We start from the raw sequence: 144,179 nt of genomic DNA on the forward strand, positions 1-144,179 counted from the left end.
GTATTCTGTTGGTGAAGCTTGTATCTACAGCTCCTTGTCTCTTCTTTTGGTTTTCTATATCAAGGGTTGTTTCCATGTGTTCTTTCTTGATTGCTTCTATTTCCATTTTTAACTCCTTCACCTGTTTGATTGTGTTTTCCTGGAATTCTTTCAGGGGTTTTTGTGATTCCTCTCTATAGGCTTCTACCTGTTTATTTATGTTTTCCTGCGTTTCTCTAAGGGAGTTCTTCATGTCTTTCTTGAAGTCCTCCAGTATCATGATCAAATATGATTTTTAATCTAGATCTTGCTTTTCTAGTGTGTTTGGATTTCAGTGTTTGCTTTGGTGGGAGAATTGGGCTCTGATGATGCCATGTACTCTTGGTTTCTGTTGCTTGGGTTCCTGCGCTTGCCTCTCACCATCAGATTTTCTCTGGTGTTACTTTGTTCTGCTATTTCTGACAGTGGCTAGACTGTCATATAGGCCTGTGTGTCAGGAGTGCTGTAGACCTGTTTTCCTGTTTTCTTTCAGCCAGTTATGGGAACAGAGTGTTCTGCTTTTGGGCGTGTAGTTTTTCCTGTCTACAGGTCTTTAGCTGTTCCTGTGGGTCTGTGTCCTGAGTTCACCAGGCAGGTTGCTTGGAACAGAAAAGTTGGTCTTACTTGTGGCCCCTAGGCTCATGTTTGTTCGTGGGGTGTTGCTTATTAGCTCTCAATGAGGGCAGCAACCCGGAGGTCCTGCGCTGCCTTTTCCAGGTGCCCCCGTGCACCGGGGTCCCAGATGGCGTTAGGTGTTTTCCACTGGAGTCAGAAATGTTGGCAGAGTGTAGTCTCTTCTGGCTTCCCAGGCATGTCTGCCCCTCTGAAGGTTCAGCTCTCCCTCCCATGGGATTTGGGTGCAGAGAACTGTTGATCCGGTCCCTTCAGGTTCTGGAGGTGTCTGGAGCGCAGGGGACCTGCAGCTCCAGTGTCCCTATCTTCCGGTTCCCAGAGGCCATATACAGTTTCCTCTTGGGCCAGGGATGTGGGCAGTGGTGGGCAGTATTGGTGGTCTCTCCCACTCTGCAGTCTCATGAGTGCCCACGTGTCCCGGCAGTGAGCTCTCTCTCCCACGGGGTTTGGGAGCAGTGAGATTCGGGCAGGGATCAGTGAGGTCGGTCATTTTTTATACACTCTTCTGTCATGTGTGTGTGTGTGTGGGGGTGTTTGTGGGTGCCTTGTAGCAGCATTTGTGCACACACACACCTACAACCTAAACATTTACATCTGTGTTTGGAAATATCTATTTACTTGTATTGTGTTTTAAAGCAAATTATTAAATTTAAAGCTTTTTTTATTGCATTCTCCAACTTCTTGGGTATTCTGGATTTCATCGCTTTGTGAGACCAACTGTTGAAAACTTTCTATTCTACTTTCTATGATGGTTCTTTATTGTATATATTTTTAGTTACATTTTAAATGCTATCCCCTTTCACAGTTTCCCCTCCAGAAACCTGGTATCCCCTCCTCCTCCCTCTGCTTCTATGAGGGTGCTCCTTCACCCACCCACCTACTCCCTCCCACATCCCTGCCCTGACAGTCCCCTACACTGGGGCATTGAGCCTTCACAGGACCAAAGGCCTCTCCTCCCACTGATGCCTGATAAGGCCATCTTCTGCTACATATGAGGATGGAGCCATAGATCCATCCCTGTGCACTCTTTGGATGGTGATTTAGTCCCTGGGAATTCTGGGTTATCTGATTGGTTGATAGTGTTGTTCTTCTTATGGGGTTGCAAACCCCTTCAGCTACTTCAGTCCTTTCTCTATCTCCTCCATTGAGGACCCTCTTCTCAGTTCAATAGTTGGCTTCAAGCTTCCCTTCTATATTTGTCAGAGAAGACAACTCTCAGGAGACAGCTATGTCAGGTTCCTGTCAGCATGCACTTCTTGGCATCTGCAATATTGTTTGGGTTTGGTATCTGTATATGGCCTTTCCTTCAGTCTCTGCTTATCTGATGATTGCTCCTTTTGCTGTAAAGAATTTTTGACTACAGAGAATCACATTTGCCTGTCTTTCAGCCCTATGTTTCCATGAGGTTTTTCAAATGTCCTGCTCATCTTATAATCTGGAAGTGTTCCCTCTGTGCTTTCTACTTACAAAGAAGAGTCTGCCACCGTCAAGTGAGGACAAAGTCCTCCCAGAAAGGATCTTTTGACTTCTGGGTTTTGAATTTGCCAACATTAAGAAGTGTGTGAAACAAAGACCTACAGTGCCAGTCATGCTAATTTTGATAATTTATTACAGCTGCTCCAAGGAATTTGTTTGCGGTCTTGCCAATTCTCTGTATCAGATGGCAGGCTCTCCTGTTTTCCTCTTCTGCATGCACAGAGGTTCAGCTTGATCATCATCTTTCCCACCTTTATCAAGATGTCTACGAACCTTGTCTCAGTTTTACTTTTTAGGGTTTAAGTATGTTTCAATTGTTAAGCCACCTTCCAGTCTGGTTTCGCATTTCATGTTGCCAGGATGCAGTATTAATTTTATTATTTTCTCATTAGAATCTGGCCTACCCTTTTATTCTGTTAAGAATCCTTGTATTCATGTCCATGATTTTTGGCATCAAAATAGCTTTAAGTTATGGGGTGTTTTTTACTGGAACAGTTTATGTACATTATAATGTAGAAATACAATGTCCAGAAGAAAATGATGATGAAGCCAAATTTCTCTAATGTTATTACTGAGCCAAGTTTTTAATTAGTGATTAAATTTCATAGTATTAGTTATGATGTTATTCTATTTTTAAATTTCTTCTTACAGAAATTTAAATATGTAACTATTCTCACTTTATCAATGCCTGCTTTTTATGTCTGTATTTATATTCTATGCTGATTTCATGACATATTTGGAATTTTTTAGTTTTATAAAGTCATTACATTATGCATGTTTTCTTTTTGTATAATATGGTTCTTGTAAATTTAGAAATGGCAGCATTTTATTCTATGTTTTTCTTATAAATGTAAGTTGACAAGTGCTTGGAGACACCTACCTCTTCAGATAGTATACATGGCATTCCTACTAAGTGAATTGCAATTATAACCAGTGATTCTGTGCATATATATATATATATATATATAATATTAAAAATTGAAGTTTATCAGTTGCAGTCCTTGTTTGAATCCCCGTAATTTATTATGACTACATTAGTCAAAACTAGATTTATTCAGAAGCTATTGGGTAGGTTTAAAAGGAGGCTGGAGAACAGAATTCAGAACACAAGCAAACATCAAAGGAAGCTCTCTAGTTAGACACACAGGACCGTAACAAAGAAGCTGTCTACTTAGCATTTTGATGTTCACTCTATCCATGGTAACTGGAGATCATCTCTGTTTCTGAAGCTATCACATAGAGCTGTTCTCTTTGTTGGTTTATTGCTTCTTACTCAACATCCCAGTCAAATATATATAAAATTGGTTGAATTGGAATTTTGCCTGCTCCCTCACACCATTGTCAGTGTAGGAGAGCACACGAAACTCACAGGTTGAATTTGGTGATATTTGGGGTTATAAGCAGTCAAGTGATGACAGTAGATGGCTGCTGTAAATGGGTGTCTAAGGCTGTGTGGGTGGCTCAGTTCACAATGTGTTTAGTGGAGGAGAAGGGAATGAGGAACAAAAGAGAAAGTTGAGTTGGAGAAGAGAGAGGCAGATCCCTGGAACTCATTGGCTAGTTAGTCCAGCTGGATTTGTGAGCTCCAGGTTGTGAAAGAGACTACTTAAAAATAAGCAGGAGATGACAGAGAAGAAAACACTGACCTCCATAAGCATGCACTCAAGTGCCCCTGAAGACACACACACACACACACACACACACACACACACACACACACACACACAGGGCTAGCAACTAGAATTATAATAAAAGTATCAAATTATCAAAGGAAAAAATAAATGTTATAATGTTTAATCTAAAGAGGAAAGAAAGGGGAAATAAGAAAATAGAACAAACCAAACCAACCCCTACCGAATCTGTCACAGTAAAATAGACATGCATCATTTTTGACTGTCTAGATATGCTCACTTTCATGCTGACACTGTCTTCTGGGATTGACTTTCAGAACAATCCTTTGCAATTCTTATTTTTGTGATAAGACAGACCTATCTGATATTGACTGAAATGAGTTCTACTTGGGCATGTCACTCATGTGGCAAGGGACATTGTAGATAGCTTGGTTTGGGACCATGAAAGGTAGCCTGGTTCCAAGTTGAGCTAAGACTTGAAACTCTAGAGACTCTGAAGGGATGGTAAGAGTCTTACCTGTTCCTGGACACCAGGTCCCTCTCACTAGTTGCAGCCCCCATAGATTCGTGACTATCAGTCATGTAAGGGCAAGCCCCTCCACTTGTAAAGGAGGTCACGTGGGCTCAAAATAGATCTCCATTTTAATGAGGTACCTAGAGGCCTGGAGAGTTTAGCCAATAAGCTTTCCTTCCCAGACATTCCTCCCTTCAAAAGGTGTTTAACCTCAGGCCCATCCTGAGAAATGGGTAAGGTTTTACTCACCAAATTTCTGCCATGACATTAAATGTCTTAAAACCATGGACTGTCTCTTTTCATTGGGATCCACTATGGGGAGCCATGGAAAAGGCCTTAACCTGTAGAGTCACTGTCTAGTTTCCTGTAGAAGGTCTCTGTGCACTCACTGCTGGACCAGCAAGAGCTCTCCACTTTATCCCCAACCCCTGGCCCCAGGCTAGTTCCAGCCTGAGAGGGCCAACTCTTTTCTGAGCTTTTCTAGGGGCTTCCAGCGGTGCCTGGGTGCCTGAGAGTTGAGAACCAGATGGCCCCAGCCTCCTTGCAGGCTTGGTGGTTTCCTGAGCCAGCTCTGGTGCTTCAGATTGTACCTCTGTACCCCTGGAGCAGTGTCCCTTCAGCTTCACTATGGCCTGTGTGACAGTGTGGAGTAATCATGGTCAACTCCCGTGTCTTACATCCCCAGCAGCCATGCCCTGTGGTGGAATTACACCTTGGGCCACTTGGGACAGAGAGATGCACTAGTATCAGGAAAGGCTCCTGTTTGTGGTAGAATCTGCAGGATTTATCACCATTTCGGTTGAGAAAGAATCCACTCAGATGGAAACTTAGACACGGGAGGAGAGATAAAAACTTAATTATCCATGGCAATTAGTTCTGGTCCTGATGGAGCTAGTTCCAAATTATTGAAGGAAACCCCTTGTCTTAGTCAGGGTTTCTATTCCTGCACGAACATCATGACCAAGAAGCAAATTGGGGAGGAAACGGTTGATGCAGCTTACACTTCCACATTGCTCTTCATCACTAAAGGAAGTCAGGACTGGAACTCAAGCAGGTCAGGAAGCAGGAACTGATGCAGAGGCCATGGAGGGATGTTATTTACTGGCTTGCTTTTCCTGGTTTGCTCAGCTTGCTTTCTTATAGAACCGAAGACTACCAGCCTAGGGATGGCACCACCCACATTGTGCTGGGTCCTTCCCCCTTGATCAGTAGTTGAGAAAATGCCTTACAGCTAGATTTCATGAAGGCATTTCCACAACTGAGGCTCCTGTTTCTGTGATAACTCTAGCTCGTGTCAAGTTGACACATAAAACTAGTCAGTACATCCCTAAAACACTAAGAGAGACAAAAAGTTTTAAATGTTCAACTTTGTTTTATTCTTAAATTAACTTGTAAGTTCTAAGGTGATTTCCAAAAGACTGTATAAATTTAGTAGAAAAAAGCCAATATAAAATTAATAAAAGTTGACTATACAGTGATGTTCCAAGAATTAATATGGGGTGGGTATAGGGCCAGAATAAATTAATTGCTAGAAAGAAAAAGCCCTGAGATTCCATCATTTGTGTACTTAGTTCAGATAACAAATACTATTAACAGTTCTTGTTAGTAATAAAAATGGGCTATTCACCAAATAATAGTGGGGGAAATATTATCAACTTGGAAAAATAAGTGAGATCTTTATTTCAGAAAACCAGTATTGTATGACTGAGAAAATTAAGTTTTGTATAGCTGAGAAAATTAAATTTCAGACAAATTAAACATTTAAATGTTTTAGAAAGAACATTTCTATCTTTATAATTGCTTTGGGCTGAATTGTGTTCACTATGTGCTCGAAGAAGCATCAACACACGTCAATTATATTAGGATACTCTGCTTTAGAAGGTAGAACAGGTTAAAGTTAGCATGAGGAAGCATGGTCAATCAAGTCTTTGTGCAAGGACTCTCTACAGTTAGAGGAAAGAGGGGCAGAAGATAGGAAATGGGGAGACCAAGGAGGAGAGGGAAGGAGAAGAAAAAGAAGAAAGGTATTTCTATGCACTGGGCTCAAGGCAAGGCCATGTGAGATGAGCAGTATTCAGCTAAAAATTCTCGCTAGGAACAAATATACTGGAATCTAGATCTTGGAGATTCACACTTCAGATCTGTGAGAAGTACATTTTTGCAACTTAAGCCACCCAGTTTCAGACATTTTGTTACAGCAAGTTGAGCTAGCTAATACAGAAATGTTAAAAATAAGATTAGTTATCAAGCTGCCTGCACCAGGAAGTGAACTGAACCAGTCACACAGCTTCCTGCACCCAAATTCTGTGGGGAAGAGAGCATGACCCTCCGAAGTGTGGACACTCCTGAGTTCTCAGAGGGCACAACTACTTTCTGCCCACATTACTGACCCAAGAGGAAATTGCCTGGTGCCATCTGTGCCCCCTAGGCACAGGTACCTAGGTGCAATCAGGGGCAGGACCATTTGGGTTTCTGCCTGATCCAAGAGCTGAAAGTCAGTTGCCGGGAGTGCCAACACACCTGAGAGCAGAGCTCTCTCTTACCAGATCTAACTGAAACAAAACAGGTCTACAGCAGTGCTGACACAACAGGCCTAGAGGAGGAGGCACTGTCAGAGACAGCAAGACAAGCTGACACCAGAGACAACTGATGGCAAGAGGAAAGCACAGGAACCTAAGCAACAGAAAGCAAGACTACTTGGCATCATCAGAGCCCAGTTAGCCCACTAAAGCAAGTACTGGATATTCAAACACATTGGAAAGCAAGATTTAAATTTAAAATCACATTTTATGATATGAGAGAGGACTTTAAGAAGGACACAAATAACCCCCTTAAAGAAATATAGGACAGCACAAATAAACAAGTAGAATCTCTTAAAGAGGAAACACAAAAAACCCTTAAAAGAATTAACAAAAAACACAATCAAATGGAAAAAGAATTGAACAAAATGATCCAGAATTTAAAAATGCAAATAGAAAAAATAAAGAAAGCACAAAGGGAGACACCACTGGAGATAGAAAATCCAGGGAAGAGATCAGGAGTCATAGATGCAAGCATCACCAACAAAATACAAGAGATAGAAGAGAGAATCACAGGGCCAGAAAGTACCATAGAACACATCAACACAATAATCAAAGATAATGCAAAATTTAAAAAAAAGCTCCTAGCACAAAGTATCCAGGAAATCCAGGACAAAATGAGAACAAACCTAAGGATAATAGATATAGAAGAGATTGAATAATCCCAATTAAAGAGCCAGTAAATATCTTTAACAAAATTATAGAAAACTTCCCTAACCTAAAGAAAGAAATGCCCATAAACATACCAGAAGCCTACAGAACTCCAAATACATTGGACCAGAAAAGAAATTTCTCCTGTCACATAATAGCCATAACACCAAATGCACAAAATAAAGAAAGAATATTAAAAAACAGTAAGGAAAAAGGTCAAGTAACATATAAAAAGTGGACCTAAAAAATTACACCATACTTCTCTTGAGAGACTATGAAAGCCAGAAGACCCTGTACAGATGTCATACAGACCCTAAGAGAACACAAATGCCAGCCCAGGCTACTATATCCAGCAAGACTCTCTATTAACATAGATGGAGAAACCAAGATGTTCCATGACAAAACCAAATTTACACAATATCTTTCTCCAAATCTAGCCCTACAAAGGATAATAGATGGAAAACTCCAACCCAAGGAGGGAAACCACACCCTAGAAAAAGCAAGAAAGTAATCTCCTTGCAATGAAGCCAAAAGAAGAGAGACACGCAAACATAATTCCACCTCTAACAATGAAAATAACAGGAAGCAACAAATACTATTCCTTAATGTCTTTTAACTTCAATGGATTCAACTCTCCAATAAAAAGGCATAGACTAACAGACTGGATACATAAAGAGGACACAGCATTTTGCTGCATACAGGAAACACAACTCAGAGATAAAGACAGTCGCTACCTCAGAGTACAAGCCTGGAAAACAAACTTTCTAAGCAAATGGTATGAAGAAACAAGCTGAAGTAGCCATTCTAATATCAAATACAATTAACTTCCAACCAAAAGTCATCAAAAAAATAAGGAAGAACACTTCATATTCATCAAAGGAAAAATCCACTAAGATGAACTCTCAATCCTGAACATCTATGCTCCAAATGCAAGGGCACCTACATTCATAAAAGAAACCTTACTAAAGCTCAATTCACACATTGCACCTCAAACAATAATAGTAGGAGATTTCAACACCCCACTCTCATCAGTGGACAGATCATGAAAACAGAAATTAAACAGAGACATAGAGAAACTATGAACAAAAATTATGAACAAAATAGACTCAACAGATATTTATAAAACGTTTCTTCCCAAAAGCAAAGGATATACCTTCTTCTCATGGTACCTTCTCCAAAACTGACCATATAATCAGCCACAAAACAGGCCTCAACAGATACAGGAAGATAGAAATAATCCCATGCATCTGATCAGATTGCCACAGACTAAGGCTGGACTTCAACAACAACAACAACAACAAAAACGAAAAACAAACAAACAAACAAAAACCCAGAAAGCCCACATACACATGGGAGCTGAATACTGCTCTACTCAATGATAACTTTGTCAAGGAAGAAATAAAAAAATTAAAGACTTTTAAGAATTTAATGATAATGAAGTCACAATATACCCAAACTTATGGGACACAATGAAAGTAGCGCTAAGAGGAAAATGGATAGCTCTGAATGCCTCCAAAAAGAAACAGGAGAGAGCATACATTAGCAGCTTCACAGCACATCTAAAATCTCTAAACAAAAAGAAACAAATACACACAGGAGGAGTAGAAGGCAGGAAATAATCAAACTCAGGACTGAAATGAACCAATTAGAAACAAAAAGAACTATACAAAGAATCAACAAAACCAAGAGCTTGTTCTTGTTGAGAAAATCAACAAGATAGATAAACCCTTAGCCAGACTAACCAGAGGGTGCAGGGAGTGTATCCGAATTAACAAAATCAGCAATGAAAAGGGAGATATAACAACAGAATCTGAGGAAATTAAAAAAATCATCAGATCCTACTACAAAAGCCTATATTCAGCAACACTGTAAAATCTAGAGGAAATGGACAATTTTCTAGACAAATACGAGGTACCAAAGTTAAATCAGGAAGAGATAAACCATCTAAACAAGCAAATAACTCCTAAAGGAATAGAAATAGTTATTAAAAGTCTTCCAACCAAAAAGAGCACAGGACCAGATGGGCTTAATGCAGTATCCTATTAGATCTTCATAGAAGATCTCATACCAATTCTGTCTAAACTATTCCACAAAATAGAAACAGAGGGAGTACTACCAAATTCCTTCTATGAAACCACAATTAAACTTATGCCTAAACCACACAAAGACCCAATGAAGAAAGAGAACTTCAGACCAATTTCCCTTAGGAATATTGGCACAAAAATACTCAATAAAATTGAAAAACTCAAAAACTGACTCCAAGAACACATTAAAACGATCATCCATCACGATCATGTAGGTTTCATCCCAGGAATGCAGAGAAGGTTCAATATAAGGAAAACCATCAATGTAATCCACTATATAAACAAACTCAAAGGAAAAGAAAATCACACGATCATTTCATTAGATGCTGAGAAAGCATTTGACAAAATTCAACACCCCTTCACAATAAAAGTCCTGGAAAGATCAGGAATTCAAGGCCCATACCTAAACATAATAAAAGCAATTTAGAGCAAACCAGTAGCTAACATCAAACTAAATGAAGAGAAACTTGAAGCAATCCCACTAAAATCAGGGACTAGACAAGGCTGCCACTCTCTCCCTACTTATTCAATATAGTTCTTGAAGTTCTAGCCAGAGCAATCAGACAACAAAAGGAGGTCAAGGGGATACAGATTGGAAAAGAAGAAGTCAAAATATCACTATTTGCAAATGATATGATAGTATATTTAAGTGACCCCAAAAGTTCCACTAGAGAACTACCAAACCTGATAAACAACATCAGCAAAGTGACTGGGTATAAAATTAACTCAAACAAATGAGTTGCCTTCCTCTACTGAAAAGATAAACACAGGCTGAGAAAGAAATTAGGGAAATGACACCCTTCACAAGAGTTCCAAACAATATAAAATATCTTGGTATATCTTTTACCAAGCAAATGAAAGATCTGTATGACAAGAACTTCAAGTCTCTGAAGCAAGAAATTGAAGATCTTAGAAAATGGAAAGACATCCCATGCTCATGGATTGGCAGGATTAATATAGTAAAAATGGCCATTTTGCTAAAAGCTATCTACAGATTCAATGCAATCCCCATCAAAATTCCAACTAAATTCTTTGCAGAGTTAAAAAGAACAATTTGCAAATTTATTTGCAATAACAAAAAACCCACGATAATGAAAACTATCCTCAATAATAAAAGAACTTCTGGGGAAATCACCATCCCTGACTTCAAGCATTATTACAGAGCAATAGTGATAAAAACTGTATGGTATTTGTACACAGACAGGCAGTTAGATCAGTGAAATAGAATTGAAGACCCAGAAATGAACCCCCACACCTATGGTCACTTGATCTTTGATAAAGGAGCTAAAACCATACAATAGAAAAAAGATCGCATTTTCAGCAAATGGTACTGGTTCAACTGGAGGTCAGCATGTAGAAGAATGCCGATCGATCCATTCTTATCACCCTGTACAAAGCTTAAGTCCAAGTGGATCAAGGACCTCCACATCAAACCAGATACACTCAAACTAATAGAAGAAAAAGTGGGGAAGACTCTCAAACACTTGGGCACTGGGGAAACTTTCCTGAACAAAACACCAATGGCTTATGCTCTAAGATCAAGAATCCACAAATGGAATCTCATAAAACTGCAAAGCTTCTGTAAGGCAAAGGACACTGTGGTTAGGACAAATTGACAACCAACAGATTGGGAAAGATCTTTACCAATCGTACATCTGATAGAGGGCTAATATCCAAAATATACAAAGAACTCAAGAAGTTCGACTTTAGAGAGCCAAATAGCCCTATTACAAATGGGGTACAGAACTAAACAAAGAATTCACAGCTAAGGAATATCAAATGTCTGAGAAGTACCTAAAGAAATGCACAATATCCTTATTCGTCAGGGAAATGCAAATCAAAACAACCCTGGGATTTCACCTCACACCAGTCAGAATGACTCAGATAAAAACTCAGGTGACAATAGATCCTGGAGAGGATGTGGAGAAAGAGGAACACTCCTCCATTGTTGGTGGGATTGCAGACTGGTATAACCATTCTGGAAATCAGTCTGGAGGTTCCTCAGAAAATTGGACATTGAACTACCTGAGGACCCAGCTATACCTCTCCTGGGCATATACTCAAACGATGCTCCAACATAGAACAAGGACATGTGCTCCACTATGTTCATAGCAGCCTTATTTATAATAGCCAGAAGCTGGAAAGAACCCAGATGCCCTTGACAGAGGAATGGAAACAGAAAATGTGGTACATCTACACAATGGAGTACTATTCAGCTACCAAAAACAATGACTTCATGAAATTCATAGGCAAATGAATTGAACTAGAAAATATCATCCTGAATAAGGTAACCCAATCACAGAAAAACACACTTGGTATGCACTCACTGATAAGTGGATATTAGCCCAAAACTCGAACTACCCAAGATACAATCCATGGACCACATGAAGCTCAAGAAGAAGGATGACCAAAATATGGATACTTCACTCCTTTTTAAAAGGGGGAACAAAGGTATTCATAGGAGGGGATATGGAGGCAAAGTTTGGAGCAGAGATTGAAGAAACGGCCATTCAGAGCCTGACCCACATGTGGCCCATATGTATACAGCCACCGAAACTAGATAGGATTGATGAAGCTAAAAAGTGCATGCTGACAGGAACCAGATACAGCTGCCTCCTAAGAGACCCAGCCAGAGCATGTGAAATACAGAGGCACATGCTAGCATCAAACCATTGAACTGAGAATGGAGCCCCCTTTGGGAATTAGAGAAAGGATTGAAAGAGCTGAAGGGGCTTATGACCCCATAAAAGCAACAATGTCAACCAACCAGAGCTCCCAGGGTGCAAACCCCTACCAAAAGAGTATACATGGACTGACCAATGGCTCCAGCTCCAGTAGCAGAGGATGGATTTGTTGGGCACGAATGAAAGAAGTCCTTGGTCCTGCCAGGAACAGTGTAGGGGAATTTCCGGGGGGAGGGGCGGGAAGGGAGGGTAGATGGGAAGGGGAACACCCTTATAGTAGAAGGGGACAGGGATGTGATGGGGGGCTTATGTCCAGGAAACTGGGAAAGGGAATAAAATTCGAAATGTAAATAAAAAATAACCAATAAAAGAAAGAGGATGTCAAAAAAATAGTTATCAAACACAATAAAACTGTGAAGAGATTCTGTGGATTTGGTTTACCTGTAGGTTACAACTATAAAGTTTCTGTGTCATGGAAATTCTCATAACACATAAAATGAGAACATAGGAATACTACTTGTTTCATGGGGCTTTTCAAATCACCATTCAATAAGATAGTAGACAAATGACATAAGTGGAAACTTCGTTGAATATCATATGACTAATAGACACAAGAAGGTCACTTAATTTCATTAGTGACCAACACAATACATAAGGGAATAATGAGCTAATCTGTTTTACATTGAATCAGTGAAAATGGAGCAGTGGTAGCTGGTATTAGTTAGATACAACAGGGAAGAATTCTTATGTATCAAGAATTAGCCACATTCTGTAAGTAATATTTCTACTACTATTTAAAACATACCTTTTATTTTTCATGAAATACTCTATTGTTTAACAGTGGTGATTTATGGCCCTTTTATATATAGTATTTATATATAGTGTATATATTGTGCCTATTTCTCTCTCTCTCTCTCTGTGTATGTATGCATGTATGTATATCTCTCTCACACACATAAAACATAATATATTGGAACAAATTTTGTAATGAGAACATTTGAAAAGTCCCTAAAGGAGTGTAGACTTATTAAAAAAAAATAGCTGCATCCCTACATGAGTTACTATGAAGTTATAAAAATAATACCAATTTTCTTTGTAGCCTTAAGAAATACTAAGCATCAAAGTAACTTACAAATGCATTCTGGGTATGCTGCCATGCACACATGTGCGTACAAAAATCACAAATCAACAAAATGGAGAAAAGCAGGAACAGAAAGAGACATGTAAAATTCTTGGTAACACTTAAGTTAGAGGCAGAAGCAGATTGTGAAGAGAATATTCTTCCTTTACTTAGAGTTTACTACAATTGAAAATCACATTTTGTTTTTGGAGGGTTTTATGTGTTTTTACGGTGAGGTCTCACTATATATCCCAGAGTAGCCCAGCCTCTACAACCTGAATGCTGCAATTCCAGCTGAATGCTACTCTCCCAGCCCCAGAGCCCCACTAACACAATTAAAATACTAGAGGAGCATCTGTCCTACAGAAGTTACTGTGGAGAAAGAGAGAGAGAGAGAGAGAGAGAGAGAGAGAGAGAGATCCTTAACATGTGGAGAAGAATCATTTATTACAGTGCCAGAAAGACAAACAGGAACAAAAGAGGAATTCTGTCTCACAATTTGGGACTGTGAAACAAAAAGAGCCTGGGAGGCAGTGTTAGCGAGTTGTAAGAAAAACAAAACAAAACAATATCCAACTTTTACTCATTGAAATAAAATCGGGTAGGTGATTTTTGTCACATTAGAGAGAAGGGGGAATTATGACTATGTTCTCACATGATTTACACATATTTTGTGGAAGAAGATGTTTTTCCTCAAATATGGCTACAAACCCTGTCCACAGGCACTGATTTATGTTGTCCTACTGTGGGTTTCCCTCCTGAGGACCCCTCTGCTGATGTCTGAGTACATAGCACAGGGGCATGGTGCATTATTTATATGAGAAGGACCTCAGCCTCAAAATAGATTCATTTTATACTTAAATACTGGAATAAGAGTTCTGGGAATAAGGGAGACACCCAGAGTCTCCTAAGTTTCTTTATAGCCTATTGTTTTATGTGTTAAGAATATTTTGGGAACCCTGCCAACACCGATTGGTAGAAGCCAATTAACCATGAATGAATATAGTCACTAGTGATGCTGTTGTGTGAGAACAGAACAAGTTGCACTATGGCTAATGCCAGGCTGTGCTTTTCTGATAAAGCACGTCTTGATTAAACTTTCATGTGTTATAGATCATGTGGGTTTTTGAGGGGACACTGTAACACTTGAGAATAGAAGACCTTAAAATGGCAGGCTAGTAAGTCGGGAGACAGTAAATCAATAACAGGTCCATGTCAGACAAGGGCAGGGTACTAACCTTAAGTGTGTGTGCACTCAAATTTATAAATCTTGTTGAAATCAATTCCTGCCCAGACCCTTTAATTATACTCTGATAGCGGGAAATCACAAATATAGTTTTAAGGCCTTATATTGGACATTGCAATGATCTAAATTTAATTCAGCATAGCCTTTATTGCATCCTGAGTGACATGATAACATATAGAGACAAAGTGGCTGATATATTCCTTTCACAGTGTTCTGTGTCAGTGATATCAACACATTACAGTTTGAGCTCTTTTTGTCCTGCCTTTCACATGGGTATCTTTTAAATTCATTTCTTCTAAGTTTAGATATAATTTACATACCATAATGCTCATCTTTTTGATGATGTTTAATATGTTGACAATATTGTGTGGTTACCATAAAGTAATTACAAAGGACTCCACCATCCCAGTAAGAAATCCCATATACACTAGGATCCACACCCTGTTAACTCTGTTCCCTCAGAAGTCCCAGATAAACAATAATTAATGTTCTCTATGTAAATCTTTGTTTATTTTGGACACTTGTATTAAGTAGAATTGTATAAATGTGGTCTAACTCTCTTTCAAATTTATATTAAAACCCTGAGCTAATTCTTACTGTGTCAGTAATCAGTACTTACTTTTATCTATGGTTGAATAATACTCCATTGAATTAGTAGACCATATTGTTTATGCTTTTTAAAGTGAGGAATATTGAGTCCCCCTCCCACACTTTTTGGCTAGTAGGATTCATGTTAAAAAAAAAAACCACTCTCCCTCCCCCTCTCTGTCTCCCTCTCCTTCTCTTCTCTAGCTTTAACTTGGGACCTAATGACCACCAGGTAAACACTCTGACCCTCATCATCTCCATCCTTCCCAGTGGCCGTTTTCAACTGTGGCTCCATTGCACATTACATAGCAAAGTTTAAGGCTGTGCCTTCCCCAATCCCAATCCTTTCTCACTCTAGAAATTATCTTCCCTTTCACTGAGTCCATCTTGTTCTGCATTATTTGATACAATAAAAGTCCAGTTAACTCATCAGAACCTCCACCTCCAGTAGGAACCGATGACGTAAGATAATCAGTGATTAAAGCTTTATTATCAGTTACTCATTTTCAGTATGTGTAGAATAGTACACTCCTGCTATATTCACTTTGGATGATTGGTTTTCCTTTTTTTTCAAATAACACTGGAAAAATGAATTTAAGTAGGTTTAATGTATAGTTTCTCATATCTAGTCATTTATCTTTATGGATCACACATAAAAACTATTATTCTGAGGAATTATAGAATATTAAAGTCTAGGTATTAATTCTGAACTATGTGGTTTTTCCATGTGCCCTTCAACAAACTTAACAAGTTTGTTGTGTCACTTTTTTAAAAAAAGAAAATGGCGAAATATTTGAAATGTAACACACTTAAATCGAAAGTCACTATGAGAATGACATGATTGTATTAGTTTCTTTCTGATGCACTAACTAACTTAGTTTCCAGAGTCAGTAGACTGAATACAACAGATCGATTTTCACGTATGGTTCTCTCAGCACCCTGACTGAGTCTCACAGAGCTAAAGGCAGAACTGCATTCCCTTCTACCTGAACAGAATCTTCTCTCTTCTGTTTGTTTTCCAGCTTTAAAAAATTCCCCGCACCCTTTGGCTCTCAGCCCTCCCTGCCTTCTAAGCTAGCAAATGTGGGCAGAGTTGTTCTGATGCTTTTTATCTTTATTGCCAGAAAGAAGACAAAATGAGTGAACAGGAGAGGAAGCTCTGTGTTTCTGGGGTCTCAGAATGTGAATACATAAGCTTCAATCAATCAGAATAAGGCATGTTTCTCTGTGTTCATGCAAAAGCTGATCCTTGTTTATCCGCACGGTAGGCGGCATGTACTCACAAAATTCTGGGCATTTTTTAAAGCATATACGTTTGCAGAAACATTATTTGTTTTCTTTTTGTTCTTTAAGATTTGTTTTTATTCATGTGTATGTTCAAATGTATGTACAAATATTTACGTGCCTATGGAGGTCAGAAAAGGACACTAAATCTCTTGGAGCTGTAACTGCAGGCAGTTGTGAGGTACCCTATGTGGACTCTGGGTATCAAAGTCTGGTTCTCTGAGAGATCAGTAAGCTCTCTTAACTGCTGGCTCAGCTCTTCAGTCCCCATGGAACCAGTATTTTGATCATGGGAGATAATGAATATCTCAAGGTAAGCACAGAGCTGGCACAAAACCAATGTTGGATAATTATTAGTTTCTAGTTTACTATGTAAGGGTAGGTACTTCATGGGGGCTGGAGAAAGGGGGTTTGAGTTTTAAGAGCAACATGGTTTTGGTTCCGAGAGTCACTTGTAACTCTATTGTCAGAGGATCTAATATCCTTTGCTGGACTCTCCAGGCACCCGTACATATGTGATGTGTGTACAGAAAGCAACACGTATGTGCACATCATTTTACTTGTGGTGACAATGACAATGGGATTTCCACCCTTTGCTTTAGAATCCTCTTTTTTCTTTTTGTAGTAAGAACCTCTTTTGTCCAAAGGAATTAATTATAAAATTAAAGTTGGTTATCTTTTTTTTTTTTTGTTTCTTTGATCAAATAATTTTGAGCTGCATCTTCTGTCTGAGTATGGGTACAAAGAGTTTTCAGTTTGAAGACACCCAGTCACCAGACAAATAATTGCATTGTCAAAAATGCTTACGAGGAAACCTCGGTTTTTTCTATTTGTGGGCATTGCTTGAATGCCTGTCAAAGCTGGATGAACACTTGCCAGTTTCACCAGACATTCCTGTAGAAATTCAGCCAGAGACATTTTAAATAAATTCTAATTAAGAATAATTTATTTGTTAATAATCAAACCATAGCTTGTGAAAGTTGATATTTAATGATGGTGTGGTTCATTTGTATGCCATTATATTCACGGAGCACATCCCAATAGATAAGCACAGAGTGTAAGTATATGCTTAATATTTTACATGGAGTTGGGCATATACATTCTACTTTCTCGGTGGGTGAAGGGACTGAGCTGTATATTTACATAGGACATGTCACATGCCAAGGAACACAATTGTTTTATTCTAGTGAGACGATGCATAGAGCAATGATTAAGTCCACACTGATTGAAACATAACTCCAGTTCAGGTGCAATTTGTTTCTAACGTTACCATCTTTGAATGACATGGTATTAAAAGTCCAAGGACTCCCAGGATGCCGTTAGTAAAAGTTGGAGGCTGGAGTGGATGCTGAGGAAGAGACATGATTGATCCTACTGTGGGAAGTGTGCACTGGACTTTGACTTGATTCTGAGTATTATAACATGAGGGATAACATCTTCTGTGGGAGCAGGAAGAATGACTACTAAAAATAAAGGTTTTCTCCTCTCTGAATATCCACGTATATATTTGTATTTTCAAATCTACCCTCTGTGTATCTGCCCGTTGATCAGTTTGTCTGATTATTCATTCGTATTTTGTTTGGTGCTGATAGGGTAGTGAATACGGTACAAGTAGGCACTGTAATATTTTTGGAGCTAAGGCATAAGGGCAACATCAGAAAAGCTAGTAACACCAGAATAGCACAGTAAGTGACTATCCTTTTGTCTTGGCTGATTTCCTTGGTCTAAATGCGGAGAGCAGATCCTTGAAAGGGTAAGCATAAACAGCATGGCCAAGGAAACTTTCCACGGGTGCTCTTCTTATCAGCCATGGTTTATCTTCTGTTTATTTATATCTCTACCCACTGTAACCCTAGAGCCAAAGCTTGGGAAACAAACCCTTAAGAACTCCTTTGATGTTCACATACTTTTATGTATGGAAATAATGGAGGGTTTTAAAAATTGTAGGCAAAGTTGTAGCATTATCAAATCAAAGGATACTCTCTAACCAGTGAAATTCATTTCTGCTTTTGGACACTGTACATGGGCCTGTGAAGATGACTTGCATCCAAAACACACTGGAAAGAACTTTGAATCTGAGAGGTTGTCTGCATAGATAGTGTACAAAGGACTGGCAGGAAAGACAGATGAATAACAAGAAATGGGGGAGGTGAAAGAGGATGAAATTTACCTCAAATATATAAAAATTATCACATTTGAATTATTTTCAAAATATTATCATTAAAAATCCAACCTTACTAGCCACACATAATGATTGGCACCTATGGTCTTCATGCAATGGAAGCTGAATTAGGAGAACCATGATTTTATGCTGAGCCCGAGCTTCGTATAAAAATTCTATCTTGCAAAAACAAAAAAACACACACACACACACACACACACACACACACACACACAAAAAACATTTCAAATACCTACAGGGAAAGCAAAGTGACTTGGTTATTTTTGTTAATCAGAAGTTTTCTGATAGAATTAATTTTGTTAGGTGATACACATCATATCTATATCTATATCTATCTATCTACCTACCTATCTCTATCTATCTATCTATCTATCTATCTATCTACCTACATCTATCTATCTATCTATCTATCTATCTATCTATCTATCTATCTATCTATCTATCTATCTCTATCTATCCATCCATCCATCCATCCATCCATCCATCTATCTATCTATCTATCATCTATCTATCTATCTATCTATCTATCTATCTATCTATCATCTACCTACCTATCTCTATCTATCTATCTATCTATCTATCTATCTATCTATCTATCTATCTACCTACCTACCTATCTCAATCTATCTATCTATCTATCTATCTATCTATCTATCTATCTATCTACATCTATCTATCTATCTATCTATCTATCTATCTATCTATCTACCTATATCTATCTATCTATCTATCTATCTATCTATCTATCTATCTATCTATCTATCTTATCTATCTATCTTCCTTTATTATATTACCTTAGAGCTGAGCTTTTCAAATACTAATTTCTGTTCATTTTTTCCTTTCTTCTTTTCAAACGTTTAAGAGGCTGCTTAAGGCCCAATAACAGAGTCATTCCCAAACATCCACAACTGAGCAGACACCAAAGCCCAATTTTGAAATTTGGCTGAAAGCTGGAAGCGTGAAGTGGCTGGAAGAGACTAATCACTCTAGGATCTTAGGAAATATAAGCATTTCCATCACGTGGGCAAAACAGAGAACTCACCTTCTCTGGATAGACATGACAACCGATGCTTACCGTGCTGGTGACATCTCTCTATGCCTTTAGCGAAGGGGCATAAAACGAAAAGGGAGGCTATGCGTGCAGCTCAGCCAGTAGAGTACTTACTTAGAGCATGCGAAGACTTGGTGACTTGTTAGAGTTTCCATTGCTGTGACAAGACCATGGATCTTACAAAGAAAACATTGAATCAGGGCTGGATTGCAGTTTTAGAGGTTCAGTCTGCTCTCATCATGGTAGAAAGCATAACAGGATGTAGACAGATGTGGTACTGGAGAAGGAGCTGAGGATTCTACCTCTGGGTCCAAAGGCAGTGAGGAGGAGACTGTGTCTTCCATATTGGGAAGAGCTTGAGCACCAGTACTTCAAAGCCCACTCCTACAGTGACTCACTTTCTCCCACAAGGCCACACCTACTCCACCATGACCACACCTTCTTACAGTGCCACGGCCCAAGGAACAAGCATATTCCAACCACCACATTTGGTTTGATTTCCAGTTCAGTATTTAAGAATCCCCAGTGGAGGTGTTAAAGGACTGAAGGAGCTGAAGGGGTTTGCAACCCCAGAGGAAGAACAAGAAGGTCAACCAAGCAGACACCAGACACCCCAGAGCTCCCAGGAGACTGAACCACCATTCAAAGAGTACAGAGGGATGGACCCATGGTTCCAGCTGCACAGGTAGCAGAGGATGACCTTATCTGGCATCAATGGGAAGAGAGGCCCTTGGTCCTGTTAAAGCTTGATAATCCAGTGTAGGTAAATGCCAGGATGGGATGTCGGGAATGGGTGGATGGGTGGGGGAGCATCCTCATAGAAGCAGGGGGAGGAAGGATGGGATAAGGGTTTTCCAGAGGAGAAACTGGGAAAAGGGCTAACATTTGATGTGTAAATAAATAAAATATACAACAACAACAACAACAACAACAACAAGAAAAGAATCAGATAGTTGCTTTTACAGAATTTCAGTCATTTTCTGTTTTTCTGAGAGTTTGAGATTATCCAAGACCTTTCAGGTCTTCTCTAAAAGTGGAAAGAAAGAAGAATCTAGAAACTCTCACTGGTACACTTCTCTTTGTCCCCCCTCCCTAATAGCACGCACTGTGTGCTGTGCACATAGGCAGGTAACCTCTTCCATACTCTTTCATTTTCTTGATTTTCCTGTTGGGGTCAGTTGTCTCGCACACAACTGGCTATCACCGTGAAACTAATTACAACCATTAACTGGTGTTACCTTCCAGTGGCTGCTGGCGTCTAAGTTTCAGGGCATATAAAACACATGTTACTTTGAAAGGTACCAAGTGTTGTGACCTTGCATTGTAGAATACTAATACAGATTTAGAGTGGCCCAAATGACATTGATTTGTTTCTGGGCCAATGTAGTTTGTCATAAAAATCATTACAACTCAGCATTTTGATCTATTCATAAGCAGCAATTGGGGCTGTGGATGAATCTAAGTAGGAATATGCTTACCAAGTACATGGACCTGGGGCCCATCCTTAACACTGCAAACATTTACTTTGGCATGGCGTGAATTGGATTGTTCCATCACCATGAAAAGATTTAACAGTAAATGGGAGGTATGTAGCAACTATGTGCAGTATGCAGTAGGCATGGGGCAGCATATGATGTTAGCCTTAAGGATTTGGAAAGGCAGTGTAGTGCATAGAACAAGGATGAGAAAGTGCCCAATGCACAGAATAAGGATGGGCAAGTACCCACTTACGGACCAGATCCCACTTCTTTTGTATCTGTGAGAAAATCCTCTAGGAAAGTTAATGCCCACAACCTGGTAGCTGAGGGTAGAGACCAGAAGATCATTTGAAATGTTTTCAAGCATAGTTTTTTCCTTCCACTGACAGCAGAAACAAACAAACATCTTAGGATCTTTTTGAGGTAGTGTTTTTGCTGCTGCTGCTGCTGCTGCTGCTGCTGCTGCTGCTGCTGCTGCTGCTGCTGCTATTAAATATCCTAAAATGATAAGTTGGAAAAAGAAAAAAAATAACCATCATGGCTGAAATTGAGTCGTGTACTTTTCAATAGTAATGGGCTTTCTTTTGGAAAAATACTTTTTTTTTTAAGAAAACATCTTTCCATGTATTAAAAGGTTGTGCTTTCAGGTTGTGTGTGTGTGTGTGTGTGTGTGTGTGTGTGTGTGTGTGTGAGAGAGAGAGAGAGAGAGAGAGAGAGAGAGAGAGAGAGAGAGAGAGAGAACATCTTTACTTGTAGAAGCCAGAAGCAGTTAGTAGTGAGTTTGAATGACAGCCCTCCCCCAAAGAAATGAATAAAAACCGTGAAACAGGGCAAGGGTGAATTGAATGACGCATCGGAGTCAGTAATTTCTTAGCTGATTGAACTGTAGCATTGGGAAAAAGAACTTTAAAAAAATATTCATTGCTTTACTTCTCAAGGATTCTAATTTACTTAGTCAGAATGGGGCCTAAATAATAACAGTTTCATAAAGCCACTCTGCGCACGTTCATCCTCCTGCGGGAGACAGCGGATCTGCATCCGTGACCGGTCTGTGCTGGAGGATAGGAGGTCGGAGTCCCCAGTGGCAGAAGAGGAGTCAGACCATTTTCAGGCTTAGTGTCTTTGCTACTCTGACCTTTTACCTTTGCTAACGCCCCATCTTTGCCGAGTGGAGTCTTATGTTGACAGGTTTTGGAGAAAGGGGGATGAAGGTCTAGAGATGGTAAGAAGTGGTGTCAAAAGTGAGGAAAACAGCTGAGAGGTTGTACCAAGAGCTCTGCAAAGCGCAGCCTTACGAACAGAAGCTGACTAGGAAACTTGTAGGGAGTTTGATGCCTTTCAGACGTCGTGTTAGAATAAACAGTGCATTTCAGGTCAGCGAAAGTGTCCACGGAGCAGGCAGGCCTGTAACATTAAATTGGAATCGGGAATTTTCCTATTAAAATTTATATTGAGGAAATCTTTTACAAACATTTATCCTTTGGGAATTCCACACATGCAAAGAATGTTGTTTTTTTTTTATCATTCCATCCTTCCTTCCCTCCTCTTAAGATCCTCCTAGACCCTCTCCCAACTTCGTGTTCTCTCTGTCTCTGTCTCTCTTTCTCCATCTGTCTCTTGAATAGCTAAATATTGCTGCCAGTATTTGAGCAATTTGGGAGCTATGAGCTAGAGCATGGGCAAACTTTTAGGGGGTCATCCCCGTGACAGGATTTGTTGTGTTTAAACATCCCACTGACTCTTTCCCGAGCTATAATAGGCAAAGAGATGTAAAATAAGTTGAAGATTAGAAGAGACTAAACAGAAGAGCATGGGGAAGTGGAGAAAGAGAATATGCAGAAAGAAAAGGGAAAACATGGCAGAGAGTAACCTGCAAAAGCACGGACAGAACAAACGTTCGATGGAAATAGTGTAGCAGTGAGCAGCTGCCGACTGTGATTTGTACCAGGGCAGAAGAAAGAAAGCAGGAGAACAATGACTCCTAATCCACAGGGACCGTAATTACCCCTGCATTCATCGTTTGTATACTAAAAGTAAATTAATTGCAATAAGGCATTGTTGGTGAATGGACGCCTCCTGCTTCCCTGTTTGCCTCTTTGTGCTCCATGGAACGCTGAATGTTATCGGGGGACAATGTTCCATTCTACTGACATCCTTAATTATACATCCGTCACATCTGACTTTCAGAGCTTTTACTGAAAATTTTCCTAAAAAAATGAATGCTTTGAATGAGAACATATAAAATAGAGAAGTTAAAAAGCCACTAAATGCATTCGATTCCAATCCGATCTCCTGTCAGCTCCCAGGGGGACACAGGCAGTGTTCTCACTCTGACTCCGACTGAACAGAGTTTATCTAACACTTCAACATGAAGAGGATGCCGGGGAATAGAGGAACAGGGAAGGTTTGTGTTAAAGATATACAGTGTGTGGAAATGCTCTCTGATTAAATGTCAAAATCGAAAAAATACAAGCTGAGCTAAAATTACTTTTCTAAATATGACTAGATAACTCATATAGGAAATAAAAATGTTCCCATTTTGACTTTCAAATATTCATTTCTGTTGGTGCAAGTTTTACTCCCTCTTCCTGATGGATGCTCTGACTTAGTACAGTGGTCCATCCTCTAGTGATGTCTGGGCACAGGTTACGGTTCTTTTGAAGAGAAAAACCTCTGTTTTCTGGATTTCATGGGCAATTATAAGCATTGTCCTCATTTAATAAATGGGGCAAATTGTACCAACTCCCATGGGAGATCTCTTGGAGTAACATTCCTATAATTGTAAATATATATATATATATATATATATTTTTCTTATAGTAGCATTTTTAGGAAGCCAGTTATGTGCTAGATGGTTTCAGAGCTCAAATAAGTGTCTTGTTCCTAATGTTCCTTGCTTCACTGATGCTCAAAATATCAAGTAGTATTCTTGTCATATTCTTTAGCTAGATAAAAGATTAACAGGGAGAAGTGCAAAGGAAGAGGAAAGAATAGGAAGGGACAAAAGGAAGATCCATCCTAATTTCAGAAAGGCTTCTTGGTGCTAAGACTAAGACACCAAAGAGTTCCACAGAGGGGGACCAGCTTCTCAGTCACATCGGCCAAACTAACCACCCTAGCACTGCTGGGCAGTAGGACAGCTCTGTCTAACCCCTCTCCTCTCCCAGAGGTGGTTTAATTGCTTCAATTCCTGCACCAGTGGCTTCATCCGCTTTACTGCTGTCTGCAGACACTCCATAGCACTGCTGACCCATCCACTCCATTTTACCCTCTCTAGATCCAGCGCACCCCTCTTCTTGGCCTATGCTGTACTCCTGACTCGCTGGCCTTGCTGTGTCCTGGCATTACAGAGGATACAATGCATTTGGGTTGAGGAATGACCAGAAGACCTATAACTTGTGTCTTAAGTACATTGAACACTGTATGTGCAGTGAGTGTCTTCCTGAAAACTCTTGAGTCTTACCGCACTGTTTTACTTTTTAAAACATGAATCTTCTATTTGGGATTAATATTTTGTCTCCTTTTATCTCGGCTCCCCCTTGCTTTCCAACTTGTTATATTTATGCTATGGTATCTGTATCATTTCAAACATCTTGAAAACTTTTGTTTTCCTTCTAGGTGGACAAGATCTTATGTACCCCAGCTGGCCTGGAATTTACCCTGCAGATCAGACTGTCCTGAAACTCACAGAGATCCACTTGCCTCGTTTTCCCAAGTGCTGGGTCAAAGGAATATTTTACCATATCCTATTCAATTATCTTCTCGAAAGAGCACATTCCTCGATTCCAGTGCTATTTAGATAAAGAAACTTAAGTAAAACATATAGAGACCCACACACGAGGAAAGGGAGATGCTATTTAATTAAAGTGTTCAATCACAAGTGAACCACAAGCTTGCTAAAAAGTTATGATCAGAGCAAGTGTTTTATGCAACCAAATGACAGTTTTAAATATATGTGTACTTTTAAAAATTTCAGCATGTGTATTTATTATTGTGTGTTTGTGTGTGATGATGATGGTGATGATGTTGAGAGTGATGGTGTGTGTGTGTCTGTGTGTCTGTGTGTGTGTGTCTGTGTGTCTGTGTGTGTGTGTCTGTGTGTGTGTGTCTGTGTGTGTGCCTGCATCTGTGTGTTCATGCAGGTGTGCTTATGAAGTACAAAGGACAACTTTCTGGAGTCTTATCTCTCCTTCCATCATGGGTTCTAGAGCTCAGGCTCTGGTTGTCTCGGGTTGTCAGGCTAATGCAGTGAGTATCTGTACCTGCTGAGTCTTACCAGATTGTAGCATTAGTGTTTTATTGCCACTATGCTAAATGCACGACAAGAAGACTCCTTCTAGATAGATCTAGAAACAAGCAAAGTAAAGGAGTTAGATAGAACTGGATGCTCTGAGCAGTCAAGTCAGTCTCCACCTGGCAGTTAATGGGGGAGCCATGTGGAGTGCATTTGGCAGCGTCCTCTTGGTCCTCCAGTTCGCCATCTCTTCCCCACCACCTGACAGTTATTCACTTGCCAACCCACATCTGTCTTCTATTTGTATATTGTGTGTTCCCCACTTTTTTTGTCATTTAATTATCTCAACTCGTCAAATCATCTTTATTCTCCCCGTTAAAACAGTAAAGACTGACAGTCTCTTCTTGTGTTACTACCACAGGAAAATAACATAAGAGAGATAAAATAGACAATTCCCAATAGAGTCAATAACAAAATAAAGAGCTGGATTTCAAATAACAATTTGACTATGATAGATGTTTCTTATATTCCTATCTGATGGTTCTATACTGTTCAACTGATCAGTTCACAGAGGATAGGCAGACAGCTGTCTGATTTCTCTGGCCTACATGAATTTAATCTTGATCTTTAACATGTTCTGTCTGTGACATTTCATGAATGTTTGTTTTATGATTGCATACTGATTGTGCACTTGTGTACAAATGTTGCAGAGGCCTTGTCTTGTGTAATATGAGGCTTATTAAAGAAGTGTGGCAATAAGGCTTTAAGCCGTAGTTCACCCATTATCCATTCAGCAATAGATTTTGGAAAATAGATTTTGTCCTTTACATGGTGGCCAAGCAGTTACAGGACAGGCTAATTCCTTCTCTAATTTGTTTTATATTCTGGTGGAAGAAAGAGTCACCAAAGTAGTGAACAATAAGAAAAGTAAAAATGTTTATATTTATTTCTTGTCATAAAGTTTCCTTTTTATCACATAATGAGAATTGTGTGACATGTTTAAAATGTCATATACTGTGCAGTTAAGTTTTGCACAAATATAATATTATATAATAATACAAGTATATTGAGTGTCCAGGAAGAATAGAATAAAAAGAGAATGTAAAAATGTCTGAGATTGACTCATCATTGCAAGATCCTTGTATAACACGTCTCTGAATGTCTGTTTTCTCTTCTCAGTTTGACATTAACGAACATTCGCTCTAATGTCTCATTAATCTCTGAAGACCATGATGTCACGCACACAGGTTAAAGTTAAATAATGGCTGTGGTCCAAATGTGTTCTTCTCAAACCTAATCTCAGGCAATTATTTGGAGGTGAAACCTCTAGAAGGTCATTAGGTCATAAAGATGAAGCCCTCATCCATAAGATTAGTGCCCTTAGGAGAGGCCCGAGAGATCCCTTGCTCCTAAAGGTGTTTGCAGAGACAGCACGATGACACAACCAATGAATCAGAAAGTATGGCGTATAGGTCAAATCCGACCATGTCTTAATTTAGAATTCATAGCCTCATTAAGCATAATAAAAAAGTTTCTAGTGATTATAAACTACCCTGTTAATGTTTTTTGTTGTTATCATAGCCAAAAGACTAAGGCAATAAGATATAATAAATAAAAACATTATAAAATCATTGCTTATTTTAAAATCAAGTTAAAACAACGATCAACTATCATGCAGACAGGTACTTTCCTGAATTTATGCATGCAAATATGTTTCATAGATGTGAAGAATCGCTATATGTTTTTGAAAAAAGAATGAAATCCTGAGGCTGAAAAGGGGGTGGAGATGGCCTAATCAAACTTTTCTTTGGGGCTGGAGAGATGGCTCAGAGGTTGAGAGCACTGATTGCTCTTTCAGAGGTCCTGAGTTCAAATCCTAGCAACCACATGGTGGCTATAATGGCATCTGGTGCTGTCTTCTGACTTGCAGATATATATGCAGAACACTGTGTTTATAATAAATAAATAGATCTTCTAAAAAACCTTTTCTTTGATGCTTAAAATCTTATTCACAATTGTCACATGACATCCACAATTTAGGTAAGGTAAAGCTTCAATACCTCAGGAGGACTTAGAATTTAAATTGACTTTGCTAACTGTACTAGAATTGTCTTTGTATTTAGAGCCAGAAGTCCCTTGGAGTTTCTGCCAAATGGATCCAACTTAAAGAGAGTAAGAATGTCAGTCTAGATGTGTGTATTCAGAGTTGTTGAAGAGGCAATGTCTTGATTGTAAAGATCACATAGTCATAGGATAGTTTTGGTGATGTTCTGAGTGGGGCATGGAAAATCAAATAAGGAAGAAAGTCAACTTCTGGTTGCTGCATGGGAAATAAACTAAGAAAATGTCATCTTTCAGTTTTTGGAAAAGTACTTTGAATGAAGAACACTGCATTGTTCTAATCATCTCAGTCAAATTCTACCCTTCCCTCCTATTCTTTTCAATGTTTTGTTCCCAGTTGTGTACTTCTAAGGGCCTGTAGACTTCTTTCCTGTGAGGGACTAAGTGTTTCTTTCCTTTAATTGTGTTTTCCATTATATCAGTATCAGAGTAAACATAAAATTGATGGAAGTGACTGCATATTCATCTTTTGCTAATTTCAGTCCTGTATCCTCTTTATGCTGGAGCTACAAAGATACAACACACCTTATTTTGAAGAAGTAGCTTGCAGTGTTTGTTGCAGTCTTATGAACTCTGATCTTGTCCAGTTAGTACATCCATGTTCTCCTTATAACATTCTAATCGGATTCCTCACGTCCATGCAACTACAGTCTCATACGGATTTTTGTTGGCAGTTAAGAAATTTCCAAACTCACTTCTCAAAAGACTGTAGGTATTACCAGTTTAATTCATATTCTTGTTAAAACCATAAACTTTTTTTTTGACATATTGACATGTGCACTCTACCTGGGGAAGAGTATTTCTACTCCCTTAACATTTCTCAGCACCCTATACTTCTTTGTATAGGGTTTAGAGCTTGTGGGCTTTCTTCCATCCACTTTGAGATATCTATTGTTATCCATATTCAGTTCATGCTTAGATAATCATGTTGGTAAGACTTTATGGGTACAGCTCCTGGTATTACTAGAAAACTAACCGATCCTCCTATTCTTAAAATTATTCTACTCCCTCTCCTGCAATATTTCCTGAACATTATCTGCAGGAATAGTTTTCTAGGCATAACACCATGACTATATTTTATTTGTTGTAGCTATCTACAGTGAGCTCTGTTGTAATGAGAAGTTTCTTTATTGATGGGTTGAGGACTTTGCTGTGAATAAAAGGGCAAATATGTGGAGTATAATTTATGATTATACTGTTTCAATAAAGTGGTGGTTATAGATTCTTATTCAACATCCCTGACTTTACTAGCCCTGGGTAGCTGGCATTATTTTCTAATGCAGTCATTGTTTCCCTCTTGTTGGTAGAGTTTTAAGTTCAACTAGGAAGCTGTTGGTTACCGCTAAGATATGTAGGCCACTACAACCCCCTTAAGATTATTAAACCATACTGGCTGTAGTGGTTCATAGTCAAAGAGCTGGGTAGGACTGCTGGTTGCTCTTCTTCTTTGGAACTTACATGGTATTTTCAGGTTCCATAAGAGTTAGTTATTATGGAGAAGGCTTTCAGGTTAGTTCCACCTCAGCCCACTGCCATGTATCTGAAGTGCAAGAGGTCTTCGTCTTCAACAATATAGACCTTAAAATGCAACACTTCTATAAATTTGATGTAAATGGAGGCTGATTATAGATGAACATTTTAATCTAAAGATTTACGTACAAAGTAGAAGAGAACCCGGAAAAACTACAAGAAATGATCATTTTTCTTTTCCAAACCCTGAATTTGTTTTTTTGTTTTTTTGTTTTTGTTTTTGTTTTTTTTTGTTTTTTGTTTTTTGTTTTTATTTATTAACTTGAGTATTTCTTATTTACATTTCGAGTGTTATTCCCTTTCCCGGTTTCCGGGCAAACATCCCCCTAATCCCTCCCCCTCCCCTTCTTTATGGCAGTTCCCCTCCCCCATCCTCCCCCCATTGCCGCCCTCCCCCCAACAATCACGTTCACTGGGGGTTCAGTCTTAGCAGGACCAAGGGCTTCCCCTTCCACTGGTGATCTTACTAGAATATTCATTGCTACCTATGAGGTCAGAGTCCAGGGTCAGTCCATGTATAGTCTTTGGGTAGTGGCTTAGTCCCTGGAAGCTCTGGTTGCTTGGCATTGTTGTCCATAAGGGGTCTCAAGCTCCTTCAAGCTCTTCCAGTTCTTTCTCTGATTCCTTCAACGGGGGTCCTATTCTCAGTTCAGTGGTTTGCTGCTGCATTCGCCTCTGTATTTGCTGTATTCTGGCTGTGTCGCTCAGGAGCGATCTACATCCGGCTCCTGTTGGCCTGCACTTCTTTGCTTCATCCATCTTGTCTAATTGGATGGCCGTATATGTATGGGCCACATGTGGGGCAGGCTCTGAATGGGTGGTCCTTCTGTGTCTGTTTTAATCTTTGCCTCTCTATTCCCTGTCTAGGGTATTCTTGTTCCCCTTTTAAAGAAGGAGAGAAGCATTCACATTTTGATCATCAGTCTTGAGTTTCATTTGTTCTAGGCATCTAGGGTAATTCAAGCATTTGGGCTAATATACACTTATCAATGAGTGCATACCATGTGTGTTTTTCTGTGATTGGGTTACCTCACTCAGGATGATATTTTCCAGTTCCATCCATTTGCCTATGAATTTCATAAAGTCATTGTTTTTTGATAGCTGAGTAATATTCCATTGTGTAGATGTACCACATTTTCTGTATCCATTCCTCTGTTGAAGGGCATCTGGGTTCTTTCCAGTTTCTGGCTATTATAAATAAGGCTGCTATGAACATAGTGGAGCACGTGTCTTTGTTATATGTTGGGACATCTTTTGGGTATATGCCCAAGAGAGGTATAGCTAGGTCCTCAGGTAGTTCAATGTCCAATTTTCTGAGGAACCTCCAGACTGATTTCAAGAATGGTTGTACCAGTCTGCAATCCCACCAACAATGGAGGAGTGTTCCTCTTTTTCCACATCCTGGCCAGCATTTGCTGTCACCTGAGTTTTTGATCTTAGTCATTATCACTGGTGTGAGGTGAAATCTCAGGGTTGTTTTGAATTGCATTACATATGCAGGTGCCCTTGTATTTGGGGCATAGATATTTAGGATTGAGAGTTCATCTTGGTGGATTTTTCCTTTGATGAATATGAAGTGTCCTTCCTTATCTTTTTTGATGACTTTTAGTTGAAAATTGATTTTATTTGATATTAGAATGGCTACTCCAGCTTGCTTCTTCAGACCATTTGCTTGGAAAGTTGTTTTCCAGCCTTTCACTCTGAGGTAGTGTCTGTCTTTGTCTCTGAGGTGTGTTTCCTGTAGGCAGCAGAATTCAGGGTCCTCGTTGCGTATCCAGTTTGTTAATCTATGTCTTTTTATTGGGGAGTTGAGACTATTGATGTTGAGAGATATTAAGGAATGGTGATTATTGCTTCCTGTTATATTCATATTTGGATATGAGGTTATGTTTGTGTGCTTTTCTTCTCTTTGTTTTCTTGCCAAGACGATTAGTTTCTTGCTTCTTCTAGGGTATAGCCTGCCTCCTTATGTTGGGCTTTACCATTTATTATCCTTTGTAGTGCTGGATTTGTAGAAAGATATTGTGTAAATTTGGTTTTGTCATGGAACATCTTGGTTTCTCCATCTATGCTAATTGAGAGTTTTGCAGGATACAGTAACCTGGGCTGGCATTTGTGTTCTCTTAGGGTCTGTATGACATCTGTCCAGGATCTTCTGGCTTTCATAGTTTCTGGCGAAAAGTCTGGTGTGATTCTGATAGGTCTGCCTTTATATGTTGCTTGACCTTTTTCCCTTACTGCTTTTAATATTCTTTCTTTATTTTGTGCGTTTGTTGTTTTGACAATTATGTAATGGGAGGTGTTTCTTTTCTGGTCCAATCTATTTGGAGTTCTGTAGGCTTCTTGTATACTTATGGGTATCTCTTTCTTTAGGTTAGGGAAGTTTTCTTCTATGATTTTGTTGAAGATATTTACTGGTCCTTTGAGCTGGGAGTCTTCACTCTCTTCTATACCTTTATCCTTAGGTTTGATCTTCTCATTGAGTCCTGGTTTTCTTGTATGTTTTGGACCAGTAGCTTTTTCTGCTTTACATTATCTTTGACAGTTGAGTCATTGATTTCTATGGAATCTTCTGCTCCAGAGATTCTCTCTTCCATCTCTTGTATTCTGTTGGTGAAGCTTGTATCTATAGCTCCTTGTCTCTTCTTTTGGTTTTCTATATCCAGGGTTGTTTCCATGTGTTCTTTCTTGATTGCTTCTATTTCCATTTTTAATTCCTTCCACTGTTTGATTGTGTTTTCCTGGAATTCTTTCAGGGATTTTTGTGACTCCTCTCTATGGGCTTCTACTTGTTTATTTATGTTTTCCTGGAATTCTTTTAGGGATTTTTGCAATTCTTCTCTGTAGGCTTCTACTTGTTCTCTAAGGGAGTTCTTCACTTCTTTCTTGAAGTCCTCCAGCATCATGATCAAATATGATTTTGAAACTAGATCTTGCTTTTCTGGTGTGTTTGGATATTCAGTGTTTGCTTTGGTGGGAGAATTGGGCTCCGATGATGCCATGTAGTCTTGGTTTCTGTTGCTTGGGTTCCTGCGCTTGCCTCTCGCCATCAGATTGTCTCTAGTGTTACTTTGTTCTGCTATTTCTGACAGTGGCTAGACTGTCCTATAAGCCTGTGTTTCAGGAGTGCTGTAGACCTCTTTTCCTGTTTCATTTCAGCCAGTTATGGAGACAGAGTGTTCTGCTTTCAGGCGTGTAGTTTTTCCTATCTACAGGTCTTCAGCTGTTCCTGTGGGCCTGTGTCTTGAGTTCACCAGGCAGGTCGCTTGCAGCAGAAAAGTTGGTCTTACCTGTGGTCCCGAGGCTCAAGTTTGCTCATGGGGTGTTGCTTATGAGCTCTCCGCGGTGGCAGCAACCAGGAAGATCTGCGCCGCCCTTTCCGGGAGCTTCCGTGCACCAGGGTTCCAGATGGCGTTTGGTGTTTTCCTCTGGAATCAGTAATGTGTGCAGAGTGCAGTCTCTTCTGGTTTCCCAGGCGTGTCTGCCTCTCTGAAGGTTTAGCTCTCCCTCCCACGGGATTTGGGTGCAGAGAACTGTTTATCCGGTCGGTCCCTTCAGGTTCTGGCGGTGTCCCTGAATTCGTTTTCTAGGACAAGCTTCTAACTGTCAAGTTAAGAAATATGGATCAGTTTCATGAGGTCCCTTTTATTAGTTGCTGATCTTAGTCCTATTGACGTTCAGGTCAGGAATTTGTCTCCTGTGCCAATTTGTTCAAGACAGTCCCACTTTCTCTTCTATTAGATTTGGTGTTCTGGCTTTGTGTTGAGGTCTTTGATCCACTTGGACTTCTGTTTTGTGCATGGTGACAGATATGTGTCTATTCATTCTTTCACATGCATCAAATCCATATACATTTCAATTTTTCTACTTAAATTCAATTAGTCCAGCAACATTTTTTGAAGTGTGTTCCTATTTCCAATCTGTGGGTTTGGCTTCTTTGTCAAATATCAAGTGGCCATAGGTGTGTGAATTTATTTCTTGGTCTTTGATTCCACTCATCAACTTGTTTGTTTTTATGTCAATACCGTTTGGATTGTATTACTATTGATCTATACTGTAGCTTGAAATTAGGGGTGATGATTCTCACGGAATACTTTTATTTTACAGGATTGTTTTAGCTATCCTGTATTTTTGTTTTTCCATATGAATTTACTCTTTCAAGGTCTGTAAAAAATGTGCTGAAATTTTGATAGGGATTGCATTGAATTTGTAGATAGTTTATGGTAAGGTTTAATTTTCACTATGTTAATCCTATTGATCCATGAGCATGATGAGGTCAGCAAACACTGTGCATGTCAACCTAGGCTTCTCAAGTGTTTGGAGTTTATGCCTGTAAAATTATTTTTGCTTAGAACATGGTTTGTGAAATTTTTTTTAATAACATGTTTTTTTAGTATTTAGATAATTGTGAATTATACATTTAATTTTATTTGTATTGAAATGATTGTTTTATTTTATTTTTTCCATCTTTATTAACTTGGGTATTTCTTATTTATATATTTTTTTGCAATTAGTATATTTTTTCCCATCTTTATTAACTTGAGTATTTCTTATTTACATTTCGATTGTTATTCCCCTTCCCTGTTTCCAGGCCAACATCCCCCTAACCCTCCACCTCCCCTTCTATACTGGTGTTACCTTACCCATCCTCCCTCCATTACTGCCCTCCCCCAACAATCACGTTCACTGGGGTTCAGTCTTTGCAGGACCAAGGGCTTCCCCTTCCACTGGTGCTCTTACTAGGCTATTCATTGCTACCTATGAGGTTGGAGCCCAGGGTCAGTCCAGGTATAGTCTTTGGGTAGCGGCTTAGTCCCTGGAAGCTCTGGTTGCTAGGCATTGTTGTTCATATGGGGTCTCGAGCCCCTTCAAGCTCTTCCAGTCCTTTCTCTGATTGCTTCAACGGGGGTCCCGTTCTCCATTCAGTGGTTTGCTGCTGGCTTTTGCCTATGTATTTGCTGTATTCTGGCTGTGTCTCTCAGGAGAGATCTACATCTGGTTCCTGTCAGCCTGCACTTCTTTCCTTCATCCATCTTATCTAATTGGGTGACTGTATATGTATGGGCCACATGTGGGGCAGACTCTGAAGGGGTGTTCCTTCTGCCTCTATTCTAAATAGGTTGCCTCCATATTGCCTCCCAAGGGTATTCTTGTTCTGCTTTTAAAGGCGTGAAGCATTCACATTTTGGTCATCCTTCTTGAGTTTCATGTGTTCTGTGCATCTAGGGTAGTTCAAGAATTTGGGCTAATATCCACTTATCAATGAGTGCATACCATGTGTGTTTTTCTGTGATTGGGTTACCTCACTCAGGATGATATTTTCCAGTTCCCACCAATGCCTATGAATTTCATAAAGTCATTGTTTTTGATAGCTGAGTAGTATTCCATTCTTTAAATGTACCATATTTTCTGTACCCATTCCTCTCTTGAAGGGCTCTGGGTTCCTTCAAGCTTCTGGCTATTATAAATAAGGCTGCTATGAACATAGTGGAGCATGTGTCTTTTTTATATGTTGGGGCATCTTTTGGGTATATGCCCAAGAGAGGTATAGCTGGATCCTCAGGCAGTTCAATGTCCAATTTTCTGAGGAACCTCCAGTCTGATTTCCAGAATGGTTGTACCAGTCTGCAATCCTACCAACAATGGAGGAGTGTTCCTTTTTCTCCACATCCTTGCCAGCATCTGCTGTCACTTGAGTTTTTGATCTTAGCCATTCTCACTGGTGTGAGGTGAAATCTCAGGGTTGTTTTGATTTGCATTTCCCTTATGACTAAAGATGTTGAACATTTCTTTAGGTGTTTCTCAGTCATTTGGCATTCCTCAGCTGTGAATTCTTTGTTTAGCTCTGAACCCCATTTTTAATAGGGATATTTCTCTCCCTGAAGTCTAACTTCTTGAGCTCTTTGTATATTTTGGATATAAGGCCTCTATCTGTTGAAGGATTGGTAAAGATCTTTTCCCAATCTGTTGGTTGCTGTTTTGTCCTAGCCACAGTGTCCTTTGCCTTACAGAAGCTTTGCAGTTTTATGAGATCCCATTTGTCGATTCTTGATCTTAGAGCAGAAGCTATTGGTGTTTTGTTCAGGAAATTTTTTCCAGTGCCCATGTGTTCGAGATGCTGCCCTAGTTTTTCTTCTATTTGTTTGAGTGTATTTAGTTTGATGTAGAGGTCCTTGATCCACTTGGACTTAAGCTTTGTACTGGGTGATAAGCATGGATCGATCTGCATTCTTCTACATATTGACCTCCAGTTGAACCAGCACCATTTGCTGAAAATGCTATCTTTTTTCCATTGGATGGATTTGGCTCCTTTGTCAAAAATCAAGTGACCATAGGTGTGTGGATTCATTTCTGGGTCTTCAATTCTATTCCACTGGTTTATCTGTCTGTCTCTCTACCAATACCATGCAGTTTTATCACTATTGCTCTGTAATACTGCTTGAGTTCAGGGATAGTGATTCCCCTGAAGTCCTTTTTTATTGTTGAGGATAGTTTTAGCTATCCTGGGTTTTTTGTTATTCCAGATGAATTTGCAAATTGTTCTGTCTAACTCTTTGAAGAATTGGATTGGTATTTTGATGGGGATTGCATTGAATCTGTAGATCGCTTTTGGTAAAATGGCCATTTTTACTATATTAATCCTGCCAATCCATGAGCATGGGAGATCTTTCCACCTTCTGAGGTCTTCTTCAATTTCTTTCTTCAGTGTCTTGAAGTTCTTATTGTACAGATCTTTTACTTGCTTGGTTAAAGTCACACCGAGGTACTTTATATTATTTGGGACTATTATGAAGTGTGTCGTTTTCCTCATTTCTTTCTTGGCTTGTTTCTCTTTTGTGTAGAGGAAGGCTACTGATTTATTTGAGTTAATCTTACATCCAGACAATTTGTTGACGGTGTTTATAAGGTTTAGTAGTTCTCTGATGGAACTTTTGGGATCACTTAAATATACTATCATATCATCTGCAAATAGTGATATTTTGACTTCTTCCTTCCCAACCTGTATCCTTTTGATCTCCTTTTGTTGTCTGATTGTTCTGGCTAGAACTTCGAGAATTATATTGAATACGTAGGGAGAGAGTGGGCAGCCTTGTCTAGTCCCTGATTTTAGTGAGATTGCTTCAAGTTTCTCTCCATTTGGTTTAATATTAGCAACTGGTTTGCTGTATATGGCTTTTACTATGTTTAGGAATGGGCTTTCAATTCCTGTTCTTTCCAGGACTTTTATCATGAAGGGGTGTTGAATTTTGTCAAATGCTTTCTCAGCATCTAATGAAATGACCATGTGGTTTTTATCTTTCAGCTTGTTTATATAGTGGATTACATTGATGGTTTTCCGTATATTAAACCATCCCTGCATGCCTGGGATGAAGCCTACTTGATCATGGTGGATGATTGTTTTGATGTGCTCTTGGATTCAGTTTGCCAGAATTTTATTGAGTATTTTTGCGTCGATATTCATAAGGGAAATTGGTCTGAAGTTCTCTTTCTTTGTTGGGTCTTTGTGTGGTTTACGTATAAGAGTAATTGTGGCTTCATAGAAGGAATTCGGTAGTGCTCCATCTGTTTCAATTTTGTGGAATAGTTTGGATAATATTGGTACGAGGTCTTCTATGAAGGTCTGATAGAACCTTCACTGCACTGAACCCATCTGGACCTGGGCTCTTTTTGGTTGGGAGACTTTTAATGACTGCTTCTATTTCTTTAGGAGTTATGGGGTTGTTCATATGTTTTATCTGTTCCTGATTTAACTTTGGTATCTGGTATCTGTCTAGGAAATTGTCCATTTCCTCTGGATTTTCAAGTTTTGTTGAATATAGGCTTTTGTAGTAGGATATGATGATTTTTTGAATTTCCTCTGATTCTGTAGTTATGGCTCCCTTTTCATTTCTGATTTTGTTAATTTGGACACACTCTCTGTGTCCTCTCATTAGTATGGCAAAGGGTTTATCTATCTTGTTGATTTTCTCAAAGAATCAGCTTTTGATTCTGTTGATTCTTTGTATAGTCCTTTTTGTTTCTACTTGGTTGATTTCAGCTCTGAGTTTGATTATTTTCTGCCTTCTACTCCTCCTGGGTGTATTTTTTTTGTTTGTTTGTTCTACAGCTTTTAGGTGTGCTGTCAAGCTGCTGATATATGCTCACTCCTGCTTCTTTCTGCAGGCACTCAGAGCTATGAGTTTTCCTGTTAGCACAGCCTTCATTGTGTTTCATAATTTTGAGTATATTGTACCTTCATTTTTATTAAATTCAAAGAAGTCTTTAATTTCTTTCTTTATTTCTTCCTTGACCAGGTTATCATTGAGTAGATCATTGTTCAACTTCCATGTATATGTCGGCGTTCTTTCCTTATTGTTATTGAAGATCAGTTTTAGCTCATGCTGGTCTGATAGGATGCATGGGGGATTATTTCTATCTTGCTGTATCTGTTGAGGCCTGTTATATGACCGATTATATGGTCAATTTTGGAGAAAGTACCATGAGGTGTTGAGAAGATGGTATATCCTTTTGTTTTAGGATAGACTGTTGTATAAATATCCATTAAGTCCAATTGGTTCATGACTTCTGGTAGTCTATGTCTCTGTTTAATTTCTGTTTCCATGATCTGTGCATTGATGAGAGTGGGGTATTGAAATCTCCTACTATTATTGTGTGATATGCAATGTGTGCTTTGAGCTTTAATAAGGTTTCTTTTATGTATGTAGGTGCCCTTGTATTTGGAGCATAGATAATTAGGATTGAGAGTTCATCTTGGTGGATTTTTCCTTTGATGAATATGAAGTGTCCTTCCTTATCTTTTTTGTTGACTTTTAGTTTAAAATCGATTTTATTCAATATTAGAATGACAACTGCAGCTCATCTTGCTTCTTCAGACCATTTGCTTGGAAAGTTGTTTTCTACCCTTTACTCTGAGGTAGTGTCTGTCTTTTTTCCTGAGATGTGTTTCAAGTAGGCAGCAGAATGCTGGGTCTTCATTGGGTATCCAGTTTGTTAATCTGTATCTTTTTACTGGGAAATTGAGTCCATTGATGTTGAGAGATATTAAGGAATAGTGATTGTTGCTTCCTGTTATATTCGTATTTGGATGTGAGATTATGTTTGTGTGCTTGTCTTCTCTTTGTTTTGTTGCAAGATGATTAGTTTCTTGCTTTTTCTAGGGTGTAGCTTGCCTCCTTGTGTTGGGCTTTACCATTTATTATCCTTTGTAGGGTTGGATTTGTAGAAAGATATTGTGTAAATTTGGTTCTGTCATCGAATATCTTGGTTTCTCCATCTATGGTAATTGAGAGTTTTTCTGGATACAGTAACCTGGGCTGGCATTTGTGTTCACTTGGGGTCTGTACGACATCTTTCCAGGATCTTCTGGCCTTCATAGTCTCTGGTGAGAAGTCTGGTGTGATTCTAATAGGTCTGCCTTCATATGTTACTTGACCTTTTTCCCTTACTGCTGTTAATATTCTTTCTTTATTTTGTGCATTTAGTGTTTTGACTATTATGTGACAGGAGGAGTTTCTTTTCTGGTCCAATCTATTTGGAGTTCTGTAGGCTTCTTGTATGCCCATGGGCATCGCTTTCTTTAGGTTAGGGAAGTTTTCTTCTATGATTTTGTGGAAGATATTTACTGGTCCTTTGAGGTGGGAGTCTTCACTCTCTTCTATACCTACTATCCTTAGGTTTGATCTTCTCATTGTGTCCTGGATTTTCTGTATGTTTTGGACCAGTAGCTTTTTCTGTTTTACATTATCTTTAACAGTTGTTTCGAATATTTCTATGGAATCTTCTGCTCTTGAGATTCTCTCTTCTGTGTCTTGTATTCTGTTGGTGATGCTTGTATCTACTTCTCCTTGTCTATTCCTTTGGTTTTCTATATCCAGGGTTGTCTCCCTTTGTTCTTTCATTATTGCTTCTATTTCTATTTTTAATTCCTTCACCTATTTGTGTTTTCCTATTATTCTTTCAGTGATTTTTGTGATTCCTCTCTATAGGCTTCTACTTGTTTATTTATGGTTTCCTGCGTTTCTCTAAGGGAGTTCTTTATGTCTTTTTTGAAGTCCTCCATCATCATGATCAAATGTGATTTAAAATCTAGATCTTGCTTTTCTGGTGTGTTTGGATATTCAGTGTTTGCTTTGGTGGGAGAATTGTGCTCTGATGATGCCATGTAGTCTTGGTTTCTGTTGCTTGGGTTCCTGTGCTTGCCTCTCACCATCAGGTTGTCTCTAGTGTTACCTTGTTCTGCTATTTCTGATAGTGGCTACACCGTCCTACAGGCCTGTGCTGTAGCCCTGTTTTCCTGTTTTCTTTCAGCCAGTTATGGGAACAGAGTCAACAGGAAGGTCACTTGGAGCAGAAAAGTTGGTCTTACCTCTGGTCCCGGGCCTGAAGTTGCTCCTTGGGGGCTAAGTTTCAGCTCTCCCTGAGGGCAGCAACCAGAAGGCCCTGCTCTGCCTTTTCTCGGGTCCCTTTGCACAGGGGTCCCAGATGGCACTAGGTGTTTTTCTTTGGAGTCAGAAATGTGGGCAGTGTGTAGTCTCTTCTGTCTCCCAGGCATGTCGCCCCTCTGAAGGTTTAGCTCTCCCTCCCATGGGATTTGGGTGCATGGGGCTGTTTGACCGTGTCCTTTCAGATTCAGGCGGTTTCTGTACTGCAGGGCATCTGAAGCTTGAGTTCCCCTATCTTCCTGTTCCCAGAGGCCCTATACTGTTTCCTCTTGGGCCAGGGATGTGGGCAAGGGTGGGCAGTAGTGATGGTCTCTCCTACCCTGCAGTCTCAGGAGTGCCCACCTGTCTGGGGATGCGTTCTCTCTCTCTCATGGTTTTGGTTCGTGAAATTAATGTTTGTTCAGGTTCCCATTGAAGCCACACTGGTCATTATTGATGTTCACAGAATTCACAGATGAGCAAGATTGATAGCTCTTTTTTCTACTTAGAAGTAATTACTCATCCATGTTCATTTCTGCTCTGTTCACACTTAGCCAGAAATATAAACAGTCCAAACAGTTCAGATATCCACCAGCTGAAAATAGCTAGCAAAAGTCTGGTATATTTTCTCAGAGGAATATTGCCTAGCTTTAAGAAATATGAAATCATGAAGTTTGCAACTAAATCGATAGGGTTGGAAGCAATATTTTGAGGTAGCCCAGACTCAGAAAGACAAATATCACATTTTTCCCATTTGTGGATGCTAGCTTTGATTCTTTACATATATATATACTTAATTTTGAATATTCACAGGGTCCAGATACTAAAAAGAGTGATGGTTTTTCAAGAGAACTAAGAAATGAGAATGTTATAAATGATGGATGGGAAATAATGTAGCAAGATGTATCAGTGGAGTAGGGGTGGTAAGGTGTTATAGAGGAAGAGTGTGGAGAAGAATAACTAATACTAAAGATCGTTAAAAAAGTCATATTGAAGCCTATTACTATACAAACACATATGTATACACATATATACATGTAGATACTGTATTCATACATATATATATACACACATGTATGTGTATATAAATGTATTATGAATGCTTTCATTGAGGTACCTTCAGCAACATTTGCTTACTAACTGAATGTCTCATAAAACACTGAACAGAAGAAAATGTTGCTGATAGCCCAGAGTATATAGAAATCTCTTTAATTTATGGTACAATCGCATTGGAGCACTGTGCTATTGAATAGAACTTTATTATCTAGGTATATCTTTACTTTATATTCATCTACAATATATAAAATACATGCCTGTAGGAAAACACATGATTGAGCAAAGCAGCTTGAATTCTAAGATTCCCATACACAGTGAACATATTTACCAAAAAGTGAATTAATAGCAAACCATATATATAGTTATTATATATATTATAATATGTGTATTATAATATATATTTCAAAATATTACCATTTAAAAAAATGAATGGCTATATATAAAGCAAGTTTAGATGAATCTCAGAATAAGCATATAGAATCAAAATAAGTCAGTCAAAGAGAATGCATATGCATATATTTAATAGATGCTTAATTCTGTAAATCCAATAAATCAAAATTAATTTCTATTGAGAAGATACATGGTTATGGGGACCAGGATGAAAAGGAAAAGGTATTGAAAATAGACGCAGAAAATAACCTTCTGTGATGGGATCCTTCATTATCTTGACTCATTGGCATGTTTTTTGCAAGCATTAACATATACCCACCTTGTCACGTTGACTGAATTATACTTTACCAATATTATACTTTTCAAAGGGAAATGTGCTGTTCCTGGGCAAGAACAGAGTGAACTCATTCTCTCCAGACGTTTTATAATGTTAGGCTAAATGAGATCTTTCTGGAAGACAAATAGAACAGTGGAATAAAATAGAAATTCCAGAAAAAGACCCAAGCATATGTGGAGTCTTCATTTTTTAAAAAAGGTGCTACTCTGAAGCTGAGGAAGGAAAATATTTTTTCAATATATCTCACTTGGCCATTTTATACTCATAGAAATGAAAGGAAAATTTGGCTTCAACCTTGTGTCTTATCAGAAATTATCTTTTCTGTCACCAATAAATCAAAATCTGAAATTTAAAAAAGTAAAGTACTTGGAGGACAGTTCAGGAGAATATACTCATGGTACAAAATACTTTTTATAAAAATTGCTAGTAACTACAATATCAGTGAATTTGGCAATAAGATTATTCATCAAAAAGTGAATGAGAGAGACGAGGTAGGGTTATCAGTGAAGAAAATGAGACATTCAAGAATGTTCCGACACCTAAATTTCTAAATGTCTAGAATCAGTAGGAGAAGTAGAGTTCAAGAGACAAAGGAAAATTGAAAAGATGGTCCAGTTCATTGGTAATTAGGAAAATGGGAAACAAAACCACTGTGCGATGCTCATATGCATTCCCTGGAATGACTGCAATAGAACAGTTTGATGCCAGTGGAAGGCTCAGGTGTTGCTAGTGTGGTCCAAATGAATACTAGCACTTTGAGAAACCACTTGACATGGATATCAAAATTGTTAATGTCCATCCTACAGTCTAGGAGTGTGATGCTGAAGGATACGTAACAACCAGTGAGGGCCTCAAATCAGTCAATACTGGCAAATGAAAACCAGCTGTTAAATTTTCAGAAACTTATAATCTAATTCTTAGACCAGATAGTTTGATATAAGTTGTGCTGAACGTATTTGCATCAGCAGGTAGTCAAAGCCAGTACACCGCAGAGTAGAGGGGTGACTTCCTACACCTCCATAGTCATTGACAAATATCACTGTTTGTGAATTCTGTTGAATAGCAAAAGTAGTCTCCAGTTTGGAACCACCTAACTATCCATGTAAGAGACAAAATAATAAACAATTTGAGAGATAAGCATATATTAAATATATGTTACGCAGAAAAACAGGGAATTGCAGGAACATTAATGCAGAAGTATGGTTGTAATTTTATTGTTTTTCTGATGCTTATTTGTGTGTCATGTATGTACATGTATGTGCATGTGTGGGGGTGAACATATAATGATTGCAGTTTTAAAAAGCTAACAATATCGTAGGACTTAATATTCAGCTGGTGACCTTACTGTCCTCTCTGCCACACTCCATCTCTCTCTTGTTCTTTCTCTCATCCCTTCCGTCATTTATTTACCTAATGGTAACTTTGTAAAGCATACCCGAAGGCTGACCTGTTTTTGGATGTCATTACAGGTTCTTTTCTTTTACTGGAAGACTTTATCGATGAAGTGTTGCTTTATCATCATGGATAAACAATAGTATTTCCTTTGTTTTAAATTTGGAATGAGGAATGGTAGCCAAGGTTGCTGTAGAAATGAACTTTTTGCTCAAATATCACTGATCTTGTTGCTGGAGTTGGATGAAAACATTTTGAAAGCCAGACACACTGTAAGATACAGGAGTATATGCAGCCATTTACCTTTCATGACTTCACTTTCCTTCATTGTGCTATTGGCAAGTTATCCCCCTAACTTACAGGATTAGCAGGATAAAAATGGTGTGTCCATCTCAAATAGTGACCATTGTAGAATGCCTTGGTTCAGCTACTTTTGACAGTAGTTTACTTAGCAGATGTTCTAAATTCATATTTTTAAGCTTCAGCTAGGAGCAGTTAATGAGATACCATTATCTTAGCTTATTTATGGAAACAAATGATGGAACTTCAGTGATACAATTTGAGTAACACTCAGAAAGCTCTAATTTGTTAGTCTCTATTTGGACATCTATTCAGAATCCCCCCCAACACATTCAAATGTCCTGAATACACTTACCTACTTTTATCTTTGAAAAAGGGAGACTATATTTTGTTGTTACACACATCAAATGGAGAATAGAGACGTGCATTTTTTTAGTTCAGCCAAACTAGGAAAGCCACTCTCTTTTTGTTGTCCTTGATAGTTTTGTTTTGAACACAGCTGTTGAGTGAGTTTACTATGTAGGGAATCTTACTCATTACTGGGAGAGCAATTTAGGTTCGGTAAGCAGAAGACCTGACTCACTAAACAACAGATAGACCTTTAGCAGGGAGAGCATGTTTAGCTATGACTGAGTCAAGGAGCTGTTGATTAACCTTGGTAGTTATATAGACACATCCCATAATATTTGCAATATTCCCTAGAATTTTACATTTCGTTTATATAATGGGCAGCACTCTGCTAGTTACATTAAAAAAGGAGAGAGCATAGCCATGTATATTACTTTCTCTCCCTCCCCACTCCCTCTCTCCCCCCTCTGTGTGGGTGTGTGGGTGTGCATCTCTCTCTCTCTCTCTCTCTCTCTCTCTCTCTCTCTCTGTGTGTGCATGTCTCTGTCTCTGTCTCTGTCTCTGTCTCTGTCTCTGTCTCTCTCTCTGTGTGAGTGTGTGTGTGTGTGTGTGTGTGTGTGTGTGTGTGTGCATGCATTCAGTATCAGCATGAGAATCCTGAAATACTGGTGAAGTACATTCAGCGAAATAAATGCAGAAAATATATTTTATTTTATATATCTTATTTTAATTTAGGTTTTCATAGTTTGATTTTATACTTGCCAGCCACTAGAGTTTTTAATACAATTATACTTTTTAAATGAAGAATTTCAAGTAATACTAAAGTAAACAAAAATTTAAATTAAGAGTGTTCACAGTGATGGAGCAATTGGAGCCTCTGTGAGTTGATGTCAGACATAAAATTGTCCATCTGTTTACTCTCTTCCTGTAAGTGTTAGTGCCCAGAAGAAAAGAGAAGGAAACTCCTCAATATTGGTCAAGCTTCAATTTCTTAGCTATAATCCCATGAGTTAGCTTTAACTATCAAATTAACACTGCCTGGAGTCATCAGTGAAGAAGGTCTCAATAAAGATTGTCTATATTTTATTTGCCTGTGGCCTTGTCAGTGAGGGGTTGTCTTCCTTAAGCTAACTGATGTGGGAAGACGCTGCCCACTGTGGGCATCTTTTCTATAGAGGGCATCCTGAAATACTATGAAGAATGAAGAAATTGAACTGATACAAGGGTGCACACATTTCTTACTGCTCTCTGCCACTGACTGTGGATTTGACATGGTTAGTTGCTTATGGTTCCTTCCCTGACTTCCCCACAATGATGGATGGTAACCTGGAAATTCAAGGCAAATAAATTCTTCCTTCTTTAAGTTGCTTTTTGTCAGAATATTTTATTTTATCACCAGAAATGAAATTAAAACAGACCCTAAAGTTACAGACGAAAATAGCCAAAATAAAAAATATTACAATTGTATTAAACTATGAACCTCATGGACTCCTTGCCAGACTGCACAGTTCACATTCTTCCACTCTTCTCTTTGTGACTGTGGACCAGGATGAAGGCAAACATTGGTAGCCATTCCATAGATGGAATGCTATGCTATCCCGAAATTTCCTTCATCAAAGAAATTAATCTATTACTTTGAATGTCAACTTCATACAAGTTCTCAATGTAGAGTCCAGCCAAATTCTTTGCTAGGAGGTAGGCTAAACATGTGGCCCATTTCACAGTAGCATCCATATTCCTTCTGGAACCCACCATCTGGTGCCCCCCCATTATCTGGTGCCCCACCTCCCTGTGCTGCTGCACTGCCCACAGGAGCTGGTGCCCCCCTCATTTGCATTCTTACTGTCATTTCTGTTTTCAAACTCCCAGTAAGCTCCACTTGGAGGACTCTAGAGCTTTTGTGCCTATATATGAAAACTCTTCCACATACCTGCCACAAACAAATTCTAAAGGCAGCATGAGTGTAAGAGGGATTTAATTCATTTTATTAGAGCAACTGCCCTTGGTAGCAATTTATTTAGATACTTTTGCTATTTCTGTGATAAAAATTCCTTGATGACAATGTCTTAAGAAATGAAGCAGTTATTTTGGATCATCGGAAGGAAGTCACCGCATCAGAGCCTTGAGGCTGCTGCACATTTTGCATCCCAACTCAATTGAACAGAATCTGGAACCCCTCACAGGTATGTCAGAGGCTAAGATAATCTAGAGAACCCCTCACAGCTATGTCAGAGGCTAAGATAATCTAGAGAACCCCTTTAAGATGTTCTTAGATACTTGGACCTTAAAGAATTTCAGATCCTATCCTATCAAAAATACATTGAATATCAGGGAATAGTAACTGGCATGCATGAAAACCCATGCCCATATATTAGCATACTTTCATCCTAAACAATATAATAATAGCTTAATTCTGTGTTTAAAAAACTTTAGTATATAAGAATATATATATATATAGATATAACAACACATTTATAATCATATGATATATAATGATTATGTAACTTAAGTTTTAAATTTGATTTTTGAACTGTGTACAAATATAAGTATTCCTTTCTATGTGACAGCATTTAACATTTGATGATATTTATTTTATATTCATTCATTATATTGACATTTGTTTCACACTATTTTTCCAGTATTATTATATTTTATTGTTTGAATGTACCAATATGTACTTGTATACTCTTATATGCACTTGCATTTCTGTAATTTTGGAGCAGATATTTTTATAGGTTTCCCAGGCACATACTGAAGACATCTCTAAGTGACTTTCCTAGAAATAGCTCCCTCGTGTTGGATTGGCACATTAATGCACTCTCCTGGCAGCTGTGTGCTGTGCCTGTCACTCTGTGGCCTCCTAAATAATGCTGTCATCAGACCTCTGCAGACCTTGCCTTCTGCCTACCTTGCCTTCTGTCTTTCAGCTGTTTCTACAAAACAGTGAGCATAAAGTGTCATACACACAGAAATTCCCAAACATACACATGTATGTGCACATATATAATTTCATATCTATAGCATAAAATTTCATATATATGTATAATATTGTGAATTTATTGTTATTATATATGAATATACATTTTATTAAATGTTTGTTTCACTTATTAAAGCTTAAGTTTGCATTTCCATGATCCTTAATATGGTAAAATTCATGCTTCTTTTCTTTGTCCTTAATAGTTTACTCATCTGCAAAACACATTGCACAAAATAAAGTTGATATTCTGTCTTCTTTTTCTTTTGGATGATGTTCAAATAGTGGAACTTAAAGGGATTCTAACTGGAAAATGTCTTCCTGACATAGAGAAGAAAGAGAAAAAAATTGAACATGATTGTTATTGCTAAAGGATTTTAGCATTGTATGCAATAATTTTATGTGGAGCTTCTTCATGTTGAATTATAGTGGTGATAAATGGCTGGTTGTATCAATTTCATTATTTGTAGATGAGCTACTTGGAGACATCAGACTTTAATAACTCTGGACAGCCACAGGATTCAACATGCAACAGCCATGTAATGTAAATATTTTTAAAGAAAGGAATTGATTCCTTTAATACAAAGCATGAAGAACTGTGAAAGAGTAAACATTAATGATGTTAAAGTTAAACATTCTTGAAAATATCCATCAGCAGGATAGTGATTTTATGCTATATAAATATTATATTCAGAAGAAGATGCTAATATTATATGATGTATGGTCCCCTGGTGAAATACCTCAAGGTTTAGATAGACCATTTTACAATAAGCAAGCTGTATACCTTTCCTCTGGCTTCCTGCCACGTTGGTCACATGTTCTATGCTGGAAGCAGCCAGTAACTTGACTTTGAACAGCACTTTCTATTTTCTGATATGGTCCAGATGCTTTCCTGAGCAGTAATCTAACGTGATAGAGTTGGGACGACACGATGAAGCAAGAGAAAAGAAATGTGTTCCTTTTAACAGTGAAACCATTCTGCTGAAAGGCAGAATGATGTTGTAGGACCTCTGAGACTCATGACTCAATTTTTCTTCCTGTGGTGCGCATCTACTCAAAATAACATTCTCTATGGTAAATCTCATTCATCCTTAAATGGCTTTATCACTCTACCACTCAACAGAACAGGGCAGCTCCACCATTAGTTGTACCTACAACTCAAAAAAAAAAAGGTCTCATTGATATTACCACAGGACTACAGTTGGAAATCCCATATCCTCTGAAACAATTGGTCTCCAGCCTATTTTATTGCTAATTTGACAATAACAATTATATTTTGAAATTTGGTAGATAGCATGTGAATTATGATGAATTCCAATAGCATTTATTAAGATTTTGATGCCAAAATTTTATGTCCTTTCTTTTAACATACACAAATATGCTGTGAAAATAACATCAGTCATCTCTTGCTTTTTTTTTCAAGATGTCTGGAGAGTAGAGACATCATCTTTATGCATGTAAGAACTAGGTAGAGGATGAACAGTTCAAATCCATACAGTAAGAATCAAACAGATTCTTATAAATATCCACAAAACTTTCAGGGGGCTTGAGAATCGACTCTCATATCCCAGAAAATTTCAAAGTGGTAACAAAGAATTCCTTGGGTGTTCCTTGAAGAATTAATTTGAATGTTTTCCTTTATAAAAGTAATATTCAATAACAAAAACCAGCCCTTAACCCAAATTTTCCACCATGATCCTACTGCCAGGAAATAAGTGAGGTTTTGCTCTGTAGCTCTTTTAGAAGATGTTAATTTGCTTACAGGTCTGTGGAAACAGTTTTGTATATAGCCTCTTGCCGGAAGCTCAGAATTATTTAGTGCTCAGTGTAATTGCATCTTGGAGGAGGTAACTGACAGCATGTTGACTCGTATTGCCAAAAATAAAGCTTTTAGGTTCCCTGAGAGCACATCTAAAAATATTGGATCTTGTTTGAAGATTATCTAGCCCGCCAAAGAATCTCTCTCTCTCTCTCTCTCTCTCTCTCTCTCTCTCTCTCTCTCTCTCTCTCTCTCCCTCCTAAATAGGAACATATATTTATAAATGTGAGATGTGAAGTGTGAAGTTTTCATATTTTTCCAATAACCTGGAAGCTAGCAAAATGAATAGAAATATAACTTAAAAAGTTTTGATAATGTTTAAGTGCTAATTCCTATTTGTGTTGTTCTAGATTCTTTTGCAAATAAAGATCACAAAATCATTAGTATATTCAGATATTTGTCACGGTAAATAGGGTGTCTACTCCCTGGTTTGGGTGTATTATATTCAATATTCTTTTGTGTTCAAGAAATAGTTATTTTATGATGACTGATTGGTTTCATCCCCTAGGAAAACAAATTAAACGATTAGATTACTTACCTTTTTTGACTTACATAAGCAAAATTTAGCATAGTCTTTTAGTATAAATAGCAGTGAATTGATTGTGTTTTTATAAATTTATAATGTCAACAATTTCTTAGAAAATTGTAAGAAAATGAATCAGTTTTCATCACCACATTTATGGAATTGAGTGTATTTTTATCTAGAATCTTTTCCTTTAATTTAGATGTGAATCATGCCTGGTAATTGTGTGTAAGAAATCTCAGAGATAAGATAAGCTTGAGAGGATAGGTTAGATCCTGAGTGCAAAGCTGATCATTAAACAGTCACACGATATTCCCATCTTTCTGATCTGCATTAGATTATGAAATTCAATTCATTTTACAGTTTAATCTCTTTGTCCTCTCTTTCTTCTACATATGGTCTGCATTTAAATCTACTCCAAGGATTAAGGCAAAAACTTTGGTATCATTTTTTTTGAAAGTCTTGAAATATATTTTAGGTAGTCATTGGTAAATTAAAGACAGGTTATTTCTAAAGTCAGATGAATCACTGTACCATCCTGATGCCTGTTGTTAAGCCAGAGAGAGAGAGAGAGAGAGAGAGAGAGAGAGAGAGAGAGAGAGAGAGAGAGAGATTGAGAGATTCTCAAGAATAAACCTCAACTAAGAGAATGCTTCAATCAGACTGACCTGTGGGGCTCGCTCTTTCTCTCTCTCTCTCTCTCTCTCTCTCTCTCTCTCTCTCTCTCTCTCTTTCTTTCTTTCTTTCTTTCTTTCTTTCTGTCTTTCTGGAGCTGGGGACTGAACCCAGGGCCTTGCGCTTGCTAGGCAAGTGCTCTACCACTGAGCTAAATCCCCAACCCCGGGGCTATTTCTTGATATGTGACTGATGTGACCTCACTTGCTATGAGGAATGCCATCCATGGTCTCTATAATAAAGAAGGCTGAGCAAGCCATGAGGAACAAGCCAGTAAACAGCTTCCATCATGACCTCTACTTTAGTTCCTGACTCCAGGTTTCTGCCTCGAGTACCTGCCCTGACTTCTGTCAATGATGGACTGTGATCTGTGGGGTAAAATAAACCCTTTCATCCCCAAGTTGCTCTGAATGTGTTCATGATAGTAATACAACCCCTGAAGGAAACCTGTCCATGCAGCTTTCATTACTGTGTCTCATCCATGAGTAATCCCCAGTGTCCACTTGCTTGTGCCTATGAAATGTAGCAGAAGAAATGGAGACAGAAGTCTAGAAGTACAAGTGAAAATTATTAATGTAGCCCTAAATTCAAAGTAAATGTACTATACTTGTCATTACTACTAACACATTAAAATATGCATTGAGAATAGAGGCATTGTGGCAAACATATAATGTATTAGGTCTTGGGAGACTCAGACGGGAGGAGCATGGTTCAAAGCTGGTTTGAACTTCATCCTTTTATCCTTTCCCTAAATAAGCAAACAAAAATAAAACCAGGGCTGGAGAGATGGCTCAGCGGTTAAGAGCACCCGACTGCTCTTCCAGAGGTTATGAGTTCAATTCCCAGCAACCACATGGTGGCTCACAACCATCTGTAAAGAGATCCGATGTCCTCTTCTGGTGTGTCTGAAGACAGCTACAGTGTACTCATATATAATAAATAAATAAATCTTTAAAAAAATAAAACCAAAACAAACAGCCAAAGAAACCCACCATAAAAATTTCCAAATAGTGAAAATTCCCAATGATAATATGAATACAAAACTACCACCTTGTATATCTAGAGGGGAAATATTTTGACTGAAAATGTTAACCTCAAGGGTAGTTTGTAAATTAGTAGCTCAGTTATAAACACCCAGACAAAAGTTTGCCATGGAAAGTTTTCACCATTAGGAATCATTTGATAGTCATCTCAGGTACATATTGAATTGGAGAAACCACAGTGCCTTGGGACCTATATTATATACCAGCCGTGTGAGTATCAGCAGGTAAAAGCTGGGCAAGACGATAATGATAATAAAATAAAAACAGCTTTTCCCCTGAACACCAGCAGTGCTTTTTGATGGAAACACACCATAGAGTGAGGCTGATAATTACTCTCATGCTCTTTTAGCTCCCTAGACTTCCTTTTGTTCACTGAGAAAATGGATCCCATTGGTAGCAAGCTCAGAAGCTAAGAACAAGAGTAGCTCATTTATAGTCACCTTGACTTTACTATTCTCCTCAGCCCAGTATTGTGCTAACTAAGGTGTTTTCAGTAACACGAGGCACACTGAAGGCATTGATACAAACCAGAACTCTTTCCAAACACTCAGCACGATCCCATGGTAGCTTCAGTAGGAAACATTCTCCAGAGCCTCAGACATTTGGACACTTGGTTTCCAGTTGGTGGCAATAGGGGGGGAAGGTGAGGAGGTACAGTCTTGCTGGAGGAAGACTGTCCCAGGGATAGGCTTTGGGAGTACACCATCCTGCCTACTTCCAGCACAAATGCTTTATTTCACAGCAGCCTTAGAACTGTTTCCTCCAGGAGAGCATTCTCTGGCAAAGGACTCCTAAGCTGTTCTTCCTTGACAGAATTAATACATTTTCTCTTATTTTTTTAATCCTGGCTCTGCTCTTTGGCTCCCTACTCACCAAGAGAGGAGGAAGTTTTCATTTCTTTGTACTACCAAGTCGCCTGCCAAGTTTGCTTTTATTGTGTATGCCTAGACCCGCAGTGATAGAGAAGTCTTTCTTACATGCACTATAAAATATAACTTTCATTTTCGAAATGGCATTGAATTTTTCCATATGTGTTTATGGCCTTATTGTCTTATGACTGCAGTGCACACTGTCTTTTGTAGCTATTTTTAAATGCCTCTCTTTGTGGTCGATGTGCCGCAGCTTTCCTGGTAAGGTCTAGTGGACATTTACTTTTATTTATTATCTTCGGTATTTTTAGTGCATCTTAAAATCTACAAAAACATTTTACTTCACTGCTAGGCCGTTCTTATTTTATCTTCGAATATTTCAACCAATGCCCAATGTTTTATTTTTCCAAAACTTTATTAAAATTACTGTGTACTCTTAACTCATGTGCTGTGCTTTGTACATGGTTTTTTGTAGACTGTTTTCCTTGGTAGAGCTATGAGTGACTTTCTTAGAGCTGCTCTTGATACTCTTTAAAAAAACTTTTTATTGGTTCTTTGTGAATTTTACACCATGCACCCCAAACCCACACATCTGCCCCTCACTTTGTATCCACCCTCCACCCTTTCAACCTTCTTCCAACAAAGAAAAATATCTTGTTGTGGAAACTGTAGCTGTATCCCACAGTACACCATACTTCTGTCCACACTTCTTTGCTTGCAAATGTTCACTGCAATGAAGGCCTCTGGCTTCTGCTACTCTATCAATACTGGAATCTCATTGGGACGCCTCCCAGGTATCCTGTTGTTGCCCTGTGTCATGGAAATCCCATAGTTTTGGATCTGTAGGACTGGCCCCTTCATGTACTCCAATAGTCCTTGACAAGGTAGATGTTAGGATCGTCCAATTCAAAGCCCTAGATATGGGCATGAAAGTTATCTGAGCTGGTCAGCACGCTGACTCTCCTACTCTCACCAGGACCAGCTCTACCCTGCTGCCTAGACGAGGGCAGAAAACACTCTACATAGTGTTGCAGACAAAAGGGACATATGCCCAGGTCTCTCACTCTTATGGTCCTGCTCTCCTGCCTGCCATAGGAGGCAAGGGAGAGGAAGGGATATCTCTTTCTCTTCTGTGTCACTGCAGATCAGAAAAGAGGGAGGGCTAGCTCTTCTGCATTCAGGCTCTTGGGACTGGCTCACCTGCAATCCTCATGTCCAGGGTCAGTTCTACTGTGTTGCCCCAGTGAGGTGCAGGTCCTGCTCTTCCAAATGCTGTAGCAAGTGAAGAGCAGGGCCAGCTCGCCCATGCTCATGACCTCAGAGCCAACTCACCCTGAGACACTGCCACCAGGTCAGTTCTACTGTGCTGCCCTGGTGAGGTACAAGGCTCACTCTTCAGAATGTTGCAGCAGATGAAGGGACAGGGCTAGCTCTTCTGACCTCTTGAAACACTAAATCTCTGAATTGCTGTTAGACTGTTATCAAAAATGTTTTGTTTTGTTTTATATATCTAAATATATTTAAAATATTTTATCTGTGAACTGATTTGGTGGTTTCACCAGAATACTTCTACTTGTATATCCTTGACCAAAGACTGGTTTTCCTCTATTTGGTGACGGTCATTATCTTTGTCTGAGCTGCTGCTTCAGTAGACTCATGGTACAGTGAGGGAGGAAGGGGACGCCCATTTAGACAGGAAGTTCAAAGGAATCAACCCTAGCTACCAATTGTATGGCAGGTATTGGGCTCTGTTAATGGAAAATAGCAATAAAATAACTGCCAATAACATATTGTTATGCCCATAAATCAGTGAATTACTTAACCCCCCAGTTGGCTCCAAAGAACCAGCATCTTCCTCGCATGACAGGGCTAGTACATATGAAATCACAGAAACGGTCAGTACTCATGAGACCTGCTTAGTTTAAATCAGACTAAACCCCGAGACCAGGAGAAGGGAACCTGAAATGCCATCCTTAACCAGTTGAGAAAGGACAGTCAGTTTTCTCTAAGAAACTGTAGAGTCTTACCATAGTTCTGGCCAGTTTCCATGTCAATACAGAATGGACTCCATGATTTCTTCTGCTTTTCTTTTTGGCATATTTTGTATGTTTCATTTGTTTTGAGGGAGCGATAGAGACAGAGACAGAGATAACATGAAGGTGGGTAGGTAGAGAAGTAGAGTGGATCTATGAGAGGGGAAATGATCAAATTATATTGCATCAAAAGTTTTAAATAAAAATATAAAATATTAAAATGAAAAAATATTTAGTAGTGTGTGTGTGTGTGTGTGTATTTGTGATGTCAGAGGATAACTTTTTAGTTGTGTTTTTCCTACCAGAGTCAGTTCTGTGGTCTAGATCAGGCCATTAGGCTTCCAAAGTAAGTGCTTTACCTGCCATCTTGCTGGCCCAAGTTCATGATTTCTTCCAGGCTCTCATTGGTCCTACTTTATGTTTTTCTTTACTTATACCATATATTCCTTCCTTTATGTCTGATACCACCCAAGAAAAAATTTTACATTGGAAATTGCTTCATAATTTAATCTGCAGAGAATTGAAAATTGTATCATAGTCTGTTCACTTATTAGTGTACCCTTTCTTCTGTGTAAATTAAATATTATATAGCAAATTGTATAAAAACTAAATTTATAGTTTAAAAACTACTTATAAACAGATGTTCCTAAATTACCACTAGAGAAGTAAAATTAGAACTTTAATCTGCTTTAAATCAGCATGGAGAAAAAGTTTCTTTAAAGCATGCAATTATAGAAAAGCTTTCAATTGAGTTTAGAAGTTACTTTACTTCTCATACAGAAAAACTTTTGAAGTTCTTTCATGCACAGGTCAGAACAGGAATGGTAATACTAATCTTATGCATATTTTTAAATCTTATTAATCTTATCATTGAGCCCCCAGCTCTGGCTGTATTTTCTCCAAGCACCTGCTCATGGCTTCCTGCCTCTGAGAAGTTCATGCTGGTTTTAATGTAAATACCTTAGTGTTTTCCTGAGTGTGCAGAGACTTAAAGGTTTGGGCAAAATTACTTGGTTAATGTATCATTGAAAACTGTTATGAGGTAGTTTATTAAATACTTCCTGAATATTCTTGTAGGCAGTTTCAGAAGAAAATTATGTGGAATCATCTCTGATCCGCACATGCAATGACCTTAGATCTCAACCATTTCTTTCCTTCATGTCCAGTTGAGTGAATGTGGCCACCAAATAAATGCAGACTTGAAGTGAACAAGGCTATGAGGATGTGTTTACCTCAACACAAACTTACCTTTTCTCCAGTTTTGAATTGTTGTACTATAACACCTCAGTCCTACTGGTGTGTCACAAAAGTACCAAACAACAAACAAACAAACAAACAAACCAACAAAACGTGAACATTTCCTCTTTATTTTGTATGTCTGCTTCTGGCTGGAAACACTCTTTCCAGAGCATGCATGTGGAGATCAGGGGACAAGTTGCCAGATGCTTAAAGACTGCTCTGCATGCAATTGCACTGCTTTAGTGACCTGGGTGTGCTGGCAAAGCCTCTGAGAAGCTTTAGTTCATGGATTTGGTTTCTGTTTTTTCTCCTTTGGTTGTTAAGAAAACCTTGTACTGCTGTCCATGGCTTTTGCATGCTGTGTTAGTACAGATAGTCTAATCACAGTTTTTGTGATTGTAAGTCAGGATGGACCATGTGGAGATACTCCATAGATAATCCAAGCATCCCTAGATACTTGATTTTGCTACTCTGCAGGGCTTTTTTTTTAATTTTTAAATTTTTTTTTTACTTAGCAGTTGTTCTAAGATTTCTCCCTGTAGCTTGAGTGAACTGATAGGTAATCCTGGGAGGTTTATCTAAGACATTGTTTAATGGTAGACAGCTTTTGCTTGAATTATGCTGATACTATTAGTTCTCACCCTTCTGAATATGTGATCTTCAGGCAATGCCTTTTCTCCATTTCATTCTATCTATATTATTATTGCAGGAGATATCACTGGAATGTGTAGGCTTTCTCCCCTCTCCTGCTTCCTATTCTGGAACAAGCAAACAATGAGACCTGGAGACATTTGACCTACTGAACTACTGACCTATGACATTGCATCTGAATGGAAGCACTTACCTGCAAATTTCTTCTGCACATGTCTTGCCATCCATTCACCTAATCATTAAAAGGAAAAAGCATTAGTAATATTTTAAATATATACTCATGTACATTTCCCTCTACAGATATATTCCATCTCTGGGAGAAGATCTGTGGGATGGGTATTAACATTGGACTCTTCTACAATTGTTTTCCATGATGAGTATCTTACAAATATTAGGGTAAATTTTGTCTTTTTTCATTTCTTTTTGAAGATTTCTTTATATTTCTTTAACACACACGCACACACACACACACACACACACACACATATGGTTGGTTTACATTCATTTCTGTGTACCACATATATTTAGCACACACAGAGGCCAGAAGCAGACGCAAGTTCCCACCACTCCGTCCTTAGGACCTGATGATAATGAGGGTTATAAGCCAGCCTGTGAGTGTTGGGGACTAAACCTTGGTCCTCTGTGAGAAATGCAAGTGCTCTTAACCTGTCAGCTCTCTCTCTAGCCCTGATCTTTCTTTTGTTACTGATGACGTGTAATTGTAATTCAATTCCTCCGTCAGTACATTGAGACACAGTTTCAAGTTTAGCTTTACTTGTGTATGTGTCTCTGTGTGTGTGTGTGTGTATAATAAATGTTTTATATATATATATATATGCACATATATATGCATAAATGTGCTGAGTTAGCTTTACAAACATTGTTTTGTATTATATAAGCTAAAAAATCTTGTAGAACACATTCAAGTCTTAGAAGGCATGTAGTAGAAAAATGTCTGTATATGTTTGTCAATACCACTTTTTATAAAATTGCTTTTCCTGATTTGATGGGGGTACCACTTCCATGACTTGGAGACAGGATTAAGATCAGTTGACCACACATCCTCATGATATGGAGGGTATCTAAGTAAGTATCAACTAGGTGAGCCGTTCATGTATTTTTGTCTTTTTTTCTTCAATTTTCATTGTGTACATTCATTTCACATGGTACTGTGTTGTGTAAAGAGATTTTTTTTATCTAACTACACATTGTTTGTTTAACATATCCCCTCCTATTTTCTTATCCTTCTGCTTCTTGCCACTACAGAAATCAATATGGAAATTTTTATTAAAAAAACTAAAAATAGGTGAGACTTGACAATCACAGTTCTGTGTCTTATGGAAAAGGAGGAATTCTGAGAGATTGGGTGATGACTAGGATGTGAGTCACTGCTGGTTGGAAGACAGGGTAGCTACATGGAAAGGATGTAGATTCTACGTCAGAGGCAGACTGCCATCTGGCTCCCAGTCTGCAAGGTGTAAGGGACTTCAGGGCCGATGGGCAGAAGATTAGAATGCTACCAAAAATCTGAGCAACACTCATATTCCAGATAGGAGTGTGGTTGTGAAATCCTCAAGAGATAGTCAAGGTCTCCCCAAACTAATCAATGGGATGTAAACTGATAAATGAGTGCTGCTTTCATTGTCTTAATATGCAACATGAACATGCAGGGTTGAGTTAAGACATCTGCTGGCAAAGTTGCAAGGTACTTCCAGAGTTGGTGACCATGTGTGGCAAAGTGTGGTATATTTAAGAATTCTTTTTCTCACAGTGAGCACATTTACTGCCACAGTCTTTTAAATCCCGTGTTCTATTCTTTATAGAATTTCCTTCTCACCTAATGTTCCTGGTTCTGTCAATTTCTAGCCTGAACAAGCCATTTCTTTTTCCATCAGCACTCAGATCTGATCTGTGACTACATAGGAACTTACTCCATTTGTTATTTTCCTATTCTCTACCTCATGTCCTTTCCTTCTCCTTTTTCCTCTCTAACATCCCTCCCCCTATAATTTTGATGAATATGGGAATGTTTGATAATATATTTTCACATAATAATAAATTTTATTTCTTTTAGAAATAATCTGGAGTACTTATAAAATAATGACAGCAGCTATTAACAAAAATTGTAATGAAACCTAGCAAATAATCCATTTATAAAACAGAACATTTAACCTTAGACTGTAACATTCTAAATCCTTTCTTTTTTCAAGTTGGCTTTTAGATGATCCCATGTGACTTCACAATCTTTTGCTATGGGTGCATTAATCTATTCTATAGTTTACAAACGTGAATCCAATCCTATACTCCATGAAATATTTCTTTTATGAAAACCAATTTAATTTTTCTTTCCTATAATGATAATCTTTGTGCTAAAACAAATGCTTAAGTAGATTTATATTATATAAAAGCATCCAAAGATGCTTTATTACATAAAAGGATATAAGGATCAAGAACATGAGGCTTCATTGTCTCCATGAATTTTATTTATGATTTAAAGTTTATTTTGGTAATAAAGAAACTTCTCTTAAAAATTATAAAATCTTATAAAAACATAGAATCTCCTTTTCCCATTTTCTTCAGTTCACATTATCCAATTTAAAAACGTGGTATGGAGTATAAACAGACAACTCTCAACAGAGGGATCTCAAATAGGATAAAAGCATTTAAAGAAATCTACAATGTTTATAGTTATCAGGGAAATGCAAATTCAAATGATCCTGAGTTCCCATTTATATAAACCTCAGAATGGCTAAGATAAAGAAAAGATAAACAAAACAAAACAAGACAAAACCCAAGTAGTAGAACATGCTAACAAGCTTGTGGAGCAAGGGGAATACTCCTCCATGGCTGATAGGAGTGCAAACTCTTACAACCACTTTGGAAATCAATATAGCCGTTTCTCAGAAAACTGGGAATAGTTCTACTTCAAGACCCAACTATCCTACTCTTGAGCATATACTCAAAAGATTCCCCGGGGTTGGGGATTTAGCTCAGTGGTAGGGCGCTTGCCCAGGGAGCGCCAGGCCCTGGGGTCGGTTCCCAACTCCAAAAAAAAAAAAAAAAAAAAAAAAAAAAAAAAGATTCCCCACATTACTCCAGGGACACTGGCACAACTATGGTCATAGCCAGCTTTATTCAGAATAGCCAGAAACTGGAAACAACTTGGATGTCTCTCAAACGAAGAATGAATAAACAAAATACTATCCAACCATTAAAAACAAAGACATCACGAATATTCACTGGCAACTGGATGGAATTTAAGGATATTATCCTGAGTGAGATAACCAAAATCCAAACTGACATGCATTTACTCACTGATGAGTGAATATAAGCCATGAAATACAGGATAAACAGGGTATACTCCACAGACCCGAAGAAGTTAAACAAGAAGGAAGGCCTAGGTGAAGATGATATGAGGGGGAATAAAATAGTCATAGGAGGCAGATGGAGGGAAGGAATTGGGTAGAAGAGAGGGTAGGGTTGGTGTTCACAGTTAGATGTGGAAAGAGACAGGAGAGAGGGCCAGGAAAACTAATGGAAATTTGTCCTTGGTGGGGGTGATAGGTGGGGCACATACTCTAAGAATTTCCTGAGCCCTGGGATGGGGAAGGTTCCCAGGAATCAAGGAGAGTGACCTTAGCTGAGACTCACAGTAGCAGAAATATGGAACCTGAAGAGACCACCTCCCCTAGTCAGGCAGGAACCCCATTGGAGTGTTAGGAATATCAACCCACCCAGAAAACTTTTGACTCAAAATTTGTCCTGCCTATAAGAAATGCAGGGATGGGGGATAGACCAGAGACTGAGGAAATGGTCAACCAATAACCAGCCCAATTGGAAACCTATCCCAAGGGTAAGCACCTATCCTTGATGCTTTTAATGATACTCTGTTATGTGTGTAGACCAGAACCTAGCATAACTGGCCTCTGAGAGGATCCATCAAGTAGCTGACTGAAACAGATGTAGACTCACAGCCAAATATTGGATGGAGCCCCAGGACTTGTATGGAAGAGTTGGGGGGAGAACTAAGGGCCCAAAGGGGTTCAGGGACACTGTGAAATATTTCAAAATAGAAAATCATTCATAAATAAGGCACGAGTGAGAAAATACTGGCCTATGATATCCTTTAACACTTTTCATTCCATTTCTTCCAGTAAAATTAGATTATTTCAAGGTATTACAAATTCATGAATATCACAAACGTGAGAAAGGGAAAATGAAGTTTTGTGGAGAAAATATCTTTATTTACTGCCAAAATTTTTTCTTACCAAGTCTGAGAATCATATCTGAAAATAAAATAAAATAAGATAAAAGCAAAAAGGAACTGAGGCAGAATAATTGAATAGGATGTTGATGGTGGGTAAGGTTGCTACTCCCGAAATGTTTTGAAATGCTTGCTTAGAAAATGCAGCGTTATTTCAGGTATTCTTAGCTACTGAGACTCAATTGTATCTTGTCCTCAGACAAACATAGAAGTACAGTTCACTTAAAATAATATGCTATATGCTGCAGAAATAATATCTACTTTTTCTGTGATCTTGATCTTGTAGAAGACCTAGAATGTTACAGATGATCTGAAGTAACTGAATTTTACAGAAGTAAATAATATTTTGATTTTTCTTCAACATGGTCCATACTGTCTCATTATAAATTTGCAACATAAACTCACACAAACAGATTGCTTCCAAAAATTAAGCTTAGAATGCATTCTGTTATACAAAATGCATTTGTCCAGAACAAAGACACAGTTGCAGATAATATCAGAAGTAAGACAAATTGACAAACTTATTGAAAATGTTTTTATATTAAATCCATTGATCATTGAAATTGAAGACAGAAAAATGACTAAGGCATCATCCCCTACCTGCAGGGTAGTTGGAATTATGTGAAGCAGACTTCTCAAAGATCAAAAGTAATCTATTGTAACACATACAAAAATAGTTTTTCAGACTCCATTACAATGTTCTTTCTTTTCAAAGTCACAAAGTAGTCTCTCCTAAGCTACAAAACACATACAAGGAAACAAACAAACAAAAATGAAAATTGAGGCATATAAAAATGAGGCTAGCAAGAGTCTCAATGAGTTTAAAAAAGAATTATTCTTGAAAGCATGAGTGAGGATTCAAGTTCTATTTCTGTAATTGATGGTGGATGTAGAGAGGTAACTCTGGAGTGCTGTGTACTGACCTCACATGTGCACTGTGGTATGTATGTGTCCCCAACTCTCATGTGTGCATGCATGCACACACACACACACACACACACACACACACACACAATACACATAATGATAACATAAGAGTAAAAATTAAAAAGTATTTAGAAAGTATAAACATATCAATACCACTTTAAAAAATTATCCACTACTATTCCAACACATGGATAGCTTATAAATTTCTATATAAGTTATAACTTAAATGTGTATGTTTATTTTCACCTTAGAATTAAAACTTGTGAGAATAAAAGCCAACTTAAGTTACTATGGAAACAAATCTATCAAGAAACTTTTAAGTAGAGTAACTGACAATTTTTCCTATATATTTACTTTAACCAGCAACAAATTAAGAACGATCAATATCATGATGAACTCTTTGACTTTCAGTGACTGAAAAGGCAGATTTATGCTATCAAAACAACATGGTCAGAGAGAGCTCACCACCTGGAGAGGTGGGCACACCTGAGACTGCAGAGCAGGAGAGACCACCAATACTGCCCAACCCTGCCCACATCCCTGGCCCAAGAGGAAACTGTATACGGCCTCTGGGAACCAGAAGATAGGGACACTCATACTGCAGACCCCCTGCAGTCCAGACACCACCCAGACCTGAAGGGAATTGGTCAATAGTTCTTTGCACCCAAATCCAGTGGGAGGGAGAGCTAAACCTTCAGAGGGGCAGACACGCCTGGGAAGCCAGAAGAGACTACACTCTGCCCACATTTCTGATTCCAGAGGAAAACACCTAATGCCATCTGGGACCCCGATGCACGGGGGCTCCCGGAAAAGGCGGCACAGACCCTTCTGGTTGCTGCCCTCACCAAGAGCTCAAAAGAAGCCCCCCATGAGCAACTTGAGCTGCAGGGCCACAGGTAAGACCAACTTTTCTGCTCCAAGCGACCTGCCTGGTGGTGTCAGGACACAGGCCCACAGGAACAGCTGAAGACCAGTAGATAGGAAAGAGTAAACGCCCAAAAGCAGAACACTCTGTTCCCATAACTGGCAGAAAGAAAACAGGAAAACAGGTCTACAGCACTCCTGACACACAGGCCTATAGGACAGACTAGCCACTGTCAGAAATAGCAGAACAAGGTAACACCAGAAACCTGATGGCGAGAGGCAAGTGCAGGAACCCAAGCAACAGAAACCAAGACTACATGGCATCATCGGAGCCCAATTCTCCCACCAAAGCAAACACTGAATATCCAAACAGACCAGAAAACCATGATCTAGATTTAAAAATCACATTTGATCATAATGCTGAAGGACTTCAAGAAATACATGAAGAGCTCCCTTAGAGAAACGCAGGAAAACATAAATAAACAGGTAGAAGCCTATAGAGAGGAATCACAAAAATCCCTGAAAGAATTCCAGGAAAACACAATCAAACAGGTGAAGGAGTTAAAAATGGAAATAGAAGCAATAAAGAAAGAACACAGGAAAACAATCCTGGATATAAAAAACCAAAGGAAGAGACAAGGAGTCGTAGATACAAGCATCACAAATACAATACAAGAGATAGAAGACAGAAACTCAGGAGCAGAAGATTCCATAGAAATCATTGACACAACTGTCAAAGGTAATGTAAAACAGAAAAAGCTACTGGCCCAAAACATACAGGAAATCCAGGACTCAATGAGAAGATGAAACCTAATGATAATAGATATAAAAGAGAGTGAAGACTCCCATCTCAAAGGACCAGTAAATATCTTCAACAAAATCATAGAAGAAAACTTCCCTAACCTAAAGAAAGAGATGCCCATAAGCATAGGAGAAGCCTACAGAACTCCAAATAGATTGGACCAGAAAAGAAACTCCTCCCGTCACATAATAGTCAAAACACTAAATGCACAAAATAAAGAAAGAATATTAAAAGCAGTAAGGGAAAAAGGTCAAGTAACATATAAAGGAAGACCTATCAGAATCACACCAGACTTCTCACCAGAGACTATGAAAGCCAGAAGATCCTGGAGAGATGTCATACAGACCCTAAGAGAACACAAATGCCAGCCCAGGTTACTTTATCCTGCAAAACTCTCCATTAACATAGATGGAGAAACCAAGATGTTCCATGACAAAACCAATTTACACAAGATCTTTCTACAAATCCTGCACTACAAAGGATAAAAAATGGTAAAGCCCAACATAAGGAGGCAAGCTACACCCTAGAAAAAGCAAGAAACTAATTGTCTTGGCAACAAAACAAAGAGAAGAAAAACACAGAAACATAATCTCACATCCAAATATGAATATAACAGGAAGCAATAATCACTATTCCTTAATATGTCTCAACATCAATGGTCTCAACTCCCCAATAAAAACACATAGATTAACAAACTGGATATGCAATGAGGACTCTACATTCTGCTGTGTACAGGAAACACACCTCAGAGACAAAGACAGATACCTTAAGAAGTGCTCAGCATCTTCAGTCATAAGGGAAATGCAAATCAAAACAACCCTGAGATTTCACCTCACACCAGTGAGAATGGCTAAGATCAAAAACTCAGGTGACAGCAAATTCTGGCAAGGATGTGGAGAAAGAAGAACATTCCTCTATTGCTGGTGGGACTGCAAACTGGTACAACCATTCTGGAAATCAGTCTGGAGGTTCCTCAGGAAATTGGATATTGAACTACCTGAGGATTCAGCTATACCTCTCTTGGGCATATACCCAAAAAAATGCCCCAACGTATAACAAAGACACATGCTCCACTATGTTCATAGCAGCCTTATTTATAATAGCCAGAAGCTAGAAAGAACCCAGATGCCCTTCAACAGAGTGATGGATACAGAAAATGTGTACATCTGCACAATGGAATATTACTCAGCTATCAAAAACAATGACTTTATGAAATTCGTAGGCAAATGGTTGGAACTGGAAAATACATCCTGAGTGAGGTAACCCAATCACAGAAAAACACACATGGAATGCACTCATTGAAAAGTGGATATTAGCCCAAATGCTTGAATTACCCTAGATACACAGAACACATGAAACTCAAGAAGGATGACCAAAATGTGAATGCTTCACTCCTTCTTTAAAAGGGGAAATAAGAAAACCCTTGGGAGGGAATAGGGAGGCAAAGTTTAGAACAGAGGAAGAAGGAACACGCATTCAGAGCCTGCCCCACATGTTGCCCATACATATACAGCCACTGAACTAGATAAGATGGATGAAGCAAAGAAGTGCAGGCTGACAGGAACAGGATGTAGATCTCTCCTGAGAGACACACGCAGAATACAGTAAATACAGAGGCGAAAGCCAGCAGCAATCCACTGAACTGAGATAGGGACCCCAGTTGAAGGAATCAGAGAAAGGTCTGGAAGAACTTGAAGGGGCTCAAGACCCCATATGAACAACAATGTCAACCAACCAGCGCTTCCAGGGACTAAGCCTCTACCTAAAAACTATACATGGACTGACCCTGGGCTTCAACCACATAGGTAACAATGAATAGCCTAGTAAGAGCACCAGTGGAAGGGGAAGCCCTTGTTCCTTCCAAGACTGAACCCCCAGTGAACGTGATTGTTTGTGGGGAGGGTGGTAATGTGGGGAGGATGGAGAGGGGAAGCTCATATATAAGGGGATGTGGGGAGGGGTTAGGGGGATGTTGGCCTGGAAACTAGGAAGGGGAATAATAATCGAAATGTAAATAAGAAATACTCAAGTTAATAAAGATAAAAAAATGGTCTTTCATTTATTGTTGAATTAGTGCTGAAACTCAGGGAAGTTCTTGTGTGACATCATCAAGATGCTATTTATTTATTTATTTATTATTCATGATTTATTTAATACATTGTACTGATCAATTTAGAGTCGTTTTATGAGCTCACTTTTCTTCAGGCATCAACTCTCCTTGGCATATATGTTGTATATCTATAGATTATTTGTGTTACTCAATTTGAATTAAAAAATAATTTCTCTACTTTTATGTTCATATGAAAGGGAGGTACGTATCATTGTTTTCAACTTTCACAAATTTCAGGTCTGATGTTGTGTTAGTTACTTCCCTGTGCTTATGATAAAGCACCACAACCAAGGCGACAGGAAGCTAAAACAGGAGGCTTTGATCCTAAGATTTCAGGGAATTTCTATTTTCTTCACTGTGATTATTATTTTGAAAAATTATAAAAAGCATGTACTAATTGTACAATCAGGAAGACGTACTTACATACTGGGAAAACCTACTTAATTTGTTTCTAAATATTTAGATTTTCAGATGTATTCAAGGAATACATGAAGAATGGTACATAGTTGTTAATTAAAAGTAATCTACTTGGCTTATGAAATATTGAACCATCTTTAAAATTTTATTTGTGTACTTATACAGCCTATTTCTTTCATGACGGTGACTGATACTAATATTTTAGAGTGAAAATTAAATCAGTATCACTAAATTATTGTCCTGTAATTGCAGTAAGTTCATAGTAAAACTGAATTTAATGGCTTCGTTGTTTAAAACAGAATCCTATCTCCTCATTGGATAGAGAGCTAATTTTAAGTACTTTATCAGACATTCCCTATAGGAACCTAAACTATCTTTCCCCAGTGTATTGTCTCCAAGGGGCCCTAAGTACTGTTTTTCAATCCTAGAACATTTTGCAGGCAATTTCACAAGTTCAGATTTCAAAATAGTTTGCTTTGTTTTTTTCCCTTTCTTTCTTAATTGTTTATTTTATTTATTTGCATTTCAAAGGCTATATATTCCCTGTTTCCCCTCCAAAATCGCCCTATCCCCTCCCTTCTCCCATGCCTCTATGAGGGTTCTCTCCCATCTGCCCTCCCACTCTCAGGGCCCTAGCATTCCTCAACACTGGCACATCAAGCCTCCACAGGACCAAGCCGCTCCCCTTCCATGGATGCCTGATAAGGCAATCCTCCGCTATATACCTCAGCTGGAGCCATAGGTTCCCCTGCTGTATACTCTTTGGTTGGTGGTTTAGTTCCTGGAAGCTTTGGAGGGTCTGGTTGGTTGATATTGTTGTTCTTTCTACAGGGTTGCAAACCCCTTCTGCTCCTTCAGTCCTTGCCCAAACTTCTCTATTGGGGTGCCCAGCTCAGTCCCATGTTTGGTTGTCTGCATCCACATCTGTATTGGTCAGGATCTGGCAGAGCCTCTCAAGGGACAGCTATACCAGGCTTCTGTCAGCAAGCACTTCTTGGCATCAGCTATAGTCTGGGTTTGGTGTCTGCAGATGGGATTGATCCCTAGGTGGGACAGTCTCTGGATGGCCTTTCCTTCAGTCTCTGCTTCACTCTGTGTCCTTGACATGAGGAATTCGGAATTATTATTTTTGAGGTGGGTGGGTGGCCCTATCACTCATTCAGAGACCATGCTTATCCACTGGATTTGGTCTTTACAGGTTCTTTTCCCCCTTTCTTGGGTATTTCTGCTAAGTCCTCCATTTTGGGTCCTGAGAATCTGTTGGGTCCCTGACAGCTGGAACTTTCTATTGGCTACATCCAGATCCCCTTCCCCCACTGCTACATACCTCCTTTCAAACTCCTGACCCTCTGTACCACACCCCCATCTCTTTCTGTGTCTAAACCATTTCCCTTCCTGTCCCTTTTTCCCTCCCAGATCCCTCTTTCCTTCTACTTCCCAAGATTATTTTCTTACCCTTTCTAAGTAGGACTGTAGTATCCACATTTGATATGGGCTTCCTTCTTCTTGGGTTTCATATGGTCTATGAGTTGTACAATGTGTATTCTGAGCATTTTTTTTTTTTGGCTTAAATCAACTCGTCAGTGAGTAAATATCATGGATGTTCTTTTTCTGACTGGATTACCTCACTCAGGATGATATTTTTCCATTTCCATCAATCTTCCTGTGAATTTCATGAAGTCATTGTTTTTAATACCTGAGTAGTAATGCATTGTGTAAATGTACCAGATCACATTTTCTGTATCCATTCCTCTGTTGAGGGACATCTGGGTCATTTCCAGGTTCTGGCTATTACAAAATAAGGCTGCTATGAACATAAAGGAGCATGTGTCCTTGTTACATGTTGGAGCATCTTTTGAGTATATGCCCAGGAGTGGTATAGTTAGGTCCTCAGGTAATACTATATTCAATTTTCTGAGGAACCACTAGACTGATTTCCAGAGTAGTTGTACCAGCTTGCAATCCCACCAGCAATGGAGGAGTGTTCCTCTTTCTCCACATTTTCACCAGCATCTCCTGTCACTCAAGTTTTTTATCTTAGCCATTCTGAGTGGCATGAAGTGGAATCACAGGGTTGTTTTGATTTGCATTTCCCTGATGACTAAGGATGTTGAACATTTCTTTAAGGGCTTCTCAGCCATGCAAGATTCCTCAGTTGAAAATTCTTTAGCTCCCTACCTCCATTTTTAATAGGGTCATTTGATTCTCTGGAGTCTAATTTTTGAGTTCCTTGTGTAATTTAGATATTAGCCCTCTATCAGATATATGGTTGGTAAAGATCTTTTGTCAAACTGTGGGTTACTGTTTCGTCCCATTGACAGTGTCCTTTGCCTTACAGAAGATTTGCAGTTTTATGAGGTCCCATTTGTTGATTGTTGATTTTAGGGCATAAGTCATTGGTATTCTGTTCAGGAAATTTTCCCCAGTGCCCATGTGTTCAAGGCTCTTTCCCCACTTTCTTTTCTATTAGATTCAGTAGATCTTGTTTTATGTGAAGGGCCTTCATCCACTTGAACTTGAGATTTGTACAAGGAGATAAGAATGGATCAATTTGCATTCTTCTACATACTGACCTCTACTCAAGCAAGCACTGTTGGTTGAATATGCTTTCTTTTTTCCACTGGATGGTTTTAGTTTCTTTGTCAAAGATCAAGTAATCATAGGTATGAGTGTGTGTGTGTGGGGGGGTGTCACTTACATATACTATCATATCATCCACAAATAGTGATATCTTGACTTCCTCCTTTCCAATTAGCATTCCTTTGATCTCTTTCTGTTGTCTAATTGCTCTGGCTAGAACATTGAGTACTATATTGAATAGATATGGGGAGAGTGGGTAGTCTTGTCTTGTCCCTGATTTTAGTGGGATTGCTTCAAGTTTCTACCCATTTAGTTTGGTGTTGGCTATTGGTTTGCTGTATATTGTTTTTAAGTATGGACCTTGAATTCCTGATCTTCCCAGGACTTTTATCACGAAGGGGTGTTGAATTTTGTCAAAGGTTTTTTCAGCAATGAAATGATCTTGGTTTTTTTGTGAGTTTGTTTATATAGTGGATTATGTTGATGAATTTCTGTATATTGAATTATCCCTGCATCCATGAGATGAAGCCTCCTTGATTATGATGAATGGTCATCTTGATGTGTTCTTGGATTCAGTTTGCGAGAATTTTATTGAGCATTTTTGCATCAATATTCATGAGGGAAACTGATCTGCAGTTCTCTTTCTTTGTTGGGACTTTGTGTGACTTAGGTATCAGTGTAACTGTGATGCTTCATAGAATGTATAGGGTAGTATCAATTGTATTTCTATTTTATGAAATAGATTGAGAAATATTGATATTAGGTTTTCTTTGAGGTCTGCTAGCATTCTGTATAAAACAATCTGGTCCTGGGATTTTTTTGGTTGGTTTAGGATGCCATACAGGTGAAGGCAGGTACAAGATAGAAGGAGGCCTGTCATTAGATGAGAAGGAAGGATGGGTGGCAGAAAAGTTTTAGAGAGAGGAGGAGACTGGACGAGGTGGGAGAAGCAGCGGTGAGAGCATGGAGGCTGATGGTAAGATTCTTCTCTGCGAAAGGACTGGAAGAGTTTGAAGGGGCTCGAGACCCCATATGAACAACAATGCCAACCAACCAGAGCTTCCAGGGACTAAGCCACTACCTAAAGACTATACATGGACTGACCCTGGGCTTCAACCTCATAGGTAGCAATGAATAGCCTAGTAAGAGCACCAGTGGAAGGGGAAGCCCTTGGTCCTGCCAAGACTGAACCCCCAGTGAACGTGATTGTTGGGGGGAGGGTGGTAATGGGGGAGGATGGGGAGGGGAACACCCATATAGAAGGGGAGGGGGGGGGTTAGGGGGATGTTGGCCCGGAAACCAGGAAATGGGAATAACAATCGAAATGTAAATAAAAATACTCAAGTTAATAAAGAAAAAAAAACACATGTAATCTTGAGAGGAGAGAGCTATTGATAAGTATAAAATCACAGTAAAGTAAAAAAAAAAAGGATTCTCAGCACATAAACAGGTTGTTATGAATATTCTTAAGGAATGGATGTGTACAGGGCTTTATATGTTTAGGTGGGCAATTATATCTTATCAATTGGATCAGAGGTTATTGTGTTGTGTGTTCTTTCATGTGGCGATTTAAGTTTAAGAGAGTATGTGGCAGCCAGAGACACTAGGGATGTATATTTCTGGCATGGAGGCAACCTGCCTTGGGAACTAGGTGGGTAGAGAGATTGCTGTCAGGCTCAGAGAGAAGCCATCAGCAATGTGATATTTGATGGAACACAGCGGGTGAGATGCTTGGCTGACTGAGATGAAGATGTCTACCAGATATCTTGGGGTACTACGGTGTCATACCTAGTGTGGTATAAAATACAGCATTTTTTATAATTTTACAGCTACAGGTTGGGAGATTTTTAATGACTGTTTCTATTTCATTAGGGATTATGGGACTGTTTAAATAGTTTATCTGATTCTGGTTTAACTTTGGTACCTGGTTTCTGTCCAGAAAATCATTAATTTCATCCAGATTTTCCAGTTCTGTTGAGTATAGCTTTTTGTAGTAGGATTTCATAGTTTTTTTAATTTCTTCAGTTTCTGATGTTATGCCTCCATTTTCATTTCTGATTTTGTTAATTTGGATACTGTCTCTGTAACCGCTGGCTAAGCATTTATCTATCTTATTAATTTTCTCAAAGAACCAGCACCTGGTTTTGTTGATTCTTTGTTTCTACTTGGTTGATTTCAGCCCTGAGTTTGATTATTTCTAGCCTTCAACTCCTCTTGGGTATTTGCCTTCTTTTTTTTTTTATTTTTTGTTCTAGAGCAGTCAGATGTGATATTAAGCTGCTAGGGTATGCTCTCTCTCTGATTTCTTTATGAAGGCACTCAGAACTTTGAATTTCCCTCTTAGCATTGCTTTCCTTGTGTCTCATAAGTTCAGTTATGTTGTGCCTTCACTTTTATTAAATTCTGACAAGTCTTTTATTTCCTTTTTTTTTAACTTCTTCCCCGACCAAGTTATCATTGAGAAAATAGCTTTTCAGCTTCCATGTGCATGTGGGCTTTCTGTTGTTTTTATTGTATTCCATTTCATAAAACAAATTTAAACGATATCTTTCCACCAATCCTTTCTAGGACTAGAAAGGATAATTGAAGAAAAATTCCAACACAAGGAGGGAAACTACACCCTAGGAAATGCAAGAAACTAATCTTACAGCAAATCCAAAGAAGAGTTTCACATAAGCATAATTCTGCCTCCAACACAAAAATAACAGCCTGCAACCATCATTTGTCCTTAATATCTCTTTACCTCAGTGGAATCAATTTCCTAATAAAAGATATAGACTAACAGGCTGGATATGTAAACAGGACACATCAACACAACTCAATGGCAGAGACAGACCCTACCTCAAAGCAAAAGGCTGGAAAAAATATTTCCAAGTAAATGGTTCCAAAAAAACATGTTGGAGTAGCAATTCTAGTATCCAGTAAAATAAACTTTCAACCCAAAGTTATCAAAATAGATATCAAAGGACACTACATACTCATGAAAGGAAAAATCCACCAGGAGGAACTCTCAATTTGAATATCTATGCCCTGAAAGCAAGGGTACCCACATTTGTAAAGGAAGCATTACTGAAGCTCAAAGTAGACACTGAACCTCACACAATAATAGTAGGAGACTTTAACACTCCAGTCTTACCAAGAAACTGATCATGGCATCAGAAACTGAACAGAGACACAGTGAAACTAACAGAAGTCATGAGCCAAATGGATTTAACAGATATCTACAGAACACCCTAAATCATCCAAAATCAAAAGAATATACCTGCTTCTCAACATCTCATGGTACCTTTTCCAAAATAGACCATATAATCAGACACAAAACAAGCCTCAACTAATACCAAGATTGAAATAATACTATGCATCCTATCAGATCACCATGGAAATCACAAGTGATTTCAGGATCTTAATCCCACATGTTAGACATGCATGGACCAGACTATGATCTCTAATCTCCTCCTTTCTCCAGAATTTGCACCCTGAAACTGACACTCTCTTCATTTTAAGATGATGACTACTTTTTTAGTAAGTAGAAGATGGGAAAAGGGAATGTATCTGCCCTCTTTAAAAACAAATCTATGATCCGCACTTATTTTTTTTTTAATTAACTTGAGTATTTCTTATTTACATTTCGAATGTTATTCCCTTTCCCGGTTTCCAGGCAAACATCCCCCTAATCCCTCCCCCTCCCCTGCTTTATGGGTGTTCCCCTCCCTACCCTCCCCCCATTGCCGCCCTTCCCCCAACAATCATGTTCACTGGGGGTTCAGTCTTAGCAGGACCAAGGGCTTCCCCTTCCACTGGTTATGATCCGCACTTATATTTCCTACTTCCCTCTGCAAATAATGAATAAGCTGGTTTTGTTCAATTTTACTTTTCCCTTTGTGTTTGACCATATCTCTGTAAATACATAGCACTTCTGTAATAATATTTCACTCATATACATGGTATGTTTATATATATATATATAATATGCATTATGTAATGTGTAATAACTTTCCTTCTTTCCATAATTATTTTCTATGGAAAGAAGCAGGAGTGATCTGTGCCTTTATATGCATGCATGGCGAGCAAATGTCTATCCAGTTCTTACTTTATCCTTGTCCCGGGGGAATCCAAAATACAGCTATGTAGGGTTTAAAGGTTTTCTTACCTTGAAGACCAGATTTCTGGAGCAGAAGCAGGAAGAACTGACCACAGGAGGGCTTTTAAAGACCAAGAAAACTTCCTAGCCAGAAAATGAGTAGATTGGTGGAAAACTAAGCACAGGGTGTTTCTGGTCTGCTACACTGGCAGTTTTCCCTTCAAATCACTGTAATCCTTGCTTTTGGGACAGGTAGTGCAAGTTCATGTTTTGATTCTTTCTCCTTTGTGACTGTTGACAGATTGACATTCCAGTAGCTGTCAGAATATTTTTTTTCTTTTAAGAGCTGTTTTGATAAACATGTAGTTTATAGGCAAAAGAGTTTTCAAGGAACAATTCCCAAAGGGGAAAGAAAAGGGGTAGAAAGCAAAGTAAAATAATTTTGGGCATGGGGAACCAATTGAATAAATTGGTACTCCACATCAACTCTATTTTGATTCTTTTACACATTGATTTACTTTCCTGAAGTTGTTTTCACAGCCTTTGTCTTTAATGTTTGCTTTAAATCTTTAAATATGTTTTAGATTTACTTTATGCACATGAGTATTTTCCTTACATGTACAGATGTGCACCTCATGCATGCAGTACCTGTGGAGATCAGAAGGAGGCAAATCCCCTGGAACTAAAGTTATAAGATGTTGGCCAGTCATTGTTCACAATAGTGTTTCATATGGGAGATCGGATGCAGACGAAGAACCACCTTTCTATTAATTTAATTAAGAACCAATTAGAAAAGCAAGTGTAATCCCTTTCCTTTCAAAGAAGGTATAGTGGAACATAATTGTAATCCCAAAACTCAGATGGTGGAGGCAAGGGAATCAAGACTGTGCAATGATGTCCTACATACAATGACAAACATATACACTAACAAAACACCGAGAAAGAGGAGGAGGCAGAGGAAAGGAGGAGGAGGGGAGAAGGTGGAAAGAGGAAGCAGGGGAGGGGAGGAGAGGGGATGAGGAGGAGGAGAAGGAGGAAAAGGAAGAAGTAGAGAGCTCTCTCTGTTTCTGGATCCTGTTGTAAATAAGCATTTTAAAGTTTGGACTTCAGACAATAGCCAGATACACAATCTAACTCTTGGGTGATAAGCATGGCACATTATAGTCATAACTTTGCCTCTTTTGTTGGGTATTTCTAAATCTTCCCACGTACACTTAATGTATGTGTGGGAGGGCATTTAATTTTGGACATCGTGAACATAATTTGAAACATTTCGTTTAAAGAAAGAATTGAGAAACATCCTTATAACATTGACTGCCTGTGTATGTGGAAACCGCTAGGTGTATGTGAATAGATTAAGGTGAGATTTGATTGTCATCTCAGATGCCTAGGCGAGTAGGTTATAGACAGCGTGAGAAACTGCAAGGGCGCCTGAGGAAGAGCTCACTTCCTGCCAGCCTGACACCTTTGGACAACTGCAGTGTGTGGGAGAGATGTACAGTAATGAATGTGTGCACGAGGCAAACTTAGTTTTAAAAGCCCCATTATACTGGGCTAAATCCAGTAAGTTTACTAAAATTACCCCTTTGATCTGTCCTTCTGATACATCCTGCCTGCTTACTTTCTTCTCTGGGGAGTAGCCTTCTGTGAGGAGAAGGGAGGTTGAGTTTCTTGAAGAAAGAAAGGGAGGAGCATTCGCCTGATCGCCTGGGCATGGAGGAAATAGAGGATGCCCAGATTCCTTGCAGGGTGATAAAGTCAGCTACTATTGCCCACCAGCTGCCTCCAGAAAAGCATCATCAGCTAAAACTAGGGCTCAGCTTTAATAATAGCTTTAATAATAATAATAGTATTTATAAAACATCGCGTTCCAAAGAAACTTAAAGCACTTCCCACTCACAGTCTTATCGTGCTTGAGTGGGCCCAGCTAGGCAAAAAGCACAACTGGAGACCATTGTTTGCTTTCTGCTGTAGAGCACTTAGAAGCTTGAAGCATGGCGCATGCTCAGGCTTCAGTACCTTTCTCCTTCCGGTCCCCCTCCCCCTTCCGTCTCCCATTCCTGCCCATGAACTCCTTCATTCTGTTTTGCCCCACCACCATTCATTCCCCTGCAGTCCTCAGGGATCAAAATAAATGAAATATCTACAAACTAATACTTTGCAAACAATCTGTAACTTTTAAATACATTTATTAAGTTTTTCAGACTTTTTAGCTCATCTTGGATGTTAAGTTCACCTTTTCTTGAGTATAATTACCCACTGCCTCTTGTCAATAGCCTTAGATGTGAAATCTGTGTCCTATGGGCTGTGAGTTAAAATTTGACTGATTTTTAGTTTGTTTTAAAATGCTTTATTTCTCATATACACCACACCATACTGATGATTTAGAAGCATGAGAGACGTCTAACACCAAAGAAATAGTTTTGGAAAACTTTGATAACTATAAACAGTATTGTAATACAGGTATAAACACACACGCTGAATTCATTTTCAATATTCATACGCTCTTAAAAATTAGTCACCCATCATTTCTGCTATGTACTTTTTGTTAGTTATTAATTTTACTGTTACATTTTTTGTGTATTTTTTTTAACTGAAAGTGCTTCTTTTCCTCCCCCTCTCTTCTTTCCACTTAGGCAGTGTGTAATTCAGAATTGCCAAAGATAGGAAATGAGTTCAGTGACTCATTTCCCAGATTTTGCAGATAATGTGGTAGAGTGTGGGTATATCCAGAGAGGAATGTTGAGTAAGAGACGATGAGTAAAAGATGATTAACTTAAAAATTAGCATGTGCGCGTTCGCATGGGGCAGGGATGGTCATGGGCAACTGCATGTGTGCATTCGCATGGGGCAGGCATGGGCATGGGCAATTGCTAACTATGGGATGTTTTCTGATGGTTTCATTCTGTCTACTGATTTCATTTCTTTCCACAAGTAGAGGAAACTTCGAGGACAGTCAAGCTAACTGAACGTTTAGGTGTTTGCTAATTACAAGGACTTCATGCCTCCCATCCGTTTTCCAAGTATGTATTCTGTCTAAATACCCTTTTATATTTATATCAAATATGAATGGTATCCATTTAAATAAAGAAAACGTTTATCTGGGGACAGGAAAAGATCAGATGTTGCAGGAGGCAGGGGTAGAGAAAACCAGGAAGGCTTTAAACTCAGTAGAGCTGAGGCTGGTCTTGAACTCTTGAACCAATTCTATAGCTGACAGCTGAGGTGAGGGGCAGGATCACATTGCCAGGCTCAGCTGAAAGGGTTAGAAAAGTTATTGAAAAGTTAATCAAATTATGCAAACACGTGGCAATTTAAATACCTTGTGCAGAAATTTATTCTTATAGGTGTCATGTTTACCACATGCCAAACCTCTCTACCTCCCTGTAGTTGTCATTCATGCATCCACACAAATGTACACACGAACACACCTACTATTTGTTTCTGAACCTTTATCTGTTTTTTGATTTTTTGGTATTTTTGGTTTTTTTTTCTTTTTTCTTTTATTGTTTTTGTTTTTCAGCTATTACACGTATGGCTAAAGTTGTGACATTTATTTTTTTTTTCATTCTACAAGATGTTCCCTGAAGAAACAAATACAGATGGAGATGTGCATGTTAACCATTTTAAACAGGGATGGGAATGGCATAGTTAGCATGTGGGGGAAAGTTCTGTATCATATATTATCTATCATCTATCATCTATCTATCTATCTATCTATCTATCTATCTATCTATCTATCTATCGATCATCTATCTATACATCTATCTGTCTATCTATCTATCATCTATCTATACATCTATCTGTCTATCTACCATCTATCATCTATCTATCCATCTATTGATCTCTTATCTTGTATTCTGAAAGGTCAAACTATAAATTTGATCAATAAAAATCAAACATAATAAAACCAAAAAAAGAAAAGAATGGAAGAGAAAATTAGATTTAATTATAAATAAACAGATACAAAATGCAAATATAATTTCTATTTTACCAGTAAACATTAGAGTATGTATGAATTTTGGAATAAGTGCTCATTTTGAGAAGAATATTTTTAATTAGAAAAATTATAATTTCAAGTTTTGTTATTGTTAAATCACTTATTCTTTTCTTGGTTTCTGAAATTTTAGTATTGTATGCACTGCATTGTAGAATTCTTACATTCAGTTCATAATTTACACTGTTTTGATGTCTTTTACAAAAATTAAAGGGGGTTATGTGCTAGATTTTTATGAATTCCCATTTCTTTTGTTGTTCTGTCAAAGAGACATTGTACAATTGGCACTATAAAGAACATTTACGGAGTACATTTTGAATTAACATCATATGCAATTATAAGAATTACTTTTCTCATTACTGTGACAAGTACTTGACATAGTGTACAGAGGAGGAATCTATTTCCCTGCATCATAACTTGGGAAGCTTGTAGTGTGGCTTCTCCAGCTCTGTTGGCAAAAACTTCCAGTGCAGATTTTAACATTTCATAGTTTGAAGAGTTCTACCAGAGGAATGCCAGCTATAAAATGTACAGTCTGCCCATAATCACTCACTTTTTGAAGCCAGCCTCCCAGTTCACAAACGTTCTACACTTTCCCAAGATGGTGTGGTCATTTGAGGATCAAACATACAAGTATATGAGCCTGTTTTGGGCAAATTCACACTCAGTCCATAGCAACTAATCGGTCGTGAAGAATAAATTTATACATCTTAAGATGAGCAAACTGAGGTCAGGTGAGGCATGGGGGCAAAGAGATCAAGAACAAAGTCTTAATTCAGTGCTTTGGGGTAGAAATTAACAGAACTGCTCTTTGTATCTGGATTAGCACATATTTCAAACAACTGAGTGTTTTGGGGCATTAAGTATTGCAGAGGTTCTCAGAAAACACTAAAGGTGGTAGAAATAAAAACACTGAAGAACTCAACTTATTACTATGTTTTACCTTATGGTTTTTATAATCTTTCCACAGATTTTTCTTTCTGCTCCATCATTAGTATTGTATATAATTAGTACAGTCATGAAAACTGGAAGAGACTGCATAAGGTATCTTACTACATGCACTTATTACAGTGAACTCAGGGTAAGTTTCTGATCTTATTAATGCATAGAATGTCCTTGACAGGCTATTCACATAATAGATAGCACAAAGTCACAAAACATCATATTGACAGATCATAAACCTTATAAGCTAGGTAAATTAAGTTGAAATCGGAGGCAACAGGATTGAGTAATCAAAGTAGTCATGTTGGAATAGTAGAAGTAAAGGTATTTTTAAGACATTGAAAACTGAATTTTCTTTTTTATTGGATATTTTATGTATTATTTACATTTCAAATGTTATCCCCTTTCCGAGTTCCCCCTCTCCCATGCCCCCTCCTCCTGCTTCTATGAGGATGCTCCCCCTTCCACCCACACACTCTCCCCTCAACAAACTAGCAGTCCCCTACACTGGGGAAAGAGCCTTTACAGGACCAAGGGCTCCTGTTGTTGCCAGACAATGCCATCCTGAGCTACATATGCAGCTGGAGCCATGGGTCCCTCCATATGTACACTTTGGTTGGTGGTTTAGTCCCTGGGAGCTCTGGGAGTCTGGTTGGTTGATATTTCCTTCAGTTCCTTCAGTCCTTTCTCTAACTCCTCCATAGGGGTCCCTCATGCTCAGCCCAATGGTTAGCTGCAAGTATCAGCAGAGCTCTGGCAAAGCCTCTCAGTAGATATCCACACCAGGCTCCTGTTAGCAAGCACTTCTTGGCATCAGCAGTAATGACTGGGTTTGGTGGCTGCATAAGGAATGGATTCCCAAGTGGGGCAGGATCTGGATGGCCTTTCCTCCAGTCTCTGCTCCATTTTTTTGCCCCTGTATTTCCTCTTATGAGTATTTGTTCCCCCTTCTAAGAAGAACTGAAGCATCCACATTTTGGTCTTCTTCTTGAGCTTCATGTGGTTTGTGAATTGTATCTTGGGTATTCTGAGTTTTGGGGCTAATATCTGCTTATCAGTGAATGCATACCATGTTATATGTGATTGGGTTATCCCACTCAAGACAATATTTTCTAGTTCCATCCATTTGCCTAAGAATTTCATGAAGTCATTTTTCTTTTAATAGTTCAGTAGTCTTCCATTGTGTAAATGTACCACATTTTCTGTATCCACTCTTCTGCTGAAGGACATCTGGGTTGTTTTGCCTTCTGGCTATTATTAATAAGGCTGATATGAACATAGTGGAGTGTGTGTCCTTGTTATATGATGGAGTTCTTTTGGGTATATACTCAGGAATAGTGTAGCTGAATACTCAGGTAGTGCTATGTCCAATTTTCTGAGGAACCTCCAGACTAATTTCCAGAGTGGTTGTACCAGCTTGCAATCCCACCAACAATGGAGAAGTGTTCCTCTTTCTCCACATCCTTGCCAGCATCTGCTGTCACCTGAGTTTATGATCTTAGTTATTCTAATTGGTGTGAGATGGACCCTCAGGGTCATTTTGATTTTCATTTTTTCTGATAATTAAGGTTGTTGAACATTTCTTTAGATGCTTCTCAGTCATTTGATATTCCTCTGTTGAGAATTCTTTGTTTAGCTGTGTACCCCATTTTTATTTTTGATTGGATATTTTTTATTTACATTTCAAATATTATTCCCTTTCCCAGTTTTCAGGACACAAGCCCTTTATCTTATCCTCCTTCCCATTCTTCTTTAAGGGTGCTCCCCCTCCTGAACCACCCCCACTTCCCACCTCCTCACCCTGATGTTCCCCTACACTGGGGAGTCCAGCCTGGACAGGATCTGGGACTTCTCCTCCCATTGGTACCCAACAAGGCCATATTCTGCTACATATGCAGCTGGAGCCATGGGTCTGTCCATGTGTAGTCTTTGGGTAGTGGTTTAGTCCCTGGGAGCTCTGGTTGGTTGGTATTGTTGTTCTTATGAGCTTGCAAACTCCTTCAGCTCCTTCAGCTCCTTCAGCTCCTTCCGCTCCTTCAGCTCCTTCCGCTCCTTCAGCTCCTTCAGTTCTTTCCCTAACTCCTCCAATGGGGACCTCATTCTCAGTTCATTGGTTTGTTTCTAGCGTTCGCCTCTGTATTTGTTTCTCTAAGATGAGAACTGTGAATATTGGGCAGGACCACGGAGAGTGCCTGATTTTCATGTTATGCATTTATGCTAGGCTGCAAGTAATTGAATTAACTTCTATCAAATTCTACAGTAGCCATGTCTCAGAAAACAAAATAATTAATGAGACCATTGAAAAGATAGGAAATTCAGGTTTCTTTGTCAATGTGTTGGTGGTTGCTCCATAAATGACCCATTTTTTTTTAAAGACTTTTGTGTAAAGTAAATTTACAAGGGTGGAGGAAGCAACCAATACAAAGAAACCTATTTAAAGACATGATCTATGTGCACCTTATATTTAAACAAGACAAGGAAACAACACATAACACTAAATAAAAACTTATGTGAGTAAAGATAAAAGTCAAATAAAAGTTTATAATTTGCTTCATGTTATTTTTTAAAATTTGAAATAAATGCTAACTTCATTTGGAATAGTTTTAAAATGTTCATTAATGATTTGCATGCATATTAGATCATCTAATTCTCTATGCAGCTACCAATCCCTTATAGTCTCCATAGGTACTAGATTTGTGTTAGAATAGATTTTCTGCCATTTATTACAAAGGCCTAGGAAAAATTTCTCCTAGCCCTCCTTTTATTATTATTTCTTAATTAATAAATTTATTTGTTTACTTTTCAAAGGCTATCTCATTTTCCATTCTCCACATCACAAACTTCCTATTCCTTCACCCTCCCCTTTTCTTCCAAGAGGGAGCTCCTCAACTTACCGACCCACTCTCTCCTCATTCCTCTAGCATCCCCTTTCTCTGTGGCATCAAGCCTTCACATGACCAAGTTCTTCCTCTCTCAGTGATGCCAGATGAGGTAGTCCCCTGTTACATAGGAAGCAGGAGCTATGGATCCACCAATGGATACTCTTTGGTTGGCAGTTTAGTCCCTGTGAATGCCAAGGAGTCCAGTTAATTGATGCAGTTGTTCTTCTTATGAGGTTGCAATCCTCCTCAGCTCCTTCAGCCCTTCCTCTAAGTCATCTACAGGGGTCCCTGAATTCAGTCCAATGGTTGGCTGTGAGTATCTGCATCCATCTTAGCCAGATGCCGGCAGAACCTGTCAGAGGACAGTCATACCAGGCTCCTGTCTGCATGCACATCTTGGCATCAGCAATAGTATTGGGGTTTGGTTTCTATGGATGAAACGGATAGCAAAGTGAGGTAGTCTCTGGTGGTTCTTTCTTTCAGCATCTGCTCCATTTTTGTCCCTGCATTTTCTTTAGACAGGAAAAATTCTGGGTTTTGTTGCACAGAGGATATATACATCAGTGACAAAGACAGACACTACCTAAGACTAAAAGGTTGGAAAAAATTGTCAAGCAAATGGTCCTAAAAAAAAAGCTGGTATAGCCATTATATTGAATAAAATAGACTTCCAACCAAAAGCAATCAAAAGAGATGCAAAAGGACACTTCATTCTCATTAAAGGAAAAATCCACCAAGATGAACTCTCAAATCTGAACATTTATGATCCAAGTGCAAGGGCAGCCACATTTGTAAAAGAAATGTTACTAAAGCTGAAAGCACACCTTGAACCTCACACAAAAATAGTGAGAGACTTCACCATGCCACTCTCACCAATGGACAGATCATGGATACAGAAACTAAATCGAGACACAGTGAAACTAACAGAAGTTATAAACAAACTGATTTAATACATATCTGTAGAATATTTCACCCTAAAACAAAGAATATGTCTTCTCAGCACCTCATGGGACCTTATCCAAAATTGGTTATATGACTGGACACAAAACAAGCCTCAACAGGTACAAGAATATGGGTATAATCCCATGCATTCTATCAGATCATCACAGACTAAGGCTGGTCTTCAATAACAACAAAAGCAACCGAAATCCCACATATTCATAGAAACTGAACAACTCTCTACTCAGTGATAACTTGGTCAGGTAAGAAAGAAAGAAAGAAAGAAAGAAACAAAGAAAGAAACAAAGAAAGAAAGAAACAAAGAAACAAAGGAACAAAGAAAGAAACAAAGAAATTAATGACTGTTTAGAATTTAACAAAAAATGAAGGCATAACATACCCAAACACATGGGGCACAATGGAAGCAGTGCTAAGAGGAAAACTCATAGCACTGAGTACCTTCACAAAGAAATTGGAGAGATCCTACACTAGCAACTTAACAGCACATCTCTAAGCGCTATATCAAAATGAAACAAACACACTCAAGAGGAGTAGCAGGAAATAATTCAACTCAGAGCTAAAATCAACTAATTAGAAACAAACAGAACTATACAAAGAATCAACAAAACTAAGAGCTGGTTCTTTGAGAAAATCAACAAAATAGATAAACCCTTAGCCAAACTAACTAAAGGGCACAGACACAATAGGTAAATTAACAAAATCAGAAATGAAAAGGAAGAAACTTAGGAAACTTAGGAAAATTAAATCATCATCAGATCCTACTACAGAAACCTGTACTCAACAAAACAGTAAAACGTAGATTAAATGGAAGATCTTCTAGACAGATACCAGGTACCAAAGTTAAATAAGGCCCACATAAACTATCCAAATATTACCATAACTCCTAATAAAATAGAAGCAGTCATTAAAAGTCTCCCAACCAAAAAAAGCCCAGGGCCAGATGGCTTTAGTACAGAATTCTATCAGACCTTCAAAGAACACCTAATACCAATACTTCTCAACAATTCCACAAAATGGAAACGGAAATAATACTACCTAATTTATTCTAGGAAGGCACAGTTAAACTGATACCAAAGCCTCACAAAAACCTAACAAAGGAAAAGAACTTCAGACCAAATTAGCTTATGAACATCAATGCAAAAATACTCAATAAAATTCTTGCACACCAAATCTATTGATCATCAAAATGATCATTCACCATGTTCAAGTCAGCTTCATCCCAGGGATGCAGGGATGGTGCAGTATACTGAAATCCATCAACATAATAACACACTCCTTCATTTATGTTAAAGAGATACATACCACACCAAAGAAGACAAGAACTTGGTAAATGTGAATGATGGCCTCTATTACACATAACTTTATTCCTCAGTTCTCAGTGAGACTTGATCATCTGTTCAGGTCACATTGACTGAAGGGAGGCTGTGCTTTGTTGTGTTTATTTACATCAATGCTTTGACAAAGTTGGTGTTTCAAGTACATACATTTCTCAAGAGTTTAAAGAATGGGTGGGTATATCATCCTGATGCACAGCTACATAAATACAGTGACATGATACAGCAAATAGGAAGGTCTTGAGAGAAAAGTCCTAAAGAAAGAAGTAGAGTGAGTGTATTGATTGTGTCACACAAAGGCTCTAAGATAAATATGTATTTTAAATTAGTAAGGACATGATTTCAAGTCTTAGGGTCCACGAGATAGCACTCTGTTTCGTATGTTCTGCACTAGTGTCAGGGAAGCCGGCTTAAGTTGGATCTACAGTTCTTTTATTTGTAAATAAAAAATGCTAAGTCACTAATAATGTGCAGAGAATAAGTTAGAAACTTGAATAGTACAAAAACATTTTTTGTAGTGCTAGGAACCTGTAACTACCAGGAAAATCTTGACCTATATCTTCAGGCATTTATCCTATTTTAAAATATCATTTTCCAAGAAATAAGAGCATGCCATACCTTTCTTTAAAATTAAATATGACATAATAATATTAATGTTATTTTAAAAAGTTTAGTTTTATTTCCAATGTTCTTATTCTTATGGTCCTATAAAACAAAGAAGATTACTCTTCTAGTGCTAATATATAACATTAAAAGTAGTAACATGTACCATTGGAAGTATGTATGTATAATATATTGCCATATATTAAAATTATATATAATTATAATACTTATACTTATTATAATACTTGTAATAATTATACTTATTATAAACATTTAATTATATTAAATATTTTATATTATATAATAATTCACATACATTACATATTGTATAGAATATAATTGTTATATATGTTATATATAATATGTATGAATTTATATTATGTCTATACATATTATACATAATCATAATGTTATAATAAATTATAATACTTGTTATAATTTGATTTATTTTCATAATAATCACCTAGATCACAAAACAATTTTTCCTTTTAAAATTAACTGTGATTAGAAAATAGTAACTTGTATAATTTTTCTCACTAAGCTTTTCTTAAAGACAGTGGCTTACGCCTGTGCTTTTGTGCCACAAATACGCTGTTTCACTAATATTCTAGATATTTGTGGATTCAATTAATCCTATAATCAAAATTAATTAACCATAACAAATGTGTTTTGAGGTTTTTTTTTTTCTTTACTGTTTTAAAATCTGCCTTGTAGTGTACTTCATGCTCTTCAGTTAGGCTTATTCCAACATTTAATTTTATTGTGTTTCTTTATTTCAAGACTATCATGGATGTAATTGTCCTCCCAACTTCTTGCTCAACACATGCATTATTGAAAAATCACAGAAAACTGTTGATGTTTGTATGCTGGTTTTATATACCACTAATTTTCTGAACATATCCAAAACAAGGAACTTTCTGGAAAAAATCTTTTGCAGATTATTTTATTTTCCAGAATACTTTAAATAAAGGATCACATCAAATGCAAGTGAGTATCATTTTTATGTCCCTTTCCATCTTGTGTCTGTTTTATTGTTTTCTCTTGTTTTATTGTTCTGGCTAAGACTTTAAGTACTACGTGTTATTGAAATGGAGAGTGAATGGCATTGGCTCATTCTTTTAGAGATGGGCTCTTGATTTTTGTCTATTAAGATGATATTAAACCCAATGGAGATGTTATGGAAAGGACTGAAGGAGCTGAAAGGGATTGCAACCCCATAGGAAGAACAACTATATCAACAAACCAGACCCTGTAGAGCTCCCAGGTACTAAAGACACTAACCGAAGAGTACACAGGGAGGGACCCATGGATCCAGCTACATATGTAGTAGAGATTGTCTTTATCTGGCATCAATGGGAGGAGAGGCCCTTGGAGAACCAAGGCTAGGTGTAGGGGAATATCAGGTCAATGAGGTGGAAATGGGTGGGCGGGAGAGGAGCACCCTCACAGAAGAATGGTGAAGGGGGATGGGATAGGGGATTTATGGAGAGGAAATTGGGAAAGTGGATAACATTTGAAATGTAAATAAATAAAATATCCGATAAAATTGATGAAGAAAAAATGAAATAAAAAAATGATGGTAGCTATAGGATTGTGTGTAGCCATGGATATGTTAACATGTGTTTCTTCTAATTTCAGCTTCTTCACAGCTCTGTAAAAAGACATTCTGAATATATTGAGATGATCGTGGGATTTCAACCCTTGGGCTATTTATACACTTTGTTCCATGTATCAGCTTGTATAGTACACTATTATATTATTGGAATGAAGTCAATTTAGCTATATAGGTAATTTTAAATTTCACTTTTAGTTTAAAATTTTAAGTAAAATATTATCCTGTAATTTTCCCTCCCTTTCATGTGCTTCTTTTCAAAATCATGGCCACTTTTCATCATCAATGTCATAATTATTATATTTATAAATGTACTTTATATAAATATGTTGTGGAATAGATATTATTTTGCAGAGATCTATAAATCCAGTGTGCTGAGGAATTCAGTTTTGTTTTTAGTTTTATGTTTTTAGGTCTGATCACTTGGTATTGGACATGTAGGTGTGCATCCCCAAAGAAGAAGACGAATCCTTCCTCTCTTAGAATTTGCTAATTTCCTGTAACTTTTGATCTGGGGTTGGGGACCTGTGCCATTCTCCCACCCATTTTTTTTCATGGCAGTTAGTGTTTTCTTTGTTCAGGTTTTGTTTAGGTAGCCTTATTATTGGGATTCATCATGTAGCTTCCCTGTAATTTCTAGCCAACCCAGTCTCACAGAAGACTTTCTTTTTTTTTTTTTTTTTATTAACTTGAATATTTCTTATATACATTTCGAGTGTTATTCCCTTTCCCGGTTTCCGGGCAAACATCCCCCTCCTCCCTCCCCTTCCTTATGGGTGTTCCCCTCCACGCCCTCCCCCATTGCCCCCTCCCCCCAACAGTCTAGTTCACTGGGGTTCAGTCTTAGCAGGACCCAGGGCTTCCCCTTCCACTGGTGCTCTTACTAGGATATTCATTGCTACCTATGAGGTCAGAGTCCAGGGTCAGTCCATGTATATAGTTTTAGGTAGTGGCTTAGTCCTGGAAGCTCTGGTTGCTTAGCATTGTTGTACATATGGGGTCTCGAGCCCCTTCAAGCTCTTCCAGTTCTTTCTCTGATTCCTTCAACAGGGGTCCTATTCTCAGTTCAGTGGTTTGCTGCTGGCATTCGCCTCTGTATTTGCTGTATTCTGGCTGTGTCTCTCAGGAGCGATCTACATCCGGCTCCTGTCGGTCTGCACTTCTTTGCTTCATCCATCTTGTCTAATTGGGTGGCTGTATATGTATGGGCCACATGTGGGGCAGGCTCTGAATGGGTGTTCCTTCAGTCTCTGTTTTAATCTTTGCCTCTCTCTTCCTGCCAAGGGTATTCTTGTTCCCCTTTTAAAGAAGGAGTGAAGCATTCACATTTTGATCATCCGTCTTGAGTTTCATTTGTTCTAGGCATCTAGGGTAATTCAAGCATTTGGGCTAATAGCCACTTATCAATGAGTGCATACCATGTATGTCTTCCTGTGATTGGGTTAGCTCACTCAGGATGATATTTTCCAGTTCCAACCATTTGCCTACGAATTTCATAAAGTCGTTGTTTTTGATAGCTGAGTAATATTCCATTGTGTAGATGTACCACATTTTCTGTATCCATTCCTCTGTTGAAGGGCATCTGGGTTCTTTCCAGCTTCTGGCTATTATAAATAAGGCTGCAATGAACATAGTGGAGCACGTGTCTTTTTTATATGTTGGGGCATCTTTTGGGTATATGCCCAAGAGAGGTATAGCTGGATCCTCAGGCAGTTCAATGTCCAATTTTCTGAGGATCCTCCAGACTGATTTCAGAATGGTTGTACCAGTCTGCAATCCCACCAACAATGGAGGAGTGTTCCTCTTTCTCCACATCCTCGCCAGCATTTGCTGTCACCTGAGTTTTTGATCTTAGCCATTCTCACTGGTGTGAGGTGAAATCTCAGGGTTGTTTTGATTTGCATTTCCCTGATGACTAAAGATGTTGAACATTTCTTTAGGTGTTTCTCAGCCATTCGGCATTCCTCAGCTGTGAATTCTTTGTTTAGCTCTGAACCCCATTTTTTAATAGGGTTATTTGTCTCCCTGCGGTCTAACTTTTTGAGTTCTTTGTATATTTTGGATATAAGGCCTCTATCTGTTGTAGGATTGGTAAAGATCTTTTCCCAATCTGTTGGTTGCCGTTTTGTCCTAACCACAGTGTCCTTTGCCTTACAGAAGTTTTGCAGTTTTATGAGATCCCATTTGTAGATTCTTGATCTTAGAGCATAAGCCATTGGTGTTTTTGTTCAGGAAATTTTTCCAGTGCCCATGTGTTCCAGATGCTTCCTAGTTTTTCTTCTATTAGTTTGAGTGTGTCTGGTTTGATGTGGAGGTCCTTGATCCACTTGGACTTAAGCTTTGTACAGGGTGATAAGCATGGATCGATCTGCATTCTTCTACATGTTGACCTCCAGTTGAACCAGCACCATTTGCTGAAAATGCTATCTTTTTTCCATTGGATGGATTTGGCTCCTTTGTCAAAAATCAAGTGACCATAGGTGTGTGGGTTCATTTCTGGGTCTTCAATTCTATTCCATTGGTCTATCTGTCTGTCTCTGTACCAATACCATGCAGTTTTTATCACTATTGCTCTGTAATACTGCTTGAGTTCAGGGATAGTGATTCCCCCTGAAGTCCTTTTATTGTTGAGGATAGCTTTAGCTATCCTGGGTTTTTTGTTATTCCAGATGAATTTGCAAATTGTTCTGTCTAACTCTTTGAAGAATTGGATTGGTATTTTGATGGGGATTGCATTGAATCTGTAGATCGCTTTTGGTAAAATGGCCATTTTTACTATATTAATCCTGCCAATTCATGAGCATGGGAGATCTTTCCATCTTCTGAGGTCTTCTTCAATTTCTTTCTTCAGTTTCTTGAAGTTCTTATTGTACAGATCTTTTACTTGCTTGGTTAAAGTCACACCGAGGTACTTTATATTATTTGGGTCTATTATGAAGGGTGTCGTTTCCCTAATTTCTTTCTCGGCTTGTTTCTCTTTTGTATAGAGGAAGGCAACTGATTTATTTGAGTTAATTTTATACCCAGCCACTTTGCTGAAGTTGTTTATCAGCTTTAGTAGTTCTCTGGTGGAACTTTTGGGATCACTTAAATATACTATCATATCATCTGCAAATAGTGATATTTTGACTTCTTCTTTTCCAATCTGTATCCCCTTGACCTCCTTTTGTTGTCTGATTGCTCTGGCTAGAACTTCAAGAACTATATTGAATAAATAGGGAGAGAGTGGGCAGCCTTGTCTAGTCCCTGATTTTAGTGGGATTGCTTCAACTTTCTCTCCATTTAGTTTAATGTTAGCAACTGGTTTGCTGTATATGGCTTTTACTATGTTTAGGTATGGGCCTTGAATTCCTATTTTTTCCAGGACTTTTATCGTGAAGGGGTGTTGAATTTTGTCAAATGCTTTCTCAGCATCTAATGAAATGATCATGTGGTTTTGTTCTTTCAGTTTGTTTATATAATGGATCACTTTGATGGTTTTCCGTATATTAAACCATCCCTGCATGCCTGGGATGAAGCCTACTTGATCATGGTGGATGATTGTTTTGATGTGCTCTTGGATTCGGTTTGCCAGAATTTTGTTGAGTATTTTTGCATCGATATTCATAAGGGAAATTGGTCTGAAGTTCTCTTTCTTTGTTGGGTCTTTGTGTGGTTTAGGTATAAGAGTAATTGTGGCTTCATAGAAGGTATTCGGTAGTGATCCATCTGTTTCAATTTTGTGGAATAGTTTGGATAATATTGGTATGAGGTCTTCTATGAAGGTTTGATAGAATTCTGTACTAAACCCGTCTGGACCTGGGCTCTTTTTGTTTGGGAGACATTAATGACTGCTTCTATTTCCTTAGGAGTTATGGGGCTGTTTAACTGGTTTATCTGTTCCTGATTTAACTGCGGTACCTGGTACCTGTCTAGGAAATTGTCCATTTCCTGCTGATTTTCAAGTTTTGTTGAATATAGGTTTTTATAGTAAGATCTGATGATTTTTTGAATTTCCTCTGAATCTGTAGTTATGTCTCCCTTTTCATTTCTGATTTTGTTAATTTGGACGCACTCTCTGTGTCCTCTCGTTAGTCTGGCTAAGGGTTTATCTATCTTGTTGATTTTCTCAAAGAACCAACTTTCTATGGTTTCTTTCTATGGTCCTTTTTGTTTCTACTTGGTTGATTTCAACTCTGAGTTTGATTATTTCCTGCCTTCTACTCCTCCTGGGTGTATTTGCTTCTTTTTGTTCTAGAGATTTTAGGTGTGCTGTCAAGTTGCTGACATATGCTCTTTCCTGTTTCTTTCTGCAGGCAGTCAGCGCTATGAGTTTTCCTCTTAGCACAGCTTTCATTGTGTCCCATAAGTTTGGGTATGTTGTACCTTCATTTTCATTAAATTCTAAAAAGTTTTTAATTTCTTTCTTTATTTCTTCCTTGACCAGGTTATCATTGAGTAGAGCATTGTTCAATTTCCAAGTATATGTGGGCATTCTTCCTTTATTGTTATTGAAGACCAGTTTTAGGCCGTGGTGGTCCGATAGCACACATGGGATTATTTCTATCTTTCTGTACCTGTTGAGGCCCGTTTTTTGACCAATTATATGGTCAATTTTGGAGAAAGTACCATGAGGAGCTGAGAAGAAGGTATATCCTTTTGCTTTAGGATAGAATGTTCTATAAATATCCGTTAAGTCCATTTGGCTCATGACTTCTCTTAGTCTGTCTACATCTCTGTTTAATTTCTGTTTCCATGATCTGTCCATTGATGAGAGTGGGGTGTTGAAATCTCCCACTATTATTGTGTGAGGTGCAATGTGTGTTTTGAGCTTTAGTAAGGTTTCTTTTACGTATGTGGGTGCCCTTGTATTTGGGGCATAGATATTTAGGATTGAGAGTTCATCTCGGTGGATTTTTCCTTTGATGAGTATGAATTGTCCTTCCTTATCTTTTTTGATGACTTTTAGTTGAAAATTGATTTTTATTTGATATTAGAATGGCTACTCCAACTTGCTTCTTCTGACCATTTGCTTGGAAAGTTGTTTTCCAGCCTTTCACTCTGAGGTAGTGTCTGTCTTTGTCTCTGAGGTGTGTGTCCTGTAGGCAGCAGAACGCAGGGTCCTCGCTGCGTATCCAGTTTGTTAATCTATGTCTTTTTATTGGGGAGTTTAGGCCATTGATGTTGAGAGATATTAAGGAATAGTGATTATTGCTTCCTGTTATATTCATATTTGGATGTGAATTTATGTTTGTGTGCTTTCATTCTCTTTGTTTTGTTGCCAAGACGATTAGTTTCTTGCTTCTTCTAGGGTATAGCTTGCCTCCTTATGTTGGGCTTTACCATTTATTATCCTTTGTAGTGCTGGATTTGTAGAAAGATATTGTGTAAATTTGGCTTTGTCATGGAATATCTTGGTTTCTCCATCTATGTTAATTGAGAGTTTTGCAGGATACAGTAACCTGGGCTGGCATTTGTGTTCTCTTACAGTCTGTATGACATCAGTCCAGGATCTTCTGGCCTTCATAGTATCTGGCGAGAAGTCTGGTGTGATTCTGATAGGTCTGCCTTTACATGTTACTTGACCTTTTTCCCTTACTGCTTTTAATATTCTTTCTTTATTTTGTGCGTTTGGTGTTTTGACTATTATGTGATGGGTGGTGTTTCTTTTCTGGTCCAATCTATTTGGAGTTCTGTAGGCTTCTTGTATGCCTATGGGTATCTCTTTTTTAGGTTAGGGAAGTTTTCTTCTATGATTTTGTTGAAGATATTTACTGGTCCTTTGAGCTGGGAGTCTTCACTCTCTTCTATACCTATTATCCTTAGGTTGGATCTTCTCATTGAGTCCTGGATTTCCTGTATGTTTTGTACCAGTAGCTTTTCCGCTTTACATTATCTTTGACAGTTGAGTCAATGATTTCTATGGAATCTTCTGCTCCTGAATTCTCTCTTCCATCTCTTGTATTCTGTTGGTGAAGCTTGTATCTACAGCTCCTTGTCTCTTCTTTTGGTTTTCTATATCCAGGGTTGTTTCCATGTGTTCTTTCTTGATTGCTTCTATTTCCATTTTTAATTCCTTCAACTGTTTGATTGTGTTTTCTTGGAATTCTTTCAGGGATTTTTGTGACTCCTCTCTATGGGCTTCTACTTGTTTATTTATGATTTCCTGATATTCTTTCAGGGATTTTGTGTCTCCTCTCTATGGGCTTCTACTTGTTTTTTTATGTTTTCCTGGAATTCTTTCAGGCATTTTTGCGATTCCTCTCTGTAGGCTTCTACTTGTTTATTAATGTTTTCCTGTGTGTCTCTAAGGGAGTTCTTCACGTCTTTCTTGAAGTCCTCCAACATCATGATCAAATATGATTTTGAAACTAGATCTTGCTTTTCTGGTGTGTTTGGACATTCCATGTTTGTTTTGGTGGGAGAATTGGGGTCCGATGATGCCATGTAGTCTTGGTTTCTGTTGCTTGGGTTCCTGCGCTTGCCTCTCGCCATCAGATTATCTCTAGTGTTACTTTGTTCTGCTATTTCTGACAGTGGCTAGACTGTCCTATAAGCCTGTGTGTCAGGAGTGCTGTAGACCTGTTTTACTGTTTTCTTTCAGCCAGTTATGGGGACAGAGTGTTCTGCTTTCGTGCGTGTAGTTTTTCCTCTCTACAGGTCTTCAGCTGTTCCTGTGGGCCTGTGTCTTGAGTTCACCAGGCAGGTCACTTGCAGCAGACAAGTTGGTCTTACCTGTGGTCCCGAGGCTCAAATTTGCTTGAGGGGTGCTGTCCACGGGCTCTCTGCGGTGGCAGCAACCAGGAAGATCTGCGCTGCCTCTTCCGAGAGCTTCAGTGCACCAGGGTTCCAGATGGCCTTTGGTGTTTTCCTCTGGCGTCCGAGATGTGTGTGCAGAGAGCGGTCTCTTCTGGTTTCCCAGGCTTGTCTGCCTCTCTGAAGGTTTAGCTCTCCCTCCCACGGGATTTGGGTGCAGAGAACTTTTTATCCGGTCTGTTTCCTTCAGGTTCCGGTGGTGTCTCAGGCAGGGGTCCTGCCGCTCCTGGGCCCTCCCCCACGGGAGCCCAGAGGCCTTATACAGTTTCCTCTTGGGCCAGGGATGTGGGCAGGGGTGGGCAGTGTTGGTGGTCTCTTCTGCTCTGCAGCCTCAGGAGTGCCCACCTGACCAGGCGGTGAGGTCTCTCTCCCACGGGGTCTGGGAGCAGAGAGCTGCTGCAGGCCGGGATCCGAGGGACCACAGAAGACTTTCTAATTCTCTGGTTCACATGATTTCTTTCCTCTCTTTGTGATATTTTTACATTTAGGGGTTGTGTTCTAGATAACTCAGTTGACACATGTGAGTTTTGAAAAAAGTGCATTATAGAAGATTTTCAAATATTTTAGTGAAAAATTTAGCAGTCATGTTCCTCTGGGAAGTTGCTGGGTTATTTCCTTACTTCGTCTTTCGTTCATTGCTCCATTCACTCCCTCTTTCCTTTCTTCTTAAAATTTGCCACCATCTCTTCTTCCCTCACTTCTTTCTTCAGTTTTACCTTTCAGTTTGGTTATCAGGGTGAGGTTGGTTTTGAAAAATGAGCTTAGTAGCAATTCTGTGTTTTTACTTTATGAACCATTTGAAGAACATTGGTATAATTTCTTCTATAAAAGTCCACATGCTCCACTAAGTTCATAGCAGCCTTGTTTATAATAGCCAGAAGCGGGAAAGAACCAAGATGTCCTTCAACAAAGGAATGGATACAGAAAATGTGGTACATTTACACAATGGAATACTACTCAGCTATCAAAAACAATGACTTTATGAAATTCATAGGCAAATGGATGGAACTGGAAAATATCATCCTGAGTGAGGTAACCCAATCACAGAAAAACACACATGGTATGCACTCATTGATAAGTGGCTATTAGCCCAAATGCTCAAATTACCCTAGATGCACAGAACACATGAAACTCAAGAAGGATGACCAAAATGCAAATGCTTCACTCCTTCTTTAAAAGGGAAACAAGAATACCCTTGGGAAGGAATAGGGAGGCAAAGATTAAAACAGAGACTGAAGGAACACACATTCAGAGCCTGCCCCACGTGTGGCACATACATATACAGCCACCAAAGTAGATAAGATGGATGAAGCAAAGAAGTGCAGGCAGGCAGTAATCGGATGTTGATCTCTCCTGAGAGACACAGCCAGAATAGGGCAAATACCAGCAGCAAACCACTGAACTGAGAATGGGACCCTCGTTGAAGGATTCAGAGAAAGGACTGAAAGAGCTTGAAGGGGCTTGAGACCCCATATGAACAACAATGCCAGTCAACCAGAGCTTCCAGGGACTAAGCCACTACCCAAAGACTATACATGGACTGACCCTGGGCTCCAACTGCATAGGTAGCAATGAATATCCTAGTAAGAGCACCAGTGGAAGGGGAAGCCCTTGGTCCTGCCAAGACTGAACTCCCAGTGAACGTGATTGTAATGTAATGGGGGGGAGGATGGGGAGGGGAACACCCATATAGAAGGGAAGGGGGAGGGACTAGGGGGATGTTGGCCTGGAAACCGGAAAAGGGAATAGCAATTGAAATGTAAATAAGAAATACCCAATTTAATAAAGATGGAGGAAAAATAAAAAGTCCTGTAGAGTTCAGAAGGGAATCTAGTTGTTTTTAAACTTTAATTGTTTTTTACTTTTAGTATTCTTAATTGTGTGTGTATATTTGTGTGTGTGTGTGTGTGTGTGTGTGAGTATGTGAGTACTTGCGTGCATCATGTGTCTCTGTATGCATATGTGGTATGTGTGTATGCATGTGTGTGCATGCAGGTTTGTGTGTACTTGTCCAAGGTGTTAGACTTCCCAGATTTGGAGCTGCAGGCAGCATTAAACACCTGGCATGGATACTGGGTACCAAACTCAGATCCTTTGCAAGACCAGTATACATTAATTTTAATTTTTCTTTTTTACTTTTGAGATTATAAATCAATTACAACATTTCTCCTTTTCCTGACCTCTCTCCAAACTCTCCCTGTTCTCTTTCAAATGTATGGCCTCCTTTTTTCACTAATGGTCATTGGACATGTGTTTCTTAAATATAACCTGTTGCCTTTGTCTAATGCTATTTGTTTGTTTTCAGGCTGATGTTTGGCATTGGACAACGAATTGGTGTGTCCTTCGTGGGAAAGACCACTTCTTCCACTTTCAGGCTTTCTAAGTAGCCTAGTTCTTTGTGTAGAGTTGAGGCCTTGTGGACTTTTCCCAGTTTCTTTTGCCATGCCCATTGGTATAATTTTTGTTCAGCTCATGTTTGGGCATCAGTCTGCTGAGATTTTACAGGTGTAGTTTCTGGTATAAACCAGAGAGTGAATTCTTCTGTCCCTGAATTTATCATTTAAATTTGAGACTAAATTATTATTCAATATAATTGCTTAATACAGACCCAAGTTTTAATAATATTAGTTTAATTGTAGTTTGTCATTTGTGACTAGATACATATCCATTTTTTCAACTTTTCAAGTTAATTAGAATTTAGGGTTTCAAAGCATTCTCTAATGATCTTTTTAATTTCATTAACATCGGTTTGCTGCTTAACAATCATCCCTAATTGTATTAATTTGGGTAATTTTCATTTCTTCTGGTTAGTGTGGCTAATTCTTTGCCAATCTTACTTATCTTTTCAGTGAGCTAATTTTTTTTATTTCATTGATTTTTCGCACTGTACTTTTAGTCTTCCTTACTTTGGTTACTGTTCTGATCTTTACTATTTCTTTCTGTCCTCAAAATCTCCTCTTGTGTTTCTAGGACCTTAGCATACATCATTAGGTGCTTTGGATAGGATTCCTTAATTTTAAAAATTAATACTAATAACTATGAACTTTCCTCATAGGTTCAAATACGTTGTATTTTACTTTTCATTCAATTTTATGAGTTTGGGAATATATTTACTGATTTCAACAACCCATTCATCACTCAAAGGTGTGTTGTTTAATGTCTAGTTGTTGATATTTTTTCTGTACTTGCCTTTTCTATTGATTTTTCATTGTATATACATATGGTCGGATAAAATGATCAGCTTACTATTCTTTCAACCAGGTCTTTTCCACTGTTAAAAACATCTGTAATCACAAGTCAAACTAAAATCTTCCCCAACTAGCTTTTGGTGATTGCAATTTATCACAGTAATATAAAAGTAACTAATACAGTGCCACATTCAGCTATCCAGTTTTATTTTAGATATCTCATGAAAATTAAAATTAAAATTATTTCTTTCATGGAAACCAGGGCATAGTACTAAAGGCATGGATCTGTTTCTCTAGGCAATAGCTAATAGGACAGAACTTTGAGATTTTATGTGTCCTTTCTCTGAAACACTCACTTCATGGGAGCAATTGACTTCTTTCTGATTAAATATAAGGCATACTCCATAAGTTGAAACTCATACTTGTCACCATTACTGGGTCCAAAAATCTTTGGATAGACTGATCATAAGCCCTATGGGAGAAACTACTACTATTATGTTGTTAAATGTTCATAGTATCAAACTGAATCCTACTGTCTTATCATGTACATCTATATATTAATGTATCTCTCAACCCATCATCAGAGAAGCTTCTTTTTGCTTGATGATGATGAACACAGGGCATCACAATTAGTCATGGAACAGTGAATGATGGGCTATGAAATCTCATCCTAACTCAAATATCCATATCATATCCCTTCCCTCCAGGGCTCAGGGGTCGTTGCAGAAGAGTGTTCTGAAATTTTGTAAGAGCCAGCTGTGGTGGATGACTACAGGGACATATTGTTTTTCAGACTCAGCAGGATGAATCACACCCAAGAGCTTACAGCAATTGTGACAAAATGGACAACATCTGTGCAAAGCTCATATTAGATAAAGTCCCAGCATGGAGAATAAAGATGGTCATAAAATTCCATTCCTAGCCAAGCATCTTTTGCCAACTGATAACTACTGGGAGAGAGAATCATCATTCTTAAGAATGTGGCTGCAGAAAGGTTGATCATGCTTTGTAAGAAAGCTACATACCTAAGAGTATATGTGCTCCACAAACTGTACTTGATGTGTTTAAAAAAGTGAACAAAGAGGACACAAAACCGAGTGAATAGAGAGGAGGCAGTTTGATGTGGGAGTTTGGTGACAGGGTAAATGAGGTGAAAATACATAATACATAACTCAAAGGAATTATAAATATTGAGGAAAACTAAACACAGTATGAGTCCCACGTTTTTATCCTGTGGAAGGAATACCCTTCAGGTTGTTTCTATCACAATTCTATTTATAATTAAAACATTTTTGACACTAAACATCTTCAAAACCACAGCTTTGTTATTTCTTGCCGTGGGTCCTCTGCTGATGCAATCTTACTTGATGTTTTACACAGCAGTAAAATGAGCACACCATGGCTGCTATTAATCAAATTTAGAAGGCGAGGTGTGCCAAGGAGAACACTTTTTATTTCTTTTTTATTTCTGTCTCACTTGGTATGCTGTTTAAGCCTGGAAACTTCTTGAATGTTTCTATAGTTTACATGACCAAAGAAGGTTAGAAACACTGAGATAAGCCTTGCCCCATTCAATTGAGTTACTGGCCTTGTAAACGTGGTTGATTCCTTGAAATTAAATTCAAGTCTATAAAAAGTTTGCTGTTTTTACTCTACAAAGCTAAGTAAAAACTAAAGAACTCACAGGGAAAAGAAAATACACATGTACATTTGGAAGATGTCTCCTAAGAATATTACTCTGAAACAGTGTTCCTATTTGACAGGATCATATGTAATTCATATTCGTGGTTTTAGAATAAAAAAGTAATTAATTTGTTTATAAACAGATAGCTATTAACCTAGGAAAGCATTGCCAATGATTACAAAAGTCCATCTGAAAGTAAGATATTGATTTTAAATGATTAAGGTGTTATTGAGATTCCATTTTATCTGACTTACAAGAAAAATGGAAAGGTTAATTTGGGGTCTTAACAAATAAAACATCATCTTGAATTTTATAGAATGATAAAGTGACGTTCTCTTGGGAAATAGCTTAAATAAAATGTAAGCATTTTTTATTGTAGTAATTTTAAATGAGTGATGTTAAGGGGTGGAGAGATGATCTTGTGATTAAGGGCACCATGATTTTCCAGCAAGGGACCTGTTTGGTTCCTAGAACTTGTTTCTAGTAGGTCATAAGTGTCTACAACTCCATTTTCAGAGAATTCCTCACCCTCTTCTGGCCATAATAAGTATTGCATTCAAGTGTACATATAAACAAATAGACACACAAACATACACATAATTAACGACTTTAATAAAAATCTCAGATGATTGATGTTTAAAAATGATCTGACTAGAATGAGCTTGCATTCTAAGTTCGTCCTTTGCTGTATACTATTTTATATTAATTATATAATATTCCTTTGGAGAGAAAATGTTTGTGCTCTATTCTATAATTTGCATTGCCTTTCCTGTGAATTCAGTATATTAAATAAAACAAAAATGTTGCAGTAAGGGCCACATGGCAGACTTAAGTAAAATAAAAGTCACATTGATTCTGACGCACTTAATTTAAAGGGAGAACAATGGGAAATAAATTTAAGTATTTGATTATTATGAAACATTTTGGAGGTTAGCAGGCATAATTTACATGCCTATGCTTTTTAAGTATAATAGAATTATAGCAAGAGTTAAAGGATAAGATAAATTAGATATATCATCCTTCGTACTAAGGTCACAATGGAGGAAGCAAGTCCCATTAATATTGAACAAAATCTGTTGCTGCTTTGAAAAAATGCATTCAATTTACAAAATCTCTACCTTTATCATAGTTCCTCTCAGTGGAAATCTTTCTATAAAATTCTCCAATTAGAACATTTTAAGATTACAAAATAGAACTTTTTATCATAGCTACAGAATTAGAAATAATACATAACGTTAAGCTGAGGGTTACTTTGGTTATTATTACAATCACAAATTACAATGACAAAATGAACCCTTTTTAGCTTGAATTTTTACCAGACTGATTTCACTTAGGACATTGTCTTTCTTTCCTTCCTTCTTTCTCTCTCTTTCTTTCTTTCTTTCTTTCTTTCTTTCTTTCTTTCTTTCTTTCTTCCTTTCTTTCTTCCTTCCTTATGTTTAGCTGTTGCAGTTCCCCTAATGTTCATTTTCAACTTATAGTGCTGTTATCACTATGTATAATGATATAAAAATAATGTTTTCATATTTTTCTAATGATCCATGTAAGAAAAATGGAATATTTCTAAAAAGAAACAGGAGACCAAATTAGTCAGAAGAGTCTAGTTACAGATAGAAAAACAAAGAACACAGAACGTACAAACAGAAATCTTAGCAGAATACGCAAATGACTTGAAGAGAACATTAAAAACTTGCTCTATAGGATAGCTGTGGTCAAGACTTAAACTTCTAAATTCAGAGTTCCCCTTAATGTGTATGTCCAGTGTTTAGCCAGCAGGGGAGTAAGACATTTATTTCATATAGGCCAGATGAATGGATAAAATGCACTGTATGTCTTAAGTCCTAAAATTTGAGGTTGATGTGCTGTAAAGTTAGGACAAATCTCACTGAATTCTAAGAGGGGGAGCTAAGTAGGGAGAGAATAAAGGTGAGGAGAGAGGGAGTAAGGGAGAAGAGAAAGAGGGACAGAGGAAGAGGAAGGGGAAAGAGAGAGAGAGAGAGAGAGAGAGAGAGAGAGAGAGAGAGAGAGAGAGAGAGAGAATTTTACGTGTTGTGAGAGACTGTTTTAAGTGTTCTGAAGAAAGAAAGACAGTGAATGAAAGCAGGAAAACAGGAAAAGTTTAGTTCTTCAGTCCTAATGCAAGAGTAATGGAAAACAGAAACTACTCTTCCTTCCATATCTCAAATCAGAGTTGAAGATGGGAGAAATCAATCCTATGGCCCCACATGGCAAATTCAAAAGATGCCCCTGGGGCTTCCCTAACTCCTAAAGACGCATCAAATAAAAATGTCCACAGGCCACTCATTCAGTTCCATTTCCCCAAAATGCAGATCTAAGAAATGATTCGTGAAAACTGTAGGCTGTTAGGCCTCTTTAAAAGCCACAGCTCATGTAATACCAGAGTTGCCTTGAGAGATTGTCATCCCGTGTGTTTTATTCCTTGTTAGACTTTATTGCGTAGATTAATTGGGTTGCCAAAGCTGATGTTGAGTCCTGCAACCAACTGAGAGGGTTCTTCACGTTGTTATTTAAGGCTGGATAGGTCATGGTTCAAGTTTTATTTTACATGCAGGGAACACAGTGACTCTGCAGTTTGTGTTCTATTTTCTTTGGCCTCTGTTCTACTTCAGTATGTGAGACATTTTTGTCTTCATGGTCTGTAATAATCCCTGGTCTGGATACGAGATACTCTCATTAAATAGTATCCCTGAAGAAGGAAAGGCAAAGAAAACCTGATATTAAAGTGACAGTCTAATTGTGCTTCTTGTATCTGTCTGTTTGGTTTGTTCCACTCAAGTTTGCTTGTTTTAATATTATCTTAGTTTTTGTTTTGTTTAGATGCCTTTTGGTATATATTCAGAGAATTCTATTCTAATTTTTTAATTTATTTTTTACTTATTCACTTTGCATCCTGCTCGCTGTCCCCTTCCCAGTCACATTTCCAAAAATCCTTTCCCCATCCCCTTCCCTCTCTCCTCTGAGGTGGGGAGTGCCCTGGATATCTACAACCCTTATACTTCAAGTCTCTGCAAGCTGGGCTTTTCCTCTCCCATTGAGGCCAGATATGGCAGTCCAGCTAGAAACATAACTCACATACACACAACAGGTTTTGGGATAGCCTCACTCCAGTTGTTCAGGACCCACATGAAGACCAAGCTGCACATCTGTTACATATGTGTGAGGACCTAGATCTAGTCTGTGTACGTTCTTTGGTTGGTAGTTTAGGCTCTGAGAGCCCCAAGGGCCCAGGTTAGTTCTTTCTGTTGTTGGTCTTCCTAGGAAGTTTCTATCTCCTTAGGGACTTCAATCCTTCCTACTATTCTTCCATAAGAGTGCCCAAGCTCCATCTACTGTTTAGCTGTAAGTATCTGGATCTGTCCAAATCAGTTTGTGGGTGGACCCTCTCAGAGAATAGCAATGTTAGACTCCTGTATGCAAGCAGAACAGCGTATCATTAATAGTATTAGAGACTGGTGCTTGTCTATGGGATGGGTCTCAAGTCGGGCCAGTTATTGATTGGTCATTCCCTGACTCTTTTCTCCATTCTCTGTCACTGCATTTGTTGTAGATAAGTTTGGGTTGAAAATTTTGTAGGTGTTGGTATCCCTATATCTTCACCAGGGTTCCTGCCTGGTCACAGGAGGCAGCCTCCCCAAGCTCCGTATACCCAATGTCACAGCCAAGGACACCCCCACTGATTCTTGTACATACCCCTAATCCAAGGTTTCCAGCTCTTTGTGGGTATGTCTTCCCCAATCCAGTCAATTGCAGATTTCCATTCATTCTCATGACCATTAGGCTATCCCACCTGCCCATTCCACACCTGATCTTGAGTCCCCCACACCCCTCCTCATCCTCTTTCCCACCCAGTTTATTCCCTCCATTTGCCTTTCACAATCATTCCATTCCCCCTTCCAATAAGACTCAAGCCTCCTTGTTTGTGCCCTCCTTCTTGTCCAGCCACCTTGTATAGCATGGGCATCCTGTATTTTATGGCTAACATCCAAATACATGCCTTGCATACCCTTTTGGAATTGGGTTACCTCACTGAAGATGATATTCACAAGGTCTATTCATTTGCCTGGAAAATTCATGATGTCTTTGTTTTGCCTAGCTGAATAGTATTCCATTGTGTAGATGTACCACAATTCTTTAGGTTATATCCAGTTTCTGGCTATTACAAATAAAGCTGCTAAGAACATAGTTGAGCAAGTGTCTTTGTGGGATCGTGGAGCATCTTTGGGGTCTATGCCCTGGAGCGATGTAGCTGGGTCTTGAGATAGATACACTCACAGCTTTCTGAGAAACCACCAAATTTGTTTTGGAAGTGGTTGTACAAGTACCAGCAATGGAGGAGTTCTCCCCTTGCTCCATATGCTTGCCATCATGTGCTATCACTTGAGTTTTTGATTTTAGCCATTTTGACTGGTTTAACATGGAATCTCAGAGTTGTTTTGATTTGTATTTCCCTGATGTCTAAGGACTTTGAGTATCTTTAAACTGCTTCTCTGCATTCAAGATTCCTCTTCTGAGAAATCTCTGTTTATCTCTGTGTCCCACTTTTTAATACCATTGAACACATTGGTACAGGAAACAACTTTCTAAACAAAACACCAATGGCTCAGCCTCTAAGATCAGCAATTGGTAAATGGGGTGACATGAAATTTTCAAGACAAAGCAAAGCAAAGGACACTGTCGAGACAAAACAGTAGCCTACAGATTTGGAAAGGATCTTCACCAGCACTGCATCTGGTATTGAGCTAATATCCAAAACTTATGAAGAACTCAAAGTTAAATACCAACAACCCAAATAATCCAGGTGAAGTTCATTTGTTTCCCTTTCTTTTACTCCTGGATCCTCAGTACCTCCCCACCAACCAAATCCAAACCCTTTCTTACTCTCTTTCAGTAGAAAACAAACAGACATTTAAGAAAAGGAAAGAAAAGAAGAAAAACAGGTTGTGAAGAAATAAAAACAAGTAAATCTGAATGGACAAAACAAATAAATGAACAGAAAAAAACAACAAAAATAAAAATAAAAAAGCACAAGTTTAACATGTATTAATGCAGAGATGCATGCATTTATGTAGAAAGAAATACCAAAAAATATAAACCAAGGTAAAAAGAGATTAACAAAATATCCTAGGGATAAGAAAATAAAACAAATAGCATTTAGTTCATTTTGCATTGGCCACCTAATGCTAGGCATGGCTCCTGAACTTAAGTTTGGTCTATGTCCCTAGTAAGACTTTTGGAGAAAACTGATTTTTCCTTTGTGAGTAGTTTATTAACAGAACATGCATTCTAGATTAGGAATGAGGATGTATACTCACTTCCTCTCAGTGCTGGGCACCATCTGGCTTAGAACTGTACAGTTCCTGTGTACTCTGCCACAATCTTTGTAAGCTCATGTGTCTGTCAGTCTTGCGGTATTTGAAGGGTCTTGTTTTCTTGGTGTATTCTATGCCCTGGTCTTTCATTTCTTTCTTTGCCCCCCCCCACAAGTTTCCTTGAGTCCTGGGGTGCAGGGTATTTGTTGAGATATTCCATTTCATACTGGGTATCTCACTCTATGTACATAAACCAGTTGTAGGTCCCTGTAATTGTTCCCTTCTCCCTGTGTGGCATGAGGAAGTTTCTCTAGTGATGGCTAAGTGAAACTTGATCTGTGAGTATAACAGAATGTCATTATATTATAGCAGAGTCATTGTATTGCTATGCTCCCTTGGAAGAACAATATAATTGATTTTCCCCTAGATAACTAGCCTATCTAATCTGAGGTTCTTGATCACCTAAACAGTATTGGGTATGGGGTCCATCTCATGGAGTGGGCCATAAATCCAATCAGATAGTGGTTGAATAGTTCCACAAGCATGGGTCAGTGTGGTACTGGAGTTTCTTGCAGTATCCCACTTTCTCCTATAGCATGCAGAACCAGTAGGAGTTCAGGCTCTTAGTAGGCCCCAGCTTGATTTCTCTGTGTTCAGTGACTTAGTAGATATTGTCTCCAGCAATAGGGACTTGCCAATTTGTGGAGAGATACCCGTAGCTTTGGAAATAACTTAGGTTTTTTTGGTGTTTCTTTGTTGTTTGGTGTTGTTTTGGCTATCCATTTCATGAACCAATGCCTAGCACTGAGAGCTTCATTTGCTAGTGAGAGATATCTAGTTGCTGCTTTGCCTCCTGCATTATTTAGTGATTCCACATAGATTTCGTATATGTATATATTTTAAGAAGGTTCTACTGTAGTATGTTGCCATAAACCCTTCAAATGGCCTAAGTTTTAGCTATCCCATCCATATTTCTGCCTTCCTCCTATTAAGTTGATCCTTTTGCTTTAGTGCCCACGCCACTCTGATATCCCCTTCCTCAGGAGATTCGTCCATCCTCTCTAGTCCTTTACTCTATACCTAACCTCTATGGTTTTATGGCATGCAATCTGCTTCTCAAAGACTTAAAAACTAACATCTACGTATAAGCAAATGTGTACCATATTTGTCCTTTTGGGTCTGGGTCACCTCACTCAGGCTGATCTTTAGCTACCGTGAATTTCATGATTTAAGGTTTTGTTTGTTTATTTTCTTTTTGGGTTTTGTTTGTTTGTTTTAGCAGCCAAGTAATACGGCATTTTTGTAAATGTGCCATATTTTTAAAAATCCATTAATTCATTAATGAGCATTTAGGCTACTTCCAGGTATTATAAACAGAGCAGAAAAGTACACGGCTGAACAACTGTCATCGTAGTAGGATATGGAATTATGTGGGTGTATGTCCAAGAGCATATAGCTGGACCTTGATGTAGATCTATTCCCATCTTCCTAAGGAACTGCCACACTGATTTCCATACTGTCTGTATAAGTTTGCACTCCTACCAGCAGTGGATGAGTGTCCCGCTTACCCCCACCTCCTTTATTTTGTTCTATTGTTCTTGGGAGAGGCATATTTCAGAAGGAGTACTTTTGGTGAGCCACAAATTCTCAAAATGTCACTTTGCTTCATTTTAAAAATGCATTGTTTTATGAAAGTAGGAAGTCAACCTAAGTATAGAGATTTACAAGTTCCATTGTAATTATCTGATGATGGAGTGAACCTTGGCTAATCACATAATCACAGAGGCCCATGATATCTACCTCTCTGCCACCTAGAAATTGCCAACAAACTTATAAAGTGACTGGGGGTTAGAGTCCGTCCATCTAAAGGAATTACCTCATTCCTTTGCAGTCTGCCCAATTTCAGGTCAGCCCAGTTTCTGGGGGATATTAGTACCCCGCCCCAGGAATTACTGCTATTATAACCATTCTTTCTCCACCCTCTTGATGATTGTAGCATCCCAAAACAGTCTTTTCTAGAAGAGACAGAATTTCTGTCCTCTATGTACAGCTACGTGAAAGCCATTAATGTTTGTTAAAAAAAAAATCTCTTAACCAGTTTGCGTTTGTGATTTTTTAATGCTCATGCACAAACAAAAAAAAGTGAGAACAAGTACAATTTTCTACCCTTGTACCACCCAATCACTCTGAGCTGGGGACACTTCTTTTCAGTTTATTTCAAGGTGACACATTGGCAAGTGACTTGGGAACCCTACTAAGTTACAGAATCTAATTTAGACAAAAAGCACGAAATATTGTGTTTTTAGAGCATTCTGTGGTGATTCAGCTTCTGTCATCCAGTAACCACTCTTTTTAAGGAAGTGGTTAAGTTTAACTACTCTTTATAACTCTATTAGCAAATCCAAGAATGCTAATGGATCCTAATAAGAAATGTAAGATGGGGTAAACCCATTTTGAAGTTAGTTCCACAAATAAGAGGAAAACATAGAATCTAACTTTTGTACTCTGATCAATTCTAGACACAGTTGCATTCATTGGATTTTATACAATCAATCTAAGATTATAATCATCTTAACAGTCATCTTCCCTTATATGTAAATATTCTTATGAAATGTTCAGGCTATTTGATGTAATAGATGTGATTTGATTATTTATGAAGATCATTTAGATGATGCTTAATTGTCCAATGGAAACTGTTCATTCTTTTTTTTTTTTTTTTAATTAACTTGAGTATTTCTTATATACATTTCGAGTGTTATTCCCTTTCCCGGTTTCCAGGCAAACATCCCCCTCCCCCCTCCCCTTCCTTGGGTGTTCCCTCCCCACCCTCCCCCATTGCCGCCCTCCCCCAACAGTCTAGTTCACTGGGGTTCAGTCTTAGCAGGACCCAGGGCTTCCCCTTCCACTGGTGCTCTTACTAGGATATTCATTGCTACCTATGAGGTCAGAGTCCAGGGTCAATCCATGTATAGTCTTTAGGTAGTGGCTTAGTCCCTGGAAGCTCTAGTTGCTTGGCATTGTTAGTCAAGGTACTCATTATTGAGTTCCTACTCAGCACTGCATATTATGCTAGGCATGTGTCAGAGACACAGAACTCATATAGAGTTAATCTCTTAGTTCCTTGTTGCATAACAAGGCAGGTAACACTCAATGACTTAAAACTATAAACAATTACTTAGCTCATTATTCATTTGCAGTTGTTTAGACCGAGTTTAGTTGAGTAATTTTGGTTCCAGCTATTTCTCTAGATGTGAATAGTTAAGCTTTTTCAGCTGTTTATATTTAAACGGGGGTAGTGGGAATAACCAATCCAGTTATTTCTCCCCATTTTATACAGAATAATCTGGGAACAGACGTATGACAGTACAGCTGGGTTTCTGAAGAGAGGGTAAGTGGGAAGGATTCTTGAACCTTGTGTTCCAAAATAACTGACATTCTCTTCATTAAAAATTTCTAAGTTCAGATTTAAGTCATGAAGAAAGAGATCAACTTCTAGATAGAAATATCTATGAAGCAGAAAAATAAATATACATTTTGGATGATTGCAACAACGTCTGCTAAACTATAAAAATGTTAAATTAGATGAACTATTTCTGGATTTTGCTGTTAATATCCAGCAAGATTATATGAACTGATTTGGAATGTGGATTTTTTTCATTTTTTTATTGGATATTTTCTTTATCTACATTTCAAATATTATCCCCCTTCCCGGTTCCCCTCCAGAATCCCCTGCTCCCATTCCCCCACTCGCTACCTCCATGAGAGTGCTTTCCTCCCCCTTACTCCCCCCCCCCAACTCCCTCCTGCCTCCCTGCCCTAGCATTTCTCTACACTGGGGCATTGAGTTTTCACAGGACCAAGGGCCTCTCCTATTGATGCTTGACAAGGTCATCCTCTGCTACATAAGTGAATGGGGCCATGGGTTGCTCCATGTCTACTCTTTGGTTGCCGGTTTAGTCCCTGGGAGATAGGAAATGGCCTCAAAGATAAATGATTAAACATTATTGCAAATGCAGTGTTGTATAAGTTCAAATCACATTTCTCTCTTCTGGCAGCTGAGGCCTGCTTGGGAACAACAGCACACACTTGAGTCTTGTGAGGGAATGAAACAGATGTAATAAAAATATATAAAAATACTAAGGAATGCATGTACTTCCTGGAGATTACTATCACATTGCTGTAGTTCTCTTTCCCAGAGGGAGAAATAAAACATAGTGGTCTATTGAAGTCCATATATTTCTACTTTGTCTTTTTCTAGACCCTGAAGGGGTCATTACTTGTGAAATTATATTAAAATGATTTCCTAAAGTGGGTTGAAGTAAAGTTTTATATCTGCCCAAGAGGACATCATTAACAGAATCTACATCTCACCATGGCTACACAGCAGGGTTGTCAGATCTCAGATGAGAACAATTATAGATGTTAGTCTCAGTAAATACTTTACCTACCCTGGAGTTACCCATCAGCAGATGTCCCTCAAGGGTGTTTGTGAACTACAGGCTGATTCTGCTGTATAGATTACATTTACCAGTCATTTTCATTATTTAGCAGTTATCCTAACATGAATATGAAAATATTTTGTACTCTAAACCTTACTTAGAAAAGCTCATGATGGGATTCAATGCAATTTAAGGAAAATTCAAGGCATTTCACATTTTGTTTTCTTTTTCTTTTTAATTGTCCTGGAGGCAATGTAAAGCTAAAGTCATTGTGTCTCAGTATATTATGAACTCCACACAGGCTGATAACTAACTGAATATTTCAAATAATAAATCATTGAGAAAAAATGAATCATACATTGACCATACATGATCGTATCCTCCTCAGTTTCCAAAAGCTTCAACATCTTTCTTAATCTAATGCTTGATACAGCTGTAAGACACTTTTCCATCAACTCTTCCTCATTTTATTTTGGTGGTGGTGGTGGTGGTGGTGGTGGTGGTGGTGGTGGTAGTGTGTGTGTGTATGTGTGTGTATTTGTGTGTGTGTGCATGTAAAAATGTTTCCTTACTATGACTAATTGGATCAACAGAGTTAATTGACAAACCCAAATCACTCAAAACTAAATTATCCCAATTTTGGGGTGTCAAACAATATTGGAGTGCTTCTGTAGGAACTGATGGTAATACTAATGTTCCAGACAGGCTGGGACACTAAGGCTGAAGTACAGTCACCGTACTAAGTTCAAAAGCACTTTTCTCAGTCCTTCACTATCTAGTATGGGTGGTTAAAACCAAGCACTTAATTATACTAGACCTGAGAAGTTTTTACTGAGCATATGACTTTTAAATAACCATCACTTTTATTTGATTGTATTTTAAAAATGAAAAAGTAAAATAATTTTGGTATAAAATTATAGAAGCTAAAATGTAAAATAGATGTTCTATTTTACATATAAAAGTCACCGAAGAACTGTGACTTTTTGTAAATCCATGTATGTATGCATATATGCACATATGTACACACACTCATGAGTGTGCATGTGGGTGTGCATTTATAGAGAAGGTCTGGCCTTGACCATGTTATCTTCCTGTATTGTTAATATGTATTACTGTTTATCACTAAGAAGTTGTAATGTTTTGCTATATAGTGACTATATGTCTCAATCAGATATTCATATTGATGAATACTAGCTATAGCTGTTCTTTGAAACAAAACAGAATTTTAAATGTTAAAGTAAAATATTGTATGAGAAAAAACTCTGCTTACAATGTTTTCTTTTCTGTGCTTAATAGTTTTAAAGCAAGTTTGTCTTTAGGCTGATTCAAAATTGTATACATTTACTGGGTACCCTGCAGTTACTAAATGCATGTGTATCATGCAGTGTTCAAAAGAGGGTCAACAATTATATCCTCAAGTAGTTTTCATTTTTAATAGATAAACACTTCAGAATCCTTTCTCTGGCTCTTTGAAATACTCTACTGTCACCCACAGACACCTTGCTGTGCAATAGCACATTAGAGTTTCTGACTCCCATCTGACCTCAGTACAGTATCTACTGTCAGTGATCATCAACAATTAGTGATTTGGGAAAATTTGTAACCAATATAAAGAAACTTTAATTCTTAAACAACAGAATATAGCAGAGAAAATCCCAAGTATTTGGAAATCAACAAGAGGATTGACCCTTGGCAACTAGTTTCAAGGCTTAGTTTCTTTGTTAAAAGTAAAGACAGAAAAATCTACGTCATGGGACTACTGTGAAGAACTGTGAGGAATGATATTTTTAAACACCCTGAACAGAAGAAGCTGGGCATAGCTGTGGCAGGAGGTGTCTGAGGGAGGCTCCTCCACAGACCGTTTGTTGAAGGTTTGCTTAGTAGCTTGTGGAACTCCTACCCAACAGTAGAACCTGAAGAAGATGGAGGAAAGTTGCTAGAACTTTGGAGGAAATGTTCTTGAAGGAGACATTGTAACCCCTTTTTTTCTATTTCATTTCTTTTCCACACATTGTGGCATAGCAAACTGTTCAACAACCCCTCTCTAAAAACATACACTGTCTTGCAGCAGGCACAAAAATGACTGAGAAACTGATTAATACAAACAGCAGTGACTAATGTTTATCCTTTACTTATATTTGTATCATGTGCACGTATGTACTGCACCAACACCTTGTTTTATAAATCACACCTAAATTCCCATAACTTTGTCCATATTACTCTTCATTTTAATTTTGATGTGGTGTTTGTCTGCATGCATGTATGTGTGCATGTTTGTGTGTGTGTGTGTGTATGTGTGTGTGCGCGTGTATGTGTGTGTGCGCGTGCATGTGTGTGTGTGTGCAGATGTACATATAAGTATAAATGGTGGTCAGGGACCAGTATTGGTGTCACACTCACTCACTAGCTTATTTACTTAATTAGATTTATTTATTTTGTTTTATCTCTATGTGTTTGTTGCATGTATATCTATCTGTGTACCATGTGCATGCCTAGTGCTGACAAAGTCCAAAAGAGGGTTTAGATACCATGGGACTGATGTTATTGATGGTTATGAGCCATTGGGGTTCTAGGGACCAATCCCAGATCCCGTACAACAAGTGCTCTTTTCCACAGAGCCATCTCTGTAGCCTATTTTTTTGAGGCAGGGTTTCTCACCGAATTGGCCAGCTACACTAGCCATCAGTGAACTCTAGTTATACTTTCTCCAATTCCACAATAGTGGAGTTATAGACTCCACTCACAAAGCAACACCCCATGTTAGAAATCTGAACTCAGGTCTTCAGAGCTGTGTGGCGGATACTTTACTGACCATGTCTTCGATCCCAACTCACATTTTTAATCAAGCATATTTTTCTTTTTATCTTCCAGTATAAACATATACACAGTACATTAGGAATCAAGAATCTACAGATGTATATTAGAGTCTGAATAGCATTAGCAGGCTAAGAGCACAGGTTGAGTGAGGCAATATACATGTACAAATATGACTGCCTGGGATAAGGTGATTCAGCAAGAGACTAGATGCCATGGGTATTCCAAGCAGTTAGCATAGAGATATAACTAAGAGTGAAGTGTTAGGTTCCTTGGGTGGATGAAGCAAGGCAACTGAGGTTGACTTTGATGGAAAGTTGAGATTTACACATGAATCACTGGCAGAAGAATTGTCAGAAGGCACACTATAAGTAAAAAAAAAATGATGTTCAGAGAGCAGAGGCTATTAAGCATGTTTAATATTTTCCAGCTATGAGAAGACAAGGAAAAAGATGTTGGGGTTTAGTAGTGTAGGAAAACTTCAAATAAACTGACAAAGCTTGTTGACATTTTCCTCAGGGGACTCAATATATTGCCTATTTTGCTGGTATTGACTTCCTTCTATATGCTCACAATGATTCAACTAGCTCAGACTCCTCTCTGGTTCCTTCTCACTGTGCCGTCGACCATGCTGACTGCAGCTCAGACTTCCCTTTGAGTGTCCATTACTTTATCGCTATGCATCCTCCTGTTTCAGTTCATAAGCTTATTTTAAATGTACAGAACCAGCATTAGAAAGAAATATCAAATAGCTAGCTCCCTTGATGTCTGAATGAGTCAGGCTCAGCTTGTCATCTTCTTTCTGGACATTACTTAAATATAATGTCACTGGCACTCATTGACTCAGTGGACAGTAGAGCAGAGATTGTGAAAGGAGACCAGGAGCAGGCTGTTTCCACATAAAATGAAGGGAGTGTATAAGAGGTTGTATTTAGATAAAGAAAAGCAGAATCCTTTTCATATAGCTCATTTCACTGGTTTTGGTTTGCTTCCTATAAGCGAATTATATTTTACCAGATTTAAATTTTTCTAGTCAGCTTTTTGCTTTAAGCAGTGTGTGTGTGTGTGTGTGTGTGTCTGTGTGTGTGTTTGTGTGTGTGCTTAAACAATACTAAAATCACTAGAACATACTAACTTTCCATGTGTGCATAGAGTCTGATATGTGACACTTTTGCCCATGAAAATTCAATTTACTGAGGACAGGAAGAGAAGTAAGATTATACACCAGTCATCTGCTACTGTAGAGGATATAATGGAAATCATCTGGGACCCTTTGGCCTGAGGAACTAGGTATTCACAGCCTGACTGTAGTCACCAAATTCAAATGTTCATATAATTGTCAAATCCAGGTAGATATATTTTCCCCCAGGGTTTATCATTTGTACATCACAGAATATAAAGATTTATTAAGAAGATATTTCTAACATTAAATTATTTTTAAATTCCATATTTTAGAAAGTATATACCTGGTTGTTTTGCTTGCATGTATATCTGTATGACACCTTCACTTAGTGACCATAAACACAAGAAAAATGTGTCTGACCCCCTGGAACTGGAGTTACAAACAGTTGTGAGCCACCTTGTGAATGCAGGAAATCAAACCTGTGTTCTCTGGAAGAGCAATCACTGCTCTTAAATACTAAGTTATTTCTCCGCCCCTGCCACACACATTAAGTTCTTAATTGAAACAGTCAAACCAAACTTTCCTGTGTGGCATGCCCTGATGTAGGTAAAGAGACTAAAACAAGGAAAGAAATCCTTGCAGTAAGTGAACTGACACCTGATGGTGTAAGGAGAATAGAGCCTACACTAATTGTGAACGAGAGCATGAGAAACTAATTCAAGAGTAGCCCAATGTGTAGGGGTTGGGTGATGTTGGATCCTTTTTATTCAGGCATTGTGATAGATTCTCAATACAGGCTAAAGTCTCAGGACATAGAGGTTCAAAACAGCTTCCTAGGCATAGAGAGCTCAGTCAGGGTCAAGTCTTTTGTGAAAAAAAAAAAAAAAAACTGAACTGAGTTTGATCCCAAGAATCTATGTAAAAAGGTTGGTCTCAGGCTCTTATAATCCCAGCAATGGGGATGCAGAGGAAAAAGGAGGCATGGTGCTTATTGGCCAACAAAGCTAACCTACATAAAGACTAGCAGGCTGATGAAAGACTCAACAAGCAAGTGATTGACACCCAAGGACGAACATCCAAAGTTGGCCTCTATGAGTACCTGTACATATGTGAACTGACATGAACATACATGAGCATGTTCACAAATGTGTATACCTGAACAAAATAATTTTCTGATGTCAAATATTAAGATAAAAATAAAGAATAAAATTTGCCAGAATCTCCAAGAATTACAAGCTAAAGATACCAGTTTGACCAATTAATTTTTGAGAGCAAACATCATGTTCAGTGAATTACACATTACTTCATCAATGCCGAGAAAAATCAGAAAAGAAATTAGAGAATTAATTTAGATAATAAATGTGATTGTATACCTCAAAGGTAGATTAATTTGTTGCCTACAGAAGAGTGTCTTTCAAATGACATGATGTGTACTATATTATACTCGGAAATTATGTAAAGTTGAACTTTTCTACCCTGTAGCCAGTGTTTCAGATAAAGGTTTTACAGGGACAATGGTCTTCACCACTTTGTCTGAGCCACTTGGAGAAATGCAGTGTGGAAGAAAGGGTGTAGAATTACTAAGGCTGTATGAGAAAAACATGGCTGGACTTTCATATGAAGATTAACACTAGAAGATGTATAGATGATATATTGAGGGCATAGTGATTGATTTGGTAGGGGAATTGTGGCCCTGTTGTAAGAGGGAGATAATGAAGGCTTTTCCTAGAACTGCAATAGGAATGAACAGGAAGGAGGAAATGAGTATTTGAAAGATTTAGGGGCTGGAGGTGTCAGTGTCAGATTGCAGAGTTTGGGATCGTAATTTATATCCTTAGGTAGGAACCTTGGTGCTTATATTGTTTGCTGTGATCTTATTCGGAAAACTGGATAAAAGATAATGTCATCAAGAGAGCGAGTTAAGATTTATTTACTCATTACTTTTTTAAATGGGGTCTTATGCAGCTTATGCTGGGTAACCTTGAACTTCTGATCCTCTTGTCTGCAATACTTCAACGATGGTACTGTGCCACCATTGCCCTGTTTTATGTGATGCTGGAGGATAAGCCTCAGCTTTGTGCACATGCTAAGCAAGTGCTCTACCAGCTGCAGTACATTCTTGGCCTATTTATACCTGATGCTTTTCTTTGCCTTAGCATCAAGGGATGCCCAAATATACCATTTTGGAGATTAGCAATACATTTATTCTACCTGCATTTATAAAGGTCAAGAAAAAATTAAATGGGTGATACATGATAAAAAAAAATTCAAAGAGGATAGAATTTCAAGAGGAACATGCAAAATTCTGATGAGCAGTCAAAATGCTGGAACTAGATACTTTGAAATTAGCAAGGACAGATCATAACCTACACTTTGAGAGTTGACACTGAAGGTGAAAATTAGCAACAAAGACAATGTGTTTGTGGTTAGGGGCAGGGCCTCTTCATACACATGCTCTTCTGATATTTCTGATTGGGTCAGAGCCCCATTTCATGAGAAGGAATGCATGACTGATGTTATAAACTGTGAGGTCAATTGGAAAATTAATGTGGTATCAAATTTCCATTGTTCTAAGCATATGCAGTGTCTCCAGGAGAGGAGAGGGGTGAAAATAATCCTGTATAAATAGGTCAAAGAACAAATTATATGAAAATTGAAAATTTGTTCTTGTGTTATATATATTTAAACTGAAATACTCAACTAAAATGACAAATGTAAACAATGTGAAGACAATAAAACTAGTAAAACAATTAACAGAATAATTATTATTTTTCTAATAAATTAATAAAACAATATAGTTTGATGTATTCTAAATGAAAGAATAAATCTGTTTACTGATCAGATTATGTGACTTTGTGACCCAAATGAAGTTCTATAACTACACAGTTTTCACAATTTTGAGTTAAAATGATTTCTTCTCTTATTTTTGCTTAGAACAATCCCATCTGAATAGGTTAGTCTTCAATAAAACATTAATGTTAAAAGCTTTCTTTTTTAGTGTCTAAGCATCACAGTTTGTCAATTATTTGGGAGAAAAGGGTAAATAACCTTCTATGCTTACAAAAGACCAACATCCTTTCTAGAAATGGAAACAAACTCAATGTTCAATACTTGATTTCCATACGAGGGCTTAATATGGCACCAGTCAGCCTTTTCTTCCAAAATGGGATATTAACAGTATAGGCACACATATTTGCAAAGTGTAACAAATAAAAATCTGAGATGTGGAGAAGATAGACCGGTGACTGGAATTATAACAGACCTTGAACTAGGTTTTAGAGCATGAATGTTATATAATTTGACAGAAGGAAGAAAAATTTATACCTAGCAAACAAAACTAATAAAACTATGGCAGTAAAGATACATATGGCATGAAAGAACTAGGAAACAGCATAGAGAACTAGGAGATAATGGAGAAATGGTTCAAGTAGAAAACAACAGAGGGAGCCTAACTTTGGTTGAAAACTCACTCCTGCCCATGAAAGTCTCTTTAGAAAATTATAATGTGGAAATATCCACACGCTGTTGCCTTGAATAAACTCATGCTGGAAAAATCTCTTGCCAAAGGCAATATACTTAGATATAAATAAAGATTGTCCAAGTTTTCTGGAATACAGCAGGAGATGACCATATTTGTCCCATCTCGTTTGGTTTTGTATCATTATACAAATATAATGTGAGCATATTAGAGCAATCTGCCATAGCATCAGTCTGTCATAGAACAAATTATTATTGTTTTTAAGACATGAAAAAATTAATTGCTTTAAAATGTTTTTATTTTAATTTTTGTACAATGTATTTTGATCATTTTGCTTTCCCTACTCTAACTACTTACCTGTCTTCCCTATCTCCCTGCCCACCCATCTTAATGTTCTATCTCCTCCCCCCAAAAATCCATAAAAACAGTAACAAAAGACCTCAAATCAAATCAAACAAACTTTAAATAATTGCACATATAAACACAAACACTCACATACACACACACTATATCATCACCACCAACAGTAAGAATATGAACAACAGCAACAATAACAACAGTAACAACACCTAAAAAATATTGAGTCCACTTTGTATTCATCAACTGACCCTTCACATGGGCCCCACCCTGGTTTGTGGTTTATATACCCAGTGGTATTCTATTGGAGAAGACTTATTTTCTCTCTCCTAGAAAGTATCAATTATAAATTGTTTCTTGGTTAGGATTCAGAATTTGTGTACATGTGCCCTTCTCAGTGCTGACATTTGGTCTGTTTTGTCTGAACTGAACCTGTTTTGTTCGGTCTCTGTGAATTTGTGTGTGTATCACTGCTGCTTCTTTAGAGTAACTGGTCACCCTGTGTCTTACATTTTTCTGCCTCCTCTTCTGCATTGTTCTCTGAGTCTTGAGGAAAATGGTTTCATATGAGAATCCCATTTTGGGATGAGTACTTCAGTTTCTCACTGTCTGCACATTACCCAGTCATGGGTTTATGTATTAGTTAGTATGTATTATTACTACAAGAAGAATCTTCTCTATTGAGGGTTGAATGATGCTTTGCTCTCTCTATATAACAATATATCATTAGGAGTTATTTTATTTTTATAATCCTTTAGCAGAAAAATTGTAGCAGGTTTCCTCTAGCAGCTATGATCTCAGGTTCTTGATCACCTTAGCAAGCTTATATATTGGATCAATTTCATGGAGTTAGCATTAAATCTTATCAAAACCTGATTGGATATTCCAATAATTTTTGGGTCTCTATTGCACCATTATATCCTACAGGTAGGTAGGTCACTGTTGTATGTTGTTAGTTTTGGAGCTGGATGAAATTAATGACTGTGTTTCTCCTCTGGAAGCATGCCAAGTATCTTCCACAACCCTGAACACTGGAGAGAAGGGGTGATGTCTCTTGTTAGGTAGCAGAAGGATTTTTCCATGTTCAATTATGTAAGTTGGTGTCTATACGCAGGTGAGGGCTGGTATAAATTAGGTCAAGGCCAGGATTGGACAGTAAAAAAAGAAATTAAGGTGGGGACAAAGCTTCTATAAGACTGGATAGAAGAGGAAAGAGGAGGAGAATCAAGATGGAGATGGAGAAGGATGACCCAGATCTCAGTGATCTTGAATTAACAAGGTAATTATGTACGTTTTTTAAGGGATGGATTTCTATATCCTTATCAATTGGTTGTGAGTTTATTGTGTGGATGTATTGTGGATTGAGAATTTAACGGACAAATCTGATTGTTGGGTTGCAGTTTATTGAGTCTTGATTTTACTGGGTAGCTGGAACCAGAGAGTTTGTGGCTAATAGACAGCCATTGGGAAAGATACTAACCAGAGATTAATTATGATTAGTTCCATATGGCCCCACCGATGCTGGAAATAACTCTAGGGACCAGCGCGACAAGGCGCCACACTCAAATGGCCTGCAGACAGTCTGGGTCAGAGAGTACTTAGAGGCAGTGTGTAGCCGCTGAGTTAAAGATACCCTGCAATGCCATGTGGCCCTACGGGTGCTGGTCTTAATGTGGGGTAAAAGGTTCAGGTATTTTTTAAATATTTATGCACACAATTACATGAGTAAGTTTTCTTCTAGGTTTGGGTTATCTCACTTAGGATTGTTTCTAGCTCCACCCATCCAGCTGCTGATTTTATTTTTCTTAGCAGCTGAATAATATGCCTTTGAATGTGCTGTGTTTTAGTCTCTATTCATCAGTTGGTGGCCATTTCGATGATTCCCTATTTATATCTATTACACTTAGAAATAAACGAAGATGAAGAACTACCTCAGGGGTAAGATAAGCATCCTTTGATATATGCTCAGCAGTAATATGCTGGACTTATGATAGTATATTTTCAGTTTATTGAGGAACCTCCACAGTAAAAACTATTTATTTTTCAAAAGTATCAAAATAATATAGACTAGAAGATGGAAAGACCTCTAATTCACCTGGATCATTAAGATGAACTTTGTGAAAACAGCCATCCAATGAAAAGCAATCTATGGATACAATGCAATAACCATTAAAATTATAACACAATTCTTTACAGAAATTGAAAGAATAACTAATAAACCCAATATGGAAGCAAAAAAATCTATAAAGCTAAAACAACCCTAAAGAGATAACTTCTGGAGGTATTACAATATCAAATTTCAAGTTGTACTACAGAGCTACAGTAAAAGAAACAGCTTAGTATTGGCATGAAAATGGGTTGACTATTAGAATAGAATTATAGACCAAGGTAAATGGTACTGGTCAAACTAGATAGTTTTATGTAGAAGAAATAGTTCAATATGTACTACCCCATGCAAAACATACCTCAAAATCCATTAAGGACAATATTGATGAAGCCAAGAAGTGAATGCTGACAGGAACCTGATATAGCTGTCTCCTGAAAGGATCAGCCAGAGCATGACAAATACAGAGGTGAATACTAGCAGCCAACCATTGAACTGAGAATGGGGTCCCCATTGGAGAAGTTAGAGAAAGGATTGAAGGATCTTAAGGGGCTTGCAACCCTATAAGAACAATGATACCAACCAACCAGAGCTCCCAGGGACTAAACCACTATCCAAGAGTACACATGGACATACCCATGGCTCCAGCTGCATATGTAACAGAAGATGGCCTTGTTGGACACCAATGGAAGGAGAAGCCCTTGGTCCTGCCAAGGCTGGACCCTGCAGTCTGAGGAATGTCAGGGTGGGGAGGCAGGAAGGGGAGTTGTTGGGGAAGAGGATCACCCTCATAGAAGGAGGAAGGAATGGGGCTTATGGATGGGAAACTGGGAAAAGGAATAACATTTGAAATGTAAAAGAAAAATGCAATAAGAAAAGGAAAGATGAAATTAGTAAGTAAATGGAGGGAGACAAACACAATCATCCTGAGTGTGGTAGCCCAGATACAGAAGAAAAAACAATGCATTTTCTTCTTATATGTGGATATTAGATTTTGGCTTTAGACATGTGTATTTCATTAAGAATACTCATACTGGATAAGTAGCTAGTAGGAGGGGAACTTCTAAGGAAGCAAAAATAGCATAGTGTTTAGGATTTGTTTTTGTTCGTGTGTGTGTGCATGCATGAGTGTGTGTGTACGTGTGTGTGTTTGTGTGTGTGTGTGTGTGTGTGTGTGTGTATGAATGTGTATGTGTGTGACATATGTACAGGACTCACAGAGTCCTGAAGAAGTCATTGGATTTCTTATAGCTGATGTTGCAAAAGGTTATAATTCCCCTATTATGGGTACTAGGAACTGAGTATGGGTCTTCTGAAAGAGTAGGAAGTTCTTTTGGCTGCTCAGCCAACTACAAAGTTCTAGAAAACTTTTTTTGGAAGTTATCAAATGTGACTGTCCACTAGTATGTCTGAACAGGCATGCATGTGTGTGTGGGAGCTGGACAGGTATGCATATTCAGGTCAGAGGACAGCTTCCTGGAGTCAGTTGTCTCCTTCTACCCTTTTGCTGTCTTTAATATCTGAAGTACATATTTTTGTTAAAGTATAAGGATGTAAAGTGCATACATAGCCCATAACTCTGAAGTTTTAATATCTTGTGAGAAATATGGTTATTCATCTCTTGGATGATGCCCACTATACATGAGGAATCATTAATCCTGTCTTTAGAGTGCCTAACAAAGAAGACTGAATAGTGATAGCTACAAAATCAGCTGCTCAGAACTGATTCCATTTTCTCCAGCCACAGACAGAGTCACCACCGAACAAACTAAGATACTTTTACTAGGCCTGCATTACTTTTAGCATTTCCATGATTACCATTATTTATAAACTCTTTCTTTCAACAGAATCAGAGAAGTATTATCAAATAAAGTACCACGTGATGTTTCATTCTATGAATACATTTTGTAATGCACAGACTCACACTAAATGTTTCCTCAGACATCCAAACTTCCTCTTTGGTAATAATTTTCAAAATAATTCTAGTCTGTTTGCAATAAATAGTACCTTATTGTTATTTGTAATTGTTAAATTATTATATTAATCACCCTAAGAAACATGGGCTGGCCTATTCTTCTCATCAAACTATAATCTACACCCATAAAACAAACTTTCCTCATCTCCTCCTTGTCTCTACTCAGCATTGGTTATCATTGTTCTATGAAATCAACTCTTAGGGGGTTTATGGACAGTAAACCTGGAATGGCGATAACATCTGAAATATAAATAAATTTAAAAAATCCAATTAAAAACTCACATTTGTGTGACACATGTGGAACTTTCTTCCATGGCTGACCCCTGCATCATTTGACCCTACTTGTATCAGTGCACATAACAGTGTGTAATCCTTTCTATGACCCACAGTGTTCTATTGTGTGCACACTCCATATGACCTTATTGACCTGGTAGACACCTATTTTTATAAGTTTGTTTGCTGCATTTTGGCTAGTGTGCATGGTGCTGCCATACATGTCATGAAGATGTGTCTTCAGTACTCTTCTTGTATTCTCTTTGGATGTGTAGTCAAAGAGATTGGCAAGTTCTGTAGCAATTAGATTTTTAAACGTTCAAGGATCCTCCAGATTGTTTCCATAATGGCTCATAACTTTACACTCTCATGGATCCTGTGCAAAGATTTCCTCTGCTCTTCCTTTTTGTTTGCCCCAACTTGCTATACTTTGCCTTTTCCATCACTGCCCTTCTTACTACGGTCAAGCAATGGCCTGTTGGGATTTTGAATTCTGTTTCCTTGATGAATAGTGCATTTGAGTACCTTGACATAAACTCTTCGTACACTTGTATGTATTCTTTTGAAAAACCTTGTCTAAGTAGGTAAGTTGGCAATTTTGAAGCCTGGCTTGTTTGTTTGTTTGTTTGTTCAACAGTTTCTTCAAAGTTCTGTACACTAATCACTTACCAAATGTACACCTGGCAAGTATCTGCCTTCTTAGACTGTAAGGCATATCTTTTTACTTTGATGTGCGTTTCTTTTGCTTTGCAGGAACATTTTAGTTTAGTAAAATCATCTCTGTCCTCTCTGGATTTTGAGGTTTGTGCTTCTGTGGACTTTATCCCCAAACCTCTCTTCTATTTCTGTGCATTGTTTTTCTCCCATATCTTCTTTACCAAAATCAAGTATCAGATTTACATTTTTAATCTACTTTTTGCTAGATTTTACAAACTGGAGATAGGCACCAAACTTCATTCTTCTGTGTGAGCATTCATACTTTTCAACAGGCTCTCCTTGGAAGGGTGGATTTTTGACAATGTGTTTCCATCACCTTTGTGAAGTGGAATGGTTTTCACTTTTGTTCAGTGGAATATTTGCCATTTGATTTGTATATATATATATATATATATATATATATATATATATATTCATGTCTACACTGAGTGCTGCCACAAACACAGATTTCAGGAAACCAGGAGCTTTTGACTATTTGGATAAACTACTCTATGATAGTATTTATGATATCTTTGGTACTAATATTTACCAAATTGTGTGGAAGTGTCTACACTTCCTGATTGATCATTAGTCTATGCATCTGCTTCCTTGCATCTGCTTCTTTGAATGTCTCTAGCTATTGAATATGCTAAATTAACTTTCAGATAAGAATTTCTCATCATTGTTACATCTGGAAATGAATTTACTCAAGGAAACTCATTACAATACACATGGTAAAAACAACCACAGAATAATTAAAATGCTTATTATTTTCTCTTACACTGTCTTGACATTAAAAATTGTTACTGAAATAGTACTTATTGCCCCTACATAAACAAAGCATCTTGCATGTAACTTATCTTCATTAAATTGTACAGCTTCTCTTGGATTTCTCTTCCTGTCAATCACACTTCTAGGCTGATCATTCATTTTCTGCTTCATGTCTTTCAGTCACTTCATCTTCTGAGCTCGCTTAGCTCAGGGACCCATGTCTAGTGTTTCACCTTTCAGGTTAGTTTCATGAAATTTATAGACAGTACAAATGTAAGAAAGTCACTTCAGCCATACATTTTTTTTTTTGCCATGCAAACCTGGAGACCTGAGCTCAATCTCTGGAACCCACCTAAAGGTGGGAAGAGAAAAGGGGACATGCAAAATTGCCTTCCCATGTTTTCTGTAGCACACACATTAACAATTAATAAATCTTATTAGTGACTACAAAATAAAATGAAAATTTTGTGAGTCTTAAAGCATGTTTTATGCTATAATATTAATTTTAGACAGTAAGAAATATAGAGTGACCTTTCCTTCCAATAGTTTGCAATCTAGGTTTGAATCACAAGACTAAATAGTGTGTTCTGAACTCTAAAAGGTTAGCCCACTAGAAAGTAACACTCATCAGAACTGGATTTTTAAATGTTATGAAGTCTTAGATTTTTAATCATTGAGAACTATGTATTGTATCAAGCCAATACATTTTTGCTTTTCCTATGGTCTGCATTCATTTAAGTCAGCAAAGAATAGTAGATAAGAAACATTGGTTACATGATAACAGGATGTGAAAACTACAATCAACAGAGGCACCTTCCCACCTAAATTAATGTGTCTTTCTTTAGTTGTTATGAATGATAATCTTCTTAGTACCTTTATAAGCTAAAAGGGGGCAAAAAAGTCAAAGAAGCATTTATGGCTCATTTCACAATGGATAATTGTTGGCATACAGCACATGCTTTCACTAGCATGGAAATTTTATATCTGCCAGCAAATGTGTATATAGTATTTGCAGTTTTCACATTGATAGATATCAACTACTTCTCTCATAAATTCAACGTATCACATGACTAATGCTTTGCCTCTATGTTCCAAGTAAGTCTAAAGTATAAACTGTACCACTCACATGAAATATTGCATTGAACTATTCTAATATAAGCACACCTAGGACCCCTACACAGATCCAGAAATTAAATGTGCATAAATCCCCAAAATGTAATATTACTTGCGTCTTGACTAGATACATGAGAATGATAATTTTTCCAGTTACCAATGCTTTCTTAAATAATATATCCAGGTTTTCATTTGTATTTTTGACTATATTGATTTGAAGTGGCTTTACTTACCTTGTGTGTCATGTTATTTTTAAGCCATTTTATAAATGTGAGATTTGACTATGCTGTTGTCTATCAACATGTTTGCTTCACATGACTTTTAATACTGCTTTGTAAGAATATACCACAAGTTATTTGGCTTGCAATAAAACACAATTAAATCATTGCACATATATACTAGAGATCTCTGTGTGTGTATTATATATGTAAATATGTATGTATGTATGTATGTATGTATCATCTATCTTTCTATTCATCCATCCATCTCTCATCTAGATAAATAGATGTCCAAGAGTGTATCTTCTATAGTGTATGAAAATATACTTTATATTTTATCAGTTATGTCAAAATATAATAAAGTAATTATTACTAACTTTGATACCTTCAGCAGCTTATAAAAGTTCCTTTACTTTATAGTACCTCCAACTTTATAATAAAATCTCTACATTTTCCTCTAAATCATAACTGTTATTTTGTAGTTCCTGGTGAATCTTGAAACCTATTATATCTTGCATGATTTGGGATGTTGGACTTCATGTTTTGTAATATAGAATATGGTTCCATGTTCTTTTTAAAAATGAGGAGAACTTTACCTTTTCTTAACAGTAAATTCTCTCATGTATATTAAAAGTTACAGAGTTTTTGAGGGTCATGCATTCCATATATACTTTATAATTGTCCTCTTCTTTGGTAAGATATAGAAGTGGGAATGAAGCTTAGCAGGCTTTGTGTGATTTGTGCAATAGGATAAATAATAGTTCTGTTTCCCTTACAGTGAAGGGCCCTCTCCCTTATTAAGTTTGGACTGGCATTAGCATTTTAACTGCTTTCCTAGAACATTTTAATACATCCCACAGAATGAAAAGCTGCTATACTATTGAACTTGGTGATGTTCATACAAAAAGCTTTGAAAAGGTGGGTTCATTTATTCAACTCACTGGGATCAGTTAATGACTGTTATAGCTGTGAATTACATAAAAGTGTTCTTTTCTTTTATTCGGGGAGGTGTATTTAAGGTGTTGGCACTTTTTTGTTCTTTGGTCATGTAGAGGAGGCACATATTGGAAAACGTTTTCCGGAATGCAAAATTTCATTAGGTTTTATAGGAAAATAATGGAGTCCCAATATAGAATGTTTCGCAAGATGATTTCTGATGTGTTAAAAGCCAAGTTTTTTGTAGAAATGCTCATTCTTTGTAAATGACATAATTTTTATCTTCTATGAATGTGAAATAGTAACTGAAGTGGAAATTTCTGATTTCTTTGGAGACTCAATTATGTCCTGTGATTTCTTTTTTGGAAACTGTCTTATGAGAGGATATTTTTGCTGAAGCAGACACATGCGGGGATGCTTTGTTAAGAATATACATGTAGTAATTTTATGGAAGAAGTCTGGGGGAAAGGCATGTAATGTTTATAGAGCTGATGCTTGAGAGAACATTTGATGTTTGGAAAGGGTGTAAGTATAACCCAACACAGGGTAGATGGCATTTTTGTATTATTGAGTCACCTTTTCACTCTTTGCTCATCATTGTTGGGCTTTGATGATGCTGGTGTTTTGGTGAGGATGATTTTTGGTATTGGTTCACCTTGCCACTCTTTGCTGGTCATCATTTGTCATGACTTTATAGAGAGAAATACACTAAAGAACTTCTGGTGGTGTTCCAGAGGTTTCCTGCTGCTTTGGAGGACCCAAGTCTATTGGCAGAGCCTATAGTTTCTTCTAGATAGAACTATTGTTGATTATTCTTGAATGGTGTTTCTGCATGGATCAAGCTACCAATTCTGATTCATGTGGCTTGAACTGCTGATATTCTGATGATGCAGATTGGATTTACTACAAAGCACTATTTCTAAACATGTCCACATCCTACTTTGTCCCATTAACCTTTCCTTTCCACTACCTCTGGTGGGTGGTGGACTAGAAGAAAGGTTAAAACATTTAAGTACACTTACTAATGTAATATTTTGAAAATTCCAAGTTTACAAATAACATGGATCAAGCCTGCTTCATTGATGTAAGTAAAAGCAACTTAGTTTTCAGTTCTCATTCTCACTTAACTTTATTCTACAGAATTAACCTCTGACTTATCCTAAACCAACACAATTCAGTAATTTGGTAGAATTAATTTTTTTTGTTATGGTAAAGAAGTAATAATAATTTATGAAATTAATCTCTCAATAATATAGTAATTGAGCTTTAATATCTTCTCTTAAATAGCATTTTATCAATTCTTCAATACCTTAATATATGTATTTTAAATGCATTCATCCCATTTTCTAAAACTGTTTCTGTAACTATCCTCTCAATGCTCCTATCACTTTCTAACTAACTTTGAAATTTCTTCTTCTTTAAAAATTGTTTTGTTTGGGGCTGGAGAGATGGCTCAGCGGTTAAGAGCACTGACTGCTCTTCCAGAGGTCCTGAGTTCAATTCCCAGCGACCACATGGTGGCTCACAACCATCTGCAATGGGATCTGATGCCCTCTACTGGTGCATCTGAAAACAGCTACAGTGTATTCATATAAATAAAAATAAATAAATCTTTAAAAAAATTGTTTTGTTGAGTCTAGCTTGTGCTGCCCACTTAGTATTGAGAGTGTAGCATATGCTGGCATGTGGTCCACAAATCGATAGGTATATTATTAAACAAAACTGACTCTCCCCTTCCTATCAGTTATCAAATACCACGAATTCCTCAGCTGGTTGTGGAATACTGTCTATCTGGAGTTTAGGCAGATCTTGTATATACTTTCATAATTGCTGTGAATTCACATATGTAACCAGCCCATTACGTCTGGAAAGTAGTTTCCATGATGTGATTCATCACACCTGCTTCTTATATTCTTTTTGCTCCCTGTTCAGAACCCGTGGTTAGAGACACCACATATTGAGTCATAAAACCTTGAAAAATTAAGCTAGTACTCAACTGGAAATGTGTGCTGACTAGCTTCATGGTGGTAGTAGTTACTATGCATAAGGAAAAAATATTTAACCTCAATCACCCAAGAACTCTGGAAGCTACAAGAATGAACAGCCTATGTATGTGGCCAAAAGTACAATAATGGCACTAATGTTATGGTAACAACTGAACACTTTCTAAATGGATTTAAATCTCATTCCAAGAAGTCAAACATAAACTTGTCACTGATAGAGGGACCACAAACCTGTAGCTATATGGAATATAGGTCTTAGGGGAGAAGCAAATACTATTATTCTGCCAAATGCGTATGGTATAAAAATGACTTAGTGCTAAACTTGATGCAGTTTCTTATAACTCCCAATCTGCTCTTACCACCACCGAGAGGTGACACAGTAGATTATTTCTTCTTCCTCCTCCTCTTCCTCCTCCTCTTCCTCCTCCTCCTCCTCCTCCTCCTCCTCCTCCTCCTCCTCCTCCTCTTCTTCTTCTTCTTCTTCTTCTTCTTCTTCTTCTTCTTCTTCTTCTTCTTCTTCTTCTTCTTCTTCTTCTTCTTCTTCTTTGGACCTAGGTTTCATACATATTTTCTCTGTGTCTTTTCCCAGTGATAGTTCTACCATTTGGGGGTGGGGGGACACGGGGCCAGTCAATTCTTGTAAAAGCAGTTTATATATTGCAACTTCCCAGCAGTGAGAGTACATCTGGTTTTCTTTGAGATAAGTAAAAAGACTAATGTAGTTGTTAGGTAAGGAAGACACAGTAGTAGGCGATATCCCAGCAAAGTAATCAATTGGCAGAGGTATCTAGATTGTATAGGTCCTTGGAGGACACTGAGCAGACACTGGATTATACTTTAGTATGACATGAAACCATTGGAAAGTTTTGAGGTTCATCAGCTGTAATTGAGCACATTTACACTGCTTCCATGTGGATAGAGGACTGTGTGCAGGGAGGAGAGCATGGCAGATGACAGACAGCATAGAAGAGACCACTGCCATCATTGGCACACAGGAGAATGGATTCTTCAGTAATTGTGCTGGCTAGTTTTATGTCAACTTGATAAAAGCTAGAGTCATTTGAAAGGAGGGAACTTCAATAGAGACAATGCTCCATAAGATCCAGCTGTAGAGTACTTTTAAATTGTTATTGATTAGAGGGGACAGCCAACTGGGTGTGGTGCCACCCCTGGGTTGGTGGTCCTGGGTCCTATAAGAAAGCAGGCAAAGCAAGCCATTATGACAAGCCAGTAAGAAGCACCCTTCCATGGCCTTTGCATCAGCTCCTGCCTCTAGGTTTCAGCCCTACTTGAGTTCCTGCCCTGACTTCCTTTAGTGTTGTTTTGTGATGTGGGAATAATAGGCAAATAAACCCTTTCTTCTCCAGCATTGATGACGCCTGCGTCATCACGATACTGAGAACCAGGCATAGGCCTGTGAGATTTAAGAAGAAACACATACTTGGATCATTTGTGTAAGAGAATGTGGTCCAGGCTTTACTGAGATCTCCTTATATACTAGAGGCAAAAGCAGTGGAGAAGTACTAGAGATGTCTCAAAGGTCCTTCGCTAGCAGGTGGAAAACCCAGACATAAACTGACAAACCTGGACAATTTGGTGAACCAAGGACAGACAATAGAAGGAAAGAACTAGATGGTGTCCCACCAAAGGGACCCAGATATCCTACCTAAAGGACCCAGAACCAGAAATAAGCAGTTCTCCAATAGGAGCCAGCAAGAAGGCAGGACAGTATGCTTTTGGTCATGGTATTTCATTACAGTAATAGAAGCCCTTACTAGGACAGCAATGATAGTGAATGTAGTGAGAGATAGTCAGATTGTAGACATCATTCAAAGAATATATAATAGGTATCACTGGTGAATTCAATAAAGGTTTGAAAAGTAGAAAGAAGGCAACAGGAGACAGAAAATTGTCAAAACATACAGTAACACTTAAATAACAGTGCTTATTGCTCAAATGGTAGAGCAAAAGTGCATATTTACATGTAGCAAAATGGGACCTCAGAATACAAAGTTTAAATAGAATCATACATCACCTGGCACAGAAATGTCTACAGGTCCTACTGATTTATGAAAGCTACCAGCAAGTTTTGTGTGTAAGGAGAAAGTGCTGTGGTATGCAATCTCAAACCCCCAGCACTTCTTACAAAGCTGTTCTACAATATACTTTGCACAATGAGGAAAAACACCAGAGAGGAAGAACTCATTGGCCTTATAAAGCTGGTGCTGGGACTTGAAATCATATTTTTAAAAAATGAATTAGGTCAAAGTCACTTAATTAGGTCAACGTAATTTATTAGAGTTCAGGCGAAAGGAATAAGGACAAAACTTAGAGAGGAACATTAATAATTGTTTATGTAGTTAGTTATAATGTATAGGGTAGTGTAAAGTAGGTAACAGCATATTCAATGGAAGAACAACAAAAGCAACAACAACAACAACAACAACAACAACAACAACAACAACAACAACAGAGGGTTGGAAAGATGACTCAGCAGTTAATAGCACTGGCCCCTCTTCCAGAGGTTCTGAGTTTAAGTCCCAGCACCCACATGGTGACTCAGAATCATCTCTAATGTGATCAGATGCCCTCTTCTGTCATGCTTCTGTACAAGCAGATAGAATGCCAGTATTCATAACGTAAATAAATAAATCTTAAAAATTGAAAAAGAAAAGAAATCAGGGTGGAAAATGGCTGATCTGTTATAGGCACTGGCTAGTCTTCCAGAGGACCAGGGTTCAATTACCATCTACATGGTAGCTGAAAACCCTCTGTAACTCCAGTTTTAGGTAAGCCATTGTCTCTTATGACTTCTGTGGGCACACTGGTCATACAGATACAGAGGCATATGTGCAGTCAAAATAGCATGCATATTAAATAAATAAATCTAAACATTTTCTAAAAGGGAAAACTTTTTATTAATGGGATGTAGTCAAGTTAATAATATTCGTGATTGAGATACCATGACATAAAGAAAACATAGCTGACTCCTTTGCATTCTATTCCTAAATATAAACCAATGCCCACATATATACATTTATTCATAAACATTTTATTTTTTTGATAGAGCACCTAGGCAGTAATAGGTACATCATGAGCAATAAGTGTTTCAAGGATTGTAATACAGTTTAGTTTCCTGTCTCAAGTACAAATAATGGATGCTAAACAATTGTTATTTTATTGCAGGAAACCTGGAGCACAGCTGGATGCAAAGTTTGCACATTAGTGATTTATATTGAGAAAGTAATCTTGGGGCACCAAGAAAGAAGAGAAATTGTTGCTACTGGAAAGGTCAAAATTGGCTCTGTTGCTTATATACCTTTGAAAAAGTCAAGGTGATGCTATCCTTGCATAGAACAGTCCTAGGGAGTCACTGAAACAATTTTACCTTAGAGACGTGTAACAGAAGGGAAAGTATAGACATTACCCAGTCCTCTGGACTCTCCACGCACCTGCCCCTCATTAAACAAAGTTTATCTTGAGGAATATTTATTTACCTTCTCATCTGTGCAGTATTAGCTTCTTTGTGGTGTGAGTGTGTGTGTGTGTGTGTGTGTGTGTGTGTGTGTGTGTGTATCCAAACCCCAGGATTTATGCATAGCCCAAATGTAGTCCCCACGTAGCCACCATGCTCATAGCCCATTGCTCTATTCGACAGTGTTGGATTGGCAATGAGGCGGGCTAAGATTGACAGAGAATAAAGTAGATGCCTGCCTGCTGACAGCCTTTGCTGTAGTGGATAATCTCCAATGTGAATTAATAACAGATAAAGAATTGCACTCACAGTGCCAACTCACATAGGTCCACCCAAGTACTTTTCTACCTCTATCAAGACATTTTCCATCGTAGTTTGACCTCTGATAAAAAAGACAAAACCCATTTATTAATGTTCAGAAATGAGAATGTGCTCTTGCCTTGGGCTACTATTGACATTCAAAGCTGACTACCACGTATATGAATTGAATTTTTGCCCCTCCTTCAGGAGCACAGCTCTTTGCAAAGATCTATGGGGCTTCTCTACGTTAGATTACTATGCAACAGATATCTGGTTTGCTGAATATTAACAAACCATGACAAAACACTGCAAATTAAACTTCATTCAGATTTTCTTTGAGTATTAGTCATAATTTCATCTAATGAGATATACAGAGATATAAATAGAAGGAGACACATGGAAACCATAGAGGCAAGTACTAGGGACTTCCATATAAACTACTTAATGGTGTGATTTAGTTCTGTCTTAAAGGTGGAGTCTAAACTGAACAACTTTTAAGGCACGATGGTTAGGAGTGGGTGTATGGAGATAGAAAATGCAGATTTAGCTAAATTAGTAAAGGTTATATTTATTTTTCCTCCCTTCATCTCTTCCTTTCTCCGTTTCTCCTTTCCTCTGTTTCTCCCTTCCTTTATCCCCCTCTTCCTCTCTCTCCTTTTCTCCCTCTGTCCTTCTTTCTCTCCCTCTCTCCCTCCTTCCTTCCCTTGCTTGTTTCCTTCCTTCCTCCTATCTCCTACTTTAGACAAAATATTCATATTTATCCTAGGCTACTCACCACATAGTTCAGGCTGGCATAAAATTCTCTCTTCTCCTGTCTCAGACTGTTACTTTAGTAATTCAGTTTGATGGCATTTTGGAAAAACAGAACCATGGTTTGTTTATACAATAAGGGTCATTTTGAAGTTTTCTGGAACTAGTTTTCATTTTAGGATGCATGCAATTTTTTTTCTCTGATACTTCCTAGTCATTATCAATGGAAATATTAATTAGGTGGTGCTTATGTTTCAATCTAGTTGCTCTCATTATTCTAATCACTTTCATTATGTCTTTTTCACAATTATCTTGTCATCAGATAGACACCTGTCAATCACATTTTCTAACAAATTCCCCTGAATTTCCATATAGTAATATAATACAGGGTTATCTTGAACAATATTTCAGTTTTTACTTGCTTCTGAAGAAAGTCACATAGTAACTTACATAAACTTGAAAATCATATTTATTTATTCAAATGTTTAATGACAAGCAGAGAAACAAAATTAGCCCACATATTAACTTAAAATAAAAATGGAATATTAATGATAGAGAGTATATTTTGTCCTTTGGGGTTTTGCAATTTCAAAAGAAATAAGTTTTACATGATGAGAAAATTTTGGCAATACTGGACATTTAACCTGGGATTTACACTTATATTTTGTCTCTAAACCATCACCCAAGCCCTTAAAAATAAGTGATGTTTCAAAAATGGTGAGTAAAAGTCAGAATGAAAGCCCAAGTTGCATCTTTTAAAGAAAGCATTACAACTTATTGCAAAGTTTTCAAATAAATCCTAAGCTAGGAGTTAAATGCAGAAAGAACTGATAGTATGATTATTAGCTTTTATTGTGGGTTGACTTCATCACAAAATTGTCTAACAGAGTATCATTTATATAAAGCAAGACAAAAAAATCATTCATAGCCAAATGCTGGTTCTTATATTATTTCCATAATGTGATTTGCGTGTGTGTGTGTGTGTGTGTGTGTGTGTGTGTGTGTGTGTGTGTGTGTGCACCTGTGTGCATGTACGAGGTGGTAGACAGAAATGTTTCAACTAAGAGGAAGAGATAGAACAGTTATCTAGTTTCTTGTATTACCTGGAGAAGCTTGTGACATTAGAGCAGAGAGTGCTGTCTGAAGCAGTCATGTTCCTTGCCATTCAGTGAATCAAAGCTGCACAAAATCCAGGATCAGACTCCTAATAACGCAGGTGTCAGTTGAGGATCTCTTAAAGCCTCCCTAAACAGTTATCTGGAAGAGTAAATAAACCACCAACAGAGAATATGTGTGGTGTAGATTTTGGAAACCCTGGGCTTTTTTAAAAGCAGAAGGAGAAAGCAGAAGTAGATTGTCTATAAATAGAAGTGCTGTTGGAGGAGCCTGCAGAGGAGTTTCTTAAAGAACAGTGCAGTAAAACTCTGCTGACCCCCTCCACATATAAAAAGAAAAGCATAGTTTAATTTTCCAGTGTCATTGATTATTCTGTTATTGTTCCTTCTCGTCGTTCTTCTCCTTAGTTTTCTATCTTTTTCATTTTTTTTTCCAGTCTTAAATTCTTGACTGACAGCCACGGAGTGGAAGGGGTGACTGAATCGAGGAAATGAGTGAGGACCACTCATCACTCATCACCTGTCTCCCCTCAAGAACGCAGCTCACAGCTCACAGCTGAGCACAGTCATGAGATGGAAGACTGAATATAGCAAATCCCTTTTCATAAGAATTTTATGCCACTGCCTGTTCATTTACTGAACTTAGACACTTAGTTATTCTAGTTACACATGGAATTTCTTATTATCCTCAGCAACCAAGACTTTGATGAGACTCCCAGGACTTGAGAAAAGCTTCATTTCTGTTCTTTGTCTTTATTGAAACCCATGCTAACAGGATAATTGGGGTTAATGCTAAGGTGAAATTGATAACATGCTACCACTAACGCAGACACCCCCACCCCCACCCCCACCACACACACATCCCACATGGGAGGCAGAGGAGGTGCTAGCTCAGTCTTTAATCTTAGCTAGGGTATAGGAACATGTTCACACTTCCATCCTCCTAAGAAGATTGGTCATTTTCACCAGCAGGTCAGTAACCTACATTTTACATAGGGCATTTTACGTGGAAATTTCAGTGCTTAAATGTTTATAATATCTACATCTAAAAAAACCATGTATTTAGAGAGCTGTGGGCTGTGGATTTAATTTGTGGATATAGCATTTGCCTAGATAGTGGTGTGCCTGTGGTTTGACCATAACACAGCATCACACTAGATATGATGGAGTAAACCTGTGAATGTAGTATGGGAGAGAAAGAGACAGGAGAGTCTGAAATTCAAGGTCATCACTTGTTATATAACAAGTTCAAGGCCATCCTGAGCTGTATGATATAAATTTTTTGTTCCTAGATAATGAAAATATTTTCAATTCCAGTGTGTTTATTCCAAGAGTTTTTATTACTAATATCCCAGAAGAAGATTCTGTGAATAACTCAATTAAATCTCTGAGTGGCCAACTAGAAAGCATGCTTTTAAGCATGCAATGGTTCTAATGAATATGGCTTCATAGGCTAATATATTTGAATGCTTGGTCTCCAGCCATTGAAACTATTTCAGAAGGATTAGAAGGTGTGGCCCTGGGGTTGGGGATTTAGCTCAGTGGTAGAGCGCTTGCCTAGGAAACGCAAGGCCCTGGGTTCGGTCCCCAGCTCCGAAAAAAAGAAAAAGAAAAAGAAAAAAAAAAAAAGAAGGTGTGGCCCTGTTTGAGGAGGTGTGTCACAGCGTGTAGACTTTATGATTTCCAAAGTCTACACCAGTCCAATTTCACTCTGTCTCTCTTTTCTGTTATCTGTCTGTCTCTAGGTCTCTGACTCTCTTCCTCTCCCCCTCTTTCCCTCTCTCCGCCTGCTATCTGTGGTTAAGATTTGAGTTTTCAGGTATTTATCCAGAGCCATTCCTGCTTACCTGCCACTATGTTCCCTTTTTAATGAACACTGACAAAACATCTGAAACTGTAAACAAGTCCCCAGTTAAATGCTATCTTTATTTTTCATCTTTATTAACTTGGGTATTTCTTATTTACATTTCGATTGTTATTCCCTTTCCCGGTTTCCGGGCCAACATCCCCCTAACCCTTCCCCTCCCCTTCTAAATGCTATGTTTTAAAAGTTGACTTGGTCATGTCATGTTCTTACAGCAATAGAAGTCAACCAATACAAAGGATAATCCAGTCTTCTGTACAATTGATTAAAATGCTTGTTTCAGTGTCTAAGCTTTGTCTTGTTGGTCAGGGTCTGTTCATTAGCTTCTTGGCAATGTTCCTGGCCACTAAGATGCTCTAGTAGAATTAGAATGGAGGATCTACCACTCTCACTCTCTAGCATGCATAAATTAAAGCATTGTTTCCAGAACTTTGTTAGGTAAGTAAAGACAGCCATAGATCTTTTGCTTGTCCTCTGAAATGCTTCAGAGAAGTTACTGATGATTTATATATATTTACTGCTTTTATATTTTGGATTGGTTTTTAATCATATATTGTCACTAAGTCAAAGACAGTGCATGAATGCATTAGGATGATGTCCAAACTGTTTTGCTTTTTTGAAACAATTCCTTATAAAGAATAATTAAAACTGCCTGTTCAGAAACTGTGAACTCTTGTGCTCTCTCTCTCTCTCTCTCTCTCTCTCTCTCTCTCTCTCTCTCTCTCTCTCACACACACACACACACACACACACGCACACACACACACACATACACACACACAGTGACTGAATGCTCCTAGCTTCCAATATTGGATGCAAATTTGCATTTTGAAAGACAATGAAACTCATGATCAGAATAGTTAGTGCATTATAAACACAACCCTCTCTGTAGCTTCTCTTCCCTATCTTTGTCATTCTTCTCTAATTCCATGAGTGAACATACACCAAGGAAAGATCATCTGAGGACATGATAAATATGATCAGAAGAGAGCAACTGAGAAAAAAGGCACATTACAAAAATGTAACATTTTTAACCAAAATATATTAATTCAGTACCATGTGATACTTCAATTTATGCCTATACTCTGTAATGTTTGAAATATTGCAAACATTTATATTCTTCAATTTTCATTCCTTTGCAGACTGCAGCTTTGATCTGAGACTCTCTAAGTTCAGACTGTCAGAAAGCAATGATTTTTGTTTAATCTCCCATTCTATGCCATTTTGCTATGGCAAGGTTAACTAATATACATAAACATTGTCTGATTTAATTATTCATGCATAATTTTCTGGAAATTTACGTTGCTTAGAATTCATGCTGTATATCCAGTCCTTCATCCCCCACAATTTTTGAATGGGGCACAGACATTAAAAATCAGTTGTATGACCTGGAGCTGACCTGCCCCCACAGTTCTCTGTACCCAAAACCCATGGGGGAGAGAGCTGGACTCTCAGGATTGAGGACACTAATGAGATCTCAGGGAAGATCGCCACTTTTGCTCAAATACAAAGACCAAGAGGAACCTTCAGAGTGCCCTCTAGATATGGGAACCTAGGAGCAGTCAGTGGTAGGACCCTTCTGATTTCTGCCTGCACAGAGAGCCAAACGCAAGTTGCATAGAGCACTGACACGCCTGAGAGCAAAGGGAAGACCAAATTTTCTACTCCAAGCAACCCACCTAGAAGCTTCAGGACAAACACAGGAGCAGCTCACTGTTCCCAGTTCAAGCTGAAAGAAAACAGCTCTACAGCAGTGCTGAAACACAGACTTACAGGAGGGTCAAACTACTATCAGAGACAGCAAGACAAGCTAACACCAGAGACAACCTGATGATGAGAGGCAAGCACAGGAGCATAAGCAACAGAAACCAACTACTTGGCATCATCAGAGCCCAGATCTCCCACCAAAGCAAATACTGGATATCCAAACAAACTAGAAAAGCAAGATTTGGATTTAAAATCACATCTCATGATTATGATAGAGAACATTAAGAGGGACATAAATAACTCCCTTAAAGAAATACAAGACAACACAAGTAAAAAAAGTAGAATCCCTTAAAGGGGAAAAAAATCCCTTGAAGAATTACAGGAAAACACACACACACACACACACACACACACACACACACACACCAGGTAAAGGAATTGAAGAAACACATTTAGTTTAAAAAGGGAAATAGAAACAATAAAGAAATCAAAAAGAAAGAACACCCTGGTTATAGAAAACCTAGGAAAGAGATCAGCAGTCATAAATGCAAGCAACACCAACAGAATACAAGAAATAGAAGAGAGAATCTCAGGACCAGAAGATACCATAGAAAACATTGACAGAACCATCAAAAATGATGCAAAAATGCAGAAAAGCTCCTAGCCCAAAACATACAGAAAATCCAGGACACTGTGAGAAGATCAAACCTGAGGATAATAGGTATAGAAGAGAGTAAGACTCCCTTACTTAAAAGACCAATAAATATCTTTAACAAATTTATAGAAGAAAACTTCCCAAACTTAAGGAAAGGGATGCCCATCAACATACAAGAAGCCTACAGAACTCCAAGTAGATGGGACCAGTAAAGAATCTCCTCGTGTCACATAAAAGTCAAAATGCCAAATGCACAAACACATAAAGAATATTAAAAGCAGTAAGGGGAAAAGGTCAAGTAACATATAAAGGCAATGTATCAATCATACCAGCCTTCTCACCAGAGACGATGAAAGCCTGAAGATCCTGGGCAGATGTCATACAGACCCTAAAACAACACAAATGCCAGCCCAGGGCTACTATATCCAGCAAAACTCTCAACACAGATGGAGAAACCAAGATATTCAATGACAAAACCAAATTTACCCAATATCTTTTACAAATGCAGCCCTAGAAAGGATAACAGATGGAAAACTCAAACAAGGGAGAGAAACTACAACCTAAAACAAGCAAGAAAGTAATCTCCTTGCAATGAAACCAAATGAAGAGAACCAGACAAACATAATTCCACCTCTACCAACAAAAATAACTGGAAACAATGACTATTCCTTATTATCTCTTAACATCAATGGACTCAATTTCCCAACAAAACGACATAGACTGACAGACTGAATATGTAAAGAGGACACAGCATTTTGCTACATACAGGAAACATGCCTCAGTTACAAAGACAGATACTACCTCAGGGTAAAAGGGTGGAAAACAATTTTCCAAGCAAATGGTCTGAAGAAATAAGCTGGAGTAGCCATTCTAATATCGAATAAAATTAAATTTCAAATGAAACTTATCAAAAAAGATAAGGAAGGGCACTTCATATTCATCGAAGGAAAAAACCACCAAGATGAACTCTCAATCCTGAATATCTATGCTACAAATGCAAGGGCACCTACATTCATAAAAGAAACCTTACTAAAGCTCAAAGCACACATTGCAACCTCACAAAATAATAGTGGGAGATTTCAATACCCCACTCTCACCAATGGACGGATCATGGAAACAGAAACTAAACAGAGACACAGAGAAGTTATGAAACAAATGGATTTAACAGATATAAATATAGAACATTTCATCTTAAAACAAAAGAACATACTTCTTCTCAGTACCTCATGGTACCTTCTCCAAAATTGATCATATAATTAGTGACAAAACATGCCTCAACAGGTATGAGAAGATTGAAAGAGCCCCATGCATCCTATCAGGTCACCATGGACTAAGGCTGTTCTTCAATAACAACAAAAATGACAGAGAGCCCACGTGCATATGAAAGTTGAAAAATGCTCTACTCAATGATAACTTGGTCAAGGAAGAAATAAAGAAAGAAATTAAAGACTTTTAAAAATTTAATGACAATGAATAGCACAATAAAAACAGTGCTAAGGGGAAAACTCATAGCTCTGAGTGCCTCCAAAAAGAAACTGGAGACAGCATACATTAGCAGCTTGACAGCACACCTAAAAGCTCTAGAACAAAAAGAAGCAAACACACCTAAGAGGACAATACAGCAGGAAATAATCAAACTCAGGGATGAAATCAATCAAGTAGAAACAAAAAGATCTATACAAAGAATTAACAAAACCAGAAGCTAAGCTGGTTCTTTGAGAAAATCAACAAGATAGATAAATTCTTAGCCAGCCTTACCAAAGGGCACAGAGAGTATATGCAAATTAACAAAATCAGAAAGGAAAAGCAAGATATAACAACAGAATTTGAGAAAATTCAAAAAAATTATCATACTACAAAAGCCTATGTTCAACAAAACTGAAATATCTGGATAAAATGGACAAATTTCTAGACAGATACCAGGTATCAAAGTTAAATCAGGATCAGATAAACCATCTAAACAGTCCCATAATGCTGAAAGAAGTTACAAGCAGTTGATAAAAGTCTACCAATCAAAAAGGTCCAGGACCAGATGTGTTTAGTGCAGAATTCTATCAGACCTTCCTAGAAGACCACATACCAATTCAGTCCAAACTATTCACAAAATAGAAACAGACAGAGCACTACCCAATTCCTTTTATGAAGCCACAATTACTCTTATGCCTAAACCACACAAAGACCAAACAGAAAGAGAACTTCATACCAATTTTCCTTATGAATATTGATGAAAAAATTCTCAATAAAATTCTTGCAAACCAAATCCAAGAATACATCATAAGGATCATCCATCATGATCAAGTAGGCTTCATCCCAGGGATGCAAGGACGGTTTGATATATGGAAATCCATCAATGTAATCCACTATGTAAACAAACTCAAAGAGAAAACCCACATGACCATCTCATTAGGTCCTGAGAAAGCATTTGACAAGATTCATGTTAAAAGTCTTGGAAAGACCAGAATTCAAGGCTCGTACCTAAACATAGTAAAAGCAATATACAGCAAATGAGTAAGCAGTATCAAATTAAATTGAGAGGAAATGAAGCAGTCCTACTAAAATCAGGGACTAGACAAGGCTGTCCACACTCTCCCTATTTATTCAATATAGTACTTGAGGTCCTAGCCAGAACAATCAGACAATAAAGGTAGGTAAAGGGATACAAATTAAAACGGAAGAAGTCAAAATATCACTATTTGCAGATGATATGATAGTACACTTAAGTGACCCCAAAAGTTGATCAAAGAACTACCAAGCCTGATATTCAAACAAATCATTAGCCTTCCTCTACTCGAAGAATAAACAGTCTGAGAAACAAATTAAGGAAATGATACCCTTCACAATAGTCACAAATAACATAAAATACCTTGGCATGACTCTAATCAAGCAAGTGAAAAATCTGTATGACAAGAACTTCAAGTCTCTCAAGAAAGAAATTGAAGATTTCAAAAGATGTAAAGATCTCCTGTGTTCATGTATTGACATGATTAATAGAGTAAAAATGGCCATTTGGCCAAAAGCAATCTACAGATTCCATGCTATCCCCATCAAAATTCCAACTCAATTCTTCACAGAGTTAGAAAAAGCAATTTAAAAATTCATTTGGAATAACAACAACAACAACAAAAAAATCAGGATAGCCAAAACTATACTCAACAATAAAAGAGCTTCTAGGGGAATTACCACCCTGATCTCAATCTGTATTACAGAGCAATTGTGATAAAATGAACCCACACACCTATGGTTACTTGATCTTTTACAAAGGAGCTAAAACCATACAGTGGAAAAAAGCATTTTCAACAAATGGTGCTGGTTCAACTGGAGGTCAGCAAATTGTTCCATTCTTATCACCTTGTATAAAGATCAAGTCCAAGTGGATTAAGGACCTCTACATAAAATCTGATACATTTAAACTAATAGAAGAAAACATGGGAAAGAGCCTCAGACACATGGGCACTGGGGAAAATTTCCTGTACTGTATACCAATGGCTTATGCTCTAAGATCAAGAATCTACAAATGGGACCTCATAAAACTGTAAAGCTTCTGTAAGGCAAAGGACACTGTCATTTGGACAAAATGGCAACCAACAGATTCGAAAAAAAAAATCTTGCCCTATACTACATCTGATAGATGGCTACTATTCAACATAAAAAAGAACTCAAGGAGTTAGACTCTAGAGAGCCAAATAACCTCATTAAAAATGGTTGCGGAGGTAAACGAAGAATTCTCTGCTGAGGAATATTGAATGGTTGAGTAGTACCTAAAGAAATGTTCATCATCCTTAGTCATCAGGGAACTGCAAATCAAAACTACCCTGAGATTCCCCCTCACACCAGTCAGAATGGCTAAGATCAAAAACTCAGGTGACAGCAGATGCTGGCAAGGATGTAGAAAAAGAGGACCACTCTTCCATTGTTGGTGGGATTGCAGACTGGTACAACCACTCTGGAAATCAGTCTGGAGGTTCTTCAGAAAATTGGACATTCCACTCCCTGAGGACCCAGCTATACCTCTCCTGGGCATATACCCAAATGATGCTCCAACATACAACAAAGACACATGTTCCACTATGTTCATAGCAGCCTTATTTATATTAATCAGAAGCTGGAAAGAACCCAGATGCCCTTCAACAGAGGAATGGATTCAGAAAATGTGGTACATCTACATAATGGAGTACTATTTAGCTATCAAAAACAATGACATCTTGAAATTCATAGGCAAATGGATGAAACTAGAAAATATTATCCTGAGCGAGGTAACCCAATCACTAAAAACACACATGGTATGCACTCACTGATAAGTGGATATTAGCCCAAAAGCTCAGATTACCCATGATAAAATCCATAGACTACATGAAGCTCAAGAAGTAGGATGACCAAAGTGCAGATGATTCAGTTCTTCTTAAAACGGGAAACAAAAAATATTCATAGGAGATTTGGAGACTAAGTTTGGAGCAGAGACTGAAGGAATGACCAATCAGATCCTACCCCATCTGGGGATCTATCCCCTATATATACAGCTACCAAACCAGACAATATTGCTGATGCCAAGAAGTACATGCTGACAGGATCCTTAGATAGCTGTCTCCTGTGAGGCTCAGTCAAAGCATGACAAATACAGAGGCAAATGGTAGCAGCAAACTATTGAATTGAGTATGGGGTCCCCATTGGAGGAATTAGAGAAAGGATCAAAGGAGCTGAAGCGGCTTGCAACCCCATAAGAACAACAATACCAACAAACCAGAACTCCCAGGTACTAAACCACTAACCAAAGAGTATATATACATGGAGAGACCCATGGCTCCAGCTGCATATGTAGCAGAGGATGGCCTTGTTGGGCACCAATGGGAGAGGAAGCCCTTGGTCTTGCCAAGGCTGGATCCCCAGTATAGGGGAATGTCAGGGTGGGGAGGCAGAAATGGGAGGTGGTTGGGGTGGGGGGTACACCCTTATAGAAATAGGGGAGGGAGATAAGATAGGGGGCCAGTAGATGGGAAACCAGGAAGGGGAATAACATTTGAAATGTAAATAAAATGTATCCAATTAAAACAAATTAGTTGTATTTTGAAACCTCCAGTATATTTGGGTTGTATTCTGGCAAATAGTTGATGATTTTATGCAAGTCTAATTTGATTAATTCTTGAACTAAGTTTTCATCTATTCAACAGATTTGCAAAAAATTGTAACATTGTTTTACAAATATTTAAATCTTCAGCATGATTATTTAGGACACAGTGAACCATGATAACAAAGAATTATGTTACCATAAACGTGTTATAAAATTAACAACAGGCACTAATTACTGGACCCACAATCTGTACATCTGTGTTGTAAATAAAGGCAGATGTTATAATTTTTCGTTCTATTGAATGAAAAAGATGTTGCCATAAGCAAAAGCTGGGTTGTGTTGAGTTAGGGAGGTTGCTCTGGACTTCTTGGACTGAGTACAGGAAGGACAATGGTGGACTTTCCTGAAATCTCTCAAAAAAAGCCTTGCAATGCCATTTGTTTTCAGAAAGTAGGAAGTCAGTCTCTGAGTGTAAGAGGTGGCTTTTTGAGATAAAACAAAAAGGACCCTCTCCTTTCAGATCTCTGATATTCCAGAAGTTCTTGTTCTCTCAACATAATATGGATAACAGAAAGGCTGATATCGTATAACTAGGTGGAATGGGGACCAAGCTTCATGGCATTTTTTTTTTTTGTGATGTTGTTTAAATTACTTCAGGTAAATGAGAAGCAAAACTATTCTGAGTAAATGAAGGAAACCATCTTATCCATTCAAATAAATGTTTTAAATTTACATTTATGAGGTAAAATTAGACTTTCTAGATACAGCACAAAACATCTATTGAGATGAAATTTATTTCATTTAACCACAAATACTTCATACGTTTTCTAACTATTTCATGAGACATTTGCACTGACAAAAATAGATTTTAAAACTAAAATTTAATGCGAATTTCTTTTTTATGCAAATTTGCTTAATAGAGCAATTTAAGTAAGGCAGCCCTCAAATACTTACTGTTCACTAACTAGTCATCATTCTTTTTTTTTTTTCTTTTCTTTTTTTCAGACTGGGGACCGAACCCAGGGCCTTAAGCACTGAGGCAAGCGCTCTACCACTGAGCTAAATCCCCAACCCCACTAGTCATCATTCTTGTGGGGAAAAGAGACAATAGGGTACTTTATGACCACAGCAAATCGAGCAACTACTGGACCTGGACCATTGGTAACTTTTTTTTTTTTTTTAGTACACATAAAGCTGTTACAATTGGAATGTCTGTCCCTCTCCCATTCATGTGTTGACACTTTTATCCCACATTGAGTAATGTGAACTGATATACTTAGAACAGAGCCCTCATGAATGGGTCTTGAGGACTTGAAAAATAGGCTTTACTTGCTTGGTTAGAATTGGCCAAAGATGTTTTATATTATTTGAGGTTGTAGTAAAAGGTGTTGTTTCTCCAATTTCTATCTCTGTCCATTTGACAGCTGTGTATTGGGTGTGTGTATGTACTGACTTTCTTATGCATTAGTTTTGTATCCAAATAGTTTGCAGAGAGTGTTTATCAACCATAGGAGTTTCCTGGCAGAATTTTTGGGGACTTATATATACATAAGATATGATCCTATTATATCATCTGCAAATGAAAAATACTTTGACTTCTTCATTTCCAACTTGTATCTCCTTGATTTCCTTCTGTTGTCATTATTGCTGTAGCTAAGACTTCAAATACTATAGTAAATCGGTATGGAGAGAATGACTTTTATTGTTTCTGATTTTAGTTGCCTTGAGTTTATATCCATTTAATTTTATGTTGGCCATGTGTTTGCTATAAATTTCCTTTATCATGTTGAGGTGTGTCCCTTGTACCACTAATCTCTTTGGGAGTTTTATTGTGAAGGGGTATTGGATATTTTCAAAGACGTTTATAGCATCTAATGAGATGATACTATGCTTTTTGTCTTTCAGTTTGTTTATACTGCAGATTACATTTATCAGTTTATGGGGATGGATCTCAATTGGAAAAGAGGTAGAGATAAGCTGTGCAGAGTGGAGGAATGAAAAACCATAAGCAGGAAATATTATGTGAAAAAAGTCTATTTTCAATTAAAGGAGGTAGTCATTTAAAATTTGAAAAAAAAAAAAGAAAGAAAGGGTGTCATACTTTATAAGGTTTTACTCACTATACCCTAAAACATTAGAGTTGTATAGCACAAAGAACTCTCAGACACTTAATCTGTCAGTGCCTTGATGTCTAATGTCAAAGTCTCTGGGGATGAAAATGCATGCATTTGCTTGTTTTATAAAGATGCCTATGTGTGACCCTTTTCAATAATGACCCAAATAAACTAAGAGATAAATTAAGCTACAATTTAATAATACAATTAATAAGAGGGCATTTGGCTTAGCATGTGTCATGAAAGTTTATCTCCAGGACATGACAAGCTAATGCTAGGGATGTGGTCAATACCAAGGTTCATTCATCACATGTGACATCTTGGGAATGACCATGTCACCACTGTGGCTCACATAGCTGATATTGTCTTCTCTAACTCAGAGAACATAAGCTCAGTGATCATCATCTCCCCCTTCTTCATTCTGGAAATGAGAACAAAATTAAGAATAAAAATAAAAGCTGTTTCTGAAAACTCCCATTCGAGGTTAGTTTGGCATGGTTCCTCTCCCTTCTCTATTAGTGTATGTTGAAAAGAAAGGGTTTCTGTAGAAATGGTGGACAGATATGTACTCAATCTGAAGACTTTGCAGTCCAGATGAAAGAAATTCCCAACCATCACTGCGGTTCGCCTGTATTTTGATTTGTGCGTTAGAGCTGTGTGACTTTATTTCCATGGGTATGACAAAGGAAACCAACAAAGACCAGTTAACACTGGATCCCTTGGTGCTGAGGCTGTTTTAAACATCAAGAGTTCTCTGGGCTCACAAGGAGACTATCAGCCTTAGAAAAGCAAGAGAGGCCCTTTCCAAAGTCTAATGACTTCATTCCGCTGCCTTTGTCCTCCTTTTTATAACAGGTTGGTGTCTAAAACGGTCATCAGTTATATGTGGCCATGCGTCTGGCATCCATGAGTCTTTCTAAAATACTTGTCACATATTTCAGGATCGAATCATGTACTTTTGTGTGTTTTAGGGATGATGCCATCTTCCAAAGTACTAGAAGCTTGCTTTATTAACTACGTTCCTCACAGGCGTGACAAATGCTCAACAAAAGCAACTAGAAAGAAAGAGTTTATTTTTTGAAGGGGCTGGAGGTACAGTCCATTGCAGTGGTAGGAACATGAGGTAACAATCAAAGTCTGTCACAGTGGAAAAGGTGACAGGAGTCTGAGGGGGCTGGTCAGAAAGCGTAGAGTAGAGAAACAATGGCTGCTGGTGCTCACACTCCCCCTTCCCCTTTGATTAAGTTTTTGAGCACAGCCTACAGAATGGAGTTGTCTATAACCAGGATGGGTCTTCCATCTTTTGAAGTGCCTTTTCTTTTGAAGTTGCCTGGGGTGTCTCATAGATAATTCTAAATGGAGTACTCACACTAATGTGATTTTTTTCTAATAATCTAAGGTATAAATGGATGTTCTTACTGTGGGCCAGAAAGGATAACTACTGACACCTTATCCCCAGGGATTGATTATCTTCATCAGTTTCCAACTCAAAACTCAAATCGAAGAGGCTGTGAAGTGATAGAAGCTCACCTTCACCTGACAGAAATGCAGGTGGCAATTCTAGAGTCAGAAGCCTCACCTCCTTCAGAAATTTCAGGATTCAAAATATTTTTTTTATTTGTTATTCCCAATCACATTTTTCTACCAAAGTTTCTTCATGGTTCAAGATGACAGCTATAGCTTTAGCAAATGCATATGTATTCCAGGAGGAATGAGCAGGAAAGAAGGATGAGCTAAAGGTCTTTTGGGAGGCTATTCATACCAGTTTTGCCCTTTTGCCATTTGTCAAAATAAGCTGCCTTTTTACCATTCATGTCTGAATTTGGGGGACAGGTTGAGTAAAATTCACTGGAGCTCCAGCAAATACTTTAAATACTCAGTCTACTCATATTTGTGATGATTTGTATTTGGGGAATTGTCTTTTTCTTGGTATGATGCTAATTGGCATTTTTGATATGCAGGTATACCAATACTAAATACAGTTCTAGAGGCAATTAAACAGTAGGTGTCAAGCAAGAACATAATTGACATCTATCCAAAGCCACCTGGCAGGTCATTTTTGGATTTCACTAGAGCAGGAGCCTATGCAGAATCTGAGGGTTATTTTGAATTGAGTGGCAGGCAAAATGGATTCGGGCATTTAAAATACATGAACTTATAAAAATCATTCAAATATGAAATTCTTGACCAGCCAGAAATCATTTTATCTTTCACTGTCAATGTTTAGATATGAGATTTAGTGGATCTGGAAAGTTAATCTATTTTTCTATTTAGCATCTTACGGGATGAAATTTTGTTTGATCTTTGCCTCCAGCTAATTTAGAAAAGAATTTAATTTAGAATGATCATAGACTTTTCTACTACTCTGACTGTGCCTTGATCAAAGTATTTAAAGCCATGGCCCAGTTATTTTAATTTTTTATGCTGCTCTGGAGTATTATAATCAGGGATGCATAGCTGTAGTTCTCAGTGGGGTGTGGTGCCATTCAGTTTGCCAGGGTAGCATACTCAAATTGGAGATTTTTCAGGTCAATTCACAATGTCAGATAACACGAACTGCTCAGGTATTCCAGTACAGTGGTGAGCAGCATTTCTTGTAGTCAAGCTGACTATTTGAGAGGCCAAATCAATTTATCTTCCTTTCACTATGTTGCCTAAAATCAATTTTAGGATCAAAGACTTTATCAGCAGAGCCTGCAGTCCTCCCAAGCCTCCCCCTCCCTGGAGTGATTTTAAATATCTGGGAAGACCAGCTTAGTATTTATATTATTGACTCCCACAGAGAAACAAGCTACAAGCCTGGCCCTCATGATTTCTGAATTATAACATCAGAAATGGACGATGTGAAATTTTTCCACAATCCCTAAACTGCCCTCCTAATGTTGGCTTCCAGGACCAAAAGAGCTTAGCAGTGTGTAGAAAGACACACCATGCCTGTGGGCTCAAGCTGTTCCAGTAGGACCATGCTAAACCCTTTTCCTTCCACAGCCTTCTGGGTGGCAACATCTGGAAGGCCTGCCATGTTTAGTCTGAGAATCTTACACCCTGACTTAAGAACAAATGTTGGGGAAAGGACAGTTCTCATTGTGTCTAGCTTTACTCTACTGTCTTTGCTTTACTCCTTTGAGAAGTTTATTTTCAATCCGTTGTTCTTTCTTCATAGATAGTTAATATCCTTTTCCTGTTGAACACTTAGCCTCTCTGTACTCGATGTAATACAGCTTCATCGTTTCACTTCTAAGTGTGTATTAATTTTTATTGAACCTACATGCGAATGGTTATGACTCCTGACTATAAAAATTGTTTTCCTTGTAACAGTATTGAAATATATTTAAATTTCAGTTTAATGTTCTCATGTGTTATATATCTCTCATTACTCCTTAGTCTCCTGACATGATCATTAAGCATGTGACAGTAGACAACTTTCACCCATCCTTTATACTGCTTAACCTTACCATTTGTGCAAACCTACGCATGCCGCCCCCAGCCTCTTACCATCCCATTTGTGTCACTGCCATGCACTTTATCCACTTATTCACTTCACTATCTACACTATTGGTAACTTGACATTCTTTCTGGTTTGTAAATTTTCTGGGCGGTTTTTTTTTTTTTTTTCTGTCCTATTTTATGTGGAGAGCTTTTGGGGCTGCCTTGTAAGAATTTGGCAGGAATTTGACATTGGGCTAGGACTCAGGAAGTAGGTTCAGATCAAAAAATATTTAAATTTGGGCTAATACAACACCCAAGGCAAACTCAGTCGAAGATATGTGGCATTCCTTTTATCTTGGTCATCCTGATAAGGCCCCTAGAAACAGTGATCACAGGACTTTGGTCATTGCCTTGTTTGTTTCTTGACCTAGAAGTGACCTTATTACTTGCATGTACTTAAAATGGTATAAAAGCAGACTGGGAAAAAATAAACCTGTTTCAACCTCAGCACTGGCTAGAATTATGTTATTATGTTGTCTAATTGTCTTTTTTCTTTTCAATCTCTACCCCCTCCCTTGAGATCTGGTTGACTGACTAAGCAGGCTTGGTCAGATGGTGCCTCAACTTGGAGCTCAAGTATAGGAAATACAGTGAAGTACACGGAGGGGAAAGGAGCTTGTGCAAAGGAAAATAAATATGATTTGGGCCAGCAGTGAATAAACTCTGTAAAAAAGGTCAAGGTAACGGTAGAATGTGTATGTGTTTAGAATTATGCTGAAATCTAGAGAAGCAAAGATATTTCTCATAGATGTTTTTAGTCTTTGGACCCTGATTAGAGATAGTTTAGACTCTAGACATG

This window comes from Rattus rattus, chromosome 7 (genome assembly GCF_011064425.1).
Source record: "Rattus rattus isolate New Zealand chromosome 7, Rrattus_CSIRO_v1, whole genome shotgun sequence".
NCBI lineage: Eukaryota > Metazoa > Chordata > Mammalia > Rodentia > Muridae > Rattus > Rattus rattus.